At 44.0% G+C, this 129,907-nt stretch overlaps 1 protein-coding gene across 1 annotated transcript; it reads right to left on the bottom strand.

The window, feature by feature from the left end:
* Window positions 1-40,474: 40,474 nt before the first annotated feature.
* Window positions 40,475-123,596, bottom strand: LOC116985128 (anoctamin-2-like). Its single transcript, XM_033039594.1, has 26 exons — window positions 123,465-123,596; window positions 120,463-120,653; window positions 118,090-118,416; window positions 105,472-105,570; window positions 94,458-94,606; window positions 94,130-94,184; window positions 92,480-92,531; window positions 90,489-90,544; window positions 89,204-89,245; window positions 88,617-88,681; window positions 85,948-86,082; window positions 83,408-83,568; window positions 79,116-79,198; window positions 74,015-74,026; window positions 72,758-72,829; window positions 59,439-59,513; window positions 58,749-58,950; window positions 55,973-56,084; window positions 54,128-54,185; window positions 53,888-53,988; window positions 52,041-52,192; window positions 51,039-51,191; window positions 50,750-50,802; window positions 47,303-47,481; window positions 45,140-45,245; window positions 40,475-41,248 (listed from the first exon to the last, which is right to left on the bottom strand). Exons 1-26 carry the CDS (start codon window positions 123,490-123,492, stop codon window positions 40,970-40,972), a joined length of 2,997 nt encoding a protein of 998 aa, XP_032895485.1. The 5' UTR covers window positions 123,493-123,596; the 3' UTR covers window positions 40,475-40,969.
* Window positions 123,597-129,907: the final 6,311 nt, after the last annotated feature.

Below are 129,907 nucleotides of genomic sequence, written 5' to 3'. Positions count from 1 at the left end.
CCCCCCCCCCCCCCCACCTTTCCTCTCTCCTTCTCACCCTCCCTCTCACGCTCCCTCCTATTCTCCCTTCCTCCCTCTCTCTTTCCCCTCCCATTCTCTCTTCGTCCTTCCCTCCATTCCTCCTCTCTCCATCCCAACCATTCCCTCCTAAATCCGGCCGAGTGGCTGGTAAACTTGATCCCGCAGTGAGTGCGAGAGAGCCCAGTCCCTGGTCCTAGCGGCGGGCCGCCCTGTAAACGCACGGGAACATTTCTGGTGGCGTTGGCGGCCGGACAGTGAGGAGGGAGGGAGGTGTGGTTGGCGAGGATGTGGGACCGACCATCCGTGCACACCGCGCTGCTCCATATGCGCCCAGGGGTTTATACCGCGCGGTAACACTGGCAAATGCGTTGCCATTCCACTTCCTCTCTTCCCTCCAATCCAATCTCGGTGTACACTGCCCCTTTGCAAAGCTCTCTTTCACCATTGTACCGTTTGCTGTTTTAAGGCAATTAGACTGTCATTGCAACCAATTTCTATCTTAATCCGACCTTCGCTGGATTCTGACCAATTCCTCCTGAATTCCTGGTCTATTCCCGTCCACACACTCCTCACCCTGTGGACCGGGACCTGCTGTGAGGTGCTATGTATTTGAACGTTTTATGATCTGATCTGAGGATTGTGTAGAAATTGGTGGTCGCTGGTCGGCACGGAGTCGGTGGGCCGAAGGGCGTCTTTCCGTGCTGTAACTCTAAACTAAACTAAATTGAAGATAGCCCCTCCTGCCACCACGCCAGTCCCCAGAAGCTAAATGCTGGGTCTTTTCAGTTCTGCCATTAGACCAACAAATTAGTTCCAATCCTGAAGTTTGGCTGGCCGGCCGGCCAGCCAGTGTAGCATCATAATCTGTGACAGCTGGAACTTATTTGTGGGAAGTGTTTATATGTTCAAAATTCTCAAACAGAAACACAAAGTTAATCTATGATGAGGCATGCCCAATTCTCCCTGCGTGCTGTCGAGAGGGTCTTTAAACTGATCCATGACACGAGGAGTACTTTGCCCATAACAGGCGTGGGGCAACCTCAACCAGAAACTAAGTGAAACCCCAGCTCAGACAATGGTTCAATGGTGCTTTTATTTGTCACATGTGCAAATGCAAAGTGAAAATTATTTTCTTACATACAGTCCAGTCGAGCATTGCCATATCTAAGCACAATTCCCCCGATTAGCAAAGTGTACAGAAACAGTCCACTGAGCCCGCATGCAAGAGGCACCAGGTTTTGGCGCTATTTTCAAAGTCCAGTCGGCACTCTCTAGGTCTTATGAGCGGCGCCCGATCCAGGCCAGCCGCAGGTGTTCCACCTTTCCACCAAGGAGGTTTCTCACTTCAACATACAGTCCCAGCTAAGCTGGGGATGAGGCACTGCAAACACACAGTGGATATCCATAAGTCACGTTAGTATAACCCAACAGTGTTCATCTCCAGCGCACATGGAAGTTTACTCTCAAAGCAACATGGAGAGGTCAATGCATACTGTATCACAATTCACCAGAAGTATTCACCTTCTGGATTTAATACCTGATCCTTAATCCAAAGCATCAACATGAAGCATGATGTGACTGGTGCGTGTTTGAAGAATCTCTCAGGCTGGAGTTTCATTATTTGGGCTAGATAGTTTCACTGTTTGCTCTGCATTGAATTAGCTGCTCACAATCTCGGTGGTGAGAGGTTCAGGTGAAACATAGCTACTGGACAGGAACTGGGACATTGTACCAAGATGGCAAGTTTGAAGTAATATTTGTAGACAAGCATTTTCATGCATTAAATCACGAATAAAACACAATCATTCTTGTTTCTTTTCTGTTTTCACCACATTGCCACAAGATGCACATTAGACCAGTATTAGTAGCATAAAGCCAAACAAAATCCTTAGCCTTTACTCAGTCATTTGACTCTCAGCTCTGTGAAGGAAGACTCTGGGCAAGGCATCTGAGTTAGCATGGACGAGTTGGGCCAAAGGGCCTGTTTCCTTACTGTGCGACACTAATACCCTTTACAGACACTTAGCACATTAAATCGACTGAAAAATGGCTCCCTGCATATGTTTCTGAGGCATGTCCATCATCTGCTTGTGCATTGTGTATGATGACTAAAATGTACTGTAAGCCACTTCACTATAAAGCATTCCTACTAGTTTGTAGGAATGCCAGTGCCTGAGTATTCGTAATTTCTTCCATCTGATAATATTTAGTTTTGAGATACAGCAAGGAAATTGGGCTAAGGTACACAAAATTGCTGGGGAAACTCAGCGGGTGCAGCAGCATCTATGGAGCGAAGGAAATAGGCGACGTTTCGGGCCGAAACCCTTCTTCAGACCGAAACGTCGCCTATTTCCTTCGCTCCATAGATGCTGCTGCACCCGCTGAGTTTCCCCAGCAATTTTGTGTACCTTCGATATTCCAGCATCTGCAGTTCCCTTTTGAACAAGGAAATTGGGCTCTTCGGCCCACTGAATCCACGCCAACTAATGATCACCCATTCACACTAGTTCTATGTTATCCCACTTTCTCATTTACTCCCAACACCTGAAGGGGCAACTTACAGAGGGCCAAGTCACCTACCAACCCGAAGGTCTTTGGGATGTGAGAGGAAACTGAAGAACCTGGAGGAAACCCACCCAGTCACAGGGAGAACGTACAAACTCCACACAGGCAGCACCAGAGGTCAGGATCGAACCTGCACAATTAGGGGCAGGTTCTAGCACTTAATCAATCCCTTTGGAATGTGGGAGGAGAGCAGAGGACACAGGGATCACAGGGTGAACATGCGATTCCTCACTGATAGTATCAGAGTGCACAATTGAACACAAGTTTTAGAGCAGCGGTAACAGTGGAACCAGCATCACCATCAAACTGTCCTGCCCCATCCCACCTCCTGTTAAACCAGCTGCCTGCTCTTTTATATTTGAATGTCTGTGTCAAATCCATAAACCCATCAGGCACAGGAGCAGAAATAGGCCATTCAGCCCATTGAGTCTACTCCGCCATTTGATCATGGCTGACCAATATTTCCCTCTCAACCCCATTCTCCTGCCTTCTCCCTGTAACACTTGACACTCTAATAGTTATCAAGACGCTTCTCATTGATTTCACTCTCAACTGCAGAATTAAATACATCATTTAAACAGAAGAATGAGTAAAAGCATCTGTTAGATCTGAAGCTTGAATCAGAAAATTTCTGACTGATGCTGAAATCCAGGGCCATTAATCGTTCCCCTGGCTTCACAATCTACAATTCAAACCTGTCCCAAAGACATGCGGGTTTGTAGGATAATCGGCCTCTTTAAATTTGCCCTTGTATGTAAATGAGTGGATGTGAAAGTGGGATAAGATAGAACTAGTGTGAATGGGTCTTCGATGGTTGACATTGACTTGATCTGCCAAAGGGCCTGTTTCCATGCTGTGTTTTTCTATCAATCAAAAGGACTGATAGGATGGCAAAACCATTCAACTTAGCACCAAAATGTAGGAGCGTTACGCAGCACTAATACTTCAGTAAGATAGGAACACCTTCTAATCCCAACGCCAACCGGTTCTGATTTCATATAATTAATTCCGAAGAGCTACTGAGCAGAGATCACATCTCCACAAAGTCCTCAACAACCCCCTCTAATCCACTTCATAGTTACATTAACTGATGACAGAACACACTAACCACAATTGGCTTGGAAGAACAACAAACAACGAGTAACAAACTGAAAGCAAAGCGTTCAATGTTCCACCGTAAAGGACTGGTTAAAGAGACAGTTCATAGCCAACTAATGCAGATGCCGTCTCCATTTGTTTGATCTTTTCGCTGTTAATAATCAAAATCGAGAAGGCCACTAGAGAGCAGTATTCCCTTAGTTTTAAGCAATGGATAATTTGATAAATTATTTAATCCCATAAATCACCATTCATTTTCTTTCACCTCCAATGGTAAGCCAACCAGCCATCCACATGCAACGTTCATTTCTGAGTACATGAACCAGATTTTATACCAAAATAAGTGGAACCCATTTTCCAAAGCATCTTCTAAATCAGGTAATGGCCAGTGAAATCTAGTGAGGTCAGGAGAAGGACTAAAAAATGTCTATGTCCACAGTTCTCAGTGTCTCTGCTCATGTGTACATGCCACCACTTCCTTTGTCAGTTAGATTTAACTAACAGTATGTGGAAGTGAGCGGCAGCACAGTGGCGCAGCGGTAGAGTTGCTGCCTTACAGCGCTAGAGACCCGGGTTTGATCCTGACCTCGGGTGTGATGTCTGTACTGAGAAGCACCTTCTCCCTGTGATCGCATGGGCTTCCTCCAGGTTCTCCGGGTTCATCCTATATGCCAATGAATTGCAGGTTTGTAGGTTAATTGGCTTCTGTAAATTGTCCCTAGTGCATAGGATGTGAAAGTGGGATGACTGAACTAGTGTGAACGGGTGAGTGATGGTTGTCGTGGACTCAGTGGGCCAAAGGACCTGTTTCCATGCTGTACTAAACTAAACTAAAGTATAACAAATGTCAAGGGGTGAACTACATAAACTTCAGATGCCATTGGAAACTACAAGGAAGTTGAGAACGTAATCTAAACTCTGTAAGATTGAGTCATTTTTAAGGATACAGTTGTGAGAACAATTTAATACTCTCCATGTTGTTCTCATCAGTGAGATTTGCAACTTGAACTTATATGTTATGGCGTGCCATATATCTTCCCATTAATAAATGACAAGTATTGGTCAGTCACCAAATTGTACCATGTTGATTCATAGCATGTGTGAGGGCATTACATTTTCACAAGGGTGCTTAGAACTGATACCAGAAAGATATTATTTTACCTAGAAAACCTGTGTACTGGATTATATTACTGATAACAGTAACCAGCGAACAACCGTACATCATGAAAGAAGCAAATGGTTCACACACTTGGAGATGAATGATTATGAACTTTACTTTAAAGCTACAGGCAAAATGTTGCCATGTTAGTCATTTAAGATCTCAATTGAATATTAACTTCAATTTTCTAAATGTCGCCTTTGCAAAGATACAGCTAACAATTGTGTGATGCACCGACACAATACATTTAAGAGAAAGCATGTTTGGTTAATCCTTAGCACAAGGTTATTAAACCTGTGACTGTATGTTAATGGATGCATCTTACGGCCATTTTCCAATCATTCTACAGTGTTTTTTTTTATTGGAAGTAACCAAAGGTTAGAATGGAGCATGTTCAAACTGGCACCTTGCAACCACTAGTGGATTCAGCCTATGTTTTGAAGGATCGGTACATTGTCTAAGCATACACATTCTACAATGAGCAGAAACAAAACACTCTTTGGACACAAAACTCCTTATGGGCCTGTCCCACTTGGCGATTTTTTTAGGCAACTGCCGGCGACTGTCATAATCGTAGCAGGTCGTCGAAAAACCGGCGCCAACCTACGACAGCACCTTCGTCAATAGAAGTCAAGCTACGCTCATTGGCATCAAACCCACTGTCGGCGAAAATTTTTAAACATTTTGAAAATTTAGCGGCAACCAGAAAGACGCTACGACTTTTTGTGCGACTGAGGAGACTATTCCCGCCGACCAGCGGCGAATATGTGACCGAGCTTGTCGCCTGTAGTTGCCTAAGAAATCGCCCGTGGGACAGGCCCATTAATTCACTTTCTTGATTTTCCAAAATGAAAAAAGATCAAATACTTGTTATCCTCTTGATAAGTGAAATGGTCAAAAGAAAGATCTGATCTCTGATAACTGATCTGAAAAGACAGCCAAGTTGTTTCAAGTAGCAAATAATAAAACAAGGTATGTAAATAGCTTTTATTCAAATTGTAATTTATTTTTTCAGTGTCTGAGAAACTGAAATTCTTTATTTTAGTACAAAAGTTGCAAGTTCTCTATTTTGTATGCATTACCTGCTTGCAGTTGTTTTCCTGGTTTGTAAAATGTAATAAAATATCACTTGGAATGTGAGTTGCTCTTGATCATAAAACTTTTGAGGTCTGCATTAAAAAAAACACACCGTGTGAATGAATGGCACCTCTTGTTATATTCAATGTCCTTCTGTTTAACAGACTAAGACTTGGTTGTGTTGTCTATGGAAAATAATGCACCTTTAGCCCCATTGCTGTACAAAAAGTCCAATGTCAGTACTTCCTGTAATTTCAAAAGATTTATTAACAGCCTGGTATTGATGATCAAATGTCTATTCCAAGTGACTGCACTATTTATACCTACCATACAGAAATAAAACATTCTAAGTGTTCCCCAAGTGAATAGTGTCAAGAAACTCATCTTTCTTCCTGTAGCACTTTATCTGAATTCTGGTAATTTCAATGTCTTTTTACCTGTACTTGCATGTGCATAGGTCCAAGGGTAATATGACTTTGAAGAAAATCAGAGAGAGTAAATTAATAACAGAAATGCACTAAAATTGGGTCAACGTTTACGTTTTTGTATAAATTCCAATATGCCCTAGAAGAACCATTATACAGAAATATATTCTGAATACTTTTGAGGTTTTATGGCTTTAAGGAGAGTGGGGCAAAGTTTAAAGGAGATCTGAAAGGCAAGATTTTTAGACAGAGGGTGGTGAGTGCCTGGGTCGTGCTGCTGGTGGTGGTGATTGGGGCAGATACGATAGTGGTGTTTAAGAGGCTTTTAGATAGGCACAACGATATCCAGGGAATGGGAGAATATGCAGGCAGGGGAGATTAGTTTAACTTCATGTTCGGCGCGGACATTCCTGTGCTGTACTGTTCTATGTTCTAAATTATGTCATGAAATTGTATAATCAAAACCTTAATTTCTTTGCTTTAAAACTCAGTGAAAGACGACACCACTGGGTTAATTCTTGGTCTCATTGGAGCATACCTTTAACCCAGATTACTTGTTTAATTACTTCAGTGATTGGGAAAGCAAAGGAACATTTGAAAGACATGTATGGGAACATATATGCACTTCATTTGGGAATTTATCTTTTGCTCATCATTTTCTCCTGAACCTTTTAACTTGTGAACAAGCGATGAACCCTTAAGTAATTGGTAACAGAAACCTTAATTTTGTAGGGGATTTGAAGGTTCGATAAGTTCAGGGCGTTGGCTGCAGTTTACAATGCCGTTACCCCCTTCTGTTATCAACGCCTGCGATGCTCTGTATGTCAAATTGAAGGGTGAATTATCATGCAGCTCGTTCCCATCTCCTTCAACAAAGAAGATGCACAGAGTGTCAGTGCATGAGATGCTGCCTGTCCTGCTGAGTTACTCCAGCTTTTTGTGCCTATCTTTGGTTTAAACCAGCATCTGCAGCTCTTTCCTACACAGACCTCCCTTTATAACCGTGCACTGATATAACAGACGAAGATCCTGACCTGGTACGTCGCCTATGCATGTCCTCCTGTGATGCTACCTGACCCGCTGAGTTACTCCAGTTCTACACTGCTTTAACAAAACATTTTCTCTATGGTTATTGTATGTTCTATCTGGTTCGCTCGAGCAGGTAGCCAGTTTGTACCGAGGAATGGATATTGCAGCCTTTCCACATGTGTTTGTCAAAGTACCATATCCAGGGAAACACATCTGTTAAACATTGTGGGGAGAGGAGTTTTAACTTCATAACATTTTATCGTTGGATTGTACAGTATTTTTGGTAATTACAGAAAGCCTATAGATATTTCAATTTTTGAAATAAGTTAAAAGATATTCAGATGTTTTTGGTAGAAGGTGAGTGCTGGCGTCTCCCTTACACTGATGAGATAGAGGAACACTGAACAGGCATATTTTCTGTTATTTTCAGATACCACTTCTGAAAGCCAAACAATGACTCTGGCTCGACCTAGTATGATCAATAGAACACTACATTTATCAGGACTTCCGTGAGAGGAGAAGCAAGGAATGCAATCCCTTAAACATGCAATCTAATTTAAAACAAATCTCGTTTCACTCTTGGTGCCAACCAGTCACCATTGTACATTTCCTTGGTCATCGTCTGCTTTGATCTGTCCTTTTCACACCTTGCATGCTCTTTGTACCCTTCCTGATCTCTAGTTTCTATTTCCCGACTCTCAGTCTGAAGAAGGGTCTCGACCCAAAATGTCACTGATTCCTTCTCTCTGGAGATGCTGCCTCCCCCGCTGAGCTACCCCAGCATTTTGTGTCTATCCCCGGTGTAAACCAGCATCTGCAGTCCCTTCCTACACTGTAAGATACACCCCAGTTCCAGAACACATGAGTAACAGCAGCTGTCTCACTATGTATATCCAGAGTTTTGAATTTTAATTTCATTTTGCAGTGTTTTTATTTCCCTTCTCCTCATCACAACAGTAATTGTTAAATCCTGGTGGCAGCTGATATGAGCTGTTAGGTCTGCTGCCTTTGTATCACCAGATGTCGAAACAGATGTCAGGAAATTCCAAAACTAGGCATTTTTCCAGACATACAAATCAATAAAGGCTGGGCCACACTTGAATGGGCCGGGATTACAACTAATTGGCAGAGGCAATCTCAATCTCAATCTCAATGGAAAAGTTTCAAGTGGAGGTAAAAATTGGACTGCTCGTTTAAGGTTTTAATGAGATATATTGGATCGACCTTGTACAAAATTTGTAGTTTTGGATGAAATCTCTCAAAAATGATTTCTGAAGACCAACTTTTACTTGGAGCTAGAGTTCTGTATTTTTTCTAGCAAAATCTCAATCACTGAAGTAGATTAATGAGATCCAGATGTTGCAAGATTCCAGTCATATGGAGTGCTACTATTAACATAGGCCAGCTTCCTATTTCACTGCAAGATTAGTACTAAAGTTTAAGCCAATGTGTGCCTCAACACAAATCATTTTGATGAGATTTCTTACCCAGAAAAGAATGGCTGCTTTCCTTGTTCATCCCTCTGCAATCAGTCTACATGATCTTGACCCTAATTTCTGCGTGCTTGGATCTCTGAAATAGTTTGCAAAGATGTGGAAAGTAATAATTTAATTTTCAGACATTTGAGCATCTTTCAACTAACGTACTTCACAACAGGCGATGAATCTACATTTGGCAAGGGTTCAGCTGAAATTGGGTTCTGATGTTCCGAAGCCTTCCTCAACATTTTTATGCTTGCGTCCATATTTAGGTCATTATTTTGATTTAGCGGTTCCAGAGTACTGTGTAAATTCCATGATGCAGGAAAAAAATACTGGCGAGAGGTCATGGGTTGGAGAAAGTTAGTCTCTTGAATCTGACTACCTTTCTTTGACTTACAACTCCAATTATTTGAGGATCCCAACTCTAAGCATTGGGGTAATGGCTGTTAAACACAAACATCTGGAACGAGAAAAAAAGGCCATGGCCAAAATAGCTTTTCCTTTCATTGATATCCTAACCAACGGATCCATCCAATTTTCATTTTCATCCTCTATTTTCTCTCTGCAGCCTTGAATCAAGATTCAGTTCTACTTTTGGAATTAAAATGGTTGTGGTTTTACATCAATGCGATTTGAGGTAAGGGACATTGGCAATGGGAAGGAATGGGTCATGGTCTTGATAGTTCCTCTGCTGACCTCTTGAGGAATGTTCATCATGTCTACACATTTTCACCTGTGGGTCATTATCATTTGTGTCACCTATTGAGTTCCCCGCTAGTTCCTCTGCGGTTCCATGTATCCACATTTACAATTGCTGGATTGTTCTAGTTTAGTTTTTAGTTTATTACTGTCAGGCGTAACAAAGTACAGTGAAAAGCTTTTGTTGCGTGCTATCCAGTCAAAGAAAAGACCATACATGATTACAATCAAGCTGTCCACAGTGTACAGATATAGGATCAAGGGTACAACATTCAGAGTAGGATCAAGTCTGATTAAAGATATTTCAATATTCTAAGTGTCCTCTAAAGCCAGGTGAAGGGTCATTATCTGCACTGTAGGAATCCCAGGAACAGGCTCTGACTATTGTATTACCTGCAGGAGTGTAAACTTCCCAAACACAATAAAAATAGAAGAGGTTGATGTGGGAAATTATGCAAAATAATTGGCACATTTTCAAATACTGTAAGATATTAGACCCAAAAACCCTCTGTGAAGTGTGACCAGTGAAGGGGAACAGTTGAATTCAATGTCACATTACTGCCTATGTGAGGACAGGGCACATGTGATGCACAGGCTGCCTTTGTGGTTTCACCGGGTCTGATGGCAACGTCATGTTATTGTACGTTTCTGTTGAGCGGCAGTCGGTTCGTTGGCCTGCAGGCGACGCCGCCTTTCGGGTAGGTGGCGTTTCGACAGAGTGGCCAATCGGTAAGTTTGCTTTTAGGCAACGCAGCTTTTCGGTTCGTTGGCTTTTAGGTATCCCGCCCTTTCGGATAGTTTGCATTTAGGTGTCCCATCCTTTCGGTTAGTAGGTGTTTCGTCTTCGGACTCTTTCAGTTTATTGGCGTTTCGGCCTCGTTTCCATTCGGTTGTTTGGCTTCGACTTGTTTGCTTCGGCTTCTTGTCTGTCGGCGCCACGTCCGGGTACCCCAGAAATATATGCCAGCTCATAGATGGGCTGAATGGTGGCTGCTATTGTGCATTACCCAAGGCCTTTGCGAAGTCTGGCCAGGTAGTAATGCAAAGAGACATGCACCATCTGGTCTGCATCACTCAGAATGACTTCAACGTTGTGGTGAACGTAATGAAAACACTCCCACTGACATTCATAGGTGCTTCCTGCCTCCAACTATGCCAGACCTTGTAGCTTTGTACCTAGAGATCACCTCTATTCCCATTCACCTCCCTTGTATCTGCGCCTTCTACCACAGAGAGTGAGTGGGCAATTGCCCACAGACACTCTCTCATCACGTTACACTTACTTTGCATCTAAGGGATTGTTGGGTGTTTACTCCTGCCCACGGTAACTCACACTCTCCACCCCACATCCTTCAGAAAAACTTTGAATTTGTTTAAAACCATGTGGAACCTTTCACTGTGTATGAAGAAGCGTCTCGACACAAAACGTCGCCCATTCCGTCTCTCCAGAGATGCTGCCTGGCCCGCTGAGTTACTCCAGCATTTTGTGTCTACCTTTGGAACCTTTTCACAGGGCTGAAATAAATGTCGCCCCTGCCAAAGATAGACACAATGTGCTGGAGTAACTCAGCGGGTCAGGCAGCATCTCTGGAGAAAAGGGATGGGTGACGTTTCGGGTCTTTCTACACATGTTGTCTGTCCCTGCCACTTCCCTTTATCTCTTCCCACCTGGGGCTTCCACAGGCTGGCTTCCCACAGCAAGTCCTGGCAATGTTTCTACTTGCAGTGGGAAGAGGGCCTGAAGCTTGTGCAGCAAAAATAACTAGTCAAACTAATCATAACTAGGCAAACTAGTTGTAACAAGTCCAACCATGCAAGTTGCACAGCCATGGGAACATTAATTTAGAATATTTACTCCAAAATAAACATCCTAACAGTTCTTTGGTGGTGTAGGGAAACATTGAATGCAAAGATGATCAATCAAAGTATTTGGAGAAGTTTTTTTGTGTGTTTTTTTTTAATATTTTTATTAGAAGCAATGTACATACATAATAATCATGGTAAATAACATAATCCATTTCATGTACAACTTCTTTAAAAAAAAAATTTTGATAGAAAAGAAAGAAAGAAAAAAGAGGAGCTTGAGGATAGTAGTGATGTGTAGGGCGCAATAATTGACGGTTAACGATTTATATTTAGATAAATAGACTACGTCTAAGTTTATCTAAGTTTTAAGGACAGTTGATAGGATTTAATCTCAGAGAAGTTTGCACACTGCCGATGCACCAACCAGCCACGTGTAGAGTTGTGTACCCACTTACGCAGGAAGGACTGCAGATGCTGGTTTAAAACAAAGATAGACACAAAAAGCTGGAGTATCTCAGCGGGACAGGCAGCATCTCTGGAGAGAAGGAATGGGTGATGTTTTGTGTCGAGACCCTTGACCAGATCTGAAGAAAGGTTTCGGCCTGAAATGTCATCCGTTCCTTCTCTCCGCCAGAGATTCTGCCAGTCCCAATATGAGGAGGTAATTGACTTGATCTATATTATCGTCAAGCTGATTTCTTGTCTGCCAACTCCTTAACAACTCATTGGAAAATCTAACTTCTGGTAGCCTTGGCTGATTCACCCCGAGACTGGTCTAAGGTCGTTGAGGCCGGCCACAGACCCAGACAACAACCCTGGCACAAACTGAGCAGTTGGGAGATTCAGTTAATGATAGAAGATGTGGCTGTAGCACAACAGAACAGATGTGTCTCATTACACGATGGATGCTGAGCAAAACATCTGCATGCCTTGTGGAGCAAGACGGAGCATCGTGCACAGATGGGCTGTTCAATCTTCCTCACTTCACGTTTCAGTTCAAAGACTTTGGAAGGCTTTTGTGAAATATAATATTACAGTAGATGACTTATCAGTTTGGCTGGTGCAGTGAAAGAATGGAGCATGTCAAGGATTTTCAGGATGTGTGTACGTTTGAGCTTGTCTGCTGGAAACATATGATAGTTATTCTCTGAGCAGTTTAATACCATTGAAGTTCCTTTGCCCTGACTGCCTTGGCAGATGGACTACGAATGTTTGCAGTTGGGCGTAACACACCATGATGTGAAATCCATCTGTCTTTCAGCAAATGTGTTGGCTGTTCAATGTTCCTCCTTAACATTTCTCTCAAGTTCTTTGCATTGATTTGATAAGGTAAGGAGGGGGGGGGGAATCCCCAATGTGATCAATAGGAAGCTGGAGATATTTATTTTTTAACATCAAAAGAAAATGTAAGTTTAAAAAAAAAAGATTTTAGGCCATGGAAGTCCCTTGAAAAACCGTGGATCTATAATCTGTAACATGATGGATTGCGTGTACTATGTACAGAGCTTTACTCTCTATTTCTAGACATGTCTAGGTCAACATTTGTTCCATTGTACATTTGCACATAGACATTTAAAAGGTAACTTCTTGTTAAACTTAAGATACCCCGGGATCCTCCCGTGAATGGGAATACTGAAGTTTGGAGTTCAGCTGAGATTTAGTTTATGGAGAAATAGCTGCACACTGACTAACTCAACCTGCGTGTTATTTAACTGGTTGCAAATGTTGTTTAAACACAAATTAAGTGACACAGTTAAACCATGATGTAAAAATGATGGAACATATGGCTCCATATTGACAAGAGCGGAACTCGCTATCAAAACATGGAGGGGACGGGGGACACAACTTTTTGCCGGCCACGCGCGCATACGCACACTCACACGCGCGAGGCTTCGGAGGCTCAATCCAGCGCTAAATGCAGCTCAACTCTGCCTGTCTCACCGGGTTAACTACAGCCCTGTCTGGACTGACGGGACACCAGCGCTGCTTCTCCACGCTGGCCATATTTCCCGCAAGCCCATCCAGGGTTGTACGTTCACTTGGCGGGACAGGCAGAGTTGAGCTGGGTTTAGTGCTGTTTCTCTGCGCTGGCTGTGGGCCTGGGGGTACAGCTCGCGTCTGACTGCCGACCTCTCTGGTCACCCATGCGGGGGGGGACTCGGGACAGCGCCAGGACACCCGGCCGGGATCGATCCTGCCTGTGGATGAGACGCAGGTCTGTGCCACGTCTCCATCGTCTCTATCCTCAGTCCCCCACTCCTCCCTCCTCCAATCATCAAACTTGGGGGGGACGTCCCCCACCTCTCAAAACATGGGGGGGACGTGTCCCCTCTAGCCCCCCCCCCCCCCCCGGTTTTACCGCCCCTGCATATTGACAACTGAATTATCATTGGCTCTTCAAGATCCAATTGCTTGTGGTCCTCTAACTCCTTGATTGTTTTAGACAGCCCATGGTCCTGATTACCTATACACTTTTTCTACTTTAGTTTACTTTAATTTAGAGATTCAGCATGGAAACAGGCCCTTCGGCCCACTGAGTCCATGGCGACCAATGATTCCCACGCACTAACACTACGCTGTACACTCGAGGGACAATTTTTAATGTTTACCAAGCGAATTATCCTACAAACCTGTTTTTGGAGTTTGGGAGGAAACCAGAGCACCCGGGGAAAACCCACGCGGGTCACGGGGAGAACGTACAAACTCCATACTAACCGTACACCCGTAGTCAGGATTGAACCCACATCTCTGGTGCTGTAGGGCAGCAACTCTACCGCTGCGCTACCTCTTCAAAAGGAATGAAAGGAAGATTCCAATTTCACAATGCACGTTACATCCTTTTCAGGATATCACTTTCAGAACGTCCCAAAGCTAGACAGTAAATATGTAGTCACAGTCATAAAATAGGGAGCACAGCAGCAAATTTGTGTGGAGCACTGTAGCATGGGCCAGGTAATCTGCCTTTCGGAAATGCTGAACGAGGTGATGTTATTGACCAAGAATGGATCGATGTTTGAAAATGGTGTCACAGCATTTAGAGGGCGGTGCCACCTTGCTCCAGGGGGCCAGGTGTGGAGGGCATAGCTTTAAGGTGAGAGGGCAAAGTTTAAAGGAGATGTGCAGGACAAGTTTTTTTACATAAAAGATGGTGAATGGAACACGCTACCAGAGGTGGTGGTTGAGGCAGATACGATAGTGGCGGTTAAGAGACTTTCGGAAAGGCGCATGGATATGCAGGGTATGGAGGGAGATGGATGGTGTGCAGGCAGCTGAGAGTGGGCCTTGGCATCATGCTCGGCACCGACATTGTGGGCAGAAGGACCTGTTCCTGTGCAGTACTGCTCTGTGTCTCTAAGTGTAGGCAAATGCTTCATTTATAAATTATTTCACTCTATTTATTAAAAGAAAGCTTCTTAGTGTTTCAATCTACTTTCAATTTAAATGGATGGGAAAGGTTTTGAGGAATATGGACCAAACATGTACAAATGGGACCAGCTTAGATAGATCGTCTTGGTCAGTATGGACGAGTTGGGACAAAGGGCCTGATTCCGTGTATATGTCTCATGACTCTATATCCTTCATAATGATTTTATGATTAGTATGGAGGAAACCCATGTGATCACAGGGAGAACATACATACGACACACAGACAGCACCAGAGGTCAGGATCGAACCTGGGTCTCTGGGGCTGTGAGACAGTTGTTCTGTAACTGTATCACCATGTGCCCCTTTTATGGTGCATAATTCAAACAAATACAATGTGCCCGCAAAGACTAGCAGAATATGACAGGACTGTTGTCTTCTGACTGTAGAGAACCAGTCCTTAGATAGACACAAAGTGCTGGAGTAACTCAGCGGGTCAGGCAGCAGCTCTGGAGAAAAAGGATGGGTGATGTTTCGGGTCGGAACCCTTCTTCTGACTGAAAGTGGAAAGCAGTCCTTCATGGAATGGCCACTTCTGAACTTTTTCATAATCTCGTCACAAATGGCAGCCCATCGAATGAAAATAAAAAATATCTGTGGATGTTGGATTTGTGAAAGTAAAACATGGAAACATTGGAAGCACACGCTGCAAGCTAAACAGTGTATGTGGAAACAGAAACAGAGCTAATGGTGATTGCAGACGCTGGAATCTAGTGCAAAAAAAAACAACTGCTGGAGAAACTCAGCGGGTCCTGATGCAGGGTCTCGACCTGAAATGTCGACCAGCCATTTGCCCCCACACACGCTGCATGACCCACTGATTTTCTAAGTTAGTGCGTCAGCTGGAGACGATTTGTCAGAACTGTGAAAGAGGAAAAAACTGGCTTCATCGGTTTAGACTGACGGAGAAATGTGTCCATGTTCACAGGGCTATGAGGTTATCGAATGCTGGTTGGACTCACCCCTTGAGGCACATTTCCACTGACTTCAGTGTAAAGCCATCACAGACGGCTGACGTTAGCGAACAAGAATGAAATCCTCTCCTCTAATTTCTGACTGGTTAGCTGACTGGTTAGCACGCAACAAAAGCTTTTCACTGCACCTCGGTACATGTGATAATAAACTCACCAAAAGGATGCCGTTTATTAAAAGGGTTGTTGTCGATGTATTGTTCAATCAGGCCAGTCTACAGTAGGAGGCCACCCATCCACTACTCAGGCGACACGGTGGGGCAGTAGTAGAGTTGCTGCCTTACAGCACTTTCAGCGCCAGAGACCCAGATTCGATCCCGACTACGAGTGCTGTCTGTACGTCCTTTGTATGTTCTCCCCATGACCGTGTGGGTTTTCTCCGAGATCATCGGTTTCCTCCCATTCTCCAAAATCGTACAGGTTTGTAGGTTATTTGGCATGGTATAAATGTAACTTGGCCCCAGTGTGTATAGGATAGTGTTAATGTGCGGGGATCACCGGTCGGTGTGGACTCAATGGGCCGAAGGGCCTGTTTCCGCGCTGTATCTCTAAATAAATCTGGAGCAGACAATTAGCGAGCAGCCAAACCTGACCTTGGCAAGACTGCAGGGGGACTGCAAGTGTCCAGTGGGACTGCAAGTGTCCAGGGGGATGCTCCACCCTCCATCAGTGCCACTCAGCCCAAACTCATTCCATTCCATTGTATAATGAAGCCTCGCATTACCATCGCTCAATTATCACTGAACTGCAAATACAGGCCACTCCTCTGCAGTATAATTCACAATAGTTAAAGGCTAGGCTAATGCTTCTGCAATGTGAAGTCATTTTGCAGCATTTTTCTTATATATGCAACACTTAAGTAAATCTATCAAATCCAGCTGCACATTTTCAGCATCTGTACATGAAGTAGAAGTCTGAAGGATAACACATCAGGTTAAACAGCTCTTGTTCACACTGAGCTTTGTCTCTTTCATGTTCCCCATAAAGTGAAAGTTAATGTTTCTAATTAACACTACTTCAGGATATTATTCTGTAAATTGGGCAGAGCTCCCTTTCTCCCCTGGAATGAACACTTAACCTTTGTAAGAAGAGCACTCCACAAAGAGGCAATGCAAGAATCCAGTGGAATTGTAGTCCACAGCTGGTGTGAAGTCCCCGAGCCTTCTGCAACAATTCCTTCTCTGTTCTATAGATGTCACAGTTCACTACAACCAACCTCAAAAATAATTTGCTTTTAATTGCACCAGAAACGGTTATATAATTAAAACATATCCAGGAAAATCTTCTCCAGAGTGTCAACCAGTTCTTGGTAGATGAGTCACATATTAACCCTGAACATAGAACTGGATCGTACCTACCACTTAATTCTGGTTAGCAGCCAGCTCTACTGCCGATAGATGTGCAATCCCAAGGCCAATGCCGGCATGTGTTGAGCTTGTTGACTCTGGACAGCAAGCAAGGTGGTGTGGAATTAGCAGAGGGATATTCAGTCCAGTTTCCAACAAGAGAGATTGTCACTGTGGAAATATCTAATGATATTAACTCCTGATACAAGTATATATATAATTCCAAATGGCAAAGATAGGGTAGACAGCCAGAATCTTTTTCCTAGCATGGAAGTGTCAATGATTAGACAACATAGATTTAAGGTGAGATGGGCAAACTTTAAAGGGCATTTACGGGACAAGTCTTTTACCAGAGGGTGGGAGTGCCTGGAACGCACTGCCACTGGATGGGTGGTGGGGGAAGATATGACAGCGATGTTTAAAAGGCCTTTGGATAAGCACAAGGATATGCAGGGAATGCAGGGATATGGATCATGTGCAAGCAGCGGAAATTAGTTTAACTTTCCATCATGTCAGGCATGGTCATTGTGGGCCGAAGGGCCTGTTCCGGTGCTGTACTGTTCTATGATGTTTACTTATGAAACTGAGCCTGCAGATATATTTATACTCCAAATCTATGGGAGTAAATTTCACATTGAATAGAATTTCAAAAGAGAGTAAAACCATAAAAGTAGGTGAGACCAATATTCGATCTGATGAAATCAAAAATCCTAAATGGTGGATTAATTCAAAATTCACCCTTGTTTTAGGAGAAAACAAAAGAAAGAAAGTACAGCTGGTGATTTTGTTCAGAACGTCCATGTGCCACATGGAAATATTAGGTTAATCATTCGTCACAAACACATCATGAAAATACAGAGCTGGATTTTCCACAGTAGGAGAAAAAAAATAAGAGCATAAAAAAACTATTTAAATGATTTTATCTGGTCAGAAAATCTATCAGCAAATGGTTATGACAGAGTCTCACTTCCAACAGTTCTTCAACTCTGCTGGATGTAAGAACATGGGTTTTTACAAGTTCTTGGCTAGGACAGGTTTAGAGGCCAATGCAAGCAGGTGGGACCAGTGTAGATGGGATATGTTGGTCGTTGTGGGCAAGTTGGGGCAAAGGGCCTGTTCCCCTGCTGTCTGACTCTAACGCACAGGCCAAATACATCGGATGGGGAATGTAACTTGAAGCTCCCTCGGTTGTAAATTAGACAAAAATAGACACAAAGTGCTGGAGGCAGTGGAAATATCTGCCTAATTCAGCGGGTCAGGCAGCATCCTGACTAGAGAACATGGATAGGTGACGATTCCGAAATATTCGGGTCAGGACACTTCTTCAGAATTCGATTCTCAAGTATATCTGCCATTCTGGGGTTTGAGTTGAAGTCAAAGTCTTTAGAATGTTGGAAAGCCGGGCAAGTTGACACACAATCCATTATTCAGAGGCATAGTCTATATTTCAGCTGCAGCCCGATAAGATTTGGTCAGGTTGCATTTGGAATTTTGCGTGCAGTTCTGGTCGTCCCATTACAGGAAGGATGTAGATGAGGTTTACCAGAATTATGCCTGGATTAGGGGGTATCAGCTGTGAGGAGAGGTTGGACAAACTTGAATTGTTTTCTCTGGAATGCTGAAGGTTGAGGGGGGACCTGATAGAAGGAAATATAATTACAAGAGGCATAGATAATGTATAGATAGACTGGTGGACATATATAGGGTCATCACCCACACCAAATCCTGGCATCACATCACTCCAGTCCTCAAACAACTTCACTGGCTTCCCATCTCCCACCGGATCACCTACAAAATCCTGATCCTCACCTACAAAGCCCTCCACCATCTGGCCCCCCCATATCTCACTGACCTCCTCTCCCCCTACCAACCCTCACGGTCCCTCAGATCCACATCAGCCGGTCTCCTCTCCATCCACAAGTCCAACCTCCGCAGTTTTGGGGACAGAGCCTTCTCCAGGGCAGCTCCAAGGCTCTGGAACTCCCTCCCCCAACTGATCCGCAATTCCGTGTCCCTCACCATCTTCCAGTCCCGCCTCAAGACCCATCTCTTCACTTCTCCCTATCCTTAGCCCCACGTCCCCCTCCCTTTTCATCTGTGCATTAATTGCCTCATATTGTGTTTTGAATTGAATTCTGTCTTTACTTTGTGTACTAGTCATGTCTCTACTATTTATTTAATTCCCCTTATATGTTTTTCCTCTACCTGCTAAATTTTTGTAAGGTGTCCTTGAGACTCTTGAAAGGCGCCCATAAATAAAATTTATTATTATTATTATTATTATTATTATTATTATTATATATAGAAACCTTTATTTTAAGGTGGAAATGACAAAACTAGAGGCCATTAGCTTTCAAGTGAGGGGCAAAATTTAAAGGAGTAGTGCAGGGCATTGAGTGTGGTGGGGGCTTGGAATATGCTGCCAGGGGTAGCGGTGGAGGCAGATCCGATAGTGGCGTTTAAGAGGTTTTTGGATAAGCACATGGATGTGCAGGGAATGGAGGGATATGGATCACGTGTAGGCAGACGAGGTTAGTTTATCTTGGCATCATGTTGGGCCAGACATAATGTCAAGATAAACTATACTTTTTCCATGTTGTGTTTCCAAAGGTTAGCTGTGTACCTGGAGCGAATTTTGCAGCCACCTCATGGGTTATAGCATCATGTGAGCTCTTTGATGAGGCACTGCTGTGTAATTATTCCATGTGTTTGACGTCCTATATATAAACCTGTTGGCCTGGGAGAATAAAGCTGTTAGTTTTTAAACATGAACAGGTTTTGCTGCTGAGCTCCTTTTATGGCGTCCCTAAAATAGTCTCGTGGTGGAAACGTTGACTGATTCCACATGGCTCTGTGTGTGCAACTGGAATCTCTCCCCTACGATAACCAATTCTACATTAAGGAAGTAACGGCTGTGTTTTCAGAACAAGAGCTTTAGAAGTTTAGGAGCCAGTCACCAGTCTTCTGTAGTCATGCTCCATCATTTAGAAATAGCTCGAGCACAGTCGAGACCGTTGAGTTCTGATGGCCCCATCATTTGGTATCGAATGTGTACTCCATCAGCATTCCAATAGCACAGCTGTTGGATCTCAACAACGCAATCAACTTATTCCAGTCGATCTGTTTCGATTTCATTAACTCAAAGATGCCCTTGATTTACGTAGCAAGAACATACTCAGGCTCTAACCGAGCCTCCACCGGCCATACAACCATCTGAGACCACTGAGCTCATGTGCACTCATTACAGTCCTTGCTCTTCCTGGAACAGTCACAGGGTGAACGTACAAACTCCACACGGACAGCACTGCAAGGCAGCAGCTCTTCCGCTGCGCCATTGGGCACTTTCTTGCCCTTTGACTTTCTACATTTTTTTAAATGTTTTGGTTTTCAAATTTTTACATAATTTTACATTCTTTGATTTATTTTTAATGGGTTTTGTACTGATTTTGACTGTCAAGGTCACTGAGAAACACTGATGTGCTTTCACAAGTTTTGAGCAAGAATGCGATGTCAGAGAGAAGTTAATTAATAGTTTAAAAAGAATTTCCTAATAGGAATAAAACTGAACACCCAGGGATCTGCAAATGTTGGAATCTTGAGCATAACACAATGTGCTGGAGGAACTCAACGAGTCTGTCCCACTTGGCGATTTTTTAGGCGACTGCCGGCATCATTGACTGACGTATCAGGTCACCCGAAAAATTTGCGGCATGATGACGTGCGGTGTTTTTTCAAGTGTCACAACTTTTTTTGTTGCCGCTGGATTTTGAAATGTTCAAAATCTTTTGGCGACATTGATATTACACCGCCAGTCGCCGAAAAAAATCGCCAAGTGGGACAGGCCTTTTAGGCAGCATCAGTGGAGCGAATGGACAGACAATATTTTGGGTCAGGACCTTTCTTCAAACTGACCCAAAATGTCACCTGTCCATTCCCTCCACAGAAGCTGCCTGACCCGCTGACTTTTTTCAGCGCTTAGTTTTTTTGCTGTTGAAAAAAATTGGATAAATGGAAATTAAATTGTCGGAACGTTAAAAAGACAGCTGATATGATTATCCTACTCATTTTACAGTAGTGTCGAAAGTTAGAATTACTGCCTGCATCTGTAATAACTAAACATGTCAATAAAGAAGCCAGAGATGGTTTGACATTTCCAGAGCAGAACTGATATGATCAATTTTGCCCACACAAGGTTGTTCTACTAAATGAAAGAAAATGGATAAGTTGGAGGTTAATCTGACCTGCACTAAATGCTGCTAACAAAAGCAGATATAACTCATGTTGAATAATTTGCTGGAGGCAACGGATTGATGAAGACAGGCACATGCCTGACTTTACCGAGCTGCCAAAGAATGGTCAGGAAGTGATTTGAGGCTAAACTGAAAACTAGATAGGCACTGACTTTGCAAAAAGTGAACACAATGAGTTATTGCATTTCTCACCTTGAACACAAGAATGAATTGAAATTTAGATGTTAGAGGTTTGTTCCACAAGGTTTTTCCCAAAAATATTCACATCAGCACAGCAGCTCCCGATATCAGGCAGTCACGTCATCATCTAGAGTGGCACCATGAGGAAAATGAGGAAAACACAAGGCTGATAATGTGCAGGCATTTTAACTCTTGAAAGTTGATACTTTTGCTGATGAAATGCAATGTTGCCTCACCCTCCAATCTGAAGCAGCAGCGTAACAGAACTTACGTAAGATATTGACGAGGAGTCGACAAAACTAAAATAAATGGGCAAAACCGTGTGTAGGCGTGTGAACATAAACAGGATCAGATTAGCCCATTGACCACGCTCCCTCATGACATACGATCACATCTGACCCTCTACTGCAACCTAATATAACCATCTGATCCTAAATCCCTCGATTCCCAGAGTATCTGTGATATATGGACATATATTATACTCTTGTAATAAGTCAAGAGTCAAGAGAGTTTTATTGTCATCTGACCTGAAACAGAACAATGTTTAATGGTCTGATGGTTGTAGGACAAAAGATGCTCCTGAGCTTGGATGTTACAGATTTCAGGCTTCTATACCTTCATTCTGATGGCAGGAGTGAAACAAGAGCATGGCCAGAATGGTATGAATAAGGGCAAGATTGAAATTACATTGTGACAAACAGCATCTAAGAATCTGCCATCAACTTACCTGAAGCTGGGTGTTTGAGATGTGTGGACACCTCACCAATGTGGAACACTGTGGAAGGAATTAACAAAGCATTTCAGATTCATAGCCACACAACATGGAAACAGGCCATTTGGCCCAACTTGCCCAAGCTGAACAACATGCCACATCTACACTAGTCCCACCTGCCCGCGTCTGGCCCATATCCCTGCAAACCTGTCCTATCCATGTACCTCTCTAATTGTTTTTTAAATGTTGCAATAGTCCCAGACTCAATTACCTCCTCTGGCAGCTCATTCCATACACCCACCACCCTATGTGTGAAAAAATTAATCCTCAGATTCCTATTACATTTTCCCCCTTCATCTTAAAACTATGTCCTCTGGTTCTCAATTCCCCATCTCTGTGAGTCTCCGAGATCTATTCCTCTCATGATTTTATACACCTATGTAAGATCACCCCTCAACCTCCTGCACTCCAAGGAATAGAGTCCCAGCCTACTCAACCTCTCCCTGTAGCTCAGATCCTTGAGTCTCGGCAACATCCTTGTAAATTTTCTCTGTACCCTTTCCAACTCAATAACATCTTTCCTGCAACGTGCCCAGAACTGTACATAAAACTCTAAATGCGGCCTCACTAATGTCTTATATTACTACATGACCTCCCATCTTCTATACTCAATACTGACTGATGAAGGCCAATTTGCCAAAAGCGTTTTTGATCACACTATCTACCTGTGACACCACCTTCAAGGAACTACCTACGTGCACTCCTAGATCCCTCTGCTCTCCAACACTCTCCAGAGCCCTACCATTCACTGTGTAGGTCCTGCCCATATTAAACGTCCCAAAATGCAACACCTCGCATTTCTCTGTTTTAAATTCCATCAACCATTCCTCAGCCCACCTGGCCAATCGATCAAGATCCTGCTGCAATTTTTGACATCCATCTTCACTCTCTTCAATCCCATCCACTTTTGTATCATCTGCAAACTTGCTAACCTTGCCATGTATGTTCTCATCTAAATCATTGATATAGATGACAAATAGCAATGGCCCCAGCACCGCACCCTGAGGCACACACTAGTCACAGGCCTCCAGTCAGAGAAGCAACCTTTCACAACCACCCTCTGCTTTCTGCTCTGAAGCCAATTTTCTCTCCATTGAAGCTAATTTTCTATCCATGAATATTCTAAACCCATGGACTAGTTTCAACATCTCTAGCGAGTAGGTTGTACTGCAAGCAGGTAGCTGAGCCAATTATGAAGTCTTGGGAGGAATGGTGATCACTTTTTATATCCAGTTTGAATCTAATGAGATAGTATATAGAAGAGCACAGCACAAGAACAGGCCTACAATTTTCGTACCAAACATAATACCAAGACCATCACTTATCTACCATCACATAATCCATAACCCTCCATTCCCTGCATATCCATGCGCCTATCTAAATGTCTTTCAAAACGTATTTGCCTCCACCACCACCCCTGGCAGTATGTTCCAGGCACTCACCACCCTTTGAATAAAATACCTGCCCTGCCCCTCTCACCTTAAAGTTATGATATAAGAGACGCTAGACTTGAAATCACTCCTGTAGTATATTGTATTTTTTTTTATTTTTTTTTTTTTATGAAACTACTTTTATTCAAAAAATAAAATAAACATAGAGTATTAACACAATCAAAGACTGCCTATGTTGACAGTTTACAAACAAACGATCATCAAATTAATATAACGTCAACTTTATCAACAAAACACTCGACCTCCAACGGCAACCAGCATTCACGGAAGGCCTCCAAAGTCCCCATGGACACCGCGTGTTCCCTCTCCAGGGACAGGCGGGCACGGACGTAGACCCGGAAAAAGTTCAAGCAATTTAAAAAACACTTAAACAAAATTATCAAATTAAAATATTAACATTTTAATCTATAATATATTCAACCTCCTGTGGTGACCAGCGTTCACAGAAGGCCTCCACAGTCCCCATGGACACTGCGTGTTCCTTTTCTAGGGACACGCGAGCTCGGACGTAACCCCGGAAAAGGGGCAGGCAGGCGACCGCAGTGCGGCCATCGACTGCCCGCTGCCTGGACCCGCGAATGGCCATCTTGGCCTGGCCCAGGAGCAGACCGACAGGGAGACCCCCTCCTCCCTCCCATCCATCCCCCCTCTGTACCGGGTTGTATATTGTATTGCACTGGAGATTAGTGTGTTGTAATCTAGACCCTATTAGTGATGTTAGCACAAGCCTTCAGATATAGTAAAGAGTATGCAGAACCATCTAATGTAAACATGTTTCGAGATAAGGAACATCTAGTTATTTCCAGTGAATAGGCTGGCTGCGGGATGTTGCTTACTGAAGGTGGGGTTTCCATCAAGAATTCAGAGGTGCATTCCCCATCCATTCACTTTCATGGACGGAGTTTGTACGTTCTCCCTGTGACCGTGTGGGTTTTCTTCGGGTGCTCCGGTTTCCTACGACACTCCAAAGACCCGCGGCCTATGTTGTTGGTCTATTGGCGCGGCCAATTGGCCTATGTTGTTGGCCTATGTAAGTTGTAAAATTGTCCCTTGTGTGTGTAGGTTAGTATACGGTGTGATTGCTGGTTGGCACGGACTTGGTGGGCTGAAGGGCCTGTTTCCACGCTGTATCTCCTAAGTCTATAGTCTAAATGGCCATTAATGTAATCGTCAGGACTCCGATACATAATTTCCTTTTCCCAGTCAATAGCTAAACCCTGAGCAGTGAAAGGTCCATGTTCTGGAGTACGTTGATGACACAAACTGACAGACCTCCGCTGATATTGTACTGAGGTCTATTCCTAACACAAAGAAACTGGAAGTGACTGACATCTAATTTCTAGAAATCCGAGGAAGTCGAGCATGTGAGTCTATCACATTTTTAACGACAGTTCCAATCACAAGGGCATACTCAAATATTATGCATTTTCTTCACACTCAACCTGGCAGTGAATTCTCAGTTGAGGTAGTTACATGGCAGGACTGTGGGAGATTAAACCCAGTGCTCAGTGTTGAGTGGATTGATCCACATTTCCCCAGAGCCACTCCAACCACATACTCGTGGAAATTTCCCAGCCTAAAACACACCTGGCTTTGCTTAAAAATTAAAGGCAAAACAGAATAAATATGACACCTTTTCCAACGGTTGCAAGATTTAAAATGTATATATTTTAACCCTTCCAAAAACTGCATGGAACGAAGGTAAGGACAGGTGAATCACCAAGGGCAGGCTGGAAAGATGCAAACTAACAGAGAAGTTGCAGAGAGAACCTGCATTTGTAAAAGACATAAAGTGCTGGAGTAACTCAGTGGGTCAGGCAGCATCTCTGGAGGACATGGATGGGTGACTTCACTCCAGCACTTTGTGTCTTTTTTGGTAAACCAGCATCTACAGTTCCATGTGTGTAAGAACCTGAATCGTTGTGTCCCGCCCCTAATCCAATGGGCCTCGAAACAAACATAAATTGGTCAACTGGGCATAGGAAGAGGGCAGAGGGGAAATGGATTGAGGTGTTTTCAGACTTGAGAGCCCAACGGCCTTAACTTAGCAGAAGCTCAAACACAGAGTGGACCCAGACTGCCACCTACAGATTTACAGAAGGGCACGTGTAAAAGCGAGTAGATTTGGATGAGGGTAATGAGACCGTGGGACAAACCAAAGTGGCAGTACATGGTGTAAAGAAATCTCCAGGTGGAGAGCATTGAGCACAAGAGGGCATTTTATCCCATTGCCCAATAAATGATAATCTAAGCCGACCCAAATCGTCACCTATCCACGTTCTTCAGAGATGCTGTTTGACCCGCTGAGTTACTCCAGCATTTTGTGTCTTTCTTTTATGGAGTCAGTAGTAAGGGCACTGTCAGAGATTAATTTTTTTACAGGTGTTGGAGATTAGAATGTGTAGTGGGTTACTCCAGTACTTTGTGTCTTTTTGGCAAACCAGCATCTGCAGTTCTCTGCATCTGAATCCATGCGTGGCAGTTTGCATTCTCCAACAGTAGGGGGAGCTGCATTGACTCTCAGGAGCCACTGTGCATGTAATATATCCCTCCGAGGGATAGGATACTATTCCAGCCACGTAAATTATGGAGTGAATAGTACAAATTAGTACAAGTCTGGCTAACCACTTCCAGTTTAGTTTATTGTCACGTGTACCAAGGTACAGTGAAAATCTTTTGTTGCGTGCTAACCAGTCAGTAGAAATAACGAAGGGTTTCGGCCCGAAACGTCGCCTATTTCCTTCGCTCCATAGATGCTGCTGCACCCGCTGAGTTTCTCCAGCAATTTTGTGTACCAGTAGAAATAACAATACATGATTACAATCGATCCATTTACAGTGGAAAATAAATGATAAGGGAATAACGTTTAGTGCAAGGTAAAGCCAGCAGAGTACGATCAATGATAGTCTGAGGGTCACCAAAGAGGTATGCACTAGTCCAACCACTCATCCAGCATTACTCATTATGATATTGTAGCATTTCCCACATATTTGCTCTGATTTGCGCTCCCATCCCCTGAGAGAACACAGATAGAGATCCCCAGGTCTTCACCATTCATGGCCCAAATCTCTGCACCCGCCACATCATTCCTCACCATTCCTCCCAGTCCCACTGGGATCCCACCTCCGGCAACATGTTCCCTTGCCCCATTTCCTAATTTCAGGTAACCCACTCCTCCTGTTCCTTTCTCATCTCAAAGACGTGCGGGTTTGCCGGTTAACTGTTAATTACTCCCAGTGTGTAGGGAGTGGATGAGAAAGTAGGAAAACATAGAACTAGTGTGAACAGGTGACCGACGGTCAGCGTGGACTCGGTGGGTCAAAGGGCCTGTTTCCATGCTGTATCTCTGAACTTTTAACTCTAAATCTCCCCAGTCCATTCAGCGTCTGATTTTCTTCGTTCACCTTTCCCACCCCAACCCCTTTCGTTACCTGGATCCATTCTTCTTCTCACACCTGGTTTCATCTATCTATCACCTACCACCTCTGTCTCACTCCTCCCTCTCACTTCAATATACCGGCCATCTTTCCTCCTCCACTCTCAGTCCTGATGCAGGGCCTTGACCTGAATCGTCAGCCATCCCATTGCCTCCACAGGTGCTGCCTGACCCGCTAAGAAGTTTATCTTTTGCTCATTCCATACCTGCAGTCTTTTGTGTCTCTATTGTGACATTGCCTCCTTGTACATCTTCCAAATTATTGTTTGACTAATTTGCATATATGTTTGTACATGTTGACATTTATTCACTGGTTTTGCATTAAATTACTATGCTGTTCCTTCAGCCAATATAAATATTTATTTTATTCGTTGCGAGCAACCCATTAAGTCAGTGTTAGTTTAGTCAAATGTTATTCTAAACAGACAGTTTGTGACACGAACATAGAACATAAAATATGGAACAGTAGCACAGGAACATGCCCTTCTGCCGACAATATTTAGTTTAGTTTAGTTTCAATTTGTGATACAGAGCGGAAACAGGCCCTTCGGCCCACCAAGTCCACACCGACCAGCGATCCCCGCACATTAACACTATCCTACACACACTATGGACAATTTTACATTTATACCAAGCCAATTAACCTACAAACCTGTCGTCTTTGAAGTGCGGGAGGAAACCGAAGATCTCTGAGAAAACGCACGCTGGTCATGTGGAGAATATATTCCGTACAGACAAGCACCCATAATCAAGATTGAACCCGTGTCTCTGGCGCTGTGAGGCAGTAGATCCACCGCTGCTCCGCTGTGCTGCCCTTGGGCTGAACATGAAACCAAATTAAACTGATTTTATCTGCCTGTACATGATCCATATCCCTTTATTCCCTGCACTTTCATGTACCTGTCCAAAAGCCTCTTAAATGATACTATCGTTTCTGCCTCTACCACTATCCCTGGCAGCATTTTCCAGGCTCCTGCCACTGTCTGTTTAATAAACCTGTCCCGCCCATCTCTATTAAACTTTCCTCTCTCACCTTATAGCTGTGCATTCTGGTGCTGGACATTTCCACCCTTGAAAAAAGGTTCAGATAGTCCACCCTATCTACTGCTCTCATAAATGTATATACTTCTGTTAAGTCTCCCCTGAACCTCCGTGTTGCAGAGAAAACAACCCAAGTCCATCCAACCTCTCCTTATATTACTGTGAACTATCTGAGGTGTTCAGACCAGGGAACGGTAACTAAAAAGCTGAATGGCATTACTTGTACAATGTGAACTAAAGCCATTTAACTGTACACATAGAGATTCATCTAGCTTCATCCACAAGCACACGTTTGACAAAATCAGCTGTCTGATGTGTATTTTTTGCTTTTAAATTTGAACATATCAAGGAAGTATCCTGTCTTGACATGATAACATGAAAGAGGTCATTATAGAACAGTACAGCACAGGAATAGGCCCTTCAGCCCATCGTATCTGTGCCGAACACAATGTGAAATTAAACCGATTATATCCGCTCATTTAATTCATGTCCTCTCCTTGGGAATAATCCCTTGTCTCTCTTTAGACAATAGACTTTTTCGCACTCATACTATCCCAGCAAAGCCTCTGTTTGATGTTTACATGTTTTCTCACTCCTGCCGTCATCACTATTCCTGCGCCGTGTTCAACGAACGAACCATTTCATTTCCTTGTTGATGGCACTTGGTTTAGTGTCAGAGCTTTTGTTTCTCGGTCACAATTCCATGGGTTTAAGACCTATTTTAGATCTTTGCACAACTGATTACACTCTGTCGAGGAGATCTGGCTCAGAGAGACTATGGAGAGGAGTGCATAGGGAGGCTATGGAGAGGAGTGCTGGGTCACACAGACTATGGAGAGGGGTGCTGATTCAGAAAGGGATTACCCATCAAAATGATTGTTAATTGAAGCCCTCACAGAGAGGATGTAAACATCCAGAGAAGAGACCTGGAGAAAAAGCACATCAAGAAAAGCTTGGAGACAGAAGGAATTGTAAATGTTGGTGTGGAAGAAAAGACAAAGGGCTGGAGTTACTCAGTGGATCGGGCAGCATACCTGGAGAACATGGATCGGTGATATTTCGGGTTGGGACCCTTCGTCAAACTGATTGCTGTTGGGGGGGGGGGGGGGGGGGAGAAAGCTGGAAGAGGGGATCAGCAGGACAAAGTGGGAGGTAATAGGTGGACACAGGCGAGGATGGTTGTTGATAGGCAATTGGTTGGAATCAGACTACTGGGGAGCAGAAAGCTGGCAGATACTGGAACCTGGGAGTCTTGTGCAGTTTACTCTCTAACCCCACCACCACAATCAGTCTGAAGAAGGGCCCTGACCCGAAATGTCACTTATCCATGTTCTCCAGAGATGCTGCCTGACCCGTTGAGTTACTCCAGTACTTGTGTGTGTTTTTATTAAGGAAAGCTTGCTGGCAGGACATTACATGGGATCTGCAGGGTCCGACCTCCAGCCTCAGCACCTACCACCCAGAACAAAGCAAAACGTTTTCCAGCCTTCATGGCTTTGGTGATCTCCCCACTTCTGACCCTTTGATCTCTGAACATTGGGTATAGCCATGGATGGAATCAAGTTTCTCTGGACACTAAATCTATGCCAACTTCTAACAGACCAACCCTGTTAGTTCCATTCCCACATTATTTTCCCATAATCCTGTTTTTTTCCCCTCTCAGGTCCCGAACATTTTTTTTCTTTTGAAAGCACTGCTTGAATATGGCTCCATCACCAGTGCAAGCAGTGAGTTCCACATCACTTAGACAACCAGATATGTGGACACAAACTTTGCGGTGGGCAAATGAATGGACAATGGGTGTTGTTAGGCCCGCCGACATATTGTTCTACTGTAAATGATCCTTTTTAAATGTGAGTTCCTCTCTCTTTATGAAACTCAATGGGAAGTGTAAAGGAGAGCAGGAACCAGCACTAAAAACTCATATTTCAATTTTCCTCCATGTTTGGTGGAAAAAAGGAGAGCAAAACCAGATTTACATTAGGTGTGAAGAAGGGTCCCGACCTGAAACATTACCTATTACGTTCTCCAGAGATACTGCCTGACTCGCTGAGTTACTCCAGCACTTTAAGTCCTCTTCAATAATCCAGCAATTCTTGTTTCTAACTCAAGTTTACATTTCTCACTGATGTTGCTGGCAACTGCCTAATTGATACTTGAGCTACAACTGTGTTCTGCCGTTGGAGACTGAAGTCTGTTTATACTTCACGAATAAACAGAAGTGTTCATAAGATCGGGCATTTCCAGTAAGACATCACATGGATTAGACGGACAGCCAAAGTACAATGAATGTCACCTCTTTCACATAAGGTGCACACAGGTGCAAAACAGAGCTGGATTTGCAAAGCTCACCCAACCTTTGCTTTTCATCCGCCTTTGCCTGAGGTTACAGGACACAACATGAAGCTAATGTGACTGCTCAGATTATTTTCTTGCTCTGCAGCTGAAGTCAGTGCTGACCAACCCATGATCTAGGTTACTCAAACATCCAAGCCTTAACCACAATTTGGTTTGAAAGCATTACTGAGCTTGACCTATGACTTGAAAGGTTTGCAGGTTGAATATCTTTGTGCCTCAGTGTATTTTGTATAGAATTCCCTGTTATTGAATATCGCTCAGAACGTTGCTGTGTAAACCCACCTTTGGCCAAAAACATCTCCCGTTCCAAGTTGCTGGTGCAGGAGTGGTTCGTAAACAACCTCTCAATAAATTATAAAGTACTGGAGTAACTCAGCGGGTCAGGCAGCATCTCTGGAGGACATGGAGAGACAATGTTTCAGGTAAGGACCGTTCTTCATTCCAATCTGAAACATTGCCTGTCCACATCCTCCAGAAATGCTGCCTGACCCATTGAGTTACTTCAGCACCTTGTGTTGTTTTCATGATTCCAGCATCTGCAGTTCCTTGTGTCTCCAACAACCTTCTTGGGGATGAAGTGCTTTTATCATTATGTCCATGTGCAATCTAAAAGCTCCCATTGTAGATGCTGATTTACACAAAATGACATGAAACGCTGGAGTAACTCAGCGGGTCAGGCAGCATCTTTGCCTGAAGAAGGGCCTTGACCCGAAACCTCACCTGTCCATGTTCTCCAGAGATGCTGCCTGACGCATTGAGTTACTCCAGCACTTGGTGCCCTTGAGTGAAAGAGTCAGGTTCAGTGACATCTTGCCTGATAGTTAAAGGTCTCAAGCCCTTGCATATCGAAGGAGAATTGGCTGGCGAGGGAAGAACCTAATTCAAACATTTTCTCTCAGGATCGCCTTGAGAAACTGTGGCCAGACAAATGACTCACTGGAAGTTACGAAGTTAATTGCCATCCCATTAGCCCTTTCACAGGCATCTCAAAGTGGAGCATGGTCACAGATACTCTTCCATACCTGCACACTCTGGGCTCAGAGACCAAAACACCTGTGCCGGCTTCACACACTGCTCGTTTGTTTGGAAACGAAAGAGGAAAGGGAATGAATTGAAATTAACTTTATCCAGGGAAATTATTCTAATTGCTTTATTTGTTCTCTGATATTTTAAGTGTCTTAATTTTAAAGGAGACAATAGCTTTAGAATATGTTAAATTAGTACATTTTCATTGTTTTTTTGAATGTACGTGGTTGGCTGAGACATTCAGAAAAATAGTCATCATTTTGATAAGTTGGACAATTGACTAAGACGTGGTTCACCTGGTGGACAAAGGTTTCCTCCGCCATGTCTTGGTAGGAGATGCTTACGTAACCCCTCAGTTCATAAGTACCAGAGCAGAATTAGGCCACTCAGCCCATCAAGTCCACTCCACCATTCAATAATGGCTGATCTATCTTTCCTTCTCAACCTTATTTTCGTGTCTTCTACCAATAACCACTGACAACCTGTACTAATCAGGAATCTATCAATCACCATCTTAAAAATATCCATTGACTTGGCCTACACAGACTTCTGTGGCAATGAATTCCCGTTGCGACATTGGACCTTTAGAAACTTGAGCCTTGGCATTCTGGATGCCACCATCTGGCAAGTTTATACCAGATGAGAATCAGGCCAGATATATCAGGTAAATGCATTGTGAATAGAGAGTGGGGGTTGATGGGTTCTATGTGTAGGAAGGAACTGCAGATGCTGGTTTACACCGAAGATAGACACAAAATGCTGGAGTAACTCAGTGGGACAGGCAGCATCTCTGGAAAGGTCTGAAGAAGGGTCTTGACCTGAAATGTCACCTTTTCCTTCTATCCAGAGATGCTGCCTGTCCCACTGTTACTCCAGCATTTTGTGTCTATCTTTGATGGGTTCTATGTTATCCCACTTTCTCATCCACTCCCTACATACTAAGGAGCAATTTACATAGGGCAAATCAACCTACAAACCTGCACGTCTTTGGGATGTGGAAGGAAACCGGAGCACCCAGAGGAAACCCTCACGATCACATGGAGAATGTGCAAACTTTACACAGATAGCACCCGAGGTCAGGATCTAAGCTGGGTCTCTGGTGATATGAGGCAGCATGTCTACCAGCTGTGCCACTGTCCTGCACTATTTGCAAATATTTTGCAAAGAATTGAGAACATTTTTTCTGCAGTCCCCTGGTGCTGGGTGTCACTGATGCAAGCAGGTACTTTGAGATGATGGATGCACACACACATCACCAGACGATCAGACTGCACCTGAGATTTCCCAGCATGGGCTCCTGCTGAGTGAGGCTCCAACATACACTGTTACCCCGACAGTCGAGTATTATAGTGATGTGAGTGAAATAATTGTGATGTGACGCCAGGTCTCAAAGTGCCAGATATCCATCCAGGGGTCAGGCATGTGCTTTTCATGGTCATGGGAAAATACTTTATTGTTTTGCTGAAATCCAGAGCTTTAACATGTGGTGGAAGGAAGATGCCAAATATTTGTCAGACATGCTTTTATCCCATCTCACTCTGGAGGAACCGCAGGTTGTCAGCTGACCCTAATCCTCCAGCTACAGGCAATGATTCTCTGCTTTGGTCATGCTCACCACCACCGATGGACTCTCTGAGGGGGAGCTCAAAGCACAGAATGTGTCATTGTAATCTTCTCACTGAACTATCAATCCCTAATTAGTTATTATGCAGCAATAAAATGAAATAAAACAATTGATGTATTCAAGTGAGTTAGAGATAGCTCTTCAGGCTCACACAATCAAGGGATATGGGGAGAAAGCAGGAACAGGGTACTGATTTTGGTGGATGATCAGCCATGATCATATTGAATGGTGGTGCTAGCTGGAAGGGCCAAATGGCCTACTCCTGCACCTATTTTATATGTTTCTATGCATCTCCACTGGGAACTAATCATTTTGAAAACTTTCCCTTTACTTCAGGAGTTGCATGTTTATCTTACATATCTTTGAAAAGTTCCATTTTAAATTCAATTGATCATGCAGTTTTTAGTTTATCTTCTTCATTTAGTTTGAGTTTTAAAAGGGGACCATCAAGATGAAAATGTACATAATGCCTGTTGTAAGTTACAGCAGCTCAAGTTACTGAGCATTACTGTGTTATAGTATTATGGTGCGAGGCAGATCATGGCGAAGATGAAATGTGGCTCCTTAGATTCTTCATGTTCAAACCAAGAAATATTTGGAAAGACATAAAGGGCTGGAGTAACTCAACGGGCCAGGCAGCATCTCTGGAGAACATGGATAGGCGATACTTCTGTGAGAGACCCTTCTTCAGACTGATTGCAGGGCTGGGTGGAATGAAAGCTGGAAGAGAGGATGGGGCAAGGACATTGCAAGGCAGGTCATTGTGAACACAGGCGAGGGGGTTTGTGATAAGCAAATGGTTGGACAACACAATGTGTGAGACCAAAAGATTAGAGAGTTGCGAATTGTAAAGTTGGAGGAATAACGTGATGTGAATTGTGCAGCTCGGGGAAGGAATGGAAGGGGAGGAGAGAGAGAGATAGGTGCAAGATCAGCTGGGGCTCAGGGGTTGAGGGGGTAAAAAGAGGGCGGGGGTTGTGAGGGAAAGAGGGGAGGGGAAGCGGTGGTTTTTAGAGTTACCTACAATTGGAGAATTCAATGTTCATACCATTGGGTTGTAATCTACCTAAGCAGAATATGTGGAGTTGTTCCTCCTGTTTGCATTTGTAAAATACTTGGAAAATTGTTTAATCTGTGCCTGTGAATTCTATGGAATGTAAACTGGTTCCACTCGGTAATTTTGAGTCTCAGGCGTGTGAAATCATGCTTGACTAATCTTCTGGAATTTTTGACGATGTAACTGGGAAAATGGACAAGGGAGAGACAGTGGATGTAGTGTACCTGGACTTACAGAAAGCATTTTACACATACACCAATTTACACATACACCAAGCAGGGTGACTTGGACAGATTGGGTGAGTGGGCAGATGCGTGGCAGATGCAGTTTAATGTGGATAAATGCGAGGTTATCCAATTTGATAAAACACGCGAGCTAAATGTTTAACCAAGAAACCTAATCCCAAACCTCTCAATAAAGGTGAGGGGGGGATAGACACATAAAGCTGAAATAACTCAGCAGTTCAGGCAGCATTTCTGGGGAAAAGGAATAGGTGATGTTTCGGGTCAGGACCCTTCTTGAGGGGAAAAAGCCAGAACGGGGTACTGATTTTGGATGATCAGCCATGATCATATTGAATGGTGGTGCTGGTTCGAAGGGCTGAATGGCCTACTCCTGCGCCTATTTTCTATGTTTCTATGTTTCTTCAGATTAACACCAGCATTTTGCATCAATCTGCACTGTAAACCAGCATCTGCAGTTCCATGTTACACAGGAGAGGGAAGCGTTTGAATGGCAGATGGGTGGACAAAGGCCGGAGAAGATAAGGAGACAAAAGGTGCGAGATAAGGAGAGAAGAGGAGAGACCACCTGCCCCACCTCTCTTCCAGCTTCCCCCCCCCCCCCCCCTCATCACATCCCCACAATGTCTGAAGAAGGATATCGACCCAAAACGTTACTCATCCATGTTGTTCAGACCTGTTGCCTGTCCCCCTGAATTACTCCAACACTTTGTGCCATTTTTTACTCCTCATTTCCAGTCACTGGGAAATCTTAAGTCCAATTAGTGACTCTTCCTTTAACCCTGTGGCTTTTAACCAGATAACCACATGGGACCTTGTTCAGCAGCCCCAATAAAACTGTTGAAAAATGTAATTGACAATATAATCTTTATGTGAACACAGAATGAATTCTTCACTCCAACTTTGTGGCTCACCACAAAAATATTTATATAATATTTAATTTCCTGCTTTGAGGATTTTCAGCAGAAGGGGTTTGCGGAACATGGGAGAGATAATATCACATCGATAAATATGGAAATCATTTTGTTTTAAACCTGCTTTGCAGAAGAGGGACATTGTACTCCAATCACTTTTAAAGATAATAAAAATACTTTTAGGGAAATTACTTTTATTCTGCATTTGAGAAAAATAATTCCCTTCCAGCCATACCTCTGCCGAGTTGATGGGGTTTATGGATTAAATTCTTCATAGTGGGTATTTCCAATTACTTTTTAATAACTTCATTGTTTAGCTTTGTCTTTTAAGGTCAAACGTGCTAAATCGGCCCTTTTCCTTTCAATGTTGTTTCCTTGCTTGTGACCACAGACACTGAGCATTAGAAGGTCATTCAGTATAGTTTTAGTTTAGTTTAGTTTATTGTCACATGCACCGAGGTACAGTGAAATGCCATTTTGTTGTGTGCTAACCAGTCAGTGGAAAGACTATATGTGATTACAATCAAGCAGTCCATAATGCACAAATACACAGTAAAAGGAATAATTTTTAGTGCAAGATAAAGTCCAGTAAAATCCAATTAAAGATAGCCCGAAGGTCTTCAATGAGGTAGATGGGTCAGGACCGCTCTCTAGTTGGCAAAGGGATGGTTCAGTTGCCTGATAACAGCTGGGAAGAAACTGTCCCTGAATCTGGGAGCATGCATTTTCAACAGTACAGGTTTCCCTCATGCTATGGGCCAAGGACAAACTGAAGGAGTGCCTCTCCATGGAGTGCCTCTCACTCAGAGCCCCTGGCTGCACAGACCCGCATAATTCCAAATAATTAATTGCTGGTTGATAAAGAAAATGATTAATTGGGATATTCGGAACATTAGCTTGCAACCAGTTCCGCCAGGGAAGGGAACAGATATGAGCTGATCTGCCACTTACCACCGGGATTATGCCTTGTGTGCGAAGGCCCCATTTGTAATCATCGTGCCACCATCATCATGTACCAAAGTGTAAGTCTCAACTGTAAAAGACATTTTAGTTGTTTCCTAACAGAGGGATAATTCGAAGCTGCTATGACCATCATCCGCCTGGCTCTTGAACCACACTGCACAACACTAACCACAACCCTACCTCAGCATCGATCTGCTACCCACTTCACTTGCACCACCTACTTCAGTTTACTCGATTACCGTCCGGTTCCCCAGTATTACTGATAATTGTATTATTGATTATTGCATATTTATTTGTTCTGTTGACAGACCTGTTATGTTGCTGCAAGTAAGGATTTCATTGTTCTGTGGCCAGTACATAGGACAATTAAACACTCTTGACTTTTAATTTTCTTGACATCCCTCCCAATTTCTGTATAGAACATAGAACAGTATAGCACAGGAACGGGCCCTTCGACCCTCAATGTTTGTGCCAAACATGTTTCCAAGTTGTCCCTTGAAGAAGGGTCCCGTCCTGAAACACAACCTATGCATGTCCTCCAGTGATGTTGCCTTTAATGATCATAAGATCATGTGATAGGAGCAGAATTAGGCTATTTGGTCTATCAAGTCTACTCCGCCATTCAATCATGGCTGATCTATCTCTCTCTCCCAATCCCATTTTCCTGCCTTCTCCCCATAACCTTGGATGCCCGTACTAAACAAGAATCTATCTATCTCTGCCTTAAAAATATCCACTCACTGCCTCCACAGCCTTCCGTAGCAAATAATCCCTCAGATTCACCACCCTCTGACTAAAGAAATTTCTCCTCATCACCTTCGTAAAATAACATCCTTTAATTCTGAGGCTATGACCTCTAGTCCTGGACTCTCCAACTAGTGGAAACATCCTCTTCACATCCACCCTCTCAAAACCTTTCACTATTCTGAACGTTTGGATGAGGTCCCCCCTCATTCTTCTAAACTCCAGCAAGTATAGGCCCAATGCCATCAAATGCTCCACAGAATATAATCTGGTTATTACTCAGTTGCTATTACCAACAGCAGACTTTTAATCCAGAATTATTTAGTCAAAAATCCTCATTTGGCATGGTATCTATTTGCATGGGTCGGGCGTGAATGGGTCGGACGTGCATGGGTCGGACGTGCATGGATCGGGCGTGCATGGGTTTGATGTGTATGGGTTAGGTGTGCATGGGTCTTCAGTCATTATCCCATCCATTCTTCCCAATCTTTATTCTGCTTTCTGTACTGCTTTCAAATGTGATTTATATGTCCTTGGTATAGGGATATCTGTTGGTTTGAGAATCTAAGTATCTCGCTCAAGGTTTTGATCAGTTGGAGCCCATTGTTGCTCCCTCTACTGCTGAACAAAACTGGCTACATGGGGTTTCAGCCCCACAAGGTTAGCCAGCAACAAAAGCTTTTCACTGTACCTTGGTACACCTGACAATAAACTAAGCTAAACTAAAACCAGCTGTCAGGCTCAGTGGGTCTCTGGATGATTGTCACAAACCCCATTCCTCTGCCAGAGAATGCAAAATCTGCCATTAGAAGCCAACTTCTGTGGAAAATTGTAAAATGGAGAACAATTGATTGAAACTACAGCATGGAAGCAAGCCTTTCGCCCAAATCAGCTGTTCACACTAGTTCTATGTTATCCCACTTTCTTGTTCACTCCCTACACACCTGGGGCAATTTACAGAGGGCCAATTAACCTACAAATCTGCATGTCTTTTGGATGTGGGAGGAAACCAGAACACCCCGGAGGAAACCCACGCAGTCACAGGGAGATCGTGCAAATTCCACACAGACAACAGCTCAGGCCAGGATCCCACCCAGGTCTCTGGCACTGTGAGGCAGGCGTGCAACTGTTTTTATGGCGGAAGTTAGCAGGCCAGGTGAGAGAGAACCAGATTTAATGTTTCACATGGATGACCCTTCATCAGAATCATGCACAATAGATTGGATTGACTTGTCTATAATAGCTCCCCATCACCATTGACATTAGTATTGATGTGAGCTTCACTTTGACTGGCAGTGTCACTCAGTGTTGCTGGCAGTCTCAGGTCATCAGGAGGTAGTTTAGTGCATTGAGAACACGATCTCATCGCATTCATCACCCTCACAGCCAAGGGCAGAACTGATCAACATATCCTCGAAAGGTCTGACTGCAAGGTAGAGAAGATCTCGGGTTACAGCGGCACTGACACACCATTTAAATCAATTTGGACAAGGAGTTCTACTCACCTTAGAATGAGATTTTATTTCTCACTGATGAAATCATTTAAGGTTCTGGATTTGCTTCGATGGCACTAAAACTGCACTGTAATTGCAAAGTGAAAATGTGCAGACTCCCAGTCATAAATCAGTAGAGCCGCTGATTTATTCCAATGTCCACAGGTAGACTCAATTCCCAGTTTGGAACATTCATTATCATTAACCTGAGTGAGTGCATGGTGAAAAAGAGTCATGTAACAATGAGCACTGCCTCTTGCCCTAGTCTGGATGTTTCTGTACTTCCAATGTCATTATCAGAAAGAACAGTGGATGATGCCTTTTCTCAGCCTCTGCTAGATAAATCTTCTCAAAATGCTTGGAGTTAGATACATTTTCATGCAATTAAGCAGTTTCAATGCATAACGTTCCTTCGTGTCATTCACAATCCCAATTTCCTCATGACCATTGTAAGATTTATTTGTGTTTCAAGAACTACCAAACTGAAAACTGCTAGTCATAAGGTACATGGATAGGAGATGTTTAGAGGGATATGGGCCAAATGCAGGCAGCTGGGACTAGTGTAGACGGGCCACGTTGGTGTGGGCAAGTTGGGTCGAAAAGCTTATTTCCCTGCTGTGTGTGACTCTATAACTCCATATCTCAGAATTGATCACATGAAATTATTGGGGGGAAATTGGTTGCAAATTGACACAAACTGTGGGAAAAGGGAATGGCGTGCTTACATTTATAATTAATATTAAATGAGAATAAGTTCATAAGTACCGCAAGGGTCAGTGCTGGGGCTGCTACTCCACGTTGTATATCGATGATTTGGAAGAGGGATTTGAAGGCTTTGTAGCCAGGTTTGCAAATAATACAAAGATAGGTAGAAGGGCAGTGTAGAGAAGACAGGGCCTCTGCAGAAAGACATGGACAGGTTGGGAGAGTGGGCAGAGAAGACGCAGATGGAATACAGCATAGCAAAGTGTGGAGTCATGTATTTTGGTAGTAGGGATAAAGGCATTGACTATTTTCTAAATGGGCGAGGATTCAGAAATCAGAGATGCAAAGGGACTTGGGAGTGCTGGTGCAGGATTCCAAAAAGGTTAATCTGCAAGTTGAATCTGTAATAAGTAAGGCAAACTCAATGCTAGCATTTATTTTGAGATGCAATGCTGAGGCTTTCTTTATAAGGCACTGATCAGACCACATTTGAAGTATTGTAAGCAGTTTTGGGCCCCATATCTGAGGAAGGATGTGCAGGCACTGGAGAGGGTCCAGAGGAGGTTTACGAGAATTATCCCAGGAATTATTGGGGGGGGGGGGGGGGGGGGGGGGGGACCTCAATGAAACTTACCAAATAGTGAAAGGCTTGCATAGAGTTGATGGGGAGAGGATTTTTCCACTAGTGGGAGAGTCTAGAACCAGAGGACAAAGACTCAGAATAAAAGGACGTGCCGTTAGAAAGGAGACAAGGAGGAATTTCTTTAGTTAGAGGGTGGTGAATCTGTGGAATTCATTGCCACAGACGGCTGTCGAGGCCAAGTCATCGGAAGCATCTGCAGTTCCTTCCCACACATTTGGTCACCGTGAATGCTGCTCTGCCGGAATGATGTTTGTGAACACTGGCCGGGCGATGCCTACCCAAGGATGGAAATGGGAACAAAACTGGGTGGATATGCTTCTGGTGGGTTGCATGGTCCAAGCCAGGAATGTGATTTTATGGAATCTCACCTCACACAGCTGGCTTGATAAATAACATCTCCTAAACAATAAAGTAACTTGAAATAAAAGTCTTTGTTTATTTCATCCACAGAGGATGTTTTTGGCAGGCCCATCAAACATAAGCTGCGTTTATGATCTAAAGTACCATGTGTAAACTGCACGCTCTCTTCGAATTTCCTCTTTAAAAGCACAGACAGCAATGTACATTATTTTAATGGTGAACAGCGCATAGTCACAAACATTTACAAACATACAAAACTGATTTCAACTAATCCTAACAGGCTGGACCCTATCAAGACTCCCTTGGGTCACTTTCTGACCCAAGTCACTTTGAGTAGACTGCTACCCATTATAGAGATACCTTCCAGTACTCTGCAAGTGAGCTCTCTACACAAAAGGGCCCTCTTTGTGTATCACAGTGTGACCCTGTTTCTCCCGTGGTTTCGCAGTCCACTGTACACAACGTGGCTCACATTGCCTTGGTTTTCTGGGTTAGTAATAAGCTCGTTGTTTGCGGCTTATGTCAAGCAGCCATCTTCCCCTTGTTCCCCCACCCACCCCACCGAGGGTCCAGGGCAGGTGTGGTTAGTCCAGTGGACCTGCCGAGGAGGTCAGACATCGGTGTGTCGCAGGCTGTGGGAGGTCAAGGTGGCACGCTGGCTTCTGTCGGCCAGGGAGACGCTGGATGCACGAGGCTTCTTCACCTCCACGGGCCTCAGCTTCTGCCTGTCCCGCACCAAGAAGCTTTCGATGAGGTTCACCTTCTCCCGCTCTTCTTTCAGGAACACGTCCACAAGCAGGGTCTTCTCCCTCTTCATGCGCACGCTGATGTCCTTGGGAATGTCCGGTATCAACCAGTCCAGGACGTTGCTTAAAAACATCACCAGGTTCTGAAATTCAACGCAAAGTGTCAGATGCAGAGTCACACAGCCTGGAAATAGGCCCTTCACTCCATCTTGCCCATGTCAACCAACATGTCCCATCTACACTAGTCCCACCTGCTTGCATTCGGCCCAGATCCCTATAAACCTTCCCTATCCATTACCTGTCCAAATGTCTTTGAAATGTCATAGTATCAGCCTCAACTATCTCCATTGTTCCATACACCTATCACCCTCTGAGTGAAAAAGTTGTCCCTCAGATTCAGTTTTTCTCCTCTCACCTTAAACCAATGTCTTCTGGTTCTTGATTTCCATCCTCTGGATTAAACACTCTGAGCATTCACCACACCTTAAACATTCACCAAGCCTTCACTTTAAAGTTTGCCCCTCTGACCATAGTTGTGGATAGAACTCTACAACATATCCTACATACTGTAGAACTATATTAAAAAAAAACAGAATTATATAAAAGACTATCCTGTAGATAGAATATATACTTCAGGCGGCACGGTGGCGCAGTGGTAGAGTTCCTGCCTAAAGAGCCTGTCCCATTTGGGCGTTATTTGCGCGTCATTTACGCGTCACGACACACGAATGGCATGCATTACGCGCGCATGGCGTGCATTACGCGTGCATAATGCGTGGTGACGTAGGCAGTGACTGCGGTCGCGCACGGCGCCCCAGGATTTTGGGATTCACAAAATCTTCACACGCCACCTGCGTGACACGCAAATGACGCCCAAGTGGGAAGGGCCCCTTTACAGCGCCAGAGATCCTGGTTTGATCCTGATCGCGGGGGCTGTCTGTACGGAGTTTGTGTGTTCTCCCTGTGACCGCGTGGGTTTTCTCTGGTTGCTCCGGTTTCCTCCCACATTCCAAAGCCATGCAGGTTTGTAGGTCAATTGGCTTGGTAGAAATTTAAATGGTCCCTAATGTGTGTAGGATAGTGTTAGTGTGCGGGGAACGCTGGTCGGAGGGGACTCGGTGGGCCGAAGGGCCTGTATCTCTAAGGTAAGCTAAAACCTCTACATAAGGATAGAAGGAGGTTGGGGCAGGAGTAGGCCAGCTGGCAGCTCAGCTAATGGAACATAGAACAGTGGAGTGGCCCCAGTGACACCTTTCCCAGCACCACAGAATGCCGCAGATCTTAAACAGACATGTCTCCCCACTCCTGTTCCTACTTAAAATTGGGATCCTTCTCTCCTGTTGCATTTCATTTGCACCCTCTCCTAGGTCCCTCATCTTTGAGATACCACCAGGATACAAAACATTCCTGTTATTGTCTCAAGGAAAAACTACGGAGTAATCCCTCAAACAACATGGCATTGAGGTGTAGGAAGGAACCGCAGCTGCTGGTTTAAACCAAAGATAGATACTGTACAAAGTGCTGGAATAGCTCAGTGGGTCAGGCAGCATCTCTGGAGAAAAGGAATACCCTTCTCTTCCCTTTTGCTCCAGCTTTCTCACTCTATCCTTGTATCTAAAATTTCTCATCCCCGAAACCTCTCTGGTAAATCCCCACCCACCCTCTCAAGGATGCCCATGTGCTTCCCAAATGGGATCAGAATTTGTGGTCAAATTCCAGTTACTAACGCCATAAATTCCAGTTACTAATTTCCTTTTGTACCAATTCATTTATTTTGATCCATTTCCATGTGTATTATTAACTGCCGATCCAGAAACAAAATAAGTGCTACATACTTCACTTAACAATTGCTAACTTCAAAGACTCTACATATGAATTTGTAGAGCTCTCAGCCCTACACATTGTTTAGAACTGTGACCTTCAGCGTACATTGCCTCTTCCCTTCCCTCTGCCAACAAGTGTTCACCTCATGATTCACTCTACTCAACTTCCTCTACAGTTTGGCTGCCTGATCTGCTGGCCTATCTATGTAATGTTGCCTCCCATTCATATCTTCATGGCTGTCTGCCACATCCCCAATATTTACGTCCTTGGCAAACCTTGGAATTAAACTCTGCATTCTAATATCCAAGTCATATATATTGGTTCTAAGATAAAAGGAATTGCAGATGCTGGTTTACCAAAAAAGATACCAGATACTGAAGTAACTCAGCAGGTTAGGCAGCATCTCTGGAGAACATGGATAGGTGACCCTACTTCAGACACGACCTGAAACATCACCTACCTGTGTTCTTCAGAGATGCTGCCCGACCCGCTGAGTTACTCCAGTATTTTTTTTATGAAGTGGTTCTAACATTGATCCTTGCAGACCACCACTGATCACCATCCTCCGATCTGAAACGCAGCCTCTTATCACAACTTGTGTTCTATCCTTAAGCCAACTTCTGTAGTGAGCTGACACTGTCTACTATAAGTATGCCTCATAATTTTATATACCTATCAGGTATTTCATCAGAACTTTATATACTTCTATTCTCAACCTCCAACATTCCAGATAAAACAATGACTACACCACAGCCGGAGACTTGTTTAACACTAGTGGCATCAGATGAGGAACAAAAGTGGAATCATTTCATTATATCAGTACAACTGCCCAGTATTGACCAGACTAGGTAAAGTGAATCTACAGATGCTGAAATCTGGAGCAAAAAAACCCAAAACATGATGTGCTGGAGGAACTCAGCAGGTCAGGCAGCATCTGTGGTGGGAATTGGACAGGCAATGTTTCAGGCCAGGACCCTTCTTCAACTGGGATATAATGAATCAATGTGGATTTGATGGGCCAAAGAGCCTGTTTCTGTGCTGTATCTCTAAACTAAACCATGAGGCCTTCCCTCAATCACTGGCACAAAAAATAATCCAACCCTATCCAAACTTTCCTTCTAGCTAATATCCTCGAATCCAAATATTGTTCTGGCAAACCGCTGGTAAATTCCACCTGGTACTGCTGGCAGATCCCAGCAGAAACCTGAACGAGGGCTGCCATTAGCTACTTGAGCAGGTAGCAATGAGCGAGTGCTGGGACAGAGAGAGCTTATGAACATTCTATTGTGAACATGCTATTGAGGGAGTGAAGCGTAGTTTCACCAGGTTAAATCACAGGATGGCGGGACAGACATATGATGATATATGATATGGTATGATGATATGATATATGATATGGATCGATTGGGCTTATATTCACTGTAATTTAGAAGGTTGAGTGGGGATTATAGAAACATATAAAATTCTTAAGTTATCAGTATTCAGGTTAGGGAACGGGGTCATGAAGTGAGCCACTTGTACTATGCATGGCTCAGTGTCAACATACTACCATCATTCGCAGAAGAATAATGCTCCGTAGACATCAGCTCCTTATGGTTATCGAATCACAAATACAAAGAACACTGAGATATCCTGCAAATCGTTCATCGTTTCTTCTCTCTTCACAAGTATAGTTTCAACCTTCAAAGGACATCATACACCTGCCTGCATTCTCTCTGAAATCAACAGTAGCCTGAAATAACCTTCACGAATAATCAGCGATAATAGATTGTAGAAGCAATTGAGCCATAATTAAGGGCGTGCAGGCTGACTGAAGCTTGGGTCCTTCAGTTAAATGTTCTGTCCTTGGATTATTGCCTTGTGGTCTCATTGCCCTTTGCTCAGCTTCAGTGAACTGCAGAGTCACAGGGATCTCAGGACACAGGGACGCACTCTCTGCCCCTCAACCCCATGGTGCTGTGAACAGGATATCAATATCTTCTCATAGTCATAGACTCAAACAGCATGAAAACAGGCCATTCTTCAAAATATTTTAAATTTTATCGAAGGTTATTGAATTCTCAACAGTTCCTGCCTTGCCCATCTATTTTCACTGTAATTTCAATTTAGTTTTTGTTTAGTTTAGAGATAATGCATGGAAACAGGCCCTTCAGCCCATCGATTCCAGGCTGACCATCGCCCACCGCAGTAGTTCTACGTTAATCACTTACCTGAAAGATGATGACAAAGGTCAGGCGAGCAGCCAGGATAGTCCAGTACTGTTTAGAATATTCATACGCATGATCAGACCAGGGGGGCTCTCTGTAGTCCTTATACCTGCAGCAATGAGTCAGGGCAGGAGGGCATAACGAGTTCCAATTAGTTGCGCTACATTGCAATGTGATTATACAGCAAAACAAGAACTGACCCAGCAGAGAAAGGTACAATTGCTGGTGGAATCAGACGCCGCAGCCAAAGTCACCAAGGAAACTCAACAATGGAACTCAAGGTGAAATCAGTTTAACTTGGCATCATGTTTGGCGCACACATTGTGGGCCGAAGGAGCTGCTCCTGTGCCATACTGTTCTATGTTGTATTGGACTGGACTGTTCTCTGGCAGCTGCAAGTGTCTAGTGACCACGGGGGTTATCACAAGGGATCTTGCCTCTATAAAGAGCTAGACAATAGCTGAAAGACCATCTCCAATTCCCTCCCCCATTTGGTCTCGGGTCCTTTCTACAAGAAGGGCTTGGAGGTCACAACCATGCCACATGGTGAATGGTTGAATGACAATTGCTGAAGACAATGTAGAGACACAGAATGTAGACACAGGGTGCTGGACCAAACTCAGCGGGTCAGGCAGCATTTCTGGAGAATATAGATTGGTGATGTTTCGGGTCAGGACTTCTTCAGACTGAAAATGGGAGGAGGGGGTGGGGGGGAGAAAACTGGAAGAGAGGAAGGCAGGACAAGGCCTGGCAGTTAAAAGGTTGATGCAGGTGAGGAGGACTTTTTAATAGGCAGATGGTTGGATCTTTTTGATAGATGGTCGGATTTTTTTGACACGCAAATGGTCAGACTTTGGAAGGTTGGCTGTCCTTTCATCTCTGGCCTTTGTCCAACAGTATGCCTATCAAAAAAACATTCTCACCTGTACCTGTCAAGCTTAGTCCTACCCCCTCCGAAACGTCACCTATCCATGTTCTCCAGAGATACTGCCTGACTCACCGAGTCTTCTCTAGAGAAACAAAATCTTTTATGCAGAAAATCTGGATGGTGCACAGGGAGAGAGGGTACCCACTCCTTGAAGATAATGTGCTGCTAAGATGCTAGTTTGAGAGTTTTTGCATAGCATGTTCATCAGTCTTTAAGCCAATGATCTCAATTTTCCTCATCTGTCTTGTCATTAAGTTATTAAGTGGCGAGGTGGCCGGGCGGAGGATGGGCCGCAGAGAGGCGGTCGTGCTGCGCCACCGAGCAACAAGAGGGACCCGGCTGGGGCGGGACCACCGAGAACAAAGAGGGATTAACATGACTCTAACGACTACTTGTATAACATTGTTGGTGCTAGAAACATGGCGGCTCTTTGTGTAGTGTATGCATAAACAAAGACTTTTACTCTCCCTATGTACATCTGACAATAAAGTATAATTAAATCATTAAATCGTTGATTTGAATTGAATTGAATCATTGATGCCAAAGGCAGTGAATGCCACATCTGCTGTTGAATTCCTCAGCCACCCGCAACCACGCCAACTCCAGAACCCATTCAATATCACACACACAAAGGTTCTTTAAAATGTGTTGACAGCGACTCAAACTGGTGATTACATCCAATTGTTCAGAAAACCCAGGAATTATATTTTAATGCTTTTCCCATTGAGAGTGGGGAAGATTCAAACAAGAGGACATGACTTGAGAATTAAGGGACAGAAGTTTAGGGGTAACATGAGGGGGAACTTCTTTACTCAGAGAGTGGTGGCTGTGTGGAATGAGCTTCCAGTGGAAGTGGTGGAGGCAGGTTCGATTTTATAATTTAAAAATAAATTGGATAGGTATATGGACGGGAAAGGAATGGAGGGTTATGGTCTGAGTGCAGGTAGATGGGACTAGGGGAGAATAAGTGTTCGGCACGGACTAGAAGGGCCGAGATGGCCTGTTTCCGTGCTGTAATTGTTATATGGTTATATGCATTGGCCCGGTTGACGGATTCTGACAATTACAGGAGATTTCAGATCTGTTTTCCCCTGACAGCAAGATCCTCCCCCTCTCCCACTCCTTGCCCTGGCCCCAACACAGTGCATTACAAAGTTATCATTCACCCTTCACTAATAAGGCGGCCCATGTTAGAAAGAGTCGGTAATCAAGCAAGAGTTGAAAATATCTTCATTTACCTGCAGACTTTAATGTTGGTGAAATGTGATGAATAGGGTTGGGTCCCCTGCTGGAATTCAGTGATGTTGAAGTATGACAAGGTATGATTCACAAAGCCATGCATGCTGCCATCACCACTGTACATGTACTGGTAAACCAGGCGTGGGATAAAGTCTGATGTGATCGCAATTACAAATGCCTGGACCATACATAAATGAGACATGTTAACACAGTCGTTCAACAGATGAGAGATCAATTCCACTGCTAAACAAAGTAGGCTTAGTGTCTTCTCTCTGTAAATAGGCATTGATTTGTTATAGAGTTAAATGAAGCCGTTATTGAACAACAGTTAGTAGAAAATAATCCATTTAGCCCATTGTCAGCAAAGGTACTCCAAATTAGCCCCCTTCTGCAATTTCACTACTCTCCTTCTTTTCTTCACCTCCACATGTAGCATTTTGAAGACATATTAAATCCACATCCACAACCCTATCTCACAGTGCATTCCAACTCCTAACCTCCAAGGAGGTTTTTCTTTGGTTCTCTTGTCAATGGTCATAGATCTGTGCTTATTGACATGTTAGTCAATGGAAATAGTTTGTCTTTATATATTCCATCTGGACCCAACGTAATTTTAATATAATAGCAGTGGGTGAATATTCAGCACATTGAACCCATTCTCCACCATCTTCTGTAAAACAAGCGTTACATTTTCTCACTTTATCCATTGACCATCTTCCACCACTGGTTAGAAATTCCAGAACATTAACAATTGCTATATTCTTCCTCACATCTCTCTTGTATCTCCTGCGCAAAACCTTAAGTCCGTTTGCCCTTGTGTATGTCCCATCAACTAGTAAGAACAACTCTTCTTTGCCCACCTATCTAAACCTGCTTGTGTATACCCTTCTCTTCCCTTTTACTCCAGCTTTCTCACTCTATCCTTGTATCTAAAATTTCTCATCCCCGAAACCTCTCTGGTAAATCCCCCACCCACCCTCTCAAGGATGCCCATATGCTTCCCAAATGGGATCAGAATTTGTGGTCAAATTCCAGTTACTAACGCCATAAATTCCAGTTACTAATTTCCTTTTGTACCAATTCATTTATTTTGATCCATTTCCATGTGTATTATTAACTGCCGATCCAGTAACAAAATAAGTGCTACATACTTCACTTAACAATTGCTAACTTCAAAGACTCTACATATGAATTTGTAGAGCCCTCAGCCCTACACATTGTTTAGAACTGTGACCTTCAGCGTACATTGCCTTTTCCCTTCCCTCTGCCAACACGTGTTCACCTCATGATTCACTCTACTCAACTTCCTCTACAGTTTGGCTGCCTGATCTGCTGGCATATCTATGTAATGTTGCCTCCCATTCATATCTTCATGGCTGTCTGCCACATCCCCAATATTTGTGTCCTTGGCAAACCTTGGAATTAAACTCTGCATTCTAATATCCAAGTCATATATATTGGTTCTAAGATAAAAGGAATTGCAGATGCTGGTTTACAAAAAAAAAAAAAAAACAGATACTGAAGTAACTCAGCAGGTTAGGCAGCATCTCTGGAGAACATGGGTAGGTGACCCTATTTCAGACCTGACCTGAAACGTCACCTACCTGTTTTCTTCAGAGATGCTGCCCGACCCGCTGAGTTACTCCAGTGCTTTTTTTATAAAGTGGTTCTAACATTGATCCTCGCAGACCACAACTAATCACCATCCTACGATCTGAAACACAGCCTCTTACCACAACTTGTGTTCCATCCTTAAGCCAACTTCTGTAATGAGCTGACACTGTCTACTCTAAGTATGCCTCTCATAATTTTATATACCTATTAGGTATTTCATCAGAACATTATATACTTCTATTCTCAACCTCCAACATTCCAGATAAAACAATACAAGTCGACCCAACCTCTTCCTGTAGCTAATGACCTCTAATGCAGGCAGCATCTCCCCCCCCCCCCTGCTCCAAGCCTCCACATCCATCATGCAATGGGACAACCAGAACTGCACGCATTATCTAAATGTAGCCTAACCAAAGTCCGATAAAGCTGCACCATGACATCCTGACTCTTCTGTGAGACTTGATCAATAATCCAGAAACCGGGCTTGTGAATGGTGCAGACCTTGGGAAGTCTGATCGAGAGACTGATTGTCTGAGTCATTTGGGGTTGGAGCTATTATTCTGCCACATGCATGGTTCTTCCTCTGCCTTGAAACATCATTAATGTGAAAAGGTGCACCCACACACAGCGCATTGCGGAAAGGCATTCCACGGTACAATCTGCCTTCATATTTCTCTATAAGTTGTGAAATGAGAACAAGATTGTTTCCTTTTCAATAAGGAAGTTTACAACCAGGTGTACCAAATCGTTGATGTTAGCTTCTGAAAGGGAAAAATTTCTTAAAGTCAACAAATCTTGTCACGGCTAAACAGGGTACAGCACAGCCTCAATGTAGTTTGCTGGGTAACATAAAATAATTAAACAAGTAAATGGAAATAAAAAACTCTAATGAGTAAAGTCTGTGCTAAATTTGCTTAAAGTTAAAAACAAACACAAATTGATTTGGGATTCTCTACTCTGAACTGAAACAGGGGGCAGCATATTGGTGCAGTGGTAGAGTTGCTGTCTTGTAGAGCTGGGCTCTTTCCTGACTATGGGGGGTGTCTAGACAGAGTTTATAGGTTCTTTCTGTGACCATGTAGGTTTTCTCTGGATGCTCCGGTTTCCTCCCACACTCCAAAGACACATCGGTTTGTAGGTTAATTGGTTTCTGTAAATTGTAATTTGCCCCCTAGTGTGTAGGATAGTGCTAGTGTACAGGGTGATCGGCGCGGAGTCGGTGGGCCGAAAGGTACGTTTCCTCACTGTGTGTCTAAAATCTAAACTAAAGTTTAACGGTAGACGACTTTTCAAACATTATAAAATTAAAATTCATGCAAGTAGTTATGAAATTTGATTTAGAAGGCCATTCAGCCCTTCAGATCCTAGCAGACCAATCCCACCAGTCCAACTCCACTTTCCGTATTTCCCTCCACCTCTGCTAATTATTCTTTATTCACATGGCCATCAGCTTCCCTTTGATTCTCCTCTCAGTTACCTACAGTAGGGGGATTGAAGGAAGTCACTTTACCGAGCGGCACAACTTAGAGATGTGGGAGGAAGATGGAGCCACAAGCAGAAACATATACTGTCACAGAGAAAACAGGCAAACTCCACACAAACAGCATCCAAGGGCAGATTGAACCCAAGTCCAGGGGGCTACAGAACAGCAGTGCTCATAAATATATAATTTTCCATTCACAGAATGGTTAAATCGTAACCAATCTGATTTTCTTTTACAAATTGTTTTAAGAAAAACAATTATTTGTGTCATTTCAATTATGTCTCGAGCCTGCACATTGTAGATAAAGATTCTACCCGTTTCATAAGGTTTACCGGGTTTATTGACTTACATTGATGATCACTGAGAATTTCCCAATTCCACTGAGAATGTTGTACCAAATTCCTATTGGACAAAGCAGAGAGACTTCAATAAGACGCAAGGTAAATGGTACAAATCAAAGCCGAGGGCATTATTTCCAGGGAACTGCAGAGGTATCTATACACTGCAATTGGCTCGATTGTAATCATGCATCGTCTTTCTGCTGAATGGTTAGCAAGCAACAAAACCTATTCACTGTACCTCGGTACACGTGACAATAAACTAAACTGAACTGGTATATTGTTGAGTTGCTGACATACCTATGTCCTTTGCACGTTCTGCATTTGGCCGTCTAAGCTCAGCGACAAATTTCTTCGCATCCAGCCGGATCTCAATGACATTATTTAGAAGCGCGAACAAGGGTGCCAAGGGAAAGGATGCCACAAAGAGCGTCACAAAGCCAAACTGGACAACTGGGGAAAAAATTTAAAAAATCACATTTATTAAAGTCACTTAACAAGAACATAATTGCAGATTTCTGTATCACTCAACTACATGTTGCACTGAATCTCTTGCCCAGAGTTGGTGAATCGAGGACCAGAGGACAGATTTAAGGTGAAGGGGAAAAGATTTAATAGGAATCTGAGGGGAAACCTTTTCACACAAAGGGTGGTGGGTGTATGGAATGAGCTGCCAGAGGAGATAGTTGAGGTAGGGACTATCCCAATACTTAAGGAACAGTTAGACCGGTACATGGAGGGATATGGATCATGTTCAGGCAGAAGAGATTTGTTGATCTTGGCATCATGTTTAGCACTGACATTGTGGGCCAAGTGGCTTGTCCCTGTGCTCTACTGTTCTATGCTTCATGTTACACCTTTAGTTGCTCCCTGGTTGTCAGGGTTTTCCTCTGGTCTATTTTATTCCACTCAGTGAGAATGAAAATTCACTATTGCACATTGTACCTGGCCACACAATGTTAAACCAACCTCATTTTATATCTTACAAAACTCTAAACCAATCACACATTTGTTGTTTTCTATTATTAAATTACAATTATTAAAAGAGTGCTGCATTCCTTAAAACTGTTATCTCATGGGATAAATCTTGATCAGTAAGTGTGTCAGGGGTTATGGGGCGATGGCAGGAGAATGGGGTTGAGCTGGAGAGATAGATCAGCCATGATTGAATGGCAGAGTGGGCTTGATGGGCCGAATGGCCTAATTCTGCTCTTAGAACTTATGAACTTTGCTACCACATCTCAAACGATGGATCTGTTGGCAGGTATACATGCAAGATTCACATCCAATAACTAAACTCACTCATCTCCATGTATTCTGGAGTCAGGCCAGTGAAAGGCTCCAAGTTATAGTCCAGGTCCCATTGCTGCGGCTCCTGAGTAGCATCTGAATGGCTCGAGACTTTGGTCTCGGCCCTTTCATCCTTCATTTTCCTGAACAATTTCTTCATCCTCCTGTGAATAACTCAAAATTAGTCTTTCCATAATTGGAAACAAGTTATATGACAAGATCAGGAATAACATAAACAACATCTGTCAGGGCAAGAATGTCAACTCCACTCTGGAATTATGATAATCTAAACATTTTAAATTGAAGTGGATTAAGAGAGTATTTTAGAGTCAAATTCCCACATGTCTGTGGTATAAAATGACGAGCACAATGCACCATTTATCTGCTAACCTGACATTTTATTTAATTTTGCCAACACCATCAATCATTGAGTGTAGTTGTTGGTACTGGTATTTATTTTTTCTGGCACGCTTCATAAAACGTTTTATTATTTTTCGAACATTTATATTTTCCTTCATGACTCTTCAATACTCTAGAAGCTCAGTCCAGGACAACAACCCATTTGCTTTATATGCTGTTAATATTCAGTCCCTCCATCAATGACATCCTTTGGAAAGCTATTGAGGCTCGACAACACCTCCAAATTGTACACTTTCTACCAACAGATGGCACATAGAACAGTACAGCAAAGGTTCAGGCCCTTCTGCCCACAATATGTGCTGAACATGATACTAAGGAACAATTCTTATCTGTCTGCACATAATCCATATCCCTCCGTATCCATGTACCTATCCAAAAGTCTCTTAAATTCCACTACTGTATCAGCTTCCACCGTCTTCTGAGTTAAAAAAAAATACTTGCCCCACGCATCTGCTTTAAACTTTGCTCCTCTCACCTTAAAGCTATGACCACTGTATTTGGCACATCCATCCTGGGAAAAAGGTTTTGACTGTCTACTCTATCTATCTATGCCTCTCATAATTTTATATGCTTCTATCAGATCTCCCTTCAATCTCTGGTGTTCGAGGGAAAACAATCCAAGTCTGCCCAACCTCTCCCTGTAGCTAACACCTCCAATCCAGGCATCATTCTGGTAATGGTCACGGTGGCGCAACGGTAGAGTTGCTGCCTTACAGCGTATGCAGCGCCGGAGACCTGGGTTCGATCCCGGCTACGGGTGCTGTCTTTATGGAGTTTGTACCTTCTCCCTGTGACCTGCGTGGATTTTCTCCAAGATCTTCGGTTTCCTCCCACACTCCAAAGATGTACAGGTTTGTAGGTTAATTAGTAAATGTAAAAATTGTCCCTAGTGGGTGTAGGATAGTGTTAATGTGCCGGGATCGCTGGTCAGCGGGACCCATTGGGCCGAAGGGCCTGTTTCTGTGCTGTATCTCAACTAAACCTCCTCTGTACTCTCTACAACCTTGGGGGGGGCATTGTGGGCTGAAAGGCCTGTTGCAGTTCTGTACCTTTCTAACTTCCAAGTTGTTATAGAGAAATTTGGTTCAAATCTGTACCCTACCCCAATAAATTTCTATTGTTGTCCTGCATGCCTCAAAAGGGTACTTCTGACCAAGGCTCAGCTTATATCCGGATAAGATCACCAAATATCATCAGGATTTACTGCTGCAACACCGAAGAAAGGTTTTGACCAGAAATGTCACCTATCCATTTTCTCCAGAGATGCTACCTGACCTGCTGGGTTACTCCAGCACTGTGTGTCTTTTTTTGTTGTTGTAAACTAGCACCTGCAGTTCCTTGGTTCTACATTTGTAATACGAGACAAGATCTGTTTGCAAGACATCCTGTAAACTGATAAATAATTTTGGCTAGAAAACAGAATCAGGCAGAGTACGTACGGAACTCCAATTTCGAAGATATTGTTTTGGATAAGTTGCTTTCCGAGCATAATAATGCCAAGCTGGATACAAAGCTCGATCAGGCAGCCTCCAGGGGCACACTGGTGGAAGCAAGGAGAGAGTGACAGTGGTTTATGTTACGGGAGATGAATCACAAGACTTCATAATATGGCGAACCCCACAGAATTATTCAATACCACAGTACAACACCGCACATAAAATCCTGCTTGTTCCACCTACCTCTTCCATTCGATAGTTATGAAAGACATAAACATATCTCCCAGGTCGACCCACAAACCTGCCAAGAGAAAGGTTCTAATTATCGTAATCTTCAACATACAACCTCCAGTTTCTTCCCAGCCGTTATCAGGCAACTGAACGGTCCTCTCACCAACTAGAGTGTGGTCCCGACCTCCCATCTACCTCATTGGAGACCTTTGGACTATCTTTAATCGGACTTCAATGTTGTATCTTGCACTAAGTGTGGACAGCTTGATTGTATTCATGTATAGTCTTTTTTTTTTACTGGATTGCATGCAAACAAAAGCTTTTCCCTGTACCTCTGTACACGTGACAATAATAACCTAACAACTGTGCTTCATCGCATTGGCTATTCATGTTAATACAAGTTAGGGATTTTGAAAGCAGTAAGTGTAACAAGATGATCAGTTGAACGTTCATGATATTGCAGCATCAAGGTGTGACCCTCCACTACTACTGTAGGGTGGTATTTATTTTCCCTGCCCAGCCACCATTTGGTTGATAGCTGAGTTTATTGTCACATGTACCAAGGTACAGCAAAAAGATTGGTACATGGAACAATAAACCTAACTATCAACTGAGGAGTGCTGGGCATGGAATTGAAATACCACACTACTGTAGTGGTGGAGGGTCTCACCATGATGTCGACTGTCAGTTGACAGTTTAGGCCCAAATAAACTCAATTTCTACTCTTTCTGAAAAATGAAATATAACAGAGACTCGTCATGGTCTGTAGCGTAACGTAAGTGTTGGCTGCCAACACACACTGTGCTAGTGTGTAGAAAGGACCTGCAGATGCAGGTTTTATACTGAAGATAGACACAAAGTGCTGCAGTAACTCAGCAGGTCAGGCAGCATCTCTGGAGAACATGGATAGATGTTCATGTTCTATTCATAGAACATGGAGAGATGACTCTGAAGAATGGTCCCAACCCGAAAAACGCCACCCATCCTTTTTCTCCAGACCCGTCGAGTTACTCCAGCAATTTGTGTCTTTTGTGAACCAGCATCTGCAGTTCCTTGTGTCCAATGTTCAGTTCCATTGGCTTGAATAGGGCTGGACATCAAGTGGAGCGTATAAAACGTTTGTATATATATAGAACCATTAATGCAGTAAAAACATCCTAAAACAGGAAAAGAACTAAGTATGAGATTAGGATGGAACTTCCAATCGGCAAGTCATGAAGTCAGGAAGCCATGATGCAGCTTTGTCGGACACTGTTTAGGCTGCATTTGGAGCATTGCATGCAATTCTGGTCACTCCATTACAGGAAGCTGTGGAGGCTTTGAAAAGAGGAAGTTTGCCCGAATGATGCCTGGATTCGGGGGTATGAGCTACAGGGAGAGGTTGGACGAGACTTGGATTGTTCTCCGTCTGAAACGCCAGAGATTGTGGGGAATTTATAAAACAAATTGATGTCTACAATTATATCAACTATTTGTTTCAAAACATAATTCTTTAGACATTCTGAATGCTCAGATCAATCAAATAAAAATCATGGAACAAAATGGCAGTTAGTGGACCAAAAAACAAGTTAATTAATAGCTTATAATTCGGACTGGGTCATAACGTCAGGGCCTGGCAATCAGTCTAAGTCCAGCCATTCCCTGTCTCCCGTTCATTATAAGGCTATCACTTGGAATTTCCTTGGTAATTTTCTTGATCAACTCAACTGTGCAGGAAAATGGATCGCAACTGCACACGAATGAATCAAACTGCTTTAAACATGCTTTGAATTGTACACTGGCATATCAGGATGATTTAAGATCCAGTACAGACTACCTCTTATTCTTTTCAAAGAACATTAAACCATTGTACTTTACCGTCCTTTGAAGAAGGCCACATAGAAAATAGAAGCGTAAGAGTTGACAAATTTTAACAGGAATGATTTCAGAATCAACCTTTCTTCAAAGATCTTTTCTGTTTTGGGGACTTCTGCAAAACAAACACATAACAAACAACTCTTAGTACGTTTAACAGATTTTGATTAAAATAATCTCAGAAAACATTTAAAAGCTCTCAGCAGTTGTTTTTATCACGACGCTCATATCAAGCTTCACGGGGTTTGGATGGAAGTCGAGTCATAAGAAAGGCAAGATCTATGAACTTGTGCCAAGTATGAGATGTGTTTCTCTGGGATTCTCTTGTTCATTGGTGTGCAATGTGTTAGATTGTTAACTACACTTCAGCCACAAGCAAATCATGTGGTGTGTTATTACAAGATGGATTCTCAGAGTTTGTGACTGGTCATTAACTAGATTTATTTCTCTTCCCATCTAGAAAGCAGCAATTCAGTTGCCACTTTAGTCACCTCCACACACCATCCCCTACAACGGTCAATCTCAACACAATTCATAAGCGACAGGAGCAGAATTAGGCCATTCCTCCCATCCTGTCAACTATGCTGTTCAATCATGGCTGATCCACCTTTCCCTCTTAACCCCATTCACCTGCCTTCTTCCCATAACACCCTCTATTCCTCAATTGCCTCCGACAGAAGTCTGGGGTTTCAGGTTCCAGTCTGGTGACTTGAGCATGAAAATACCACCTGTGTGCAGAGCCGGGGTATTGCAACACAAGAGGTCAGAGAGTCATTGACCCTTCGGCTCAACTTGCCCAAGCTGGCCAACATGTCCCAGCTACACTCGTCCCACCTGCCAGCATTTGATCCATATCCCTCAAAACCTGTCCTATCAATGTAGTTGTCTAACTGCTTCTTAAATTTTGGGATAGTCCCAGCCACAACCACCTCCTCTGGCAGCTTGTTTCATACACCCACCACCCTTGATGTGAAAACCTTACCCCTCACTTTCCGGTTACATCTTTTCCCCTTCACTATGTCCTCTGGTCCACGATTCACCTACTCATTGTTTAGGAGAGAAATGCGATCAAGAATTGTGTCTTCCCCCACACTGGTCACATGGAACTTTGACAAGAGCAGGGGAGGTACCACCAATGTATCAGTCAACATCTAATCCCACAGTCACCTAAAGTACGCACAATGAACCTTTGTTAATCCGGCACACCTTGGTGGTGTTGCACTGGTGATTTTCTGCACTCTTTGAAGTTATTCCCCAGTAATTGCATACTTCTCTAATCAACCTTTTTTTAAAGAGGTTGACAACAGCGTAATAAATTTCTCAACGAACCTGCTAAGTTTAAAAGAAGCAGGGAAATCAGAAACAGGCGCGTTTCAACACAGCGTGGGAAACAGGGGGCAGGTGAGTTTAAAAGGACCATGGGAAACAATGTCATAGTTTGACAACGGGAGTGTGGGAACGAGGGGCCTGGTGTGTTCAAAGGGGAGCAGGAACTGTGGAGTGCAGGCATCAGCGGCATGCCAGCGTCACACTGAACCACTGGCATTCCCAAACACCGGGAGAGAGGAGTGGCAGACTTGGACTATAATTGAAGATAGACACAAAAAGCTGGATTAACTCAGCGGGACAGGCAGCATCTCGGGACAGAAGGTGATGTTTCGGGTCGAGACCCTGCGTGCAGTTCTGGTCGCCCCATTACAGGAAAGAATTGGAGGCTTTGGAGAGGGTGCACAGGAGGTTTACCGGAATGATGCCTGGATTAGAGGGTTTTAGCTACAGGGAGACGTTGGACAGACTTGGGCTGTTTTCTCTGGAACGTAGGTTGGGAGGCCTTGAGTAAAAGTATATACAATTATGAGAGGCATGGATAGGGGCAGAAACTATTTTCCAGGGTGGAAATGTCCAGCACCAGAGGGCACAGCTGTAAGTGGAGAGGGGGAAAGTTTAATGGTGATGTGCGGGGCAAGTTGGTGATATGGAACATGCTGCTAGGGGTGGTGGTGATGACAGACATGATTGTGGCATTAAAGCAGCTTTCAGGTAGGCATGGATATGCAGGGAATAGAAGGATATGGTTCATGTAGAAGCAGATGAGATCAATGTGATGACATCATGTTCGGCACAGACATAGTGGGCTGAAATACCCGTTCCTGTGCTGTACTGTTCTATGTTCCATGTTCCATGTTAACAATTTTCCTTATGGTTTGACCATCATGAACCCTGATGATTACCAATGTGGGTCTAGAGGGAGGGAACTCCAATGGCACTCTCCCGTCACGTTTCACGGCATGGCCTTGGTTGGTTGGCTCCCACTGGGTTCATAGGTGATAGGAGAAGAATTAGGCCATTTGGCCCATATGGTCTATTTTGCCATTCAATCATGGCCGATCTATCTTTCCTTCTCAACCACATTCCCCTGCCTTTTCCCCCATAACTCCTGACACCCGTACTAATCAAGAATCGGTCAATCTCCGCCTTAATCAATTGACCACCTCCACACCCTTCTGTGGCAATGAATTCACTCTGACTAAAGAAATTCTTCTTCGTCTCCTTTCAAAAAGTACGTCCTTTTATTCTGAGAGTGTGCCCTCTGGTCCTAGACTCTCCCACTAGTGAAAACATCCTGTCCACATCCACTCTATCCAGGCCTTTCACTATTCGGTAAGTTTCAATGAGGTGACCCTACTCCTTCTAAACTCCACCGAGTACAGGCCCAGTGCCTTCCAATGCTCATCATATGTTACCGCCATCATGGGTGGATCTCCCAATGCAGACCTACCGATTTTGGTCAGCCATTCAGCGACGGCGCCGTAGATCTCGTCCAGGATAAGGATCAGGAGGAGGTTGATGATGACAGCCGTGGCGGTCACTGTGACCCGGATGTTTGACCTCGTGCCCTCATGCGTACTCATTGCCATGGCCGCCGCGATGGAGATCCGGTACACAATCACTCCAAAGACAGCGGAAAACGTCAGGCCAATCTGCACAGGGAGGAACCGTTGGCGTTCACATATATCACCAGAAGTGTTTAGTTTAGTTTAGAGATACAGCACGGAAACAGGCCCTTCGGCCCACCGAGTTTGCACCGACCAGCAATCCCTTATACTATCCTGCACACACTAGGAACAATTTTACATTTATACCAAGCCGGTTAACCTACAAACCTGTACGTCTTTGGAGTGTGGGAGGAAACCGAAGATCTCGGAGGAAACCAACGCAGGTCACAGGGAGAACGTACAAACTCCATACAGACAAGCACCATAGTCGGGATCAAACCCAGATCTTTGGCGCTGTACGACAGCAACTCTACCACTAGTGTTACCGTGCTGTTGCCTTCAACAAGTACCACCTTTGTCGGGCAAGAGGCACTTCTTAATTTTTGACATTTTCCAAACAAACAAAACTAATTTCAATTCAGCAAAATGTTGTTCGGGTACTGATACTGCAAAAAAAGTGCTGCCAGTCCTACCATGAACAGAATCGACACAAAATTGCCCAGGTAGCCAAGAACACGATCTCGCCAGGTCAACTTCTCATTCTCAGCCTGTTGGGTTGAGGAAGGTGAGAGAGAAGAAAAAGAGAGAAGAGAGCATTACGTAATTAATGAACAACATTGAAGACTGCTAAAGTCAAAATCAAAGTCCAAGTATCCTTTATTGTCATTCAGACCTTTCGGTCTGAGGTGAATTTCGTTGCCTTGCAGTCATACATATAATAAAAATAACAAAAACACACAATAAACACAAATTTAACATCCACCACAGTGTGTTCACCAGGCACCTCCTCACTGTGATGGAAGGCAAAAGTCTTATAGTCTTTGTCTCTTCCCTCCTTGTTCTCCCTCTGTGCTGAGGCGATCCAGGCCTCCGATGACGTGACCCCGCCAGGTAATGGTAAGTAAGTCCCGCGGCTCAACCGTGCCCCTCGAACGGGCCGGTTCAAACTCCATGGCCCGGGGTGGTCAAAGCAGCCAAAGCTGCCGCCCTCCAGTCCAGCGGACGAAGCTGTTGTTGCGGGAGCTCCGGAAAAACAGGTCACCAACCTGTGACCTGCGAGCTCCCGACGATGTCGTCCACTGGGCCCCGCGGCCGAGCCTCCGAAGTCGGGTCCGCCGCCGCCCCCAATACATCTGCACGTCTTTGGGATGCAGGAGGAAACTGGAGCACCAGGAGGAAACCCACGCAGACACGGGGAGAATGTGTAGACTCCCACACACAGACAGGTCAAGATTGAACCTGGATCTGTGGCACTGCGAGGCAGTGGCACTACCAGCTGCACCACTGTGCTGCCCTTTGCGATGGTTTCACTGAAAATTCATGCTCCCTCCCAGAGAGATCGCACAAGATCGCTGAACAATATTTGCCCTCCAGATAACTAATTAAATGTAATTAGCATGTATCCATGCTCAATCAATCAATCAATCAATCAAATGAAGAGTGATGTTCTCACAGGTAAATAAGATAGAAAATTAAAAAATACTTCTGGAAATCTAAAATAAACCCAGAAAATTATCAAAATATTCAGGAGGTCTGGCAGCATCGATGGGAAGCAAAACATTCTCCAGAAACGTTAACGCTGTTTCTCTTCCCACAGATGCAGCCTGACCTGCTGAATATTTCCATTGTTTTTGGAAACATAGAAAATAGGTGCAGACTAGGCCATTTGGCCCTTTGAGCCAGCACCGCCATTCAATATGATCATCCAAAATCAGTACCCCGTTCCCGCCAGCAAGTGTGTGTGATCAGGAGTTTTCAAGAGGCAAGTATTGGTCTGAAAACAACTAACACTGAGAAATGGGTGCCAAGGAGACAGAAATAACTGCAGATTCTGACATCTTTAGCAAAACACAAAGTGCCGGAAGAACTCAGCAGGTCAGGCAGGGAATGAATAAGCAACAATTCGGGTCACACACTGACTAACACTCCTGGTTCTCCTTTCAGCTGCTGCCATGAGGTTTTTTTTTTTACAAGTCCACAAGCAAGTAGAGCAGACTGGACTTTGATCCTCATGTACGTGGAGCCCCTTACACCCACCGCTGTACTAGTTGCACTTCTGAAGGTGTGTCTGCCTATAAACAGTGATCATGCTGGCAGGAAGATTGTCTGCACATGCACGCCCTCTGGTGGCAACATGCAGGTACAGTGACAAACTCCCAAACACAACACAGCCAACATTACGCCTTCTGGTAAACTGAACCCCATTGAATTGTAAACTTCTCATGCGACGCACAAGTCTGGAGGGGGAGGTGGGGGAAGGGACGGCTGAGTAACATCTTGAGCTAATCACTACTCTGTGATTTCTCAAATAATGCTGAGATGCCTTGTAACAGGATAACCCATTAAGCTGCAAATCAATACTGCTGAGGCTGGTCGCTTTGTAGGTCTTCTTGTGTTCAGTTTAGTTTAGAGATACAAAGAGGAGGGGCAGGACAAAGACTGGCAAGTGATAGGTGGACATCGGCCACAAACGAAAGGTGAAAAGATAGAAGGTGCGAAACAAAGGGATTGAAGAGTTGTGAATTGTGGATGGGGAGGAGTGAACTAGGTGCACCTCCAGGTGGGGCACAGGGGAGAATGGGGTGGAGTTGTACTTACCTACAATTGGGGAAATCAATGATCATACCATTGGGTTATAAGCTACCCAAGAGGAATATGCGAAACATATTTGAACAATCTTGTAAAACTTCACTCTTTGGTTGAGAAGCAGAATTGAAGATTTAACACAAGAACCCCCATGAGCCTATTCACTGGTGTTAGACCTCTCCAGATCAGTCACAATCGACCAAGACAACGGCAACTGTTTTTTTACTAGTCACAACTCTCCTTATCTCATACTTTTTGTCTTTTCATCTATGTCTACCCATTTGCCATTCAGCCTCATCACCTGTATCCATCTATTACTTTGTCGTGGCCCCACCTCTCTCCCAGCACCACCCCACCCCCCCCACCCCCCCCTTACAATCAGTCTGAAGAAAGGTCCCAATGCAAAATATAACCCATCCATGTTCTCCAGCAATGCTGCCTGACCCGCTGAGTTATTCGAGCACTTTGTGTCTTTTCTTGTAAACCAGCACCTGCAGTTCTTTGTAAGATAACAGCAGCTGTTTTGTAATTGAAGTGCCTCCTTCTTGCACACAGCTCAGGGGAGGTGTGGGTGCTGGGTGAGTACTTTCCTTGCAGCGCTGATGTAAGATTCCACTCAGAAACAGACAATTACTCTCGCCTGTCCTTGTAAACACCAGGAATCGAGTAATTGGGCTGCTTTGAACTGTAGCACGGGCACCAGAGGGACAAAGTCTCAGAACGACACCTGAGGCACCTCCAGGGAATCATTAGCAAAGAGATCACCTACCAGAGCAGAGCTCCTCCAACACAGCAACACCATGGCTTCTACTCTGCCAGCCAATTCGCCCCCTCTCCTTCCCTACCTCACTCTCGGCCACTCTTGTACCTAATCACAAGCTTGAAAGCACGCACTACTAGACTCAGGAACAGCGTCTTCCCCTCTGTTATCAGGCTTCTGAATGGTCCTTCCATAAGCTAGGGTACTGTCCGATTCACCTCTACCCCATTGCGGACATTGGACTTTGTCTCTGGAACTGATGCGCAACAATGCAAAACAAATCATGCACCTCAATATATGTGACAATATTAAACATTATTGAAGACATTTTGTTTATTATTGTCACATATATTGAGGTACATGGTTTGTTTTGCATGTGATCAGATAATACTACACAAATACAATAAAGTTAAACACAAATATTATAGGTAGAGCAAAGAGGAAGATAGAGTCCAGAATGTAGTTCTCAGCATTGTTACTCATCAGTTCCAGAGACAAAATCCAATGTCCTCAATGAGGGTACTGGACCTACCACAGATTTTCATTACTGCACTTTAAATAAAACACATCTGATTATTATCATGGGCAGTTCTGTTAACTGGTGGAGGAGAGGAAACGTGAAGCTCATCTGCTTAATGAACTGCAGTTGTGTTTAGTTCATATAAATATTCATTTATAAACCAGACTGACTGTTTCTCTCACGCACTCTGAATCCATAGATCTAGATGACATAACAATGACTATTGCCAGTCCAAGTAAGTTTCTTTTAAACACTTCCCAAATGGATCTGACAGGCCTCTTGCAAAGGAGAGGCATTAGTCAGAGAAGCATAGAAAATAGGTGCAGGAGTAGGCCATTCGGCCCTTCGACCCTTCAATATGATCATCATCCAAAATCAGTACTCCGTTCCTGCTTTCTCCCCATATCGCTTGATTCCATTTGCCCTAATAGCTACATCTAACTATCCAGTATATCAAATATATCCAGTGAATTGGCCTGCACTGCCTTCTGTGGCAGAGAATTCCACAGATTCACAACTCTCTGGGTGAAAATTCAGAGGATCAGGAACAGCTGCAAAGGGCCACAAAGGATCAGGTACAACAGGGAGACACACAAAATGCTGGGTTTTGTGTAATTCAACAGGTCAAGCAGCACCTCTGGGCAAAAGGAATAGGTAACGTTTTGGGTCGAGACCCTTCTTCAGTGAGAGTCAGGGGAGAGGGAAACTGGATGTATGAGGCGGTACAAAGAACAAAAGAATGAATGGTATGAAAAGACCAGATCAAAGCCAGCAAGTCCTCATTATCACCTCTTCCACAGCCAACAATGGATCATTGTGGGCTCCACCTTTCCCTGATCATCGTTGCTGGCCTCGATTTGTTCTTTTTATACCTTTCATTCTTTTGTAATGAAAAACTGAGTAATTCAATGGATTGGCAATGAATTCCCCAGACTCACCAGCCTCTGACTAAAGAAATTCCTCCTCATCTCCTTTCTAAAGGGACGTCCTTTTATTCCGAGCCAGAATGGCCTCTGGTCCTAGACTCTCCCACTAGTATAAACATCTATCAATTGTGATCCGCTACCAATTGTGGCAAACAGCTTGAAAATGAGTTGTGAAAACTATTGAGTGGCCACTTCACTGCCCAGGGCTTGGAGTACTTTTTGTTCTACCTACTCAGGAAAGCATTCCTGCTTGTTCTCTTGGAACATTCTTGGGAAGGTGCACTGGCTGTATTCTATTTCAAAGCAATTCCTTCTTGCCAACACCATACACTTCATACTTTAGATGTGCGATGGTTAGCATCTGCACCTGTGCCAGGATTAAAGTTTACCAACGGACTTCATAACACTTAACAATTCCATGAATAGATCCTGGTTTTGATTTTAATAACCCAGATGCTTTCAATTACACTAGAAATATGCACCTGCAGCAGTAGTGAAATCATTTCACCACTCTGCTTCTTCCTGCTCTCTGGGAGATGATGATGTTGCTTCTGTCGGCACGATACGCGAGCTGGTAAACAAGGCCAGGGAGCGGCAAAGGGGTCGGTTAGGATTGGCAAAGTCTTTGGTTGGAAAAAATGACACAAAGTGCTGGAGTAACTTGGCATCTCAGTCAAGAAGCGTCTCGGGAGAAAATGGATAGGTAACGTTTTGGATCAGGACCTTTCTTCAGACTGTTCCCTTTTTATAGGAACCAGCATCTGCAGTTCCTTGTTTCTACTAAGTCTTTGGTTGATATACACATGTTTGAAATGGAAATTTGAATTACACAGAGCATTATTTTTTTAATTATTTGCCATCTGCATTAGGCATGAAAAGTCAGTAGCTGTATGTACCTACTATGTCTAGATAATTCATAGATTAGGGACGTTTAACATTTTGCAGACTTTAGTTTGGAGACAGTGTGGAAACAGGCCCTTCGATCCTCAGAGTCCATGCCGACCATCGATCACCCATTCACACTAGTTCTATGGTCTTAGTCATGGAAAACAACAAATGGATTCACAAGGTACACAAAAATGCTGGAGAAACTCAGTGGGTGCAGCAGCATCTATGGAGCGAAGGAAATAGGCAACGTTTCGGGCCGAAACACAAAGGGTTTCGGCTCTAAACGTTACCTATTTCCTTCGCTCCATAGATGCTGCTGCACCCGCTGAGTTTCTCCAGCATTTTTGTGTACCTTCGATTTTCCAGCATCTGCAGTTCCTTCTTGAACACAAATGGATTCACAATGTGGCCCCAAGTCATAAGATCACATCCATGGACTGTTCTTTGCCAGAGACACTGTGAGAGGTAACTGTGGGACTAAACAACATCTGTGTCAGTGGTGACAATGAGACTAGCTCAAGGTTAGTGGTAGAGAGTACCTCCCAGGATGAAGCATCAGAGATATCTGCAGACCTTTGAGGTGAGAGCTGGCCAAGAGATCCCCAGAGTTTGAGTCTTCATACTTCGCCATCGTGCAAAGTCCATGTGTTAGAAACAACTGATCAAGCTCACCTGTACATGATTGCCCCCCTCCCCCTCGATGATAATTTTATATTCGTGCAGTGAATGGAGAAGTGGCACCTGATTTCAGTGTGTATATATAATGCTGTGCTTTGTACAACTGGGAGGGAGTGAGGATCTGCTCCCCAACCTGCACAGGTAAGGTTGAGTACAGTAAATGTGTGGCTGCTTGATTATTGCCCGGGCAGTCCAAGAGATCCGTTCACCATCCACTCCCTACACACAAGGGCAACTTACGGCGGCCAATTAACCTACAAACCCACACGTCTTTGGGACATGGGAGGAAGCCTGAGCACCCGGAGGAAACCCACGCGGTCCCAGGGAGAACATGCAAACTCCACACACAGACAGCACCCGAGGTCAGGATCGAACCCAAGTCTCCGGCGCTGTGAGGCAGCAGCTCGACCCACTGCCTTTCTGAAGGTCTTACTTAGCACTAATGAATAACAAATCTATGCAACGTATTTGGGAACCACGCTCTCAGATTTCTGTACAACAGTGGAGAGGAAACACAGTTCTGTGGACTTGGCAATTTACTGTCCTACTGTGGCAAGTTGAGGATTTTGTGCTCCTAATCTAGGAGGGAAAGTGCATAAACACATGCAAGTGTGAAAATCAATACAACTTGCTATGTTTTTCATCTTTAGTAAATGGGGAAAAAATGCCAGCAAGAAATCAGGTGCCTAATCTCCACATTCAAATGTTAAACCAGCTTCGTTTTTCTTCGTGTTGCTTCTCATGAACCAGCATCTATAGCTCCTAGTGTTACGTGTTGTGGCACCCTGAAACTGTTGTTCACCTCATTACTGAGTGAGTGTGGAAGTTGATGAGAACCATGCAAGATCCATTGAGATGAGGTAATTTATAGTCAGGCATACAAAACGGAAACAGGCCCTTCGGTCCAACTTGCCCTTGCCGACCATGGTGCCCCATCTATGCTATTTGGCCCATATCCCTCTAAATCTTTCCTCTCCATGTAGCATGTCTTTTCAAACGCTGTTATTTTATCTGCCTCAAATTTCTCCTCTGGCTCAATTAGGTGGTGAAGGCATTGCCCCTTGTGCTCCAGAGAGGTCCATGTGTGTGTCTCAGTACCAGAAACTTCATACCCGTCCACTCCCAAACTTTTATCATTGGCAGTTCAGGGCAAAGTGTGGTCACATTAAAGCAGGCACCAACTGGCAACATGACAGATATGTAGATTGACACAAAAAGCTGAAGTAACTCAGCGGGTCAGAGAGCATTTCTGACAAAAGGGAATAGGTGACGTTTCGGGTCGAGACCCTTCTTCAGACCCAAAATGTCACATATTCCTTTTCTCCAGAGATGCTGTCTGACCCGCTGAGTTACTCCAGCTTTTTGTGTCTATCTTCCGTTTAAATCAGCAACTGCAGTTCCTTCCTACACATGACAGATACGGATCTCATTAAAACAAGGATGCATCTCTTCAACTCAAGCCTAATCACAGTAACACAAGCATTGAGTATAAAACTTTCACATTATTAAGACGTTGGGCTAGAAATTTCTTGAATCACAAAAATACTTGTTGAACTAACAGTGTGGAGACTGCAGGGCAATGAGGCACACCAGAGTTCTGGAGACAGAAACAGATCCTTCTGCCAACCTCGTCCATGCCAACCAAGATGCCCCATCTACGATAGTCCCATTTGCCCACATTTGTCCCACGTCTCTCTCAAACTTTCCACAAACCTCATAAGTGTTAGGAGCAGAATTAGGCCATTCGGCCCATCAGGTCTACTCCGCCATTCAATCATGGCTGATCTATCTCTCGCTCCTAACCCCATTCTCCTGCCTTCTCCCCATAACCCCCAACACCCGTGCTAATCAAGAAATGATTCGGACACCTGTCCAAGTGTCTTTTAAATATTGTTATTGCACCTCATTTACTCTTTATATCCCAAGGATTGTCAAAGTACATTAGCAAAGCCCCTTAACTTGGATAACCTTATAATCACTAAGGGCTATCTGGTGCGCAGAAACTGGGTCACCACGCCAACAAATAATGTTAAACTCCATCAGTAGACACAACCGTTCCGCAACAAGTGCAGAGTTGCCACAGAAATGGGAAATACAACAAAAAGGAGATGGAAACGCAAGACACCTCTTGACGTTCCTTGGTGATAACTTTTTAATTCATAGCTTGTGCTGTCTAGTCCCAGTACAATATTTCCCACTAACGGTGAACAACCATGTCAGAAGAAACTTTCTTATGTACAGCTAGACAGTAGAGCATCACTTTACTGGTGGTGCCCAGATAGGTCGATTGACGAGGGGTCCTAGAGTCTTTTGCAGCACTGCTTCCAGCACTTAAGGCGCCTTTTTCAATGTCCCGAGGGTGTTAAAGGATGTACATAATGCAAATCTTTCCTTTAATATCCTTTGTGTTCTTTGGCCTTCGCTTCACATCTGCAAAAATGTAATCTCATCTAATCTAATTCAGGAGCATGAAAGACGATTATGACGTCTGTTTTGATGCTGCTAATGAGACAATATGCACCACTGAAATGACTACACTGTGCTAGGAACAGATCTACAACTCTATCCACAAGTGATCTGTGCTTTCTACAGAGGTGGTCAATTCCAAAGCTCCACAAGGAAGCTTGGAGATGACTTGCCACATTTTATTGGGAAGGATAAAGGTCTAATGGTACATTATTGTGTTCCCATAAAGCTTGCTTGTGCTGATCAAATGGGACTAAACGGTTTTGCTCTTTGCAGCAGGCATGCCTAATTCACCAAGCGCTCACGATCCCAAGAGTCGGTCAAATAGCTTTGTTGATGCACCACAGCCCCACAACAAAACAAACAGACGTTTGTTGAGAGGGCGCTGCCTGCTGTGCCTCGGGATTAGTAAACAGGGAGCACATTACAGTCGGCGCATCAGGCCGATCACAAATCACTCACAACCAGTCGGAAAATTTCATTCCAGCATCTTGATACGTCATAGTGCATGTCGCGAAGACACTTTTAAAAACTGGGGAGGACACGCGACAAATGAGTTTTTAAAAAAAATAAGAAAAGTGTGTTAAATTGTGGTGTCAAGAGTCCTGTCACCACCTTAAACACATTTCATGCAGATTCTTTCCTTGAGACTGTAAATCAAACTTGCTGCAAATATTTCCCAGTAGCAAAATTATAATGATGATGGTTTAGTTACAAAGAGGAGGTAGGAACTCTGGCCCAGCAAGGGGTTTACACATCATAGCATTGATAATCAGAGGCAGCGGCAGGTGCTTAACCCTCGAGGCATTTCATAAGATCTATATTTCGTCATGACGTAAAGGGGGACGTTTGGCCCATTGTGTCTGTGGCAGCTCACAGAACTATCTCATTCCCTCCCTAATTCTCCCTGGAAACTGGTCACCCCACCTTTCCATCAACTCCCCCAGATTCTACCAATTCCTCTAGCACAGACAATTTAGTGTGGACAACAAACCTGCCAGCACGTCACTTTACTGATGGTAACCTCAACTTTACAATCCAAATCATCCACTTTGGCTCAGAGTCTACTGGAGATTTAAAAACTATACATCATTTATCTTATTGGTCATCGGGATTGATTGAATTGAATGAATGATACAGCATGGAAACAGACCCTTCAGCCCACCGAGTCCGTGCCAGCCACCCATTCACACTAGTTCTATGTTATCCCACTTTCCCAGCAACTCCCTACACACCAGGGGCACTTTACAGAGGGCCAATTAACCTACAAATCTGCATGATTTTGGGACATGAGAGAAAAATGGAGCACCCGGAGGAAACCCATGCAACAGAGAGAACGTGCAAACTCCACACAGACAGCACCCGAGATCAGGATCGAACCCAGGTCACTGACGCTGGGAGGCAACAGCTCCTCCAGCTGTGCCACTGTGCTGCCTCTTGTGGATTGGTGTGGATCTGCGGCCACAGTCCAGTTCAATGCTTCAACAATTGGGTCAGCATCATCTGCTTGGTGATTGTAATTTCCCCCAATTTCCTCCCTTGATCCTTTAATCTAATTTTCCAGATCACTTTAGCCAATTCTGTTTTCATACCCACATATCTAGCAACATTCGAATACTTCTCTTGTACCCATCTTCTCCCTGACTGAAAGTAAAATTCAATCTCACTATGATCGTTGCTACCAGAGCTTTAACTGAGAAGTCCTTTATGGGGCGGCACAGTGGCATAACAGCAGAGCTGCTGCCCATCAGTGCCAGAGACCCAGGTTCGATCCCAACTACGGGTGCTGTACCGATTTTGCACATTCTCCCTGGGACCACGTGGGTTTTCTCCGGGTGCTCCGGATTCCTCCCACACTCTAAAGACGTACAGGTTTGTAGGTTAATTGGCTTTGGTAAAAATTGTAAATTGTCCCAATTGTCTAGGATAGTGTTAGTGTGATGTGGTGATTGCTGGGCTGCATAGACTCGGTAGGTCAAAGGGCCCGTTTTCCACGCTGTATATCAAAACTAAACTAAAGTAAATACAGTAATTCTGCGTCATGGCACAATACCAGTTCCAATATAGCTCTCTCGTTGCTCGTCTCCAAAATCCACTGTTCTAAGAAGCTATCCTGAATGCCCTTAGTGAACTCTTCCTCCAGTTTCCACTGCACATCTGTATTTTCCACTCTGTATAGATTAGGATCTTTCCATTACCTACGCTCTCACTGTGCTCGGCAGCATCTCAGAGCTATAGATCAGCATGCTCTCCGTATCTCTTCTTGCATCAAATTCCATCTAGGATATTTGATGAAAATGAATACAAGGAAGAAACTTAAACCACAAACATTAATCTCTTCATCCCAATGAATACAGGATGTTGACCATGTTAAATCCTTTCGCAAGCGAATTCTATTCCTTTCAGGCCTTTCATAAGCACAAATTAAACAATATGTTCAAAAATAACCTACTAAAGGCTGCAGTAAATTGAATTTAGATGGAGCATTACACAGAGTATGATATTAGAAGGAGTTATAGTTACCAGGTTTAGGCCACCCATAGCTGATAGAACCTTGCCGCTCCATTTGGTATTGTCCTTTGTGCATCTTTGCTGCTCATTTATCTCCTGTAAAACAATGCTGTTTATAATTGGCATGTCTGTGCAGAATGCGGTCAAAGGCACCAATTGAAACACGACAAACTATAATCTCATCAAAACAAGGAGACATCTCCAAAAGTCAAGGGCTTTCTCACCAACACACGAGCATTGAGTATAGAACTTTCACAGCGTAAAGACACCAGGCTAGAAATTCTTTATTGAGGTAAGTTCATAAGATCATGTCATTGGAGCTTAATTCGGCCATTTGGCTCAGTGAGTCTGCTCCGCCATTGAATAATGGCTGATCTATCTTTCCCTCTCAACCTACCTTCTCCCCATAACCTTTGACACCCTTAATAATCAAGAATCCGTCAATCACCACTTTAAAAATACCCAAAGACTTTGCCTTCACAGCCCACTGTGGCAATGAATTCCACAGATTCACCACCCTCTGGCTAAATACATTTCTCCTCATCTCCTTTCTATAGGAATGTACTTTTATTCTGAGGCTGTGCCCTCCAGTCTTAGGGTCTCCAACTAGTGAAAACATCCTCTCCACATCCACACTATCCAGGCCTTTCACTATTCAGTAAGTTTCAATGAGATTTCCTCTCATCCTCATCCTCATCGCTTGTGGGCGGCGCGACTCTTGTCAGCAGCGGCCTCTGCAGTCCGTCTCTTTTTATTGTTTTCTGTCTTGTTCTATGTAGTTTTTATTGTTTTTTTTGTCGGGGTATGTGTGTGGAGGTGGGGTGGGGGTGGGGGGGACTTTAAGGTCTTTCCCCTGCACGGGAGACCCGACCTTTTCTTTGTCGGGTCTCCGTTGTCGTTGGGGCTGCAACGTGGAGCGGCCTCCAACAGGAATGACCTGGGGCTCCAGTCGCGGAGCTGCGGATTTACTCACTATCACGGAGCTGGCCGAGTGCGGAGCGGGTGTAGCTGTGGTGGAACGCTGCTGTGACCCGACACCCGGAGATTCGGACGCTCCTACCGCAGGTCTGTGGACAGTAATACCGGAAGCCCGCGGGTCCCTGGTGGGAGACCGCTTTTCGGGGCTTCCGCAACGGCGACTTCTCCCGCCCGAGTTGCGGGGTTGAAGAGTACCTGGAGCGGGGCATACATCACCGCCCCGCGCGGCTTGGAATGGCCGCGGGACTTTGTGAGCGCCCGCCGGGGCTCCAACACCAAGAGCCCACCGGGGCTCCAATACCAAGACCCGGTGCGTGGCCTTGCATCACCCGGTGTGGCTTTAATGGCTGCGGGACATTTAACATCGCCCGCCAGGGGCTTTGACTGGGGCTTTGACTCTGTCTTTGACTCTGACATGGGGGGGAGAGGGGAGTGCAGGGGAGAGATATGTTTAAGTTTTGCCTTCCATCACAGTGAGGAGGACTCACTGTGATGGATGTTTATGTGAATTGAATTGGAGTGTGTCTTGGTTCTTTTTTTGTATGGCTGCAGAAACCAAATTTCGTTTGAACCTCATGTGAGGTTCAAATGACAAATAAAAGGTATTGTATTGTATTCTAAGCTCCAGCAAGTATCGGCCCAGAGCTGTCAAATGCTCATCATACATTAAACCAAACATCCTCTGGACCCCTTCCAATGCCAGCACATTCTTCCTCAGATATGGGGCCCAAAACTGCTCACTATACTTCAAATGTGTTCTGACTAGTGCCCTATAAAGCCTCAGCAAGACATCCGTGTTTTCGTATTCTAGTCCTCTCCAACTGAATGCAAGCATTGCATTCGCCTTCCTCTCTACCAATTCAACTTGCAAATTATCCTGAACACAGCCAAAAAGCTGGAGTAACTCAGCGGGTCAGACAGCATCTCCGGAGCGAAGGAATAGGTGACGTTTCTGGTCGAGATCCTTCTTCAGACTGAGAGTAACCTTTGGGGAATCCTGCACCAGCAGCTCCAATCACCGATTTCTGAATCCTCTCCTCATTTAGAAAATGGTCAATGCCTTTATTCCTACTATCAAAGTGCATGACTGCACATATTGCTACACTGTATTCCATCCACCACTTATTTGCCCACTCTCCCCCAACCTGGGGTCATGCTGTCAGAGGTGGATATTCGGGAGATGGAGAGTAGTTGGGCTTTAGAGGAAATCATGATACGGGTGACCTGCAGAGACCTGGTCCTACGGTAGGGCCAAGTTTTTCTCATAGCATTCACCAGAGAAAATTACAAGCAGCATGCCTGTGATGTGCAGTTTGCCCTCTAACTCACTGCACGCTCTAAAAAGCCTCTATGCACAAGGACTTCTTCCAAGCATAGTATTCCAGCCGACATTTTCCCAAAACATGCAACCCCCAAAGAGTTGTTGACTGGATTTTGGACAAGCTGCTTTTGCAGCAAAAACTTAATCACAAAACTTACATTTAGATCCTTTTTTTCTTTTAATTGCTTCTTCTGCAGAAGTTTAGTTTCATATTCCGGTCTTGGGTGCTCCTAAAATAACGCAAAACTGGTCAGGCACAATTCAACAAAACGCAACTTATGAAATATTATACGCTGCCATTGGCAACAGTGAGTTGGAAAATACTGTCTATGCGGGGCCAAGCAGTCAAAATGGGGCAAAATTAAAGTTAACGTGAGCACGTTTGAAGAAAATGGCCCGAAGGTCTGACAAAGGACTTGATGGTTTGGACAATAGGATTTTAAGTAGGAAATTGCTGGTAGTTCCGTCATAACTTTCTAAAATCCTAATAAAGCACCAATTGATGTTGGAAATGTGCAAGTTCAATTCCTGAACTCAACATGGATTGGTAGCCCAAATTTAAGAACGAAGGATTTGAGCACTTGGAGAGATTTGATCTTACCAGAGGGAAGAAACATGGATTTGTACATATGGGACGTGTCTGCCAAACACAGAAATGCTTGTGGAAGTTACCCACGTGATGGAAAAGGGAATGTCTGTGCATGTACATTGGTTTGAGTCCCAGGGCATTCGCTATGCCTCACAAGAGTGAAAACTAGCAAGTGGTTTAAAGATCAGGCATTAGATAACAGATTGGTAGCAATGTGTATGCACTCAAACAGAAAGGAGGCCTATACTACAATCTTAACAACATGTGCTGTGCCTTAAAATATTTACATTTTTTGTTGAATGACATAGATTATATAATCAAGTTTGCCACTGACACAATGGTGATGTTGTAGTTAGCACTGACAGGGACAGAAACTCTCATTAAACTAAATTAATGGGCACATTTACAGCAGATGGATTTTATCACAAGTGTGTGTAAATCCAGGATAGAAGATTAACAGAGAGCTTCCTGAAAAATAAAGTGTTGTATTAAAATAGTAAAGAGGTAATAATAAAAGATGAGGTGCAGAGACATTGAGGAGTCCATGTGCAATAACATCATGTAAATGTGTGAAGACAAATTCAAAATAGTAAGCAAAAGAACTGAATGGAATTTTAACATTTATATTGAGAGGACGTGAAGGTCTGGTCAGACCACATTTGGTGTCTTGTGTGCAAATCTGGGCAACACAACACAAAGGATACATTCATTTGGAAATTACTGCAGACATGTTCTGCTGAAAGTTACTAGCAGTGAAAAACAATGGTCTGCTGGTATAAACGATGAAATACAAAGGAAGGAAATGTCTGCATTCAAAGTCTCAAACCTTCATGCGTTCCTTGAAGCATAATTGGCAACAAAAGAGAAAGGAAACATTAAAATAACACAATATATAAAACAAAATATTTCTAGCGATGAATATGATTTTACATAGAAAATAGGTGCAGGAGTAGGCCATTCGACCCTTCGAGCCAGCACTGTCATTCAATATGATCATGGCTGATCATCCAAAATCAGTACCCCGTCCCACTTTCTCCCCATATCCCTTGATTCTGTTAGCCCTTAGAGCCATATCTAACTAACTCTCTCTTCATTTAGTGGCATCAGAATCAATAAGACTGCTGGCTACAAGTTGCATACATAAATCATGAACAACAGCGATTCGATTTGGTGTCGTTCATGGATCTGTGAACAGTGGCACAGTAGACATAAAGGTAAGCATTTTGTTCCTTGCTGTTGGTGTCTGCGGCAGATTGTCATTCTATTATAAGCTGCTTAAGCTGTTTAAGGGCCTGACCTCCTAATTTAATGAATAACATTTATTTTTTAAACTTTTGTAATCCTTTCGTAATATTAAAAAAAATTCCAAACATTTGAAAATCTCGTTTTTTTTTTACTTTTTAGAGTTACCGGGTGGAATTTTAGAATTAACGGTACTCGGTACTGGCAAGTAACGTCACAAAGAATAGCACAGTCCGCACATATTATTACCTCTACAATGTCGTTAATCAGCTTGTGTCACTGCCTCGAGATCTAGTGCACAGCAAAATGAGGTGCAAACATCAGGAACACAAGGTGACTTCCATCAGTTTTATTTGTCTTTTCAAGGTTTCAAGGCCAGTTTATTGTCACATGTACCAATTAAGGTACAGTGAAATTCAGATTGCCACACAGTCATACCAATAAACAGCAACAAGACACCCAAATACATTTTTAACATGAACATCCACCACATCGACTCCCCCACATTCCTCACTGTGTCGGAAGGCAAAAAAAGTTCAATCTTCTTCCCTTCTTTGGTCTCCCGTGGTCTTGGCACTCAAACCTTCCGGTGTCGGGGCGATCTTGGCTCCTACAACTGGCCGGCGAGCCCTCCGCATCGGAGCGATCAAGCTCCCGCATCGGGGGGGGGGGGGATCTCAGCTCCCCACGCCAGGCGATCGGACTCCAGAGTCGAACCTCCTGCAGCATGGAACTTCCCGACATCAGTCTCTACCCAAGAATGTGAGCTCCTCCATGTTGAAATCCGCAGGCCGCAGTTGGAGCGTCGATACCAGGCAAGGGATCACATGCTCCGATGGCAAGTCCGCGGCCCAGCGGTGGGGCTCAGTCAATCTCGAGCAAGGCCTCCAGCGCCATGATGTTAGGCCGCAGAGCAACCGGAGATACGATCCGGAAAAAAAAAATCTCATCTCCGGCAAGGTAAGAAATTGAAAAAAACTTTTCCCATGACTCCACCTTCCCCACATAAAACAAACCAGAGAATATTAACACATATTTTTAAAACACACTAAAAATAACAAAAAAAGCCGAAAAGGCAGACTATAGGCGAGGCTGCCATCGCTCACAGCATCATCCAGCACACTCCATTTAAGGCGACTGCTAGGTTGCTACCTCAGTGTAAACGCCAGCTACAATAATTCAGTGAATAAGGTTAATGCCTCAGTTAGAGCACCAGCCAATAAGACCAGAAGTCATAGGAGCAGAATTAGGCCATTCAGACCATCGAGTCTACTCCACCATCTGATCATGGTTGATCTATCCTTCTCTCTCAACCCCATTCTCCTGCTTTCTCCCAACCTTTGACGCCCTTATCAATCAATGACTTATCAATCTCCGCTTTATAAATAATGCTTCTCCTGTTCTTTTCCATCGAATATCACCACAACTACCATTTCTTTTGAAGACAGGCACAAAAAGCTGGAGTAACTCAGTGGGTCTCGCAGCATCTCTGGAGGAATGGAATAGGTGATGTTTCAGGTCGAGATCCCTCTTCAGACTTCTCGACCCGAAACATCACCAAACCCTTTTTTCCATCATCTTCTCCCCATCTCTGGTTTAAAACAGCATCTGCAGTTCCTCCAAAACATTTATTTTAATTTCCCCCACAGCATCACCACAGCAGCTTACATAGGACTGTCAGTGTCCTGTCAATTCAGTTCTGAGCTGTGAGTCGCAGTGTGATGGGAAGCCCTAACCATTAGGAACTGGATAATAACTTATTGTGCAGAAGAATGCTTTCATCTGACTCAGCTATTCCATTAGTCTGGATGGATTGAAGCTCAGATCTTTAGAAGTCAATAGACTTAAAGCTCTGTTCAGTTATTCAGATATTTGAAATACTTGTAGTGAGCATTTTAACCGGTTCACAACTTGCTTCAAGGATAGATTTGTACTCATGTAGGGAAGCTAATGTCTGCAGGAAATTGGGCAGATAAGGTTACATCATTTGACAAAATGGAGGACAGGAAAGGTGAGAGGATTCAGGTTTGATTCTTGATTAAAGACTAAAATGTCTTCAATCTATTTTTAAATCGTGGAATGGAATGGGCTTAGGTTCCAGGGCTGGAAGTCAATGAGTTTGATGGAGCTGTCAAAGTCAAGTGTGGCCATGGGAACGCACTGGGCCATAGAGGGCAGGAGACTAGATCAAGACCTAGAGTCATAGATTTATGGAGACAGACAGCATGGAAACAGGCCCTTCAGCCCAACTTGATCATGCCAACCAACATGCCCCATCTGCACTAGTCCCACCTTGCTGCGTTTGACCCATATCCTTTTAAACCCATCCTATCCATATACCCGTCTAAATGTTTTTTTAAACGTTGCGATAGTACCTGCCTCAACTATCTCTTCCAGCAGCTCGTTCCATACATCCACCACCTTTTGTGTAAAAAAATTACCCCTCATGTTCCCATTAAATCTTTCCCCTGCACCTTAAACCTATGTCCTCTGGTTCTCAATCCCCCTACTCTGGGCAAAAGACCCTTGTGCATTTACCGGATCTATTCCTCCCATGATTTTGTACAGTTCTATAAGATCACCCCTCATCCTCCTGTGCTCCAAGGAATATAGTCTTAGCCTGCTCAACCTATATACTCTCTATAACCAAGGCCCTTGAGTGCTGACAACATCCTCATAAATCTTCTCTGCACCTTTTCCAGATTGACAACATCTTTTCTATAACATGGTGACCAAAACTGAACACAATACTCCAAATGTGGCCTCACCAATGTCTTATGTAACTGTAACGACTTCTCAACTTCTATACTCACTACTCTGACTGATGAAGGCCGTAAGCCTTTTTGACCGTCCGATCTATCTGTGATGCCACTTTCAAGGAACTATGTACTTGCACTCCTAGATTCCTTTGTTCTACAACACTCTCCAGAGCCCCGCCATTCTCTGTGTAAGTCTTCCCAAAGTCTTCTTGTTAGACTTCCCAAAATACAATACTTCACATTTCTCTACTAAATTCCATCAACCATTCCTCAGCCCACCCACCCAACTGATCTAGATCTTGCTGCAAATGTTGATAACAATCTCCACTATCTACCCACTTTGGTGTTATCTCCAAATGTGCTCACCTTCATCTTGCCTTTCAAGTATAGATGGAAAGTGACACAACGGATTGTATCCAAACACCATGCATAAATACAGTTGTTGGTAAGAATTATTAGCTCCCTGTTACATTAATGCAAATAGTTTGGAGTTTACTGGTGGCACCAGGAACGTGGTGTGACAAGGTCATGGTCAAGGTCACGCCCTTTGAAACTGAGGGGCAGTGGATGAATCCAAGCAGCTTTGGCCATTAACACATCCACATCTGTTGAGTGTGGGCCTCAGTCAGAGGACGACAAGGGCATTAGACAGGGACTGGGGAGTGCAAACAGGCATTTATTTCAAGAGAACATGAGAAGTTCTTTCCCCAGGAAGCCATTGGCATTATCAACTATTCGTAGTTCAGCCCTCCCACTGTTCCAAGTCAGCGTTTGATTTAAAGATGACGGTTGATGGAGGAAGTTCTGGAAATTATGAGAATTTGGCAAGTTTGTGATATGTATAATGCAAGAGTTTACATACAGGGAAAACGTGATGGGAAAAGAGGCCAACACGGTGAAGGCAACTTCTTGATCATGTTAGGAGTGGAAATAAATACATTTAGAATGTGTTTAGATTCCAAGGCATCGCTAGCCTAAGTAAAAATAAATATTGGGGGGTGCAAACCAAGCTGAGGAAATAGTGATCAGGAAATAGTGTATTTTATCTGTTAAATAAATGGGAGAGTGATTTTCTAAATAGCAGGGAACAGAAGATTAAATATAACTGGGGGAAAAAAAGAATGATACAGAGACATTGATCACTGATTTAAAAAAAGGCATATGGTATGCTTGTCTTCATTGCTCAAAGCACTGAGTATAAGAGTCAGGAAGTCATGATGCAGCTCTATAGGACTTTGGTTAGGCCGCATTTGGAGTATTGCGTGCAGTTCAGGTCACCCTGTTATCGAACGGATATGGAAACTTTGGGGAGGGTACAGAGGAGGTTTATCTCTACAGTGAGAGGCTGGATAGACTTGGATTGTTTTCTCTGGAACATTGGAGGTTGTGGGGAGATTTGATAGGAGTATATTCCCCAGGATAGGGAAATCATGAACCAGAGGATGTAGGCATAAGATGAGAGGGGAATGATTTAAACAGGAACCTGAGGGGCAACCTTTTCACTCAGAGGGTGGTGGGCAAGTGGAAAGAGTTGCCAGGAGGTAGTAGTTGAGGGAGGTACTGTAGAAACATTCAAAAGACACTTGGACAGAGACATAAATGGGAAAGGTTTTGAAGACGAATGGGACTAGATTAGATGGGGCATCTAGGTCAGCTTGGAGCAGTTGGGATGAAGGGCTGTTTCCCAGCTGTATGACTATGACTAAGACCTGTCATCGGGTACTCTGTCTGCAGGTGATGCCTGACCTGTAGAGACCGTTCTGTTTCGATTTCAGATTTCCAGCAATTCTAGATCTCTTGTCTTTCTCCACCATTGCACCATCATTGCCTTATTCCTCTCTGACAAAGATTATTGGATGGATTGCGAATGAATCTGTATCTCGAGTTTAAGACCAAAGTCAAAAGAAAAACCAATGTTTAGCTCACTTCTTCTTCTTCCAGACCAGTTAAATCCCACTGGTAGCACAATCTCATCTGCCTTCGCTTCCAGCATTCGAGGAACAAGGTCGCTGTGAAGAGAGAGGTTGTAATGGAGGATGTTAACAGAAAGTATTAAGTGCTGTCTTTGCTCATTTCTTTCTCAACCATCGCTTCTGTAAACAGTGAGATGCACATTCACTTCAGTCTAGTTATGTTTAGTTCAGAGATACAGCGTAGAAACAGACCCTTCGGCCCATCGAGTCCCTGCTGACCTGTTCACACTAATTGTATGGTATCCCACTTTCTCATCCACCCCCTACACATTAGAGGCAATTTACAGAGGGCCAATTAACCTACAATTAACCGCATGTCTTTGGGCTGTGGGGGGAAACCAGAGCACCCGGAGAAAACCCACACGGTCACAGGGAGAAGGTACAAACTCCACACATCAGCACCAGAGGCCAGGATCGAACCAGTGTCTCTGGTGCTCTGAGGCTGCAGCTTTACCGTTGTGCCACTGGGCCGCCAAGTTTCAGTTTCCGCTTTTGGCACCTCACTGCCTGGAATGTTATGACCGAGTTTTCTTACAGAATTGTCAAGGCACCAGAATCTCACTTCACTGAATATGAAGTATAAGGCATGATCTAAATTCCCGTTCTTTCAATGTAGTGACAAACTCCCAAGGAATCAGCCACAAATATCACAGCTGAGATCTCACCGTTCATGGAGTTTTACAGTTACTTGCTAATCTTTGGTGCGCCTAATTAACTGCTGGATGCCAGTGATTTCAGACCACAATGAAGAGCCCATCGCATATTCCCGTTAAAAAAAAACTGACTTTAATGTTAGTGCCATTATATCTAATCAGAGTTCTGTGAAACAGCATGAAACTTTTTACAACTTTCTACTTGAAGCTGGCAGGGCTTTTACAAACATTATATTCTGTCGCAGAACACTCTGATTAGGTGGTGCCAGCATCTGCAGTTCCTTGCATCTCCTGATTGGAGAAATAGAGAAATAGAGTATGTGGAGCAGATACAAACACATACATATATATATTTGTTATGCAGAGGATGGTAGATGCCTGGAACGTGCTGCCTGGAGTGGTGGTGGAGGCAGATACAATAGTGGCATTTAGGAGGCTTTTGGATAGATAGGGAGTGGAGGGATATGAATTACATGCGGGCAGAGGACATTAGTTTAACTTGACATCATGTTCAGCACGGACATTGTGGACCGAAGGGCCTGTTCCTGCGCTGTACTGTTCTGTGTTCCACATACAATATAAAGTGTCAAGACAGAAAGAGATTAGGATTTTTCCTTCACAACCAACAATTTCTCTTTATGCAGGTCAAACATAGAGGTGATCAAAACTAATTTACATGCCTGAGTTTTCCAGTCATTTATGTCAACTTTTGGAAATCGGGAATGCCTTGACCCGGGATTGGTAATCTCCATGACAGTGTCTCGGACCGGTAGCCATGCAGGGAGAACATGAATTGACAAGCAGAGCTTCACAGTGCAGGCCTGATGCATTCCTGGTTTAAGGCCAATGGTTCAAATCCTCTGAATCTCAAGACCCTCCGGGCGAGACGACCAAAGGATGGGTCCATGGGCAGTGGCTCCAGGTAAAGATCTGCTCCTTTCTCAGAGTACCGTACAAGATCATTATGAGGTCATTTGCCCATGGGTACAATTTGCATTAACTAATCTTCTCATCAGGCCGAGTGGTACAGTATTATGGTCGCCACTCTAGTAGCTGGTGAACTGAACTTGTAATGCAGAATGTTTTGTTCCTGACAGAACCATCTCCAAGGAATATTGCATTTACTTGATGTAAAAAAGATCACAATACCCTTCAGTTATGAATGCCCTTCTCATGGGCACCCATACATACGAACGCACTACCAAAAGGTCAATAAATTTAAATGTCCGATGTTTATGGACAGATTCGCCCCAACAAATGCAGAACTGGTTTCATCTCTCCCTCCACTATTAGTATTTGTTCTTTCTTTCAGTCTAATGTCTTTGATGTCATTGATAATCCAGTGATTGTATCTGACATCACCACCTCTCTGACAGCAAGTTGAACAGAAACCGAGCTGAACTGACAAAGTAGAAACTGCACTGAACTGAAGTTACCAATATCAAGTGCTCCGAGTTAAAAAAAAACGTACCCCTTGAATCCCCTTTAAAATTCCTTCCTCTCACCTTAAACCCATGTTTTTGATATTCCAAGATCAATATAGTAAGGACCTCAGGGATATGTGGATGATACATGAATGTGGTGCTGAGATCAGAGTTCACCAATTTACTCAATGGTAGATTAAGTGCTAGTACCAGTATGAACCACTCCTATTTCTACTTCTTATATCTTTATTTTAATTTGTCCGTTCATTTTAACAGCTGACCGTCTCAAGTGTCCATGGTGGGTTGAAAACTCCCAAGCTTTGATCATTGGAAACTCTGTGCATCCTTGCAAAAATGATGCACCTACATTCAATAAACTAGATCTGTGCTCATTTTACAATTAGGCGCAAGGAACTGCAGATGCTGGTTGACAAGAAAAGGTACAAAGTGCTGGAGTAACTGAGCGGGTCAGGCAACATCTCTGGAGAACATGGATGGGTGACGTTTCGGGTCGGGACCCTTCTTCAACAATCCGTCTGAAAAAGACCCGTTGAGTTATTCCAGCACTTTGTGTCACACTTGACATTTTACAGACTTCCAAACCTTCATTAACTACTTGCAGTGTTATAAACAGACTGGTTGTGGAAATTACAAAATGTAAATTAAGAAGTACTTGGTAGGGGAAGAATCTTTATATTAAAGAACAAGAATCGTTATCATGGCGGTGGATGGGATATGGGGACCAAACAATCTGCAGTGCCATAAATTTAATAGGACATTAAAATCAGTCTGAAGGGTCCCGACCCAAAACGTCATCTGTCCATTCCCTACACACATGCTGCCTAACCCACTGAGTTCCTTCAGCACAATTGTGGTTTAAATCGTCTTGTAGTGAGGAATGGCGTGAATCTGGAGATCTCCAGGCCAGAGCTTCCCACTGTCTCCCCAAGAAGGTCGGACACGAATCCAAAGACAGCTTTGGGATGAATGCATGCTTTGGGTTGCAGCTGTGCATCAAATCTCCTCAGCTGGCAAACCTTTATCCACCTGGAGTGAAGATGCATCCACAGCAATAAAAGACAGATTGCTTTTTAGTACATTTTGTAAAGAAAACATCTCCCGAAAGATAAACTGAAATAGTTGTCTGTTTGGCAACAAGTTCATCAGCTGTCCATTCAAATCCTAAATGCAAAGCAGATCACTTTACCCTAATAGAATAACACCACAGGGAGAATGTAAGCTACTTGCCATGAAACAAGTCTGTGACTAACCCAATGGAATGTTTGATCGGAAATATTTCCTTAAGTTGTTTTTTCTAGTGTAAAATTAACTAATAAAGGATACTTATCTGTCTTTAGGAAGCCGAGATTTGGATCCCTTATCCTCAAGGCTATCCTTCCATCAACACACGAACAAGGTCCAAACAAATACCAGCTGTTTCACAAAGACTGAGCGCAGGTCACGGTGACCACATGAGGCGATCCATTTCAACCGGACTATCACTTGGTCCGATCATTGTAAAATTCACATGATCTTCCCTTTAGTTGGATAAAACTTGCTTGAGCTCCAGTAGAGGTATGTGGGTCCACCCGACACAGTTACTGTTCAGGGTGAGACAATTAACATCAAGCTGTACTAAACCCTCATGCATGGCATGACCCTCTGGCATCTAATGTAGAGTTGCTGCAGCCACACAGCCCAAGTTACCTGAACCATACTATCAACAACTAGAGAGCAGTCCTTAGCTACCATCTACCTCATTGGAATCCCTCTGGCTATCTTTAATCGGACTTTATCTTGAACTAAACTTTATTCCCTTTATCTGTAGATGTGGATCAGTGGGTCAGACAGCAACTCCAGAGAGCATGGTTGATGTTTCAGGTCGAGACCTTTCTTCAGATTGATTGTAAGACTGGAGAAGAAAGCTAGAAGAGCAGGGAGAGCCAGCATCTGCAGTTCCTTGTTTCTACATAGATTGTACTCATGTACAGTATGATTGATTTGGCTGGACAGCATGCAAACAAAAGTTTAATCACTGTATCTTGGTACACGTGACAATAATAAACCAAAGCCAATACCGGGGCACAATGGCTAAACCCCACCAAATTGCGATTAGCCACGTAATTATTCCTTTAGTAAAACTTGACAGCAGAACAGACTCCTCTTACCCCAGAGTGCCATGAAGATGGAAAAGAAGATGGTGGCGGGGTTGTCGAACAGGTGGCTGGCCTGTGCTGTAGCACATGCAGTGCTGAGATGCCAGTAGTCGCATGACTTGTCACAGAGTGGGCACATGGTGAAGTTGTTCTGCTCATCACACATCTCCGCACTGAAACAATGAGAAAACAGAGAGGACTTTGACACTCCGAGCATGGCCAATGGCATCTTGTTTCCACGCAAGCTAGCGATCTCGGATCTCGCAAATGATCAAAATTACATTTATTTCCTGGTGGGGGAAAAAGACACAAAGTGCTGGAGTAACTCAATGGGTCTGGCAGCATCTCTGGAGTTACTCCAGCACTTTGTGCTCCAGATATGTTGCATAACCCACTCAGTTACTCCAGCACTGTGTATTTGTTTTGTAAACCAGCATCTGCAGTTCCTTGTTTCTACATCAAAGTGGAGGGAGTTTGTTTTAGAACAATACAGTATAAAACAGGCCATTAGGCGCACAGTGTCTATGCCGAACATGATGCTAAGACCAACTCTTATCTGCCTGTAGAGAATATTGATACTGAATTACCTTCTTTTAGTAATTCCATATGAACCCCCAGTAACTCTCACAACTGCACCCAAGGCCATGGAAGTGGCTGAGAAGACCATGTATACTTTCATGCTGAATGCTGTAACAAGGGCCAGGTGGGAATGGGATGGGGAAAGAGTGTGGATTGACCAAGGTTTGAGAATGGGATCATACGGGTGATCTGAATGAGATTCACTTCACCCATGGGATATTAATTTCACCCGTGGGTTCATGGACGGAGGGTTGGTGTCACATGGGATGGTGGGGGGAAAGCTAAAAATCCAATGGTAAGTACGGGACTTGCCTCAGTTGGCTTTGTTCCAATGCTGGAGTGCCCCAGGGTGGCAAATAACTATTAGTCCAATTTATCCTGCAAAAGCTCGTCAATGGAGCCTGGTGAATGATGTTGTTCCTCCCGCACCCGACACTGGAATTGTGCCCATTGTGCCAGCGGGCATTCAACACTAGCATTGTCCTACACACTAGGGAACATTTACAGAAGCTAATTAACCTGCAAACCTGTACGTCTTTGTATGTGGGAGGAAAACAGAGCACCGGAGGAAACCCACGTGGTTACAGGGAGAATGTACAAACTCTATGCAGACAGCACCCATAGTGAGGATCGAACCCTGGTCTCTGGCGCTGTAAGGGAGAAACTCTACTGCTGCGACACCATGCCGCACTTGAGTCTTGCAATGAGTCCGAGCAATGGTTGACAAAGAGACATCCAGCAAATTCACTTGCAATCAGTATAAGCTGCCACATGTTATTGGGGTGACTGTGAGGTGCTTCCAACCATGCCCTACAGTGAATGCGTGGAACTGTTACTAGGTGGATTGTAGAGGCAAATGGACACTTTGAAGGGGAGGCTTGAAACGTTAGTGAATGAGGAATGAAGGGTACACGCTGATGAAGTATGGTGGGAGTCACACAGCACAGAAACAGGCCCTTCAGCCCAACACATCCATGCAACCAAGGTACCCCATCCAAACTAGTTCCATTGGCCTGCATTTGGCCCATATATTCCTCTAAATCTTTCCTACAAGGGTGGCACAGTTGATAAAGCTACTGCCTCACAGTGCTAGAGACATGGGTTCGATCCTGACCTCGGGTGCTGTCTGCATGGAGTTTGTACATTCGCCCTGTGATTGCATGGGGTTCCTCCAGGTGCGCCAGTTTCCTCCCACATCCCAAAGACGTGGGGATTTGTAGGTTAATTGGCCTCTGTAAATTGCCCCGAGTATGTAAGGGAGTGAATTAGAAAGTTGGGTAAGGGCCGCATGGTTGCGCAGAGGTCGAGTTGCCGCCTTACAGCACAAGAGACCCGGGTTCGATCCCGACTACAGGTGCTGTCTGTACGGAATTTGAACTTTCTCCCCGTGACCGCGTGGGTTTTCTCCAAAATCTTTGGTTTCTTCCCACACTCCAAAGACGTACACGTTTTTAGGTTAATTATCTTTTGATAAATATAAATTGTTCCTCCTGTGTGTAGGATGGTGTTGATGTGCGGGGATCGCTGGTCAGCGCGGACTCCGTTCCGTCGGGCCTGTTTCAGCGCTGTATCTCTAAACTAAACATAGAACTAGTATGAACAGGTGATCAATGGTCGGCATGGACTTGGTGGGCCGAATGGCCTGCTTCCATGCTGTATCTCTGAAACAAAACTATCAATGTACCTATTAAAATGTCTTTTGAATGTTGTTATTGGACTAGTATTGAGCAAAGTTGGCTGCACAGGCTTGTGGGGCTGAATAGCTTATGTCTGTGCAGTTACTCCATGTTGTCCTACATGTCAATATATGATGCATATCAGAAACCATTAATTCAACTTGTGGGACAACAGTACCTTAATTAAAGTAGTATTAGCAACAACAATACTTTTGTAGAATGAAACTTTCATGTTTGTGCTCCATAAAGGATTAGGTATATATCACTGTCTTGTGTTAGTTCAGAGCGAAATCTTACCTTGGTATGTCATTGTCTATTGTAATACACCCATAAAAAAATACTATGATCCCAACCAGTGATGCTGGCATCAGCAGCTCCGTGTAGAGTCCCAACCATGCGAAGTACAAGCCAATCTTCTCACCAAAATACTTCCTGTGAAAGACATAGATTAGAAATTAAATTAGTCAAAAGTAAGACAAAACAGCTGCCTCGTTGTGCCAGGGATCCAGGTTTGATCCTGACTATGAGTGCTGTCTTTACAGAGTTTGCATGTTCTCTCTGACCTCATGGGTTTTCTCCGGGTGCTCTGGTTTCCTCCCACATTCCAAAGACCAGCAGGTATGTAGGTTGATTGGCTTCTGTAAATTGTCCCTAGTGTGTAGAACAGAACTAGTATACAGGTGATTGTTGATCGGTGCAGACTTGGTGAACTGAAGGGCCTGTTTCCACACTGTATCTCTAAACTAAAGCTAAGATGTTCCCACTTCCTGCAAAAAAATGTGCTCAAAGGGACTGCTGATTGCAGAACCGGTGAAAAATGCAGCACCCTCACATCAGTTGCCTGAGAATGGCCCCTTAATGAGCACACCAACTATCTACTTAAGCAATCAATCAATCGATTAAACAATTAAGTAATTACTTAATTGATCAGGGAATTTATCCACCAGTGAATAATCCACTGGTGGATTAATTAGAGAATATATCCATCAAACTATCACAGCATCATTATCATGAAACAAACATCACTGATAATGCCTATTAACACACCACAAATCATAACGTTGTTTGTGTCTCAAACATTTAATAACTATAAATTCAAATACTCCTGAGAGGAATAACATAACACACAGAAGGCCTTATGCTTCATGTGTAGAGACACAGATTATAATCATACGGCATGGAAAGAGGCCCTTCGGCCCAACTCGTCCATGCTGATCACATTGCCCCATCTACACTAGTCCCACCTGCTTGTGCTGCGCCCATATCCCTCTCAATCTTTCCTAATAACGTATTAGTCCAAATGAGCTTTAAATGTTGTTGAATAGTACTTGCCTCAACTACCTCCTCCGTCAGCTCGTTCCATATATACCCACCACCCTCTCTCACCCCTCAGGTTCCTATTAATTCTTTCGCCCCTCATCCTAAACCTATGTCCCCCATTTCTTGATTCCGCTACTCTGGATAAAAATACTCTGTGCATTCACCCTATCTGTTCCCCGGATGATTTTATACTGCTCTATAAGATCAACCCTCAGCCTCCTGTGCTCCAAGGATAAAGGGGATGTCATTTAAGACTGAGGTGAGAAATAGAATAAAGGGGAGGTCATTTAAGACTGAGAAAAAACTTTTTCACCCAGAGAGTTGTGAATTTATGGAATTCCCTGCCACAGAGGGCTGTGGAGGCCAAGTTACTGGATGGATTTAAGAGAGTTAGATAGAGCTCTAGGGGCTAGTGGAGAAGGGATATGGGGAGAAGGCCGGCACGGGTTATTGATAGGGGATGATCAGCCATGATCACAATGAATGGCGGTGCTGGCTCGAAGGGCTGAATGGCCTCCTCCTGCACCAATTTTCTATGTTTCTATGTAAAGTCCTAGCCTGAATAACCTCTGCCTATAGCTAATTTGTGGAGTGGGTTCCATGATTCTTCCTGATTAAAGAAGTGAAAGGCTTTGTAGAGGTTGAGGAAGTCTATGTATAATGGCTGTTCCTCCACCAAGCCATCCTCTGAAAATAAAGTTTTTAGACTTTAGAATTTAGAGATACAGCGTGGAAACAGGCCCTTTGGCCCACCGAGTCCATGCTGACCAGCGATACACAAGCACTATCCTACACACTAGGGACAATTTACAATTTCTACAGAATTGAATTGAATTTCCTTTATTGTCATTCAGACCTTTTGGTCTGAACGAAATTTCGTGCCTGCAGTCATATATACAATAATAAACAACAGTAAACACAAATTAACATCCACCACAGTGAGTCCACCAAGCACCTCCTCACTGTGGTGGAGGCAAAAATCTTAGGGCTGCAGTCTCTTCCCTCCTCTTCTTCCTCTGTGCTGGGGCGATACCCCACCGGGCGATGGCAAAATCAGTCCCGTGGCTCACCGAGCTCCGCGAACGGGCCGGCTCAAACACCGCGGCCCGGGGTGGTCGGAGCTGCCGCCCTCCAGTCCAGCGGACGCAGCGGCTGACGACGTCGTCCACTGGCCCGCGGCTGAACCCCGGACTCAGGTCACTGCCGCCAGAATGCCGCCTCAGCCACCGGAAGCCAATTAACCTACATACCTGCATGTCTTTGGAGTGTGGGAGGAAACTGGAGCACGCAGAGAAAACCCACGCGGTCACAGGGAGAATGTGCAAACTCTGTACATCCAGCACCAGGATTGATCCCAGGTCTCTGGCACTGTAAAGCAGCAACTCTACTGTGCCGCACCTTTCATGCTGATTCGGGAAGTGTGTAAGGCCACACTGAGAGTATTGTTTCCCATTTTGGTCGCTCTCCACATCTGCCCCGTCAACTATCTCCCGCCATTCCGTGGAACAGTTGCGATTCCCACATCAACCATGGAAGGCTCCACAAAACTAGAGTGGACATCATCCTCAATCCCAAGGGACCACCCAAGACAATCTTCACAGTTAAAAATCATACTTTAGCAACGACAAAAGAACATCAGAAATTACCTTATCAGGTCAATTGGCTGGTACTTATAAAACACTCCATATCGCGCCCATTCTTGGTACAGCAGCTGCAATGTCAAAGGACAGTATTAATATTCCATAAGGCATCTTAGTACCTTTACAGATACTGTGTTATCTGAAGTCAAAAATACAATGGCTCAACCAGAATGAAGTCAATGGTATCAAGTTTTAGCGGGTCACTGCTTTCAGTCTGTGATAGCCAGCCAGCAGCACAGTGGGTAGAGCTGCTGCCTCACAGCGCCAGAGATCCAGGTCCAATCCTGACTACGGGTGGTGTCTGAGTGGAGTTTGCTCATTCTCCCTGTGACCATGGTAAGCATGGACTCAGTGGGCCGAAGGGCCTGTTTCTGCACCGTATCTCTAATCTCTGTAGACACAAAATGCTGGAGTAACTCAGCGGGACAGGCAGCAACTCTGGATAGAAGGATTAGGTGATGTTTTGGGTTGAGACCATTCTTCAGACCCTAATCTCTGAATAAATTGCTGCTCAAGTTACAACTATCATCAATGCCTTTCCATCTGCATTTTTCTAAACACTTACAATGGAAAAGTGTCGATGAATTCCTTACCCTGCGCTCATTCTCCTCTGGATCAGCGCCTTCATAATCACCCTGGAGAAAAAACAAACAGTGTACAAGGAATTATATCATCAGACCAAGGACAATCTCCCCACTTAATTGGTCCACAGTAAATTGCCCCTGATGTGTAGGGAGTGGATGAGAAATCTCCCCACTTAGTCCATGCTGGCTTCACACAAATCCACTCCCATCCTTTTCGATCAAACTCAATGAGAATCATCCTGTCCTCCATATACATTTCTCAAGCCTCCCCTTAAATTCCTCAATACTCTGCTTCAACTACTAGCAGTGGTAGCGTGTTCCACAATTAGCAGTGAGTTCCACATCAATGCATAATGCATAAAACCAAGATGTATTCAAGAGAGAGTTAGATATAGTTCTTCGGGCAAACAGAATCAAGGGATATGGGGAGAAAGCAGGAATGGGGTACTGATTCTGAATGATCAGCCATGATCATATTGAATGGAGGTGCTGGCTTGAAGGGCCAAATGGCCTACTCCTGCACCTATTTTCTATGTTTCTATACTATTTAATGTGTCATGTGCAGGCAGAGGAGATTAGTGTATCTTAGCATTATGTTCGGCATGGACATTGTGGGCCGAAGGGCCTGTTCCTGTGCTGTATGTTCCATGTTCTGTGATAGTTTTGAATCACAGTAATTATTACTTACATACATTGGTTGTTTACAGTAGGATTTTCTTTCCTTGAATTAACCAACTATTTAGTCATGTCTCAGGTTTGAATTATCTGCAAACTTCTACCATCAACATGTTGACTTCAGTGAAACTGTATGTGGGGCGTGTTCCCTTGTCTCTTTCATTCGCACTTGCTCCTGATAAGTAATTCACCTAGTAGTTTGTACATTCTCATCTCTTCACGTGGTTCCACTGTACAGCCCACCACCCCAACACTCTGCTCCACCACTAAACCTTATGTTGTTGTGCCCACATTACATTCAGAGACTAATTTACCACAGAGAGAATCACACTTGGGGTGGCACGGTGGCACAGTGGTTGAGTCCCGGGTTCAACCCTGACTATGGGTGCTGTATGTATGTTCTCCCCGTGACCTGCGTGGGTTTTCTCCGGGTGCTTCCAGTTTCCTCCCACACTCCAAAGGCGTACAGGCTTGTAGGCTAGTTGGCTTGGTATAATATTAGTAAATTGTTCCTAGTTGTGGAGGGTAGTGTGACTATGCAGGGATCGTTGGTCGGCACGGACTCTGTGGGCCGAAAGGCCTCTCTCTGCACTGTATCTCTTAACTAAACTAAACTTACATCATGAAGGGGATAGGCAGATTCGTAGATGCCATTCGCTATTAAAGTCGTTATACCTGAAAGACAAATTTACATTGTGAAATTCTATCACACATCAGTGAAGAATTCCAATATTATCTCACTGCATCTCCACATGTATGGCCTGTGAACCAGCTGATAGGTAGCTTCAAGTCAACAAACCATTGTCACAGTCTGCAGCCAGCATTCCTATTCCCTAATATTGTCCTTCCTTCGATTCTCTCCCTTCCCCTGGTGCTGACCCACTCCCACCATCTCCCACCCACAATAGGTCCATGCTTCCTCTTCCTAGACTATGTCCACCTGCCACACCCCAGGGATCTGAACGCAACCGGTCTCCTCCTCTAACATCATCACTCTGGGTGATGTGACAGAATGTTTAGGCCAAATGCCAATGCAAGTAGATAGAGCGGTAAAGAAAGCCAATGGTGTACTAGCCCTCATCAGTCGGGACATTGAGTATGGGGGTCAGGAAATTATGACGCAGCTTTATAGGACCTAGTCCTCCCACACTCTAAAGACGCACAGGTTTGTAGGTTAATTGGCTCGGTATAAGTGTAAATTGTCCCTAGAGTGTGTAGGATAGCTTTAATGTGCGGGGATCGCTGGTCGGCACGGACTCGGTGGGCCGAAGGGCCTGTTTCTGCGCTGTATCTCTACACTGAACTAAACTGAGTATTGCAGGAAGGGAGCTGGCATCATCAATGACCCACACCACCCTAGCAACGCTCTCATTTCACTCCTACCATCGGGAAGAAAGTACAGGAGTCTAAAAGTCGTGACCACCGGGTTCAAGAACAGCCTCTTCCTAACAACCATCAGGCTCTTGAACATTGCACAACACTAACTTCAACTATGAACTGTCTTTGGTTGCATGAGGGACGTGGGGCTTTTTTGCACCAGTACTGGGGTTATTCATTTATTGATTTTTGTTTAATTATAAATTATCCATAAGTATTGTTTTATTGGCCTGTTATGCTGCCGCAAGGAAGAATGTCATTATTCAGTTGTCAGTATTTATGATGATGAAACTCTCTTGATTCTCTCTTGACTCTCGTGAGAGAGTAAATCTGCAGAGCAGATGACCAGTCTGTCTGTCTCCTTTCAGATATATGGACAGCGTAGCTATCGTCATTGATAGGATCCTGGCTCACACTCTAGATAGCAATCTTAATGGAGTTTACTCAGGCTGTTGTTATCGGTTAGCCCATTGGGACTCAACTACGTGTGAAGAAGTACTGTTTTCTCAGCATCCTTCATAAAACCACAGCCAACAAAAATATCTGCAGATACTGGAAATCAAAAATAGAAATAGATAATGACCCGAAATGTTAACGCTGTTTTTCTTCCCACAATCTCAGCCTGGCCTGCTGAGTGTTTCCAGCATTTTATCTTCAATAAAAACAGACACAGGGGGTGGCACAATGGTAGAGCTGCTATCTCACAGCGCCAGAAACTTGGGTTCGATCCTGACCTCGGGTGCTGCCAGTACAGAGTTTGAACTGTGACTGCATTGATTTTCTCCAGGTCTCCAAGATATGCAGATTTGTAGGTTAATTGGCTTCTGTAAATTGCCCCTATTGTGCAGGATAGAACAAATGGACGTGGATCGATGATCGTAATCGGTGGGCGAAGGGCCCGATTCCACACTGTATCTCTGACAAAACTAAAAAATGCTGGAGTAACTCAGCGGGTCAGGCAGCATCTCTGGAGAGCATGGATAGTTGATGTTTTAGGTCTTCTGAAGATTGATTGTGGTATGGGGGAGGTGAAAGCTGGAGGAGAGGAGGGGCAGGACAAAGCATGGCAGGATCTGGGGGAGGGTTTGATATTCAGATGGTTGGACAAAGGCCAGAGATGAATGGGCATCTCTGCTTCTACCTTTTATTTTTAATGTTCCAATTGATCAATTTCTGAACCAAACTAATATCTATTTCTATTTTAAGAATTATTTAGGGATGGAAGCTCCTTACCCGTGTTATATGGAGCTTTTGCACATGAAGTTCGTTTTAAAATTTCATAAACCTGTATGGAAATTAAAAAATAAAGTCAGCAATCTAAACTAGTTCCATCTACATCAACATTAATGTCAGGCTACTTGTGTTCCTTGGCAACTCTTTATATATTGCACCATTACGTTTAGAGCAGCATAATGGTGCGGCGGGTATACATGCTGCCTCACAGTGCCAGAGACCCGGGTTCAATCCTGACCTCGGGTGCTGTTTGTGTGGGGTTTGCACGATCTCCCTGTGACATCGTGGGTTTCCTCCGGGTGCTCCAGTTTCCACCCACATGCCAAAGACATGCAGGTTTGTAGGTTAATTGCCCCTCTGCAAATTGCCCCCCATGTGGAGGGAGTGGATGAAAAAGTGGGATAACATAAAACTAGTGTGAACGGGTGATCGAACGTCTGCGTGGACTCGATGGGCCGAATGGTCTGTTGCCATGCTGTATCTTGCAATTAAATTTTAAAGAAGCACACAGAACAGTATGTAAATAGAAAAAACAGTGCAAGTTTCAAATCCTGCATCGCCATGTAGATTTTTCTTTCAGTCAACTGGTGAAGCCCGGTGCTGTTTGAAGTTTGAAAGGGAAGCAGATATTTGCTTTTTTTTGGAGATTTTTGAATACTGCAGCTTTATAAAACAAAGGTAGTTGGGCCTGATGTTTAGTTGTGGGGTCATGGACGAGACTGAGGCATGAGGCAGCAGCATTGGGGGTCGAGGTAGGACTTTGGTTTAAAATACTCATTTTAATCATATTGAATCAATACATAGTTTGTAATAACATGTATTTATCAATTAAAATAACTGTCCCTAACCATCTCAAATAGAATATCATTGAGCACTAAGTCAACAGAAGCATTGTTGGGAGTCCAGGAGATGAGGAATAGGTAGCAATGACAAAGAATGATTTCAGTGGTAACTTCCCCTGCTTGGCCAACACAAGACTGTACAGAGTTTGTACATTATCCCCGTCACCTGAGTGGGTTTTCTCCGGGTGCACCAGTCTCCTCCCACTCTCCAAAGACGTACAGGTTTGTAGACTAATTGGCTTGGTGAAATTGTCAATTGTCACTAGTGTGTGTAGGAAAGAGTTGGTGTGTGGGGATCGCTGGTCAGCGTGGACTCGGTAAACGTGGGGCTGTTTTACCACCCTGCTCGTTGGAAACTATGGTTTCATGGTTATAGGGTGGTGGGTATATGGAACAAGCTGCCAGATGAAGCCATGGAGGCTGATACAATTACAGCAGTTAATAGACATTTGGACAGGTAAGTGGATAGGAAAGGTTGAGGGCGATATGGAAAAAACACAGGTAAATGGGACTAGCTCAGATTGGCACAATGGTGGGCATGAATGCGTTCGGCCAAAGGCCCTGTTTCTGTGCTGGATGACTCCATGACATTTTCATCTTCTGAGGCTTACACCAAAGCATCATAGACCAAAAGTAGAAATTGGGATGCATCCCGCTTGCTGGAAAACAGATGTGATATCTGCTAAACCCTTAGTGCAATGTCCAGCACAGGTACACCATGGACATACTGGAGAGCTTTGTCCAAACCGAGAGTGAGATGGAAAGGACTTCTGGGCCTCTCGTCGCAAGGAACTCGAGTCTGACTTACTATTCGGCTTCGTGTTGCGTTGTCAAAAAAGGTTTCCTTGTTCGTTATGTTGTACCTGCAAATGACGGAGAAATTGTAAATTGTTTGTGCGTCTGGTATGCAGCGTTCCACCCCTGCATTACACTATCCTGTGCTCTGTTTCCCATTGCCAGCTGAACCTCCAATCCTACACTCGGTGGATGTATTTCAATGATGAATTCTCTAATTAGACCATTGCAACGATCTTTCATTTACATGCCCCCATCCTTTAACGGGCATGCAGAACCACTAAATATTACTAAGGTCATGCACATTCCACAAGAAAGTAGATGCAAAATACACAACTTACAAATGCATCTTGTCCCGGCTGAAGGGGTGTGACAGCTGTTTGCTTCGGTGGTTTATCTGTCCAACTCTGGGCTGCAAAGGCTTGGTGAATTTCCGCAGAATTAGGTTCAATTTTGCTGATACTCCACCCTCCGGTTTTACTTCAAAAGTCTGGGAAAGAACTGAAACAGTTAGTGTCATAGAGTCACACGGCACGGAAACAGGCCCTTCGGCCCAACTCGTCCATGCCGACCAGGATGCTCCATCTATGCTAGTCCATTTGCCCATATTTGGCCCATATCCCTCCAAACCTTTTCAATCCATGTACCTCCCCAAGTGTTTCTTAAATTCAGTTCAATTTGAACACTGAATTCCAGTGAATAGATGTGTCGACAATCATCAGAGTATTTGGTCGTGAAGACTATTCCTTTACCAGGATTTTCTAATCATCGATTGGAAAAGCGCATCAAATTTAAATCTTGATTAATTCCTCCCTCATACCCTTCAAATCCTTTCAAGGACATTGTTAAAATGTACAACAAGTCCTTATCCAAGCTGCTGACTTCTTTGTAAAATAAAGGATCAACGTGTGTAATTCTACAGAGCAGTCTGGTCCCCGATTAAGAACATCAGATCAGAAACATGAATTGATGCGTTCGTGAAACCCAGCCTCACTAATCATAGATTGAACCATTTATAGCTGATGACCAATTTAGTTGAAGATGTCAGTGTGGTTTGTGCTGTAACTGTTTCAAGAAAATTAAAAGATACAGTTATTATAACTACGCACAGGGGTGGTATAGTGGCGTCGCTGGTAGAGCTGCTGCCTCACAGTGCCAGATCCTCCCACATAGAAACATAGAAAATAGGTGCAGGAGTAGGCCTTCGGCCCTTCGAGCCTGCACCGTAATTCAATATGATCATGGCTGATCATCCAACTCAGTATCCTGTACCTGCCTTCTCTCCATACCCCCTGATCCCTTTAGCCACAAGGGCCACTTCTCTTAAATATAGCCAATGAACTGGCCTCAACTACCCTCTGTGGCAGAGAATTCCAGAGATTCCTGTGTGAAAAATGTTTTTCTCATCTCGGTCCTAAAAGATTTCCCCCTTATCCTTAAACTGTGACCCCTTGTTCTGGACTTCCCCAACATCGGGAACAATCTTCCTGCATCTAGCCTGTCCAACCCCTTAAGAATTTTGTAAGTTTCTATAAGATCCCCCCTCAATCTTCTAAATTCTAGCGAGTACAAGCCGAGTCTATCCAGTCTTTCTTCATATGAAAGTCCTGACATCCCTGGAATCAGTCTGGTGAACCTTCTCTGTACTCCCTCTATGGCAAGAATGTCTTTCCTCAGATTAGGAGACCAAAACTGTACGCAATACTCTAGGTGTGGTCTCATCAAGACCCTGTACAACTGCAGTAGAACCTCCCTGCTCCTATACTCAAATCCTTTTGCATCCCAAAGACGTGTGGGTTTGTAGGTTATTTGGCATTCTGTAAATATCCCCCAGTGTGTAGGGAGTGGATGAGAAAGTGGGATAACATGGAACTAACGTGAATGGATGATCGATGGTCGGCGTGGACTCGGTGGGCCAAAGGGCCTGTTGCAATGCTGTATCACTACACCAAACTAAACATAGATTAAAACTACAGGTATACCCTGCAGAGAATTGAAATGCAGTGGTTCAGTTTTATTGTTTGAGATTAATACTCCACATCCAGGGATTTAGAAGAAATCATCCCTTCATCACAACACTTCAGCAAGATAAATAGCTTCAATGTAAAGCCTTTTGTGGCACGAGCACAATGACAGTCACACACAGATAACAGCCACAATATCAACCTCTGCTTTAATTTAATTTCCTTAATATTGTATTAAATCTATCACTGATGGAGAAATCATTCTGCATCTCTGCATATTGCAGACAGCATTGCGTTTTACATTCAGTGGTTAGTGCTGCTCACATACAAAATATACACTCCAGTGGTCACCCTCAGAGGTAATTCTGTTCGATTCAAGCTGGGGCCTTAAATCTGCTGACATTCTTATAGATTAGATATACAACAGGCAAACTGAACAGCACAAGAGAGCAGAATTGGAAGGAACACAAATGAGAACAAAAGGCATTATGTCCAAAGTTTCACTTGGTCCTCATAGATACATCATTCAACAAAGTGAACCCTCCCTTCTACCAGAGGGTGGTGAATCTATGGAATTCTTTGCCACAGAAGGCTGTGGTGGCCGTCAATGGATATTTTTAAGGCAGAGATTGACAAATTCTTGATTAGTTTGGGTGTCAAGGGTCATGGGGAGAAGGCAGGAGAATGGAGTTCAGAGGGAAAGATAGATCAGCCATGATTGAATGGCAGAATAAACTAGATGGGCCGAATGGACCTGCATATCCATGTGCCTATCTAAAAACCTCTTAAACACCACTATTATATCTGCCTCCACCACTGGAGATGGGTTCCAGACACCCACCACCCTCTGTTTAAAAACGCACATCTCCTTTAAGCTTTGACCCTCTCACCTTTGCCCTCTGGTCTTCGATATTTTCACCAGATGAAATGGCTCCATGTGGTCTAAATCTTATTTCTAAAGTTTAGTTTAGTTTAGTTTTGAGAGCCAACCAGCGATCACCTGTATACTAGGCCTATGTTATCCCAGATTCGCATCCTACACACTAGGGGTAATTTCCAGAAGCCAATTACAAACCCTGCAAATCTTTGGAGTGTGGGAGGAAACTGGAGCACCTGGAGGAAAGCCACACAGTCATGGGGGGAATGTATAAACTCCGTGCAGACAGCACCCATAGTCAGGATTGAACCCGGGTCTTTATCACTGTAAGGCAGCAATTCTACCGCTGCACCACCGTGCCACCCCTAAATTCAATTACTGTTGTTGAAGTTAACATGGTGGTACATATGATGGTACATGATGGTTACATGATTAGACCAGCAGACAGAGCTCTGGATTATTGAACCACAGACACCAGGCTGAATCTATCATGGCAGCTAGGTAGTTTAAGCTGGTCTTAATGTAACCATAAAACAACTTGATGATCGATAACATTTACTGATGTCCTTTGGGGCCAAAAGTTTCTTGTGCCTTACAAGGGGTAATCTCCAAGAAAGTGTTAGCTGTGAACAAAGCACTGCGAGTCTGTTCAGTTTAAGCTACAGTCACATCGCACACTTTCAATCCGGTGCCTACCATACCTAGTCTGTCCTATGTACAAGCCTACATGCAATAGGAGGATTGGACCAGTATTACAGATAATCAACACTGTTGCTGTAGCACTGCGCTGTGTTGTATAATTCTATAGTAAACTACAATATAAATAGCAGCAGAAAATGCCAAATCAATGCTGAATCTCACACTAGCTTCTGCCCTGAAAGCTTGTCAGGAACTCTGTTTAACAGCTTGGACTGGGTTAGTTTAGTTTAGCTTTGTTTTGCTTTATTGTCACGTGTACTGAGGTACAGTGTAAAGCGTTCGTTGCATGCTCACCAGACAGCGGAAAGACAATGCATAATGGGAAGTCAAAAGGTTCCTGCACCTTGCAAGGGTTAATCTCCAAGAAAGTGTCAGCTATGAACAAAGTACTGCAAGTCTGTTTGGTTTAAGCTACAGTCACATTGCACAATTTCAATCCAGTGGAAAATAAAATATTTGTTTAAACATTTTATGATGTTTGCAGATACTAACTGCGCTAACATTTAACAAATGCCAGCAGGGTTTCAGTAAAGTAAATACAAAGAAACTGTTTGCTCTGGCAGGATTGTAATAGCTGGAGATACAGATTTAAGATAACTGAACAAAGGAGAGATGAGAAAACAAAATATGCAGCAAGATAGGACTTGGAATATATGTATGCGGAGAAGAGGAATGTTTGTACTTCTTTGGGGTTAAGTGAGGACTGCGGTGCTCATTGGATGATTTCTGCAAAGCTCAATATAGCTACAATGGGTAAATTGACCAACTTCTGGTCATTAAGACCCTGTTAACTTTTAGCAAAACACAAGGTGTTGGAGGATGTTAGCGGGTCAGGCAGCATCTGTGGAGGGAATGGGCAGACCCTCCCTCAAGAGAATCATCACCAAATATGCCAAAAAAAATGTAAATGTCGTCTGTCCACAGATGCTGCCTGACCCGCTGAGTTCCTCCAGCACTTTCTGTTTTGCTCAAGATTCCAGCATCTGCACTTTCTTGTGACTCCTGTTAATCTATAGGTTGTTTGCTGTGCACAAAAATACTTCTTGGCATTTTAGGATTATTGCTATATATTCATTTTCTTAAATATGTGCCGCTGTGCCACCATGTCGCCCTAATGTTTTGTAAAATGTGTTATCATACATTAAACATAATAATGTAAAATAAAACATTATATAATGTAAATGGACTGTTACAATATTTAAGTTTTCTTCTTCTCAGTCAGTCCCTCAGGATCAAGCGTGATTTGATTCCACACCGGATTTGGAGTTTCCTGTCATTGTCAAGGTGGCCATTTGAGGACAATCTGGGCACTGCAGATCCCCGGGGAGGGGGAGACCATGGGAGATGGCAGAGGAATGGAGCAGGTGGGTCATGTACGATGTGGTGACCTCTTTCCATCAGTCGTTCAGCACAACCGTAGTGTAGAGCCTCAAGGTGTAACACTTTCACCAATGTCCTTCTGCACTTTAAATGCTGATGCATCAGTAAGTCCCAGAATTGATTGACTGAATTGATTGCAAGATACGGCACAGGAACAGGCCCTTCGGCTCATAATGTCTGTGCTGAACTTTAGACTTTGGACTTCTGAGATACAGCATGCAAACAGGTCCTTCGACAGACCAAATCCACGCTGACCAGAGATGCCCCATACACCAACACTATCCTATACACTAAGGCTTATTTACAATTTTACCGAAGCCAATTAACCTACGAACCTTTATGTATTTGAAGCGTGGAAGGAAACTGGAGCACCCGGAAAAACCCACGTGGTCAAAGAGAGTACGTACAAACTACGTACAGACAGCACCCATAGTCAGGATCAAACCTGGGTATCTGGCGCTGGAAAGCATGTAAGACAGCAACTCCACTGCCACGCCACTGCGCCCCCATTAGCTGTGTCTCCAAATTTATATTACTTCAAATTCAATGCTACAATTGTCATTACTCTTATCAATAAACTTGGTAACCAAATATAGGGATAGTCAAGAGCTATCCTCATAACTATAAAACTGTGTGTGTGTGTGTGTGTGTGTGTGTGTGTGTGTGTGTGTGTGTGTGTGTGTGTGTGTGTGTGTGTGTGTGTGTGTGTGTGTGTGTGTGTGTGTGTGTGTGTGTGTGTGTGTGTGTGTGTGTGTGTGTGTGTGTGTGTGTGTGTGTGTGTGTGTGTGTGTGTATTTATTTGTTTGTGTGCAGTCACATCTACTCGAAGAAAGGACGCGCTAACGGTAAAAAGTTTACATATTCCGGCAGAGATTTATCCCGTGAAATAAAAAATTGCCTTATCTGAAAAATTAAAGCATTATTTTTCGAGTTATTTATGAAAATGTTCAAAATTTTCAAATAACTTAGAAAATAAAGGAGATGGTCTCGCTGATGACGTCACAATCGATCTGCCTGTCTGCCTCTGCTCAAGCTGCGAGCGACATCATCCCTGTTCTGTCTTCTGTACTTCTCGGCTTCTTAACTTTTACTTCTTTAAATTTGTCACTTAGCATTTTTAAACTGCTGCTCAGGTCGTGCTGCGTGCTCCGCTGGGCTCCTTGAAGTTTTAGAACATGGCGGCAGCCGTTATCACCGCGCGGGCATGGGGCAGTGCGATGGGAAAGTGACCGTGGTGGCCATTACTCCCTCTGGGAGAGGCCGTCTATGGAGACCTGTGATTCCTCCGTCGATCGCAGGGACTCGGGGAATCGTGACCCCTTTTCCTCACTGGTGATCCTGATCCCATCTGGCAATCTCTGGCCGGCACAGGGGCCGACCTCCTCTCCGTCTCCCCATCCGATCGTCTGTCACGCGGGTGGGTGAGCTTCCCCTCACGGAAGCCACGATCGGCCGGCTCTCCGCTGCTTTTGACTGTCCGCCCGCTCGCAGCAGCAGGGCGGCCCGCTCAAAAGACGCCGCAAATCGGAAACCCCAGCTCCAAAAGTCAGCAAGCTCCCCTGTCTCTGTGTCCCTCTCTGTGTCCCTCTCTGTGCCTCTGTGTCCCTCTCTGTCCCCCTCTCTGTGCCTCTGTGTCCTTCACTCTCTATCCCCCTCCCTCTCTAGCCACGCCTGCGAGTTGGGGGCTATGTGTGAGTGGATAGGGCGGGGCATGGGGTAAAAGGAGTGAATGAACAATATTAATATAATATCAATGGGGTGGTTAGTGTGTGTGTGTAGGGGGTGGTTAGTGTGTGTGGAGGGGTGGGTGGTTAGTGTGTGTGTGTGGGGAGGGTGGTTAGTGTGTGTGGACGGGGGGGGGTGGTTAGTGTGTGTGTGTGTGAGAGGTTTGTTAGTGTGTGTGGAGGGGGGGTGGTTAGTGTGTGTGGAGGGGGGGGGGTGGTTAGTGTGTGTGGAGGGGGGGGTGGTTAGTGTGTTTGGAGGGGGGGGTGGTTAGTGTGTGTGGAGGGGGGGGGAGGGGTGGTTAGTGTGTGTGTGTGAGAGGTTTGTTAGTGTGTGTGTGACGCTGCAGGCCACCCCCTCCCCTCGCAACTGGGCGTTGAGGGGACGGGTCCCAACCGGTCCCACTTGGTCTAGTAACTGATAAACTTATACAGTGTTGGAGTAACTCAGCGGGTCAGGCAGCATCTCAGGGGGACGTGGATAGGCAGTGTTTCAGGTCAGGACCCTTCATCAGACTTCAAGAATCATTCTGAAGCAAGATTCCAACCCGAAATGTGTCCAATTCATGTTCTCCAGAGATGCTGCCTGACCCACTGAGTTACACCAGCACTTTGTGTTTTTTTAAATAAACCAACATCGCAGTTCCTGCACCTACAGCTATGACGTGTGCTGGTCCGACAGTAACAATCACTGCTCCTGACATTCCTGAACATGTCTCTCACTTGTATCAAAATCCGACATTATCAACTACTCTGACTTACTCAAGTTCTAAGCTTTGCTAAGTGGCAAATAGATCAGAAAATAATTTAGGGGCCTGAAAAAAATTCAGGGTGAGGAAGGGGGGGGTGTTAATTTTAACAAGGGGGTGGCACGTTGCGACAGGGGTAGATTTGCTGCCTCACAGCACTGGAGACCCAGGTTCGATCCTGACCATGGGTGCTGCCTGTACGGAGTTTGTACGTTCTCCCCGCGACCGTGTAGGTTTTCTCTGGATGTTCCGGTTTCCCAGCCACACTCCAAAGAAGTACAGGTGTGTAGGTTAATTGTCCGGGTGTACTTGTAAATTGTCCCTAGCGTGTGTAGGATAGTGTTAGTGTGCAGGGTTCACGGATTGGTGCGGGCTAGATGGGCTGAAGGCCCTATTGCTGCGCTGTATCTTTAAACTAACATAAACTAAACTCTTTGAAACAAGTGTGTTGCAGTTTGCCATGCATACACAAGTCTTGCTGGTAAATCATCACTAGATTGCGGGAACAGATTTCTGGTTCAAACTGGAGATAATGCCCCTGGGATCTGACCTACATCTTTATTAGGTAAACTGCCCCAAGCCGCTTAGCGGTCTGGCATTTTGATCCAATAACAGAGGGTGAACCCAGCCGGGTGCTCGAAAAAACGAGACCTTTACAAAACCCGCAACAACAGGCCTATCGAAAACTCCTTGAATCGCAGCTTAACCTCATTGTTTACTGCCGTCTCTGCTTCTTTGCACAATAGTCGCGCCCCCAAATTTATATTGAATCCGTGAACTCAGATGGCAGCCTTTAGCATTTCACACCAGTCGAGAATATTAACAACAGCTGACCGGCTGGCTGGGGAATGCAAGGGAGGGAACAGCACAGGATGCAGAGGGCCAGAGAGGTTCCTGACCCGAACTGCAGGGATCTGCTACAAGTCAGCTGAAGGGAAATCTGCTCGCAGCCACACGCACGGGAATGAGATACAAGAGACCAGGTGAACTTTCCAGGGGGTGATAACCACAGAAATCGCTGGAGCTATTCAGTACGAAAAGCAACATGAGGAACAAGTTAGCATTTCAGGTCATTGACTTTTCCACAAGCCTCACACATGTTCTTTTCCCTGAGAATAGTATCCTTAAATTAATTGTTTAAAATTATTTTGCCTTGTAGAAAAACACTCGGTACAATTTTAAGTTTTATTTTGGGAAGAATAATTGCAGAATAAAACAAGATAAATGATTTCACCTCCCCCTGTGTAGGATGGAACTGCAGATGCTGGTTTACATCGATTATAGACTCAAAATGCTGGAGTAACTCAGCGGGTCAGGCAATGAAGGGAGCTTGAAGACCCTTCCTCAGACAGAGTCAGGGGAGAAGGAAACTAGAGGTGCAGAACAAAGTACGGCTGGCTAAGGCACCTCCTCCTCTCTCGTTAGCAGTGGATTATATCCAAGATTATGGAAACAGAAAAACAGGTGCAGGAGTAGGCCATTTGGCCCTTTGAGGCAGCACCGCCATTCAATATGATCATGGATGATCATCTAAAATCAGTACCCCGTTCCTGCCTTTTCCCCATATCCTTTGATTCCTTTAGCCCTAAGAGCTGAATCTACCTCGCACTTGAAAACATCCAGTGAATTGACCTCCACTGCCTTCTGTGGCAGATAATTCCACAGATTCACAACTCTCTGGGTGATAAAGTTTTTCCTCATCTCAGTCCTAAATGGCCTATCCCTTATTCTTAAACTGTGACCCCTGGTTCTGGACTCCCCAAACTTTGGGAACATTTTTCCTGCATCTAGCCTGTCCGATCATACTTGTACTGTGCCCTTTCACTCCACTCACTCTGACACAACTCACTGCTACCTTTCTGGGAGCATTGTTCCCCGAACTCATCAATATTATGTGCAGGAAGGAACTTCAGATGCTGATTTAAACTGAAGAAAGCTGGAGTAGCTTACTCATCTCTGGAGACAGCATCTGCCACTCTAGAGACGGCATCTCTGGAGACAGCATCTGCCACTCTAGAGACGGCATCTCTGGAGAGGAGGAATAGGTAACATTAAGGGTCTTGACCCGAAACGTCACCCACTCCTTCTCTCCAGAGATGCTGCCTGTCCCTCTGAGTTACTCCAGCTTTTTGTGTCTATCATCAATATTATACTGGATCTTCTGCCCAGTTGCCAATGCTCATGAATGGATCTTACAAGGTTTTACAAGGAGTGACAATCGGTGCACTTCAGGAAAAAGTAATTTTGAAATTAATTCCAGTTGTAACGCGATTAATGCAGATTAATTACTATAACATACCTCCAACCAGGAGCTAATTTTAAGCATAAACCATTTCACGTTAACTTAGTTTAGAAAACACTGAATATATATCGGAGAATGTTTATGAATACATTTCAAGAACACAGGTTGGCAAATCAGAAATACTTCTGGAGGTCTCTCATCTTCATAAACTGAAACAACCAAATGATTTGAACAATATTGGCTAAACATGCTGTATAAGTTTGATATTTAATTCTAATTATTAGACGGGCCAGTGAAATTGGACACAAACGTAAGATGGGTTTGTTAGTAAATTTGCAAACTAGACACCAAGATTGCCTGGGTCGTAGACTGTGAGAAAGGGTTTCACACAACACAGCAGGATAGAGATTAGCTACTGAAACGGGCGGAGAAATGGCAGATGGAGTTTAATCCAAGCAAATGTGTGCTGTTGTACTTTGGGACCTCAAATGTAAAGGGAAAATATACAATTAAAAGGCAAGACCTTTAACAGCACCAATGTACAGAGGCATCTTTGGGTCTAAGTCCATAACTCCCTGAAAGTGGAATGCTTGCCTTCATTGGTCTGGGCATTGAATATGAGGCAGGAAGTCATGATACAGCTTTATAGGACTTTAGTTCGGCTACATTTGGAGTATTGCGTGCAGTTCTGCTCACCCCCTTGCAGGAAGGATGTGGAGCCTTTGGAAAGGGTGCAGAAGAGTTTTACCAGAATGATAGACACAAAGTGCTGCAGTAACTCAGCGGTCAGGCAGTATCTCTGGAGAAAAAGGGATGGGTGATGTTTTGGGTCAGGATTCTTCTTCAAGGCTTTACAAGGATAATGTCTGGATTATCAAGGCTTTACCAGAATAATCAGCAACAGGAGGCGGTTGGACAGACTTGTATTGTTATCTGCAGAAAACTGGAGGTTGAGAGGAGTTCTGATAGAAGTATATAAAGTTATGAGAGGAATAGATAGTGTAAACAGACAGAACCTATTTGCCCAGGATAGAAATATCAAATACTAGAGAGCATAGCTTTAAGGTGAGGGGGTAAGTTTAACGGAGATGTGTGGGGTTGTTAAGAGGTTTTCAGATAAGTTTATGGATATGCAGGGAATGGAGGGATATGGATTATGACCAGGCACATAAGAGTTGGCCTTGACATCATGTTCGGCACAGACATTGTGGGCCGAAGGGCCTGTTCATGTGATGCATTGTTCCATCCTCGATACTCTATGTTCTAAATCGAAATGAAACAAATAAAACACTCCATCATGTAATAATTGATAACAATATACCAGAAGGAGATCTCCAGCATCTTCCATATCCATTAACTTTAGAGAAACTGAATTTAATAACTCACCACTCTCGAGTCTCAAGCTAACAAAACTTTGATATTTTCGACCCCGCAAAGAGCAACATCACGATAAGTCAGATCGGAATATCAAACACCCTCCCTTCACAATGTTTTCATACAATATTGCAAGATTCCAATATAGATTTGCTTTGTTGGATTATTTCCAATCATAACTTTATCATAGAACATGCCAATATCAATATTTTATGTAACTGTAAAAATATTTAATTTCTCAGTGTTCAGTTGCTTCAGATAATCAAGGCAGTTGTTCATATTCACCAAAGAGCAAAGTTTACTGTGATTGCTTCTACCACCACAGGTGGTTTACGAGATTAAGCCCTACCTTTTTGGTCTGAACCTTTATTTTTAGAAACTCGGCCTCTCGACTGAGAACGTGCCAAGGAGCATGTATCCTGACATATCCCGTGCTGGGAGACTTGGACTGAAAGAATAAAAAAATTGAAAGTAAATTAAAATAAAATAGCTGTTTCACATAAATATTCAGAATATTTCAAGAAAGTGAATTTTTAAATCAACATTATCAAAACATTCACACGCCCAATTCTTCAGAGCCATGATGCTACCCATTAAAACATTCTGATGCCGTAATTTCCAGACGTACACACTTGTAGAGGGACCAGGTACGTCCTTGCTTTGTTTCTCCACACAGTCCTGCAATCTACTTCTCAAGGTCACCTGTTATCACCACAACTAAACCAAAAATAGGTCTTGTAGACACAAGGAACTGAAGAAGCTGGTTTACACTAATGGACACAAAGTGCTGGAGTAACTCAGCGGGTCAGGCAACATCTGTGGAGAACATGGACAGGTGATGTATTACTTCATCTGAAGGAAGTTCCTGACCCGAGACACCACCTATCGACGTTCTCTAGAGATGCTGCCTGACCCGATGAGTTACTCCACCACTTTGAGTCCCTTAGTCAAAAATAATTATTTGCTACTCTACATTACATCTAAGCACAACGTTGGTGTCCAGACTTCTCCATTATGAACAGTGAGAATTTCAACAGATTTAAATCAGAAGCGGGTTAAAAAACAACACATGACAGCAGAGGAAAAGGCCTTCAGGTCCACAAAGTCTGTACCAAACATAATGCCAAGTTAAATTAATCTACTCTGCCTGCACATGATCCATATCCCTCCATTCCTGCATATATATTAGCCTATCTAAAAGCCTATTAAACACCACAATCGTTTCAGCCTCCACCACAAAACCAGGCATCCACACTATCTGTATAAAAAACTTGCCCCGCACATCTCGTTTAAACTTTCTTCTAGATCCCTCTGCTCTACAACAATCCCTGGAGCCCTGCCATTCACTGCGTAGGTCCTGCACTTGTTAGCCTTCCCAAAATGCAATACCTTGCACTTCTATTATTAAATTCCAGCAACCATTCCTAAACCCACCCACCCAACCGATCAAGATCCTGCTGCAATTTTTGACAACTTGGTCAGATTAAACTCCATCTGCCATTTCTCTGCCCATTTCTGTAGTTGATCTGTGTCCCACTGTTTAGTTAGATAGCTTTCCTCACATTCCGTGACCTAAGCAATCTTGGCGTCATCTACAAACTTACTAACCAACCCATCTATCTTTATGTGCATGTCATTTATATGTATCACAAACAGCAGAGGTCCCAGCACAGATCCCCGTGGAACTCCACTGGTCACAGACCTCCAGCTGGAATATTGTCCATCAACTACAACCCTCTGTCTTTTATTAGTAAGACAGTTCTGAATCCATCAAACCAAGTCACTGTTAATCCCGTGCATCCCGTACATATATATACTGTACATATACATACACACACATATATATATATACGTATATATACGAATATACATACATATATATATATAAACACACATATATATATACACATATATAGGCTTACTACAGCAGAAGGCCATTTGGCCCATCAGGTCAATGGTGGCTCCCAGCAGAGAAAACCTCAGCCACATTCTCCCTCCATTTGCCCACTTCACCCAACGACCAAGGCTAAAGACCTTGGCTCCAGACATCAGTTAGCCATTTTTTCGACTGCAAGATGATGGGGATGTCAGGACTGTCAAAGCATGAATGGATCATGACTGCCTTCAACATCACGGGCACCCATGTGGACAAAATTGAGCACTATCATTCAGTGTTAATTAAGTCCCCTTTGGTTGAATTAATGTCTGGCCTGGTGATAGTGGCAGCATCTATGGCCACCAGAGGACAACCTGAAGCTCCAAGTGCTTGTGAAGAGTCAGTCATTTGCTGATAATTTAAGGACTCGATTGGTAATTCGAGTTTCACTGGATCTTAATTGGTACACGTGACAATAAACAGACATTTGAACCTTTGACTACTGGCTGAGTTGCTTCTCCCCTGTGTGAACACCACCCAAGCCCGCATGGAGAACAGCTCATTCATTAATTGGTTCATTCCAAAATCCACACTAGCTGATTGCTGGTGGTTCTCCCTGGAATTTCCACAGCACTGGCTAATTAGTAATGTAATCATAAAGTAATGATTTTATGAACAACAGCAACTGTTGCACCTTTCCTTCAGCAAGTTTACTGAAGTAAAGTCTCTGTCTCGAGCGGACTAGAACTTCTGAAAAGCCGAGAACTTTTGGATGAACTTGGAGCGCTGAAGGTCGAGGGGGTGATCTTGTTGAGGTGTATTCAATGATGAGGGAAATAGATAGGGTGAATGCACAGTCGTTTTCCCAGGGTGGGGAATCAAGAACTAGGGCAGCACATCGGCTGAGTTGCTGCCTCACAGCTCCGGTGACCCAGGTTTGATCCTGTCCTCGGGTACTGTCCGTATGGAGTCTGTGCGTTATCCCTGTGACCGCCTGTGTTTCCACCGGGAACTCGAGTTTCCTCCCAGATTCCAAAGACGTGCAGATTTGCAGTTTAATTGGCTTCGGTAAAATTGTAAATTGGCCCTAGTGTGTGGGGTAGGGCAAGTGTATGAGGTGATGGCTGGTTGGTGCAATCTAGGTGGGTTGAAGGGCGTGGAGGTCGTAGGTTCAATGTGAGAAGGGAAAGATACAATAGAAACTTGAGGGGCAACTTTGGGACATCTAGGTGGACATGATGGGCCAAAGGGCCTATTCCTGTGCTGTTTAACGCTAAATAATGAGTGAAGGTTTGAAAATGAAAACAACTATTAAAAACCGATTCTAACAAAGCATTGCAGGCATTTGTTACCACAGATATAATAGATCATTTGTGTTGGGTGGGAATAATGAGAATTAAGACTGTTCTCTTCATCCCAACATCAATGATCCTAATCTGAATGATTCAGTATGTGCGGCCATTCGACCTGCAACCAAGTCAACTAAACAGCTGTAATAAAATACCCAGGTATAACTTGGCACTAAATGGAGAGCAAACCCAACTCAATCAGCGTTATCACATCAATGCACTCCATCCATTAGCAAAGTTATGCAAAGAGTTATTGAATGCCATCACCACATGTAATAAGTATAACCCCCTCCATTCCCAGTGCCCCACCAGGATGTGCACTAATTTCTCTCATTATCCTGCCTCCCGTTCCCTCTTCCCCCCCATCCACTTCCACAAATATCCCTCCCTCCGGTTTCACATTTCATGCCTCTTCTCTCCTCATTTGTCGTTCTATCTCTGGCCTTTGTCCACCCATCCGACAGCATCAACTGTATCCACCTATCACTTCCCAGGCTTTGTCCCGCCCCCACCTCTTTTCCAGCTTTCCCCCCCCCCCCCCCCCCCCCCCCTATTCCAATCAGTCTGAAGAAGGGTCCAGAACTGAGACATCACCTGTCCATGTTCTCCAGAAATGCTGCCTGACCTGCTTTGTGTTCTGTGCTCATTCCCTATACACGTGACGACAAGCACACCAAGTGCCTTCGTCACCATCCTTTCCAGCTGTGCAGCCATTTTCAGGGAACTGTGTACCTGTACCCTCTCATGTCTCTCTGCTCCACAATACTCTCCAGTACTTTACTGTGTAAGTCCCACTCTGGTTTGTCTTAGCGGAATGCACCACCTCACACTTGTCAAAGTTAAATTCCAAAATACAAGTGAATGAACTTGAGGAGGAAGTGATCAGCCCTGGTTGAATGGCAGAGTAGACTCGATGGGATGAATAGCATAATTCTACTCTTACAACTTGTGAACGTGAACTTGTGTCCCATTCCAGCTTCCCCCGAGAACCCAAACATCATGGAAAAAAGAACCTGAAAAAAATTCAGCAGCGGAACAGGCCCTTCGGCCCACAATTCCCGTGCCGAATACGATGCCAAGTTAAATGAATCTCCGCTGCCAACATGTGATCCATATCTGTCCATTCCCTGCATATCCTTTCTAAAAGCCAATATCCTACCTGCCTTCACCACCAATGGCTCAAAGGTTCCATGGTTCTTTATTATCACATATACCAGTGAAATTCCTTTTTGCATACAGGTCAGTAAGATTATTATCATACATAAATACAATCCCCGACTAAGTACAGATGCATAGAACTAGCCCGGTTGAGTTCATATGCAAGAGTCGCCAGGTATTGGCACCATTTCCAAAGTCCAAGCTACAGCTGGCCATAATGGCCTGTTGCAGCCGTCATCTCCAGCAACACGTTCCAGGCACCCAAGAATGGGTGACGTAAGAATAACTTGCCCCACATTTCACCTTTAAACCTTTCCCCTCTCACCTTGAAGCCATGGCTTCTAATCTTTGACATTTCCACCCTGGGAAAAGGTTCTGCCTGTCTACCCTATCTCTGCCCTAGGACAGAAGCAATCTTCAGCCAAGTTGATGACTACATGACACCATAACTGAGAGCACTAGATACACCAGGGACAGTTGCTTCCCCGCTGTTATCAGACAATTGAACCATCCTACCAACAACCAGAGAGCAGTCCTGAGCTAGTATCTACCTCATTGAGACCCTCGGACTATCTTTAATCGGACTTTGCTTGACTTTACCTTGCACTAAATGTTATTCGCTTTGTCATATATCTGTAACACTGTGGCTGGCTCGATTGTAATCATATATTGTCTTTCCGTTGACTGGCTAGCAAGCAACAAAAGCTTTTCACTGTACCTTGGTACACGTGACAATAAATTAAACTAAACATGACACTGTACTCTAGAGCCAGCTGTGCCTTGTAAGAACACTGACATTTACCAGTCAATGTGGAAAATTGCCACCAAATCTAGTTCACAAAAAGCAGGGCAAATCTAATGCAGCTAATTCCATCCCAATGTACTCTCAGTCATCAGTAACAGGATGGTGGATAACATGGGCGGTGCTGTCCTCTGGCACTTGTTCACCAGTAACCTGCTCCTTGATGCTGCTTCAGTTTTGCCAAATCAATTGGCTTCAGATATCATCACAGCCCTGCTCTCAACATGGAACAAGTTACGGAGGGGTGAGAGAGGGAGGGACCATTCTAGATATAAAGGGAGCATTTGTCTGAGTGTGGCATAAAGATGCACTGGTGAAGCTGAAGTCAAGGGGCATCAAGGGAAAAATTCCCCGCTGGTTGAGGTTAGCCCTCACACAGGGGGAAGGTGACTACAACTGTTAGATCAGTCATCTCATTCCCAGGACATCTCTGCTGGAGAGCAGCAAGAATGGTCTCGACACGAAACGTCACCTACCCATGTTCTCAAGAGATGCTTCGGAAGGAACTGCAGTTGCTGGTTTATACCGAAGGTAGGCACAAAGTGCTAGAGTAAGTCTGCGCGTGACGCTTCAGGTCAAGACCCATCTTCAGGCAGCATCTCTGGACAAGAGGAATAGGTGACCTTTGAGATCGGAACCCTTCTGTCTCTCTTCCCCAGAGGTGCTGCCTGACCCGCTGAATTACCCCAGCGCTTTGTGTCCTTCCTTGCATATTTCTCGGGCCAGTATTTCAGGCCCAATGCCCTTTGCCTCCATCAGTGATCTGGAGTTCATGCTGACCCACCACCAGGAACAGGTTGCGCCCCATTCCATTCCTCTGCCGGCTTTCACAAGCTCTGCAAAATCCAGCCACCAGCTGTTAATTTAAATTTAAGATGCCAATTGCACTGCGGGAATCTGGAATAACTGTTGTAATGAAGTGTTCCTTCCATCCAAGTGGGGACAACCTAATCACTAAAAATATTTACACAGGCTATTAATTTTAACTCCATTTTATGGGTTATTGTCACCAACTTTTTTTTATTTATTTTTTTTAAATTATTTTTATTAGAAGTACGGTAAGTTACAATAATACACAACACATATGTCTTAATACATTTTTTGTACCGCTTCATTTTTTGAGCTTTAAGAAAAAGATAGAAGTAAAGGAAGTAAGGAAAGTGCGCAAGAGTCGTGAAGGTGCAAGAGAGTGTTGAGAAAAGAAAGCCCCTTAGAAAATAAGTTAGAGAAGGAAGTAAAGAAAGAAAGTGCTAAAAGCCCCCTAGAAAAGAAGGAAAAAGAAAGGAGAAACAATCGCTCTATTATAACATTAAACTCTGCTGAAAGGGGACTACCAACCAAGTCTGTTTTTGTTGTTTTACCCCCTGTGTTTTTGTGCCAGATCCTGGTACCATTTATTTATTTATTTATTTTTTAAATTACTATTGCACCTCATGCTTGTAATAGTTCCAAAAACGTAGACCACGTCTTTTGGAATTGGTCTGCTTTGCCTGCTAAGAGGAATCTCATCTCTTCCAGATGTAGTGTTTCAAACATATTTGATATCCACATTTTTATTGTTGGTGTGGGCGCATTTTTCCAGAATTTAAGTATGAGCTTTTTTCCCATTATTAGCCCGTAATTGAGTAAATTCTTCTGAAACACGTTTAGTTCAGGGTTACCTTCCGATATTCCAAAAATGATCCATTCTGGTTTTGGTACCAGTTTTATTTTGATTAATTTTGTAAAGATATCAAATATTTCATACCAGAATTTTTGGATTTTTGTACAAAAAACAAAAGAATGCGCTATGGTAGCTTCTTGACACAGACATTTATCACAGATGGGTGAGACATTAGGGAAGAGTTTATTTATTTTAGTTTTTGAATAATATAGTCTATGTAATGTTTTGAATTGGATGAGAGTATGTCGTACGTTGATCGAACATTTATGCACCTGTAGTAAGTGATTATCCCAGCTCTCTTTTGAAATTTTTATAGCTAATTCTTGTTCCCAGTCTCTTCTAATTCCATCAGTTGTGGGTATTTCTATGTTTAAGATGATGTTATATAGATACGATATTAGATTAGCTGATTCCACCTTTGTCTTCATTGCTTCATCCAGTAAGTCGGTAGGCATATTATGATAGTGTCACCAACTTTAATGTGTTCCAGTCTTTCAGAGCACAGTACTTAATATTGTATACATCCAAATATTCACTCAGGGACAACACTATCATTGTCTCATTCTCAGTTGTTCATCTATTATTAGTCCATCTTGTTGAGTCATCTGTCCATTCAACATACGGTGATGATGAAATGTTTAGAGCTACAGTAAGGAAGCAGGCCCTTCGCCCCACCGACTTCACGCCGACCATCGATCACCCGTTCACACTAGCTCTATGGTATCCCACTTTCACATTCAATCCCTAAACACTGGAGGCAATTTACAGAGGGCCAATTAGCCTACAAACTCGCACTTCTTCCAGATGTGGGAGGGAAACCAGAGCACCTGGAGGAAACACACATGGTCACAGAGAGAACGTGCTAACTCCACGCACAGGCAGCACCCAATGTCAGGATCGAACCCAGGTCCCTGGCGCTGTGAGGCAGCAGCTCTACCCGCTGCACCACTGTGCTGCCCCATGCACTGATGTCCTTGGCTTGAGCCCTTGTACAAACCCATTGTAGGCCAGGTTGAGCTGGGAAGGACCACTGATCATCTCAACATTCATCCCGTGGCCATCATGAGGTCCTTCACCATCAGACACAACATCCCAGGAGTCACATTGATCATCGCCTCAAATGGACCAACCACAGACACTGTGGGCTCAGGAGCAGGACAGGGGATGGGTACATTGCCAGCAGTCATTCTCCCCTGATATCCCTCTCCACCACATACAAAGCACAATCAGAAAGGTGATGAGAACTCCCCATTACCCTGGATGAAGGCAGCATCAGTAACTAGCAAACTCGCCATAGTTCTGGGTCAGGTCCGGACCAGACTCATGGCAACGGGTTGGACTTGCCCGGTAAGATCTCATTAATTTCCCACCCGAGCAGATTAGTAAACTTCATGCCCATTTTACATCAACCTTGTAGCTTTATGGGCAATATTATAATCTTTTTATTCCAGAACAAAAATCAAAAAGGGCTCTTGTCCCTTATTACATTCCAGTGCCGTGCAATGAATGTAGAACTACCTAGTCAGATTGTAGCCTTGGGTTTAGCAAGAAATGTTCTGGCTTTGTGCCTTCTTACCAGGGTGAAGCACCAGGAAATGGTAAAAGATAACCATTCACCAGATCAGTGCCTCCTGTGGGGTGAAGCAGGACAGGCACATAGTGGCACAGCGGTAGAGAACTGGGTTCGATCCTAACTGCAGGTACTGTTTTTGTGGAGTTTATACGTTCTCCCTGTGACCGCATGGGGTTTCTTTCGGGTGCTCCGGTCTCCTCCCATATGGTTGGCATGGACTTGATGGGCCGAAGGACCAGTTTCCATGCTGTATCTCTAAACTAAACTAAATATGTTTCACTATCAAAACTTTCAATACAATTCCAGGAAGGAGTAGTTTATCCAATATCATCATTTTTAAAAAGCCCTGCTTTAAATCAGTGAAAAGCTGCCTTGCATTAAAAATATTAAAATATATATATTATGTCAGAGAACTTGGGTTATTCAAAGCAGCGAGAGCCTCAGCTGTGTTAGGGCCTCTTGATCGACCTGCGATCAACGGTCGATGAGCGTGAGGAGGGGAGGGAAAGACAATGGGGACCCGGCTTGGGGGGGCTGCCGTGAGGGACGGTGGGAGAACAAAGGGGGCCCCGGTCTGGGGGGGGGGGTGGGGCACTCTAGTTTAGAATCCTCTGCCAAGGGGATAAGTCTGTGTTTGTTTGTTTGTTCATTTGTTCCGGTGAAGGTGCTGTGCCCACGACAGCCGGCCTACAGTCCCTTGTCTTTTTCTTTTTCTTTTCACTTTTTAATTCAAGTTTTTCATGTACCTTGTTGTGTGCTGTGACTGTTGGCAGACCAATTTCCCTCCGGGGATGAATAAAGTTTTATCATATCTTATCGTATCATGGAAACAAATAATGGTTAAATGAGCTACTTCAGTTGCATGTTCGAGACACAAACCAATGATGGAACATGAGGTTTAATACTCAGTGCATTGACTCTCCCAACTGAACACTGGATGTTGAGCAATGGCATGTCCCCCTCAACCTTGCCCCGTTTTCGTCGTCTCCCAAATTGAAACTGCAGGCCTGTCCCACTTGAGCGTTATTTGCGCGTCACGCATATGGCACGCGAAGATTTCGTGAATCCCAAAATCCTGAGGCGCCGCGTGTGAACGCATGTCACTCCTTATGTCACCATGCACCATGCGCGCGTAATGCACACCAAGCGCGCATCACTTGCGCGTTACGGCACGCGCATCGTGCGTCATTACGCATAAATGATGTCGTGTAAATGACGCGCAAATGAAAGTGGGACAGGCCCTTGAGAAATTCACTTGTGCATCAAGTGTGAGTTAAAGTAAGTCTGCACCATGTTGAACCCAGGTGCTACTCACACAAGTTTCAAGAAGAGTTTCTAATGCAGCACAGGTAGAAGTAACCCCAGAACTTCCATGCAAGAAACAAAGTGTTTTCGAGTCGAGAGCCTTCTTCAGAAACGTTGTCAATCTGTCCCCCTCCACAGATACTGGCTGACTTGCTGAGTTCCTCCAGCACTCGAAAAAACTCCTGACTCTAAAAAAAATTGGTTCTTGCATGGAAGTTCTTGGGTCCGTTGTGTTTTGTATCAGAACATCCAGTGTAGTTGACTTTTAGCTGCCTTCTTGGGGGTAAAGAAGGAGGAGCATCACAGGCTGGCAATGACAGTGATGTTTGCAACCTGTGTGCAAATACGAATGTAAAAGCAAACAATATTACATCAGCTAGGCAAAGGAAATCAAATTAAATTACATTTTGCAAATTGGCAGAGGGATAGTTTGGAAACAATGCAAGAATATTAATTTACTTAGCTTTTTTACCTAGCTTTTTCCCCCTAACTATTCACATAAGGGTGGTTTTGTGTAATTTCACAATCAGTATTACTTAGTCAGTGTTTTCTCTCTCCCTATGTTGTAGAATTTCCAGTCATCAATGTTAATTAAAGGAACATGCCGTGAATAATTGGATGAGGAGCAACACTGGGATTAATCTCCACAGAGGATGAGGAGGATATTTATCAGATTATACAAAGTTATGAAAGTTCCTGAGAGAATAAATAAGGAGAAATTATTTCCACCAGCAGGAGAAATGATGATCATAGGAGACCGAGTTAAAATAGTTGTCACAAGTACCTGGGGAAAGATTAGTTTATTTTATGCTGCAGATTATCTTTGGGGAAAAAAGTATTTTCAACAATAACATTCAGAAAAATTAGTACATTCAAATGAATTTAAAAGACATTTGAACAGATATGGGCAGGTGGGACTAATGTACCTGCGGCATTCTGATCGACATGGGCGAATTGGAACGAAGGACCTGTTCTTGTGCTGTTTATATCTATGATTCCATGACTAATTAAAAAAGGAAATGTTAGGGATATTGGGAAAGATTGTGGATTGGGACTAATCAGGTAATTAGTTCTGCTTTGTATCAAATTTGTTGGAGCAAGTAATCTTGGTGTCTTTTCATCCCATTTAATTACTTAAAAAGTGAATTTAAAATTTGTGCCTCAGCTGGTTGTATGTGCATAGGAAACCTGGCTCGATTTAATGAATGGAAACCCCAAATCAGCTGTGAAAAATAACATTTGATTAAACATGAAATGAATCATCGGCGTCACTAAAACAGATGTGAGGAATTATATAGAGATGCCTTTAACATTCTTGCAATATAAATTTGAAGGTCTCTCTAAATACAGAGTTGCACATTTTATTGTAAGATTTTTTCATTGACTGCAGATGTTTAAATTAGTATTAAGAATGTGATTCATGTGGGACTAAAGGCATGGGAATTCGTTCAGAATTTAGGCAAAAATCAGAATAGTCCAAGGCTATTGAATATCCAAGGGTACATTATATTGGCTTGTATGCTGGCTGTACTCAGTATAAATCAAACATTTTATACAAGCCAAAGCAACAATATATTACACTAATTCAGATGCAAGGAAAATTAAATTGACATGATTTTACAATAATTATATGATATTTTGGATTCAAAATAAAAAGTTTAATTGCATTAGATTGCTCTTGGAGGTATTACAATAATCAGGCAATGCATGTGATATGTAGGACTTCCAATGCATTTGATATGCAGGACTTCCAATACGTGCAATATGCAGTACTTCCAATGCGGATAGATTACTCCCCAACTGGTAGACATGCCATAGCTCAAGCTGGGAGCTCTGGAATTCCACTTGCAAAGGCCATTGCCCCTTCCCTGCCTTTGCTCTGTAAAACCCCGCTAGGATATGGAGGTGGCACGACAAATAATCCAGAAACCTGGGCCAACAATGTAGGGACTAAACTCCAAATCCCATCAAGGGGGCTACTGTAGAAACAAGGAACTGCAGATGCTAGTTTACCAAGTAAAGACACAGAGTGCTGGGGTAACTCAGCGGCTCAGGCAGCATCTTTGGAGAAAATGGATGGGTGGGGTTTTGGGTCAACATCATTCTGAAAAATACTGAACTTAAATCCACAACTAGTCCATCTCAACGATTACTGCAAAAACTACCGAGCGATTATAAAAATGATTTAGTTTATGAACGACATTCATGGCAGAACATCTGCTAAGCTTAGCTTGTTGGTTTATATGTAACACCAATCATCTCCAGTGTGATTGAACCATAATCCTCTGAAATGGCCACATAATTCGCTGAATCCAGGAACAAATAAGGAGGTGTAAGAAGGGGTGGTCTTGCCAATAATGTCAAAATTACCAACGCAAAAACTGTACCTTGAATGACTTTGTCCAATCTTCTGGGCAAGTGCAAGCTAACCTTTGTATGTGGTTAATATACTATAATATCTAATCGAATATTTGATAATATTCTCTGAAATAGCGAATCCTACTATCTTAAAAAGATACAAAATAACTGCTATCATGGTTTTTATGTTATTATATTAATTTCTAAATAATGTCTCTTGCACATTGACCAGCAGAGGATGAACCGAAAGATCCGTGACGACAAAATGTTATTGACAACAATACTTATAGAACATAGAACAGTACAGCACAAGTACAGGCCCTTCAGCCCACGATATCTGTGCCGAACATAATGCCAAGGCCATCTCTTATCTACCTGCACATAACCTATATCCCTCCATATACACGTGCCGATCCAAAGATCTTTTAAATGTCACTATCGTATCTGCCTCAACCTCCACCCCAGCAGTGTGTTCCGGGCACCCACCACCCTCTGTGTAAAAAATATTGTCCCATACATCTCCTTTAAACTTGGCCCCTCTCACCTTAAAGCTATGGCCTCTAATATTTGTATTCTTTTCATCCTGAGAAAAGGGTTTCAACTTTCTCCTCTGTCTGAGCCTCTCGTTGTTTTATATACTTCTGTCAGGTCTCTAAAGTCCATCTAACATAGTAAGACCACCTGTGACATGCATTAGTGCAATCAGACCTTTCACACTGAGACAGAGGGAGAATTCAGGAAAGTAACCAGAAGCATGCTCAAAATAACTTCATCTTTGCTTAGTTATCCACATCTAGGAAATTTATTCCAACATTTTCCTTGCAAAATTGCCACTAATATCCCTCTACAACTCGAACTTTCAGAGGACAATTCATGTTCTCACCTCTTTGTCTCTCTCTATCTCCAGTCCGCTCTCCACGAGGTTCTTTTCAAACTCCTCTCTCCGAGCTCTCTTTTCTTCCTCCGCAGACCCGTGAGCGCTGCTAATGTCCAGCACAAAGTCTCGCTGGCCCACCGGTACTTTAGCGTGCTCCTTGCTTCTGTGAGAAATTGTCGCCGTGCCATTTAGAACAAGAGCTCCAGCCGACAAGGGTGTGACTTTTTTGTTTTGATAAACCAAGATATAATCCACCTTTCTCCTCCCATCTCTGAAATACAAGCCTTTTTTATTGTTTTCCCTTTTCTTATCTTCAAGGTAGTAGTCAACAACCTGTCGAAAGACAAATAGGATAAATGAAGAAAACACTCACAACATCTCTCAGCTTTTATAGTAATGAATATTCAAAGATTCTAAACGAACCAGAAATGTGACACAATATGATTGTCGATAATGTTACCTGCTTTGGGTGTCTTCAATGGTTTTATCTGTGGTTTCAGTATTTGTAATATATATACGGAGCTCTGTATTACAAATTACAGGTTGATTACCTTCAGGGTGAGAAAACACAGTGGGGGGCGGCACAGTGGTGCAGCGGGTAGAGCTGCTGCCTCACAGTGCCAGAGACCCGGGTTTAATCCCGACCTCGGGTGCTGTCTGTGTGGAGCTTGCACGTTCTCCCTGTGAACGTGTGGGTTTTCGCCCATTGCTCGGGTTTCCCCCCACTTCCCAAAGTTGTGAGGGTTTGTAAGTAAAACAAAAATTGTCCCTGGTGTGTAGGGAGCAGATGTGAAAGTGGGATAACATAGAACTAGTGTGAACATGAGATCGATGGTTGGCAATGACGTTATGGGCTGAAGAGCCTGTTTCAATGCTAAATCTCCAATCTAAACTAAAGCTAAAGGTAAAGTTGACGTTGTTGAAAATGCAAGATAGTATGCACTTGTAATGTTATTCTTTACACCGATCACTTCATCAGCTGAAATGCAGATTCCTTGAATTCAGTGGATTTAAATATAGGCTCTGTGATATAATGGATAGCACCAGCCAGTGAGTTCATTGTGTGTGTCTTGGCAGAGCAAAAAACTCAACTGGGATGTTCTCATAAGGTTCATTTATTGTCACATTCTCAACATGGACCAAGATGTGGTCCAACATGTTATTGATTCACTTTTCCTAATGAACAAGTTTAGAACGGACATTGATCGAAAGACAAAGTGCTGGAGGAAGTCAGCGGGTCAGGCAGCATCTGAGGTGGGAATGGACGGACAACGTTTTCAGGTTGGGCCCCTTCTTCAGACAGAGTATGAACCAGTGAAATCCTCCAGCATTTTGTGTTTTGTTCAAAATTCCAGCATTTACAGTCTCTCCTGTCTCAGAAATTACCTTGCAGACTAATTGCCAACTAATGTTACTTATATCAACATTACTAGCACATTAAACAAGATGTAAAAGGCTCAGATAAAGATGTGACATGCCTCCTCTGTACGTGTGATAGCCACCATCATGATACAAGATACTCACAGGGCGACCAAGAGGAACTGCAAGATCCATCTGCAAATTCAAATGTTATTTCAACCAACAACTGCAGGCAGCAGAGACAGAATAATATAGCATCTCTTCTCCGGCAAGAGAAAGGTTTTATTTCCTCCAACCTTCAAGTGAACAGAATGGAATTTGGTTTTCCCCACCCCTTGGAATTGTTGAGCTGCAGCAAACAGACGGAGGATCCAGTGGTTCAAGCCACAATGCTGAGCATTCAAACTTGCTGTGATCTGTATGTATGTGTATGTGTGTGTGTTCTTTTATACTCAGCCTCAGGTACAGGTGAGTCCATGGAGATGCAGCCTCCAGTCAGGGTCACCATGACAACACCCGTAATCAGCTGCTGTCTTAGTCATCTCTCTCTCAGATACACACACACGGGCGGCACATTGGCGCAGCGGTAGAGTTGCTGCCTTACAGTGCCAGACCCCCCCGAGTTCGATCCTGACTACCGGTGCTGTCTGTGTGGAGTTTGTATATTCTCCCTGTGACCTTGGGTTTTCTCCGGATCCTCTGGTTTTCACCCACACCCCAAAAATGTGTGGGATAGTAGATTACTTGATTTATGTAGATTGTCCCTAGTGTGTAGGATAGTGCTAGTGTACAGGGTGATGGCTGTGGATTCTGTGGGCCGAAGGGCCTGTTTCCACGCTGTATCTCTAAAGCCACAAGCGCACACACTCAGGCATGCATAAACACATGCACACGCATGCACAGACGCACACACACACACACACACGTGGTGACGGGTGCAAGAATTTCACTGAGCAGCACATACATGACAATAAATAACCATTGAACGACAGAGACGGAGACAGAGACATTCAGACGTACCGGTGGGCTTTCTGGTCGCTCCTCAAGGATGGGGCCTGCCATTGTATTGCCCACAGCTCCATCGGTGTGGCTGAAGGGTATCCGAGGCAGGTACTGTGGAACGGTCAGGTGTTTCTCGTACTGCGCAGTCCGAGCCCTTGACACAGCTGTGGGCTTTTGATGTCGGCAATGTGGGAGAATTACAGGGCTACCTGTCGGTGAGAGGTGTCAAATATCACGTCTTATTTGTACGTACAACATGCAATCATTTTTATATATTTAATTACAAGTGTCAACACAAGTTTGCCATTTCAGATCTGTCCATCTCCGGTAAAATAGAACATAGAACTGTCCGGCACAGGAAGGGACCCTTCAGCCCACAATGTCTGTGCCAAACATGATCCAAATTAAACGGATTTATTTTGTCTGCATATACCCCAACCAAAATCAGTCAGAAGAAGGTCCTGACCGAAAACGACACCTATCCATGTTCTCCAGATATGCTGACTGACCCGCTGAGTTGCTCCAGCAATTTGTGTCATTTTTAGTAAACCAGCATCTGCCGTTCCTTGTGTCAATCTGTCCACATATGTTTTTGCCTTCAGAATTCACACATCAGGATGCAGCAGTGGTGCAGCGGGTAGAGCTGCTGCCTCACAGTGTCAGAGACTCGAGTTTATTCTTGACCTCGGGTAATGTCTGTGTGTGGAGTTTGCACGATCTCTCTATAACAGCGAGGGTTCCCTCCGGACTCTCCAGTTTCCTCCCACATACCAAAGGCGTGTAGGTTTGTAGGTTGATTGGCCCTCAGTAAAATTGTGCCTTGTGTGTCGGGAGTGGATGAGAAAGTGGAATAACAGAACTTGTGTGAATGGGTGATTGTTGGTCGGCGTGGACTCGGTGAGCCGAAGGGTCTATTTCCACGCTGTATCTCTAAACAATCTCATCTCAGAGACACCAGGAACCAGGCTCCAGAATAAATAAAACAAAGTTAAGATTTAGCATTATTTTGAAACCCATTTTACTCTCCAGCTGTGGGATTTTCTGCAGCTTGCTCAGTGTTACTACAGAGGCCTGGTGCAGGCAACAGAAGGATTTCAAGGTTATCTGTGCAGGGATTACAAATATCTGTTTATAGAGACAGCCTTTGCCACAGACATCTAATCAGAACATATTAGTGCCAAATCTCCTTCGTTATTAATTCTACCTAAGTTTCACAGGTTGTAAGCTTTTTAAATAAAATAGATTTAAACTAACAAACAATACCCAAAAGGACACAAATGCTGGAGTAATTCAACAGGTCCGACAGTATCTCTGGTGAACAAGAATAGGTGACGTTTCGGGTCAAGAAGAAGTGTGAAGAAGTGTGTGTTTCCATGTGTGTGAGTGCGTGTGCCTGTATGTGTGTGTGTGTGTGTGTGTGTGTGTGTGTGTGTGTGTGTGTGTGTGTGTGTGTGTGTGTGTGTGTGTGTGTGTGTGCGCGTGCATGTGTGTGCGCACGTGCACGTATTCAGTCTGAAGGAGGATCTAGACTTGAAACGTCACCTATCCATGTTCTCCAGAGATGCTGCCTGACCTGCTGAAATACTCCAGCACTATGTGCCATTTTGTATATTAACCAGCATCTGCAGTTCTTTGTTTGTACAACAAACAATACGGGTCCTTATAAACAACTTATTACAATTGGGGGCTACTTTATAGAGAAACAAGGAACCACAGACGCTGGTTTACAGAAAAGGACACAAAGTGTTGGAATAACTCAGCAGGTAAGGCAGCATCTCTGGAGAACATGGATAGGTGACGTTTCAGGTCGCGACCCTTTTTCAAACTGATTGTTGGGGTGGGGGACTGGGAGGTGGGGGAGGGACATATGAAAGCCAGAAGAGGAGAGAGGCAGGATGAAGCATGACAGGTAATAAGTGGACACAGGTGAGGGGGGGGGGGGGTGGAACAAGGGGCAGATTTTTTTTTCCCCAATAACACAAGGTTTGAGACAGAAGGATTAAATGTACCTTTAGCACCCTGACATGGGTCAGGATCCAGATCCGGACTCAGAACCCTCTTGTCCCGACTGACAGGGGGTGAAAGAATAGCACTTTGAGAAAAATATCTGTTCCAATATTAAAGTTTAAAGCTGTTTTCTTTGTGTCAGAGGGGCATGATAGGATCGTGAAGGACAACTTTTTCACACAGAGAGTGGTGGGTATATGGAACGAGCTGCCAGGAAAACACACAATTTGGACAGATACATGGATAGAAAAGGATTAGAGAGAAATAGGCCACAAGCCGACAGGTGGGACTAGTGTAGATGGGGCATTTTGGTCGGCATGGAGGAGTGGGGCCGAAGGGCCTGTTTCCATGTATGATTCTGTCTGCGGAGGGCATGGACGGACACAGAACAGAACACATTGTAAAAACAAAACCATCATCTCCACGACCGTCTCCTATCCCTGAGGTCTCCAGCCCTGGTCACACTTGGCTGTTTAAACAGCCCAGGCGCTGGTTCCCACCAGCACGTTGCCAAAGCAGGAGGGTGGAGGGTTCGGTAACAACTCTTATAGGTGTTGTAGTCCTGCATCGACCCGCCGGTATGTTGCACTGGTTGCAAACGTGCCGAGTATCACCATTACACAAACACCCAAACCAAGAACAGTCGCCAACCTGAGACATCAGGCGTAGAGTTCTCGACTGGGGATCAGGCAAGCATTTAAATAACTCCCCATTTATTGAAGATAGACACCAAATGCTGGGGTGGGACAGGCAGCATCTCTGGAGAGAAGGTTTGTTGACTTGGTTTGTTCCGAGTTGGTTGGAGAATTAATTGCAGCTAAATAATAATGAACGACACTAAACTAAGATGACACACACACACATCTTACACGCTGGTAATATCGCCGCGCTAATGTTATTGCAACAGGTTGCCCACACTGTGTATGTACACATATTAAACCCAAGTCCACCCCGACCCCTCGCCGCCCACCCACCCACCCACCCTCTCCAGGGCACAGGGAGCGGAGACCTACCGGCTGCTGTCCGCCTGCCCTCTGCCATGTCGGCCCATCAGTGCTGGAGGTGATCAGAGAGATGATCGGTCCCGCCGGGGATAACACGCCGCTGCTAATTCCATGTAGACTGCGAGGCAGAATTAGCCGGAGTTCCCGTCGAACAACCTCCCAAGAGAACTCCAAGACGCTTCAACCCTTCTCTAAAACAAGTGACACATAAGTGAGAGCTGAAGGGGGGAAAGATTTTATAAGAATCTGTGGGATAACTTTCTCACACAAAGGTGTATGGAACGAGCTGCCAGAGAAGGTAGTTGAGGCAGGGACTATCCGGCGTTTAAGAAGCAATTGGACAGGTACATGGATAGGTCAGGTGTATAGGAATATATGGGGCAAACGCAGGCAAGTGAGATTAGTGTAGATGGGCCATGCTAGTCGGTGTGGGCAAGTTGGCCGAATGGCCTGTTTCCTTGCTGTATGATGTGTGGGTGGTGGTGGTGGTGGTGGTGGTGGTGGTGGTGGTGGTGGTGGTGGTGGGTGGGGGGTGGTGGTGGGGGTGGGGGGGGTGATCTTCACTCTGGGGAAATGTTGTCCAGCCACCAAGAAGGTCTTCCTGTGAAAAACCAGAGGGGTCCAACACAATCAGCCCTGGTGAATAAACTGCAGGTGTGTTGGGGACTCACGTGGTTTAGAACAAATGGGAATGGGCTGGAGGGTGAGGTGCAGATCAAAAACAAGATCAAACTCAAAGACACAATGATTCACCTCTAAATGAAAAACAGAGACATAGTGCCACATAGAAGGGAGACAGACCCTTCGGCCCAACGTGGCCCCATCTACGCTAAACACACCTGCTAACGTTTGGCCCACATCCTCTCCAATTTTCCTATCCATGTACCTGATCAAATGTATTTTAAATATTGTTATAGGACCTGCCTCAACTACCTCCCCTGGCAGGCCGTTCCATATACCCACTGTCTACTGTGTGGAACAGTCTCCCATCAGGTTCCTATTAAATCTCCCGTCTCCCACCTCTGCCCTTCCCCCACCCCACCAAATGGACCATGGCTGAATGTGTATTAACTATTAATTCCACTAATGTGACTTGGTTCCATACTCCCTTGATGTCTTTAACAAGAATCAAGCAGTCCTCACCCTGAACTTTGCAGCCACCACTCCCCAAATCCTCGAGTCAGGTGTCTATGTTGAGCATGCTTTAAATAAAAGACCAACCCTCAGCCTTCTGTACTCCAATGAATAAAGTCCTAACCTGCCCAACCTCTCCCTATAGCTCAGGCCCTCGAGTCCTGGCAGCATCCATCGCAAACCTTTCCAGCTTAATGGCATCTTTCTTAAAGTAACCGATCCCATGGCCTCATTGTGTCTTGCACAACTGTGAGTTATTCTTGCACTGAAAGCTGTGGGCAATCTTCAATAGTTGTTTGCATTCTGTACAACTAACCCGGACCTTTGGGCTGAGATTTGGCACAAACGCACCTACATTTCAGGTACAAAGTATGGGCAGAGGACAGGTGTGACACTGAACACAGATGGTGAAACAATGGTCTGAAGAAGGGTCCTGACCTGAAACTTCACCCATCCACGTTCTCCTGAGATGCTGCCCGAACCACTGACCCAAGATGGTTGCCTCAGTTAATGGATCTAACTTGGCGTTTAGAAATTTGATTACAATTCTAAATCCAACCTCATGTTGCGACATACTCAGGGATTACAGAACACAATGCATGGCAACAGGCTTGAAACTATTTTTCATATTATTCTTCAATCCTGCGCTGAATTAAAGCAACTTATGCTTCAATATTGTTTTGGGTAACGAACTCTCTGTTGCACATCTAAAGCACAGGCAGTAATAAAACCGAGCAATCATAGTCACCAAAGTGTGGCCAGCATAAATCAACTTTGTAGAAACAAGGAACTGCAGATGCTGGTTTACAAAAAAAGACACAAAGTGCTGGAGTAATTGTAATCAACTTTGTTAACATAAGGTATACCAGTGGTTCAGTTTCAGGCCATTCCACAGACTATCACTGTGTGAACTTACATGTCCGTTGTAGAGCCACACCGGCACATTTCTGCAATATGGTTTCTCTTTGTTGCAAAAAGTATTAAACTGAGGCAGGTTAGAGCTGGAGAGGTTTACAACCTCCTCAAAGATTTTTATGGACAAACTTATTCTTGGAATAACATTAGTTCTTGCGATTTTAATAACCTGCCCATGATCAATTTTAATTGATTCAACCTTGATCTGCACAATTACCAGTTTGTTCAGGAACAGATTAAAGTCTGTCATTCAATCATATTCAAAATGCAAAAGGATAAATTGTCAAAGTATTAGGTCTCTGCCCCCATCTCTATGGTCAGTTTTGAATCTGATATTGATTACATGGGATGAAGAAATTATTATAGACACAAGGAACCACAGATGCTAGTTTACAAAAACGACACAAAGTGCTCAAGTAACTCAGCGGGTCAGGCAACATCCCCGGAGAACTTGGGTAGGTGATGTTTCGGGTTAGGACCCTTCTTCAGACAATGAAGAATGTAATGCTGAGGCTCTATAAGGTGCTGGTCAGGCTGCATTTGAACTATTCTGAGCAATTTTGAGCACCATATCTGAGGAAGGATGTGCTGGCCCAGAAGAAGGTCAAGAGGAGGCTTACAAGAATAATCCCAGGAATGAGTGGGTTAACATATGATGAGCGTTTGACAGCACTGGGCCTGTACTCGCTAGAGTTTGGAAGAATGAGGAGGAACCTCATTGAAACATATCGAATAGTGCAGGGCTTGGATAGAGTAGATATGGAGAAGATGTTTCTACTAGTGGGAGAGTGTAGGATGTGAGGTCATAGCCTCAAAATTAAGGACGTTCCTTTAGGAAGGTGATGAGGAGGAGGGTGGCGAATCTTTGGAATTCTTTACCACAGAAGGCTGTGGAGGCCAAGTCAACGGATATTTTTAATGCAGAGATAGATAGATTCTTGAATAGTACGGGTATCAGGAATTATGAGGAGAATGGGGTCAGGAGAGAGGGAGAGTTAGATCAGCCATGATTGAATGGCGGAGTAGACTTGATGGGCTGAATGGCCTGATTCTTCTCCTATCACTTATGACCTTATGACCTTAAGAAATCGTTGTTTGAAGGGCTGTGAGGCTTTGATATCTCTTTAGACTTTAGAGGCACAGCACGGAATCAGGCCCTTCGGCCCACTGGGTCCGCACCAACCAGTGATCACCCCATAAACTAGAACTATCCAACACATACACTAGGGACAATTTACAATGTTTCTGAAGCCTAATTAACCTACAAACCCATACATCTTTGTAGCGTGGGTAAAAACCGGAGCACCCGGAGAAAACCCACGAGGTCAGAGGGGGATGATACTAACTCTGTACAGACAAGCTTCCATAGTCAGGATCGAACTCATATCTCTGGCACCTTGCACTACACCATAAATTAATAACCAACTCTAAGAATGAAACAGGTTGAATGGCGATGAGAAATCTTATCATGCAATACTACACAATGTTATTATCTCTCTAATAATGTCATCTACTAACTGTAAATATCTATTGGATAATTAGTGAGTTCAGGGGATACTATTATGATTCCCCAAAATACAAAGAAACACCTGATGCTGGAAATCCAAAATATATACAGACAATGTTGTCACTACTCAGCCCGCAGACTGTATCTGCGGAAAGAGAAGCAGAGGTGCCAATTTTGGTCACTAACTTTTCATCAGAATCTAGGCAATGTTAAGGCCCTGTCCCACTTTCATGACCTATTTCACGACCTTTTTTACTCGTGGACATTTTTCATCATGTTGTAAAAACGCCCCGACTTATTAGATGCCACGAGTACCTACGACTAGCATCACGACCTACCTACGACCTTGTGACGACCATGCTGCGAGTATGAGTCAAGGGCAAACTCGGCAGAGGTCGTGAATTAGGTTGTGAAAGTGGGACAGTCCCTTTATAAAGCTACCACATGTCTATCACGTGATTACGGGTGTTATTTGAACGATTAAACCAAAAATAAAAATGTATAATAATAACAGGATTTAACAAATTGATGAGACCATCAGTACTTTGGGTTCTTCTTAGCGAGCCCACATCACAAAGTAAGAAATTGTTCAGCCAGAGCTGAACACACTTCTCGGCATCTGCATACAATAGCATCTTACGCTTCTTGTGCATAGGGGTGGGAAGATTGGTGGAAACAGGGCCGCGACATGCACTCTCTTTCCTTGGCCCCAGTACTTTGAGTTAATCGAATAGTAAGTACCTCAAGACGCAGATGTCATATAGTCATTCCTTGTTATAGAAACCATTCCACTGACCATTGCTACTTGCCCATTGTAGAGACACACTGGCGTATTTCTGCAAGATGATTGCAAAGCTGAGGGAGGGAAGCCACTGAGCTCAGTCGCTGCTCGTCCCGAAGACCCCCGCAGGACCGGAGGAGGAGGAGGGAGTCGGTGACGGCGGCGGACGCTGGGCAAGGGGCGGTAGGAAGAACAAAAGAACTTCGGCACTCTCAAGGTCGGCTGCGTGAGGAGCCCCCGGGTAACAAAGGTTGAAGACGGAAGAGACGACGATTCACGGGATGATCAGATGGAGGCGACGGCTGCAACGGGCCTTGATGGCCAGCTACAGCTGGGACCGTGAAATGGCACCTAAACCTGTGTCTCTTGCATATGGACTTAGTGTGATATGCTCTAATGTAAGGCAATGATCTGAAAGCTAAAATTAAAAAATCATTGTATCTTGGTACACGTGATTATAAATGAACCATTGTACAATTGCAAAAGTATTAGACTAAGTCAGAGTAGACCTGGAGTGTTTTACAACCTCTTCAAAGATTTATATGGGCAAACTTATTTGTGTAGTAGGTCTCACCCAGCACAAGATTAATGAGTAGATAATCCTTTATACTTAGATTAACAAGGGAGTGAGTGTTTCCAAAGTAGTGCCTGCCAACACCGTTGCTGATTTGAACACTTAATCTATGGCAGGGGTCGGCAACCTACGGCCCCCGGGCCGAATGCGGCCCATAACCCGAAATCATTGGTTTCATGAGGCTGCCTCACCCACTGAGTTTCACCAGCATTTCTGTCTACCTTCTGTGACCACGTGATTTGATGCCTGCCATCCTGGGCGGGATGGGGACGGGATCCAAGTGTACAGGTGATAGATGTGGCCCACCAACCGCTCACAGGCATGCGTCCCGGCTCCTACGCAGAACAAGGTTGCCGACCCCTGCTCTATGGTGCCTGAACTAAGCACATGTAGCTCAGGACTACATAACATTGAGCATGTTGAGCATTGCTTAAAGCTAGCTTCTGTCACTTCAAAGCACCTGTATCTCTCGAAGCAAAGACTCATTGAGGTGGCAGGCAATGGTGGAGAACTCCGGAAGTCCAAGCGGCCTGTGAATTTTTTTGAACGATTTAAAAGGGCAGCAAGTAAGGGGCCAATGTGACAGCCCCTCTGTCACTCTGGAGAGGAATCAGATGATAATGTAACTGCTGCATGGCTAACTTTATAAAGTTTTATTGGTGACAAAATAAAATGCAATGCCTATAATCTTTGTTTCATAGAACAGTACCGTGCAAGAACCGGCTCTTTGGCCACAATGTCTGTGCCCAACATAATTTCAAGTTAAACTATTCTCCTGAGCCTGCACGTGATTCATACACCTGTTACCTGTGTATCCATGCGCCTACCCAAAAGCCTCTTAAATACCACTGTTCTATTTACCTCCACCACCCCCCCTGGCATTGAAAAGACATATGGACAGGTACATGGATAGAAAAGGTTTAGAGGCATATGGGCCAAATATGCATAAGATGGAACTAGTGTATGTGGGGCATCTTGGTCGACATGGGGAAGCTGGGCCGAAGGGCAACTGTTTCTGCGCTGTGTGACGCGATGACAAATAGGCCTCTGCAGCGACATTTTGCTCACCAGTTCATCACATTCACCGAAACAGCACGAAGATCACTCCTGTGACAAGCCCCTCGCTAGCCGCTCGAGAACGAAAAGTCTGAACTCAATGGTATGATAAATCGACCGATTTTTATGTTTTAATAAAGCCGGCCAAATATAACCATTGCAACAAAAAGAGAAGCACATTTATTTTGTAATTACCCTGTGATCAATGGGATGAGAGCGCATGGCGCAGGGAGTTCATGTACAGTAGATTAACTTTTTACAGACCTCACAGTTTGACAAGCTCATAAATAAAACCACTAACTGCTACAGAGTAACCTTGACCTGATGCAGCATAAAGCTTCAATGTTCCCGCAAACCAGAGACTGCCGGTAGAGATAAGAATCGAAAGGAAATGTGGACTTGTGGGGTTGAGAAAATGATGGTAAATTGTAAGAATAATTCATGTTAAAGTAACTGTGAATAAGGTCCGCCTCTTGTAATTCCGT

This window comes from Amblyraja radiata, chromosome 21 (genome assembly GCF_010909765.2).
Source record: "Amblyraja radiata isolate CabotCenter1 chromosome 21, sAmbRad1.1.pri, whole genome shotgun sequence".
NCBI lineage: Eukaryota > Metazoa > Chordata > Chondrichthyes > Rajiformes > Rajidae > Amblyraja > Amblyraja radiata.
Note: the sequence above shows the minus strand (reverse complement) of the source record. Positions and strands in the feature narration are given on the sequence as shown.

Bases quoted from the DNA above. Each gene is read 5' to 3' on its own strand.
- LOC116985128 (XM_033039594.1), bottom strand. From the start codon at position 123,492: ATGGCAGAGGGCAGGCGGACAGCAGCCG. The intron at 118,417-120,462 runs GTACGTCTGAAT...GTCTTTCGACAG, and splicing joins AGCGACCAGAAAGCCCACCG to GTTGTTGACTACTACCTTGA. The intron at 56,085-58,748 runs GTAGGTCTGCAT...TTTGTTTTGCAG, and splicing joins TGAATGGCTGACCAAAATCG to AAGTCCCCAAAACAGAAAAG.